A 131,882-nucleotide genomic window follows, 5' to 3' on the forward strand; every position below is an offset into this window, starting at 1 on the left:
ATATATATATATATATATATATACACACTCACTTATATGCATCTAAGTGGTACAGTGCCAGGACTGGAGTCAGGAAGGTTGGAAAAAGATCACCATAGTTTTTTTTGCTAAGAAAAACCTCAAATGGGGTCAGACATGACTAAAAAACAACTAAACAACAACAATATGCATATAAATAGTCTTCCTGATAGACTATAAGTTCCATAAGAAGTGGGACTGTTTAAGGTTTATCTTTGTCTCTCCAGTTTCTAGATCAGTATCCAGGATATAGTAGGTATAAATGCTTGTGGATGGGCTCATTATCTCTGTATTTAAATATTTTTGTTTTAATGACTGGCCTAAGAGGATATTGTTGCTTTTACAAATTACAATAAAAAAAAGAAAACCTAAGATCATGGAATCCACAAAGTCTAATCCTAAATCTTTGAGTAAAACTAGAATGGGTTGAAATAGGTGAAAATAATAGTGTTCCAGAGGTTAGAGTAAGAGTCAAATTACACTATTCTCAAATGTCAGTGACAATCAACTAGAGCATAAAATCTGAGCTTTAAACTTTTACTAAAGACATTCTTTTTTTTTTTCTTTGACTCTTATGCCTCTCCCTGCCTCAGTCTCTCCGTAGTTCTATGTTTCTTAGTTGGTATCTGAAGTTTCATAGGCTTGGTACAATTAAGCAAAACAAATCACCATGAATGATAGAAAATGCAACATTATATACTGGCAGTTCACCACCTCGCTATAAAGATGTGAGAAGTACATTAAATCATCACTCCTCTGATACGTTTTAATTTGCATTTATCTGAATATTAATATTTGTTGGAGGGAGTCAGTGTTGATGAACTGTATAGAAAGCTGCTCTTAGAGCAAAGAAGATCTGAATTCAAGTCCTATCTTTGACCCTTTCAGTCTGTGTGAACCCAGTCAAGTCACTTAGGACCTTAGCTTTTTAGGGAACTTTTTAGGATTTTGATTTATAAAGATCACCTCCTTTGGGAGAGGAAATTTCCTCTTGCAGGAGTTCCCTTTACCAGGAAAGTCACACCTCCCATTCCTTTCTAAAGGGCCTCTGATATCTCTTCTAGCTTTAAATCTCTGACTTCATGGCCTTGTCCATATGGTTGCTAATTGCTGGCATTCCTTCTTTTTAAAATCACTTGTTAATATCCCTTGACTATCTTTTGAGAAGAGATTCTTGGGTTCATATACTGATGTCAATCTCTTACATATTATGTTTTGCCCTAATTTAGTTTTGTCTTCTTGTTCTAGCTATATCGATTCTGTGTACAATTAAAAAAAAATTCCTCTAATCAACAATGCCTATTTTATTTTTTATGATCATCTCTTTCTCCTGTTTAGTTAACCATTCTATACCTAGCTATACCTCTTGGGTCTTTTTCAGTATGATGCAGTAGAATACAATGCATTTGAAATTGGAGGACTGATTTAAAATCCTAACTCTACTTTTTATGTGCTAACACTAGGTCTTTTTGAACACCTAACCTTTTTGAACTTGTTTCCATGCACAGAAAAAAATAGAATTTCATTAAAAAAAATCTGCCAAGTGCCTACAATGTACAAGGCACTGTGTTAGACACTAGAGGAAAAAAGACCAAAAATTAAAAAATTAAAAAGAGAGAGTTCCTGCTCTCATGGAACCTACTGCTGTGATGAAAAGCTGTTTTTTGTTTGTTTTCGTTACCTAAAGGATTAAGAAGGCCAAATGAGATCATGAGTGTGAAGCAGCTTGTAAGCTTTAATGTGATATAGGAATAGCAGCTAGAATTATTTTCAGAATTTTGAGACTGAGATCAGCTCAAGAGCTGTTTAATGGCCCTGTGCTGGGCAAAAGTGAAACTGACTCATTGATTGAACAGAGCTCACCCCAAGACCCCCCTATAAGGAAATGGTTTTAAGTGGTCTGACTGCTATTCTCAGGTTCTTCCCAGAAGACCCTGCTTCCCATAAAATAGAGGAGTATGAATGAGGAAAGTAATGAAATAGTATGTCAAGGGAAGTGGTGCTGGGGTAGAAGAATAGGAAATGAAGAGATGGGGGCTGAGGACAAAAGGAGGCAGGGCAAAGGGAGTGGGCGCAGGAATGTCTGTATAACAACTCTGCAGGCTGCTGAACCGCTTATCTGTGAGTTCCATCAGGTGCTGAGTGAGACCGGAGACCTGCCCCTACTTCTGTCTTAGAGACACAACAGGATGTGGTTTAACATTTGCTAGGTATTGACATCTGGGGTTCGTGTGAAAATCCCTCCCTCTACCCACCTACTGAGTGACGAGGGAACCACAATCACCATTTCCTGCTCCCTGTCCCCTTCTGAGAGTAGCTAACACCTTGGTAGTGGAAAGAGAACCACAAGGAGGAGAGGAGAGGGGCCCAGTGAGGGAAGTGGGTACCTCATGGCCATGTGCAGCATTCTCTCTTTCCTCCAACATGCACAGATGGCAAGGTCAATGCACAAAGTTAGAGTGGGTACTGGAGAGATGGAGATGAATTTAAAACAGCTGCAATAACTGTTCTGACCCATTTAGAATCTCCCCTCAAAAAAAAAAAAAAAAAAAAAAAAAACTTTTCCGCTCCACTCCACCATGGCCCACATCCAAAAGTAGAAGGAGGTGCCTTAGTTGGAGGGGAGGTGTTAGAAGAAAGGTTCTCCTCGTTCAAATTCTCCAGCCAGAGGCTACGGATAACCACTTGTTGGGTACATTATATTAAAGATCCCTTCCCCATATAGCTTGGAAAAGATAGTTATTGATGTTACTTCCAACTTCAAAATTATATGATACAGGAAACCTAAGGAATCAGGAGAACATCCTTCAATCCTTTGTCCGACTCTTGAGATTTGTAATTTTAAAAAGTCTCTTTTTTTTTCTAGTTCCTGAGCTATCTTTATATTTTTTTCTTTCCCAGGATATGTTCCAAAGGCAGCCATTCAGTCACACAACAACTTTCATGTGGCTCTAACAATAATAAACTAATGCTTATGTGTATATAGAATCTCCTGGTTATAAATAGCTTTGTGCCTGTTACCTAATTTAATACTCACAGCTCTATGAGGTAAGTAGTATGGCAATATTATCTTCATTTTATAGATGAAGAAATGAGGAACAGGGAGAATGGTAATTTGACAAAATTCACCAAGGTGGTAAATTTGAAGCCAAAGCCAAAACTTAAGCTTCAGTGACCTTAGCCCAGATACACACCTGTCAAGTGAAACATAGCAGCCTTTTTGGGGATATCTCAACTTATCCTTATCTTACCCAAGGGAATAGCAATAATACTAATAATTCTCATTAATTTAAAGCTTTGTGCTTTACAAAGGCCTACTTACTGGCTGTCTTTCAGGAGAGTCCATCATTTAAACCTGAAAGTAGAGTTGTAAGGATGGATGGAAAGAAGATGGGATGATAAAAGGCACTCAGTATCCAGAGTCAGAAACACTAGGTTTTAAGTCCTATCTTATATGCTCTAAAACTGTATCTCTGGTGATGACATGTTTTCTTTCCTTTTAGAATGTGACCTCCTTGAGGGCAGAGAGTTTGCCTTTTGTTGTGTTCCCAGCAGTAAGCACTTAATAAATGCTTATCTTGACCATCCTTCAAGACTGCACTAGTGTAGAGATATTTTGGAATAGGAAATCATATATTTATATATGTGTATGTATATATATATGTGTATGTATATATATATATATATATATATATATATATATGTATATGTTTGTTGTTATTCAGTCCTGTCCAATTCTTTGTGACTCCATTTGACTTTTTTTCATATGTGTATGTGAATGCACATACATGCATATGTACACATGCAAATAATACATATATATAAATATGTATAAATATATTTAAACACACATTCACATGCATATACAGTACACATACACCCAGACATATAACATATGTACATGCATTGCATTATTTGTATTTGACATATTTGTATATGCACTCCACATGTGCATGTAATGTACATGTGTATAGGACAGGAACTCATTAGAAGGTAAAGGAATCAATACTTGGTATTGATTTCTTAGCATCCTAAATGGGATTTTTAAAATTGCTTTCTTTAGAGCTTTAAACTGCAATAATTATTCAGAATCACAGAATTTTAGAGCTACACAGAAGCTTAGAAATATTCTTTTTGAAATCTTTGATTTTATAAATTAGGGAACTGGCCCCAGAGAGCTCAAAGGATCTGCTCAAGCTCACACAACTAATTAGTGTCAGTCTTGGCATTAGAACCAAGATCTTTTAAACCCAGTATTTTACTACATTACTACTTATGTGTACTTGTCTGAACCTTAGGATCCCAGAATTCTTAGGAGTAAAACATTTTTTTAGGGGGGGCAGTAAGAGGCATAAGGGAAATTTTGCTGGCTTTGGATGACCTTCAGACCTCTTCATACTCCAGCCTGATTTTGCCTGTTCCATATTATCTCTCAACATTTTCCAAAAGCAAATACCAAAATTCTATATTATCAGAATAATTCCAATTCCAATCCAATAATATCCAATAATTCCAATCAAGTTAGTATTAGCATCATTCACCTTCACTTAACTTCAATATGATTAATTCTATATTTTTCCTCTTGCTGAATCACTGATCTTGGCCTGGCATGTATGCTGTCTAACTCTTCCTCCTCTTCCGGACTCAGTTCAAGTTCCCTGGTAAACCTTTAAGAACTTCTCTCATGGGCTTTGATTTTTTCCTATGCTTGTTTTCTGTAGCATTCATAGCCATTCCATTCAATTTTGTACTGAATCATATCTTTTATGTTTATAGGATATGAGGATCATTGGAGTTTGAATGACCTTAGAAATGATCATTCCAACTCCTTTATTTTAGTGATGAGTAAATTGAGACTCATGAGATGATTTGCTACAAGTCAAAGAGCTATTAAACTGGGACTTGAATCTATGTCTTCAGACTCCAAATCCAGTATTCTTGTATCTCAGTGAAAATTGGTTCATTTATCTTCATCTTGACCATAACTAATCTTCCTGAGAAGACCACATGCTCAGTGTAGTTTTCAACATGTCTTCTATTCCTTTTACAACACCCACAAGGTCCTGAAACAATCTAGACACAAAAGAGTGCTTTATCAATATCTTTCTACAAAAATTATTTTATTTTCAGACCAATATGGAAATGTTTTAGATAAGTACTTACTATTTCATATATTGCTTACTATTTCAGGGAAGGGAAGGAGAAAGTATTGTGCCACAGTTCTCTTTAATGGTCTTGACTCAGTTTCCCTAAATTGTTCTGTCTCAGTTTCCCTAATTGTTCTGCCTCAGTTTCCCTACTTGGTCCTGCCTCAGTTTCCTTAATTGTTCTGCCTCAACCCCCTTAATTGTAATACCCCCTTACATCCAGTTCATGAAGACTGATATAACTCAGGGCTATTTGCTCTAAGGTTATAAATTGTCAATGTGTAAACTCAGAAAGGGGTACTTCAGACATTGTGTCTGGGGTCCGACACTTTCTTAACTCCTAGTTTGTTAGAACCTGTCAGAGATGAGTTGATGGTTCCTGCCTGGAGATTCCCACTCAACAGAGTTTGGACTCCACCCCCCTGCCTTTGTTTAACTACTGTGTATAAATATGTCATGGAGAACTCACACTGGCTGCTAGATGCTGGCTGGATGCTGAATTCTTGGAGCCTATAGTCTCATTCAGCCCTGGGATCAAACCATGGATCCATTTGATCCCAGTATCTCTCTCCCATTTAATAAATTATTTAAAAAACTCTCCAATCTCTATTTTGCCTCAGGTTTCTCCGGCATTACAAAAGGGATAGAATTTGAAACTCAAAACTTTAAATAAAAATATTCAAAAATTAGAAATACATTTATTTTATTTTCAGACTAACATGGAAATGTTTTATATAATTGCACATATATAGTCTAATATCTGATTACTTACTGTCAGGGAGGGAGGAAGGAAATGAAGAGAGAGAGAGAGACAGAATTTGGAACTCAAAACTTTAAATAAAAGTGTTTAAAAATTAGAAATAAGTTTATTTTATTTTCAGACTAATATGGAAATGTTTTACATAATTATTCATGTATAATCTATATCTGGTTACTTACTGTCTCAGGGAGGGAGGAAGGAAAGGAAGAGAGAAAGGCATAGAATTTGGAACTCAAAACTTTAAATAAAAAATGTTAAAAAATTAGAAAAACATTTATTTTGTTTTCAATTCCAAATTCTTTCCCTCCTGTCTCTATAAATATCTTATTAATAGAAGAATAAAAGGTGTGTTTTCATTGTTACTTTCCCCTCTCTATCTTTTAGTGCTTTCCTAAAAGTCTTAAATTATGTGGAAGAAAAGATTATTTAATATGTAATTGTACTTTGGGTAAATGACATGACTTTAAAAAAGATATATATTTTAAGTAGTTTTATGCCCTGTTTGGAGAGGAAGGTTATAGTGTGATAGTCAGCTAAGTTCTAACAAGAGAGATTGAGGGCCAGGAGGGATTGGATGGTGGCAGAATGTTCAGCTGCAAAGGTTAGCCAGAATTAAATATTCATTGTTCATATATGCTTTTCTTCCTACAGAGCCATCTCTTTCATTTCCTTTTTCTCCTAATGCAATTTAATATATATATATATATATATATATATATATATATATATATATATATGAAACCTTTGCTTCATAGACTGAAAATTCTTTTCTATCTGTATCCTATGCCATTTCCCTCTTGGCACTAGTTGTTTCTCTAGTCCCTTTCTTTTGTTTCTAATCCTTTTTCTTATTCCCTTCCTCTTCTATCCCCCTTTTAAACCATTTGGAAGGAGAACTAGATCTTTGTCCCAGGTTTCTGCTTGATCTTCATTGATCTATGTAAGGACATCATTCTTACTTCCTCACACCAGTTCAAGCCTCCCACAGGACTTCCTAAGAGACCATCTCTATTAGAATTAGGTGAACTTTTATTGATCTGGAATTTCAATTTCCCCTTTCTAGAAGCTTAAATCTGAGGATTAAGACACTACTTATCCATTTAGCTAGAAATCCCATTTTTGGTTTGAGATTAGATGCTCTCTTAAACAAAAAACAAACAAACAAAAAAAGGAAAATGGGTGCATATATGTTACTATAAAAGGAAAGATTATCTCCAAATTGGAGGAAAATTGGATAGAAAAGGAGCATGTAGAACATGTTTATTGGTGGGTTAATGTTTTCTCAGGGGTGATGATACACAATGACAACAAAATGATAATATACTCAGGTTCAACAGAGATAAAACAACATTTCTTTTTATGTGCTCACTGGCCTACTCTACTCCTTCTATGTTTCCTCCCCTTTCTTCCTTGACACTTTCTTCCTGGATTTTTTCATGTCAACCCTTTCTATCTACAAAAATTATTACTGAATTTCTTATCCTAACTATTTGTTCCTTGGAGAGTTAGGAACAGAGAAAAATGTGTCTTATTTTTTAGTCATGGGAAGAAGAAATGAAAATCACTATGAGGTCTTGGAGAGACCTTATAGTGGATCTGAAAGTGTTGTCAGCACCTAAAGGAAAGGAAGGGTTATTGCACAGTTATATGCCTTACTCCATTCAGTGTGAGGCTCCAAGCACAGAAAAAGAAGCCTGAGTCATTGACAAAGAGCTTCTGGGAGCTGAGCTGGAAAAGAGTATTCCGAGACCTTAAGCTTGAGAAACGATGGGGCATCTCATTCTCCACATGGTTTATGCTTATAGAGTAGGTCAGCAAATGCAGACCCCCACCTAGAGGCTGATGATACCAGTAGAGATTGGGTTCTGATATCCCTTCTGTGGAGCACTCCAGGAAAAGCTGGCTCCCTGCAACCTGTAGCTTGGTGGCCGGCCATTGATGGATTTTCTGAGCCCCAACACCAGCTTCTGTGGAAAATGTGAAAGACTGAGCATAAATGAGACAATTTAGCCAAAATTACTTTCCAACCATCTAGGGAAGGAGGGATCCTTAAGAATGTGGGAATCAGGAGAAAAGGGAAGTTGAGATATGGAAGTAGATTCTGCAAAGAATGAGAGAGTGAAGAGAATGATGGAGGGATTTAGTAGCAGAAGAGCTATACTTTCTTGGGGGAAGACAGAAAACCTGGACTTTAGGCAAACCCATGACCTAAACTCCTTCTAGAAAACTTACAAACATCTAGAAGGATTGGAATAGAAAAGGGAACGTTAAGAGTCTGTGAGGGAGGGGATGGATAAGGTGAGAGATTCTCAGTGCCAGGAAAGCGATGTTCACAATGAGAAAACAAAATGGGACTCTTACCCCAGACAGTGGCCAGAAGAAGGCACCAAAGGGAATACATCCTGCAGCTCAATCTTCAACTGAGCTTGTGAACTAGAAATCTCCTCCCTCCTGTACTGCAATGAGGGCAAGCTCCTTTCTAAGAATCTGGCCAAAAGAATTTTGTAAATTAGAAAGTTGCAATCTTTAAGGGGAGGGGGAAATGGTCTCCTTGTAAGAATGTCTGGTTTAATCATTCCTCCCTACATAGGATATCCTAAGTATATTATGCCTTCAATGTAACAAATGGTTTCTTGTTAATGGATAAACATTAATAAGACTTTAATTGTGAGACCATAGACTTTAGGATGTGAATCATGTTTAGGCCTTAAGGAGAAAAAGATGGAATTTGTTGATTGCAGGAGATTAAATGGAAAGTAAGAACTCTTCAGGAGCAGGGTTTGAATTGAATGGAAAGCTAAAAGTCACAGATTTTTTTGATGCCTTAGTGAGCAAAATTTCTGGATCAGAAAAAGTGACTTCCAAGAGAGGCAAGGTGGATCTTTCAACATTCTAGTTTAGGGATTTTTAAACTTTATGCACTCACAACCCCTTTTGTCTTGAGAAATTTTTACATGACCCTAAGTATATAGGCATATGAAATAGATATACAAATCAAACATTAACTGATAATAAATCATTATTTCATGACTCCACATTCAATTATGTAACCCCACATGGGGTCACAAACTACAGTTTAATAAGCTGGGGGCCTAGTTTTATCCTTCCACTATCCTTGCCTTAGGTATCTATACTTAGGGTATTGTGCCACAGTTCTCTTTAATTGTCCTGACTCAGTTTCCCTAATTGGTTATGCCTCAGTTTCCCTAAATTGTTCTGTCTCAGTTTCCTTAACTGTTTTGCCTCAATCCCTTTAGTTGCAAAAACTCCACTCTGATTCATTAAGACTGAGGACCACTTGCTCTAAGGTTATAAATTGTCAATGTGAGACTCAAGATAAGGGGGAGTTCAGACTTCCTGGCTCCTAACTCCTTCTGTCATCAAGAATTTAGGGTCCTACCCCCTCTCCTGTCATTGTTCTTCTTTATCCCAATTTATCAGAATGTCTGGTGTCTCCCACCACCCTGTCAGAACCAGATTGATAGTCTGTTCCCACCCTCAATGTTCTGACTCGTCCCCTGCCTTGGTCTACCCCTGTAGCTGAGCCATGTTTGTATATCTGTCATTGAGAACTCACATTCACCACTGAATACTTTGAGACGAGAGTCCTGTCCAGTCAATGAAATTCTCCAATTAATAAAATATAAAAAACTCTCTCATCTCTATCTTGCCTCAGTTTCTCCAGCATTACAAGGTCATTAGGCAGAATAAATTTACTTGGGATATAGGCAAAATTTTGCTGTATGAATGAGGAATTTAGACTTTACAGGCTCTTGAGACATCTACTTTGCCATGCTTTCATTAAACACATTAAGTCATTTGTTAATTTTTCTGTATCTGCATAAGGTCTTGAATAATTAATAAATAATATAGAGATGAAGATGAAAAGAGTTCTCCTAAATTGAATGGCACTTGCTAGCTCTTAATCTCATGGAATAATCCAGACCAAACTATAAACTCACAAGAGAAAGTGATAACCTGAAACTGGTTCTTTCAGAGATAGGCACAAACCTGCAATTTATCCCTGAGTGCCCTCTGGTGTTAGGTGATATACTTGATGAGACTGAGAATACATTAATAGAATTTATTAGATCTGATTGCTAAATAAGAATTAACGCCCCTTATTATGCATTCCATAATGGAAAATAGGAAATAAGAAAGAAATAAAGGAGAAAGACAGAGGCTGCTGCACAGAACCTATGCAACATAGTAGAAAGGGATTCAAATTCAACAGAAAAATTGTCTAGAGCTGATAGACCAGAAAGGAGGTTAATGTAAGAGTGAGGAGAGAGAGCTGAGGTGATATCCAGGAATCTCTAAATTATATTGAGTGAATCATAGAGTAAATGAGGACATTCATAGAGAGGATGAAAAGGACAATTGATGAATAGTCATACAGACCCTAACATGCTTGTACAAATACTCTCATTGACCATCAGACTAGACCTCTGAAAGCCACATATTTGGAATATTTCCAATAACTCATCCTGATAGCCACACATTCTCAGGCCATGTTTTTTGAGAATGATCTATATAATATAAATATAGAGAAAATATTTCATGTATCTCTTTTAAAGGCTGTTAGGTGACTCAGTGGACAGAACAATTGGCTTGAAGTCAGGAAGATTCATCTTCCTGAGTTTAAAGCTGGCCTCAGTCACTTACAACTTATGTAATCCTGGAGAAACCAGTTATTCTTCTTTGCCTCAGTTTCCTTATTTGCAAAATGAGCTAGAGAAGGAAATGGCAAACCACTGCAGTATCTTTGCCAAGAAAAGCTCAAATGAGGTCATGAAGAGTCTGAAATAATGACAAATCTTTTAAAATCTCATTTTAGATTGTTTCAATGTATTTAAAATCTTTTTTCTTGAAACTTGAAATGTAAAAACTCCCTTCCTAATTAAACTTAAGTAAGAAATAATTTATAAAAGTTGCAGCAAGACTGCTAAGAGAAGTCTTTAATAGGCAAAATTAAGCCACGTGTGTAGATTACAAGGATATGCCAGATGGAAACAAGCAGGAGAAAATTATCCTGAAGGGAAAGAAAAAAATAAGCAAAGCTGGAGACATGATTCAATGGAGAGAAATGAATCAGCGTGTCAGAACTGGAAGGGACTGGGGAGGCTATCTTCTCCAATCCAAATCTGAACAAAATGTTCTTTGATTCCCCTGTACTAAGATAAGTAGCAAGTGGTTTTCCAGGCTTTGTTGAAAGATCTTAAATAATAAGAAGAAATTGAGATAGTACATTCCCTGCCTTGGGATAGCTTTAAATGTTAAAAAAGATTGTTTTGCTTTGTTTTCTTTTTCTTTGCAACTTCTACCCGTCGTTTTTAAATCTGTCCTCTCAGGCTAATCGGAACTAATTTAATCTGACATCCACTAGACAATTTTTTAAAATAGTTGGAATCTGACCTTGAACTAACCTACTAACTATATGATTCTGGGCAAGTCACATAACTGTTTGCCTCAGTTCTTCCTCTGTAAAAATGAGCTGCAGAAGTAAATAGCAAATCACACTAGTATTTTTTATCTAAAAAAAAATCCAAAATTGGGTCATGAAGAGTTTGACATAATTAAAATAACAACAATAGTTCCAATTCTTAGTCCACTTGGGATTTCTGTCAAAGAAACAGAAACTTTATATGCGGCCTGTAGGTTATATGGGGCCTGTAGGTTATCTATCCAACTGCACATTTTCTGGGTAATAAACTTTTTTTATCCACTTGGTTCTTCCACACAAATAGAAACATCAGGAGGACCATAGAACCCTACCTTCTCCAAATTCAAACTCAAAACTATAAATTCATATATTCAAAGAATATTAAAGTTGAGTAGAGAGGGAGCTTTTCCAATGCCAGTATGATGGTGTTCTAAATAGACTACCTACCCTTCTGACTTGTAGTTACTTAAATCCAATTCTATTCTGAGGGAGTATCATCAGCACTTGCTAAGAGACTTCAGTCCATCAGATGAGAGTGCATTAACACATTGTGTTTCTGGCACATCCCTCTGATGTTCCTAAAGGGAATAGAATCTTTTTAGAACTCAACTGTTCTATTAATTGTACATCTACTGTTACTATAGCTAGATGTTAGGAACTATGTATCATGCTGTTAGAAGGAGACTAAGGAGCAAGCTCAACTGGTACCGTTTAAATAAATAGAAGATCCATCTTATTTCCCAGTTTAATAATCAGCCAGTACTTTTCCTAGTATATTCTGTATATGGGGCTCCATAGCTACTACAAGTACAGGTTGGTCTGAACAAATACCTACACATTGTATGAAATTACAGAGAAGACAAATGATTTTGGAAATTGAATTCTCTTTGCAGATCGTAAAGCGCTATGCAGATATAAGATACCATCAGATCTCTTCATCTTGATTTTGGAAGTGAATCCGGCTGAAGTTTCAGTTACTCTCAGTAATACTTTATTGCTTCAGCTCCCCTTCTCCCCATTGCTGTGTGATCTTTTTGAGGTAGGAGCTTAGACATCTTAGTTTATCCCAGTACTTAGCATAGAACTTGGCACAGAATACTTGGCATATATATGGGGCAGCTAGATGGCACCATCGTGCATAAAGTTCAGGGCCTTTGGTCAGCTGGACCTTAGTTCAAATCTACCCTAAGGCCCTTAGTAGTTGTGTGACCCTGGGAAAATCACTTAATCATGTTTGCCTCAGTTTCTTCCACTGTAAAAAGAGATAAAGAAGGAAAGGGCAAACGTCCCTAGTATCTTTACCCAAAAAACCTCACATGGGATCACAAAGAGTCTGACTGAATGCAACAACAACTTACTCCTTAATTCTTGCTAATACTTAAAGTTATTTTTCACTACTTAAATCCTTATTGATTAGCAGTAAGGAGTTAATTCTAGTAACAAGAAGTTATTACTACTTAACTCTTTACTATTTATTAGTAGTAATTAATTTTTGTGTCTTCCCTCTGTTGATTATTTCAAATTTGCCCTGATGCAAACAGGAATAGGTGATTTGTCTAGTATCACACAGCTAGTAAGAGTCTGATTGGAATTCAGGAACATGAATCTAAATTTAGCATGCAGTTCACTTTGCCACCTAAGTGCTTAAAGGACATTAACAATAAAAGATATGCCTTTAAACAACAAAATAAGTGCCAAGGAAAATTTCCCACATACTCATAGGGATACAGACTCCCACAAATTTCCACAGTGCTGGATGTGTGAATAACATACGTGTTCAGGAAACATGCATGAAAGAAAGAACGTCAGGGCAACCCATATTCTCAAGGGGCGTATTTCAAATGGAGATTCTTTCCATCTCCAGAATTGTTACTTTCTGCTTTTCCCATCAAATCAATTATGTTATCTGATAGTATGGGAATTTCATTGAATTGCTGGTTCAAGCGGTAGAAGCTGATCCTGTCTCTTCATGGACCATTTTCTCCTCTATTCTGTTAGTCCTCTTTAGCATTGTCTTTTCTTTCTTTCTTTTTCCTTCCTTCCTTGCTTTATTTTCCTTCCTTCCTTCCTTCCTTCCTTCCTTCCTTCCTTCCTTCCTTCCTTCCTTCCTTCCTTCCTTCCTTCCTTCCTTCCTTCCTTCCTTCCTTCCTTCCTTCCTTCCTCCCTCCCTTCTTCCTTCCTTCCTTTCTGTCTGTCTTTCTGTCTTTCACTCTTTTGTTTGATCCATAAACTAGCTAGTCTCTTCAGGTCCTCTGCTGCCCTCTAGGGGCCACTGATGATCTATGTTTGAATCACAGATGTTAGACAAAGAGAGGTATTTAATTGTTAGTTACATCCCACAGGTGGAGTAGTGGGGTGGGGTATTCCAGCTTTATTTATTCACTTGCCTATTGATTGATTGGTTAATGAAAAATACATACAGCCATACTCATCCACCAAAGATAGTCAGAAGAAGTTCTCTGATTTATAGTCTATATTTTGAATTTTTTGGTTCTGCATCAAGCACCTGTTTCTTGAACTCAGCCTGGTGTTTAAATGTGGGAAGAGAGCTCTGTTCATCCATCAGTACAACTCTCTGCTACTAATGGATTCCATGTAAATCACCTCAGAAATTTCACTTTCTAAGACTGGAGAGCAAGAGTAGAGCAATTGATTTTTGTTTTCTTTTGCATTTATGTCAACAATAAAATTGCTGGTCTTCTTATACATATAAGTCATCTCCTTATCTCCCCTATGCATCATTTCATGTCTTTTAATTCAACTGCAACTCTGATTCTGCAGAAATTTGGGGAGTTTGTGACATAACCAACCAACATCCCTAGATAATATTAGGGTTAAAAAGATGGGGTTTGTGCCAAGAGGTAATTTGGAGTCGTTGTTGTTTAATAAATTATAAAAAATTATTAGTTAAAAATTTTTTTTGCTTGTTTGCTTCTGTTTCTTACATAATATGGATGAAATAACCACCACATTTTCCAATGGCAAAGATTATATATATACTAAACAGTTTCAAACTCATAAGAATTTTTGCAACATTATGACAACTAGAAGATCAAATGTTAAGTTGTTCAGTTACTGTTGTTTAGTCATTCAGCCATCTCTGACTGTATGTGACCCATGGACTTTGTCCATAGGATTTGTTTTGTTTTGTTTTGTTTGGCAAAGACACTGTAGTGCTTTGTCATTTTCCAGTGTGTTCCCATTTTACAGATGAGGAATGGAGGCAAATAGGGGGTCAACTGACTTGCCCAGGATCACACAGATAGTTAATATCTAAAGTTAGATTTGAACTCAAAGTTTCCAGACTCCTGGCCCGGTTTTCTATCCACTTAGCTGCACCTGTGTGCACAGTCATAATTTCTTGTTGTTTATTTGTTTTTAAGTTGTGTCTGACTCATTGTGACTCCATTTGGGGATTTCTTGACAAAGACACTAGAGTGGTTTGCCATTTCCTTCTCTATTTAATGTTACAGATAAAGAAACTGAGACAGAGTTAAATGACTTGTCCAATAAGTGTCTGGGGTCAGATTTGAACTCAAAAAGTTGTCTATTCCCAGAACACTGTGCCTTGTGCCACCTAGCTATGGTTTGTAAACCTATATTATTTAAATTTAGTAAATATTTGTTGAACCTGTACTACTGACAAGGATTACTTACCTTTTTAATTTTCATTTTCTGCCATGAAAATTTACTACCTTAAATCTAGCAATATTTAACATGAACATAAACTTTTTTTAAAAAATGATCTTATTCATCTAATGATTTTCACCAAAGAATTCTTGAGACAAAATTCAGATGTAATCCTGATTTAGAATTGTTTTTGAATATATTAAATTAAATTCGGATTCACTTTTACGTAGTAAAATAACATTGTTCCTACTTACAATCTGAAAATATTTTTCTTTTCTGTGACAATTTATGTAAATTGAGTTTCTAAAAGTATTCCCAGTATAAATAAGCTTCACTGAAATGTCTGTTTTCATTGTTCTGGTTCATTTTCAGTATCATACAAGCATCAGCCCAGTATCCTCAGACAATACTGGTTCTACGATACAGAAAATGAAAACTATGAATTTTAATTATCTGATTATATTCAATAGTATGATTAATGCAAAAGCAGGAACAAGATAAACAAACTATGACTTCATTGTCATGTTCAAAAGAACTGAAACTTATCTTATTACTGTGTTCTTGAGAAGTCAAGGGTGTAGTTATGGACTATTACTTCTTAGGCAAAAAAAAAAACAAAACAAAACCATAAATCTATTGAACAAAGAATTCATTCTCTATCTGTAGTTAATAAATTGAGACCTTCTGTAGATTCATATAAAATGGTATGTATTTCCTTATTGTAAAGTATCATCTACATATATTACAATATTTCTAAACTCTAGCAAAATCTTCTGACATTAAATGGACATTTCTTCTTTATATTTCTGTTTACTCCTGAGTTTTTATTTCAGTGTTTCTACTCAGCACTGTTATTTTTTTAATCAAAAATGCTTTAAAATCTTTTATTAGATTACAAATCCATTTTTTTCACCTTGTTGGATTATATTCTGTTTCTTTGGGCAAGTCATTTTTTGTTGTAAATATATGTCTTTTGTATTTTGGAATGCTATATTTCATGTGTTCTGATCCTTTATAGTGGCACCTATTAGACCTTGCGCACCCCAATCGTGATTCCTCAATACTTGAACTTTTATGTGCAGTATTTTTTTTTTAACTTGGAAAATCCAGATTTTGGCTATAATGTTTCTGGGAATTTTCTTTGGGAGTTTCTTTTAAGAGATGATTGGTGGATTCCTCCCCCCCCCCATTTTTACTTTGCCTCCTTGTTCTAATATGGTTGAGCAGATTTCTTTCATGATTTTTTGAAGTGTGATATCCAATTTTATTTTAGTTATACAAATATATGAATTTAAAAATTGTTTTTCATTCATCTGTTTTCCAAGTCAGTTTTTTACATGAAATACTTTATATTTTCTTCTACTTTTTCAATCTTTGATTTTGTATTAATATTTCTTGCAGTCTCATGGAGTCACTTACTTATATTTGGCCCAATTTAATTTTCAAAGAATCTATTGTTTGAATGAGATTTTATAATCTTTCATATTAAGCTGTTAATTCTCTTCTCAAGTTTTTCTCCAATGCTCTAATTTCTTTTCCAGTTATTTCTCTACTGCTGTCATCCAGATTGTAATTATCAAAAAAAAAATCAACTTATTTTTACTTCTTTTAGAAATTCTAGTTAATTTTGGAGTCAATCTATGTTTTTCTTGAAGATTTTGCTTCTCAGTATTTTGGAGTAATTCTCCTGAGTTTCTTTTTGAGGCATTCTTTGTATCACAATATACTTTTAATTTGTTGTTGTTTTTTACTTTTCTAATTGTACATCTTGTATTAGGACTTTGTTTTAGGATTATGCTCTGTGTACTTCTTTCTGGAGGGAGTCTTGTGACATTGTATCATTCTAATTTGTTTTAATCTGGTGTTCAGCTACTACAATTTTAAGAGTTTATGCATTCCTCGAATATAGCAAGAGTCGTTTGAGCCAGAGATCCACAGCCTTCCAGGGAATCTTATGTAACCACTTCAGGATCTATTCTGGTTATTATCCCATTGACTTTCTACACTCCAAGCTCCAATTTTTGGCTAGACAATATAGCTGTAGACTTTCTCCTGAATATTGATCTAGTAGACAGTGGCTGCCCATATTCTATTAGCTAGCAGAAAGGTCACTAGGTTCAGAATGACTGTGCTACTGACTGTCTCCATACTGAGCCATCCAAGGTAAAGATAGATAAGTAGGTTGATAGATAAAAAGAAATATATAGATATACCCCCATATATATGTGTATCATATATATGTATGTCGGTGTTTTTGGGTATATATACAGACAAATTACAAATCCTATTTTGGGCAACAGGTAATTTTCATCCATTTAGCTTTTCCTCTCATGAAAAGAGCATTGATTTTTTGAATAAAAGGACTTAGATTTGAATCATGGCTTTGACATGAATTATCTGTGTGAGCTTGGGAAAGCTATCTCACACCCCTAGTTCCCAGTTTCCTCAATTATAATATTAGGGAAATGGAATAGATGGTCTGGTTCTAAATCTAAAATCTATTATTCCTCTGTGAATTGTTAGGCCAGTCTCTCTTTATTGGTGCCTCAGATCTCACTGACAAAGTATTGTGGGTTTCAGGGTGTGATTACAGTCATCTAAAATTAGGAACACCTGGAAGACCTCATCATGTAAAGATTTAGCTCTTCCATAGGTATTCTGTGTTTCATATTTTCCATATGACAATAGCAAACACCTTGGAAAGTACCTGCTTGCCTGTTTTATATCTGACTTTATACTTATAAAGCAATTATCTCTGTGCCAACATCGACCAAGAATGTTGTATGGCCTTAACAGATGTATGGGAAACTCCTTGTTGAGGAGAGTATTTAACTTTTTGTTTTACTATACTGAGGGAAATGCTTTTTGTTATTTTTGTTCTTTTATAATCAACAAACAATAATTACTGCTAAATTGTGTATTCTCAGAACTTTACAATCTGTTTTGTGACTATGAAGATGTGGTCTTTGGAAGAGATCATAAATCACAGCCAACCTGTTCTTTTGTCATATTTTAATTCAGAATTCTCTGAATATGTGTATAAATTATTGTCATTAATGTTTTTAAAGAAAAAAATAAATGTTAGTTGAATTGGAATAAATTGAAGAACTAATAACTAGAGGGATAAATAAGGACTCAAGCATTTTTGTTTGAGGAAGTTTTGGTGGGAAATAATTCAAACACTTTGAACAAGTGTTTAGTCTTTAGTCTGCTTTCCTCTGAGATGTCATGAAAGTCAATTTAAATGTGCCTTCAGTAGTGTTCTGCTTCTGCTACCTTTTTTTTCCTGTGTGGAATATTAGCTGACATTTATATAACATTTTAAAATTTGCAACTTTCTCTGGAGAAACTACTCAAGTATCCTGGCCAAAAACAACAACAACAACAACAACAACAATGGAATCACAAAGAATTGGACACCATTGAAACTTCCAAATGAAAATAATATACAGTATTTTAAAATTTGCAAGACCCTCTACACATATTATCTCCTTTAAACGTTATAAGAAACTTATGATGTAGATATTGATATCTTTATTTTACAGTTGTGATAGTTTGTGCATAGGAATATTCAATGGCTTGCCCAGAATATCAAGGTTAGCAAGTGTCAGAGGTGGGACACAAATTACCGAGGGTTCTTTCTACTTTTACCATGATGTCTCAGCACTGCTTCAAACCTACATGGATCTCATTTTTCTTCCCAATTTCATTCTCTTAAGTGCATGTCTACTTTTTGGTAAAATACATGGGATACTGAGTTATTGGTGTTCAAACACAGTATTTCCACTGTTATTGCTGACAGGAACAAATCATTAAAGAATACTAAGAAACCTACTCCATTTGGGGTCTTTTTGTGTGCTCCATTTAATCTATGAATACTTTAGTTCAGATATGGGTCTCATTGTTTTGGTTTTTTTAAATTATTTATTCATTCACTTATTTATTTATTTACAAAGCATATGCATGGGTAATTTTTTCCAACACTGAGGTCTCATTGTTAATAACAGATTAGTTGATAATAGACAAACACACAATAGTATATGTGTGCACATACATACACACCCAATGTGTGCTCAAAATGCTAATCAGCTTTGATGGCTGATAAAGTTCCAGATACTCATTCTGGTCTCTAAACAACAAAATAGCACTATTTGTAGTATTCAAGGAAACTAGCACTGCCCAGAACGACAGCCAGGTTGGTTTCTTGTGACTCCAGTAGTTAGGACTAACCAATAATCTTTTTCAACAATAAATATCTAAGGTAAGAAAATCCTAGAAATATTTTGAATATATTAATCATTAGAAAAAAAATTGGTAGTACTCCCTTGGAGTCAAGACTACATTTAGGTCATCGTGCTAAGTTTGATCTATATGTGCAACCCTCTTCTCTGGAATAAATAAATAAATGTATGTACACATGTGTGTATAAATTTATACAGATGTATGTGGATATATATATAATATATATGTATGTGTGTGTATATATATGTAATTTGGGCAGCTAGATGATACAGTGAATAGAGCAGAAACTCTGAAGTCAGGAGGATCTGAGTTCAAATTTGGCCTCAGACACTTAATACTTCCTAGTTATATGACCCAGAGCAATTCACTTAACCCCAATTACCTCACCCCCCTAAACAAAGTTAATTTAAAAAAAAGAAAATAAGTAAGGATATCTCAATTCATGGATAGAACATTATTAAGAGTTTCTAAAGATGAAAAGTAAATAGATTAAATTGACTTGAATTGAGAAATGTGGGTCAGTAGTTGACAAACTCTGAATTTCTCTCTTATCAATCTGCATCACTGAAGATTGCTTTTCTCCTCAATTACATTTTGCTGTCTTGTGATGAAATGCCATTCAGGATCAGCACTTTTATAATGTGCTGTATCTCTCTACCTGACAAAAAGCCCAATTGTTTGATGGTTATGGCTCTTTTGGCCCCTTATTTTGGCAGCTATTTTATATTTTTCCTAAGCTCTTTTGGCCCCTTATTTTGGCAGCTATTTTATATTGTTTTAATCTGGCACAAAATGGTATTACTCAAAATCAATATCAATAACTAGCCATTTCTCATTTTTCAGTCAATAATATTGACAAGGATAGGTTAGAGCTGCTCTAATTATGCACTGTATTTTATCTTTAACCTTATTTTTTCATCTAAAGTTTGGTTAGAGGGGATCTTCAGAGAATGCAACAGAATTTTCCTATTTTAGGATTGGGTATCTGGCATAACCAAGGAGATACAGGGACTAATGGGAATAAGAGAGGATGAAGACAACAGAGGGCATTAGAGAGGGCACCAGAGAGCCAAGCTATGCCAATCGCTTCTACGTGTGATAAATACAAAGTTAAGGCCAAAGCAACAAAGAAGCAATGTCTCAAATAAAGCAGATTGAAGTGCATTATGGAGGCAGAAAGGAAGGAAGGGCCAAAGAGGGGCAGTGCTAGCAAAGGAAGCCAGTCAAAGAGGGAAATCCAGAAGAATAGACCCAGTAATAACAGAGAAGGTCACAAATAACAAGTGATACTACAGCTAGACAGAAGCTATTAGATGGTATCATTATAGGAAAGAGCATGAGCTCTGATGGCTTCTCAGATCCTTTGTAGTTCTTCCCCACTAATCCAAAACTGGCTATCTCCTAGATAGTTCCTGATATCTAGTAGGGATTGTAAAGTCCTGATATCCCAGGAGCTTTTGCTATTTAGTAGTTTCAGTCACATCCTTCATTATTCCTTTTGGAGTTTTCTTGGCAAAGATACTGGAATGATTCACTATTTCCTTCTTCAGCTCATTTTACAGATGAGGAAACTGAAGCAAACAGGGTTAAGTGATTGGCCCAGTATCTTCCTGATTCCAGACCTGATACTCTACTCCCAGCAACACTTAGTTGCTCTTATCCCAATACCTAAGGATTATTATTGACATGTTTATAAATTTATTGCTACAACTGACATTAATAAAATTATTTTGCTTTTTATTACCAAGGATCAATATTGATATTAGAACTCCCTTAGGACCTAAGAAATTCCTGATCTGAGTCTGGAGAAAAGTCAGTATTGTCTTATGCTATAACTGCCCAAAGCATCTATGTGATCAGAGAGACAATTTTGGGGAAACTGAGCACAGACACCAAAGCAAAGACTTAGGCAACAAAAGGAATATCACTTTATTAATATGATGTGAACAATCCAGAACAAGAGATGGGGAGTAAGGAGGGATTTAGCTATAGGCAGCAATAGTTTCCTGGATCCAGTCCACAAACTTGCAGACCTTGGTGTAGACCCCAGGCCTGTCCTTCTGAGCACAGCCATATCCCCAGGAGACAATACCCTGGAGCTGTCCATTACAGGCCACGGGGCCACCTGAGTCACCCTGGAAAAGAAGAGCAAGAATGAATGAGGAGGGGGAGAAAGGGAAAGGCTGAAGTCTAGGCCTTATAATAAGCTTGGAATCATGGGAAGAACACTATAGCTGCCCTAGAACAACAGACTAGTTGTATACAAAGTCCTCTCACAATATTACCTTCCAATAGCAGTTCCCCTCTGGATCTTTAGGGCTACTTTCCTAACCTTTATTATCTTTTCATCACCTTCGTTTCAATTATGTAAGAGTCAAAGCTTCAGGCCCCAAATGACTGTTTTTAAAGCTGTTGGTCCACAGTTACTCCTTATTTGGGTTGCTCTTCAGCAGTTCTTAATTTTCTATCTGGACTTCTTTTGAAACCTATTGAAGTCTTTGGACCTTTTCAGAATAACAGCTGTTGTCTACATTCAAAAGTTCAGAGAGTATTTAATTTCAGGAAGAGATAAATAAAAATAAAAAGGATTTTTTTCTATTTAAGTTTATGAAGCTCTTAAAATCTCTCTATAGCCTTGATGGCTATAGAGCCTTGCTCTAGAGAGTAGAGTCCTCAGCAGGATTGTAGATCTCTCTCTATTCACAGAAACTTAGAGGGTTTCAAAGTCCTGCTCTCTTACAAATGCCTTTGGCTTCCACCTCAAAAGTAGGTGGAAGTTATAAAACTTTCCATTTGTTACCCCTTTTCACCCAGGAAATTTTTACACTACCGTGAGTATATACATATATAAAATAGGTATGAAAATCAGACATTTACTGATAATAAATCGTAATTTTGTAATCCCCATATTCAGTTATGTTTGGGGTCACTGTATGAGGTCACAATTCACGGTTTAAAAAGCTGGGACATAGACAAACAGGGCCTTACCTGGCAGGAATCCTTGCCACCCTCTAGGAAGCCGGCACAGACCATGCTGCTAGTGATCTCTCCGGGGTAAGAGGCCTCACATTCTTCATCAGACAGAAGAGGGGCATTCAAACACTGAAGCAGGTCAGGGTAGTTGACTGTAAAGTACATGGGAGCAGATGGAAAAGAAAGATTGGGCATCAGAGCAGATCACAAAAACAAGCCAAGTTCATAATCCTAAGAGCTAAATAGGGAGAAAATCTTAGTTTGGAAAAGAGACAGTAGCTTGGAGATCTTCCACTCATAAAACGTCTCTATTACTTTCTATTTCTTTAATGGCAGCTGACATATATTTCCCACTACTATAGTTATTCACGTGCTTGTTTCAGTCTAGCTCTTGGAAGGTAAGGGCTAATATAAGCCTAAGTGTCCCCCACAGCACTCAGCATTGTGTTTTGCACATAATAGCCACTTATGACATGTGTATGCTGAATATATGACCATAAATAAATGTAAATAAATCTTCCTTCCCTGGAGAAAGAACTGGGTGCTCATAGATTGACAAGTCATATAAAGTTTTAAGAAGGTTCAGTCATTTTACAAGTAATAAAACTGAGACACAACTCATTCATCAGCCTGCCTTAAGGATATACAAGTAGGAAGTACAGGATTTGGGTAGTCATAATAAGGAATTTAGAAGCCAGAATTATCCCCCAAAAAACGTACTCTGGGCAAGTAGTTGACATGAGTGAGGCAATTTATAAGTCAGGAAACAAGGCCTCATGTGGGGCTAGACACAAGGACATACAGCCTAATGTGGGGAGAGATCCTAGGACACTTAGGATTCGGTGGTACAAAGACAGAGACCCTGGGACATTGCAAAGAGAGGAGGGAACAGGCAGAGCTAAGCAGCATCTTACTTGGGCAATGGATACTCAGAAGGAGGAAATTAGTAGTTTTTTATTCTGTTTTCATTAATAAGGTGATAAATTCAGTTATTTTTTACCTGATGAAGGAATACTTGTATTATCACTGCTTTCTCAGTTCCAGGGCCCTGAGAGGGACAGGGCAGTAGTTCTTTGCATCATGGTTAAGAACTCAAAATGTAGTAGGAGTCCTCAAACTATGGCCCATGAGCCAGATGCAGCAGCTGAGGACGTTTATCCCTCTCACTCAGGGTGATGAAGTTTCTTTATTTAAAGGCCCACAAAACAAAGTTTTTGTTTTTAACTATAGTCCAGCCCTCCAACAGTCTGAGGGACAGTGAACTGGCCCCCTATTTAAAAAGTTTGAGGACCCCTGAGTAGGGTTTCAATGGCCCTGCTACTTAACACCTATATAATCATGGATAAATGACATTCTCTCAGGCTCTGTTTTCTCATCTATAAAATGAGGTAGTTAGACAAGAAAACTTCTATGTTCTCATTGGAAGCTCCCATGGAAAAGAGAATTTCTCTTTTCATTTCCTCTGGGGGCCAAAGATAAGCTGGTGGTTAGAGAAGAAAGAAATGCTTCCCAGAGTAAACTTTGAGGCTCAGCTGCAGAAATTGTTCCTAACCTCCCCTGCAATGGTGTTGATTCATTATGTATTTTGAGAACAGTCAGGAACAAGGGAGAAGCTGACCAAAAGTTAGGGTGCCCATGGTAGAGAAGGAATATGAGAAAGGACAATGCTACTCACCACCAGAGCTCAGAGTATTGCCCCAACCAGAGATAAGGCACTCGGTGCCTGCAGGGGCACAGGCAGTGGGCAGGGAGATGGTATTCACATGATCATTCAGGATGGCAGGAGTTTTCAACTTGATCAGCATGATATCGTTATCCAGGGTCCAATAGTTGTAGCCAGGGTGGTGGATGACCTTTTCTGAGTCAATAAACTGTTCATTTCCTTCATTGGCTTCAATGTTGTATTCTCCCAGTCTCACTTGGATGCGACTGAAAGGAAGTAGAATCTTCTTCAATATCAGGAATATCCCTTGGGATGTTTTTTCTTAGCCCACACAATTCTGGAGGTCATGAATCATTGACCAACTCTAGAAGCCTGGGGCAGAATGGGGACTGGCTTGGGGACAGAGTTGGGACTAGCTTGAAACAACTGGGACTTAGTATTGGTCAAGACAGGGTATAGAATGGTTCCTTCACTCCTACTCCAAGAGAAGCACCCACCACTGGACTGGCCCATTCCTTCATCCAATAGTTGAGCTGTCACTCCTGCCCTCCTCCCATCTCATAGCTATGAAAGTCTTTTCCCTGGGTGTGACTTGTCACTCTATCCTGTAGATTCTTATTGTTGTCATCTCTGGACTTTTTAATCACTCTGTCATCCCCAGTACAAAACTTGCTCACAGTCTTCTGTTCCCATCTCAATCCCTGACAATTCAAATTTCCATTGAAAGGAAGCTTTCTATTTCCTCAGATTCTTCTTTCTCCATTAGACCTTAATCACCCACAGGAGTAGTCACACAGTCATACTGTGGACATCTCCACACTCCAATCCCATCAAGGAAGTTTGCCAAAATTATCTCACTTTGAGGGTGGGGGAATAGTTTTGTAGACCTAGTGACAAAGACTTAAATCCTACTTCAGGGGAAATATAGGCTTGGGTCATATTTAGTGCAGAAACTCTTACGATTTCTATTATAACCATAAAGGTAAGTGGAGAAGAACATTATCACATAAATTTGGGAAGCCATGCTTTTTCTCCAACCCCAGGGGTTCTTGCTAATTCATTATGGGATCTTCCCGATAGAGGGGGAAGTGGAGAAATTAGAAAACTTGCATAGAGATCTTCCCATTTCCTTCCCTACCACTAATTCCTCTCCCATTTCTAAAATGTCCAAAAAAAAAAAAAAAAAAAAAAAGGAGGGTGTCATTGCTGTTCCCTCAGCTCTCACCCAGCTTTCCTCCTGATCTTTATAAGAGGTTTTATACCTGGAAGACCCTAGAGTTGAGTATGTTCTGTCACTTACGATTGGTAGCAGTGAGCGGCAGACACTACCCATTGTTCATTGATGAGAGAGCCACCGCAGAAGTGATAGCCAATATTCAGGGATACCTGATAAGGGACAGATGCCTCCTGGCATGTTTTGCCCCCAACAATCTTGTCATCATCATCGGAGAAAGCCGCTTCAGGGGGAAAAAGAAACAGACAACAAATTGAGCTCTGAACATGATTTTTATGTTTTATTTTCAAAAGTTCCTTTTAAAATTTTTTTTCTTTTTTTATCAAATTTATTTGTTTTTATTACACATTGCTTTTTGAACCTTATTAGGAGAGAAAAATCATCAAAAGGAGAAAACCATGGAAAAGATTTAAAAAAGGAAAAAAAGTGAATATAGCATGTGTTGATTTACATTCAGATTTTGCATTATTATATATAATAATATAACTATTATTAGTTTTTTTTTTGGATGCAGATGTCATTTTCTATTGCAAGTCAATTGGGATTGCTTTGGATCACTGAACCACTGAGAAGAACAAAGTCTTTCGTAGTGGATCATCACATATTCTTGCTGTTATTGTGTACAATGAATTCCTGGTTCTTAAAATTTTTTTAAATGTAAGTTTCTTTTGAATTTGAGATTCCATATCTCCCTGATACTAGGATGATTGCATTTATGGCCATTATTAACATTGTCATCAATTCACTAGTAAATTATTCCAGTATCTTGCCAAGAAAATCCCAAAAGGGGTCTTAGAGAGTGTAACACATGACTGAAAAATAACTCCAGTAATATCAAATTGTGATGATGAACACAGTAGAGAAACTACCAGCCTTCCATTGCTTGGCCAGGTCAGAGTAATCTTTTTAAAAAAATTATTTATCATTTAATAAGCACTTATTAAGCTTCTACTTCTATGCAAGTCTATGGAGATAAAAATCCAAAAATAAAATAGTCCCTAGCCTCAAGGAGCTTGCATTTTACTGAAGAGACAAAATATCAGTATATATAGGAAATACAAAATAAATGTATATTCTCCCTGTCTTCAATCTTCCCATCTACCCTGGACACTAATTCCTTTTTTTCATGCAAATTCCTTTCTCCAAAATCTAGGAAATCCCACTTTAATTTTTTTAATTGCTCTCAGTTTTCTCTAGTTCCAGGTCATTTGGAGCTTGAAGATTCCTAATACTATTCTGCTTTTAGTACTGGACCATCACCAGCACTTATTTTTTTTTTCTATTAGAAACCATGTCTTACCAGGACTTTTCACAAAAGACAATTTTATGGGAAGCTTTAATTCATATTCTGGTTTGGTTAGATTTCTGTAGCTAGTGGTCTAATTTGGAAAGGAATGGACTGGTGACAAAGGAATCTGTGAAAGCATGACATTCTTTTAAGTTTAATTTACATCTCTTTCTTTATTTAATTTACATCTAATTCTCCATCATTTTTTTAAGTATAGACAATTAATGAGCAGAAGAGGAAGGCCAAATTGGTAGTAGTTGCTAATTTTCAAAGTGTAAATAATCAAATTCAAAATTAATTATAGAACTGGGTTTTGGCTGAATCTAGCATATCTCTGAGTTTAGAGGAAATGTCTTGTGGATGTATATCAGGCATGGTTGAACATTACATGATGAGAAGAGAATGAAGACATATAGGAAATGAAGAGAAGGTCAATGAAAGCGGGGAAAGCTATACAAATAGACAAGGAAGAAATGGAAAACCAGAGTTGCTGGAAACAGAAGGGTATAATGAGAGAAAGAAATAAGAAGTGGCTCTGAAGGAAGTAATCATGAGGGGAACTCACCAGCTGCTCCTATGAAGGACAGGATAAGTAGGAACCTCATGTTGACAGAGGTGTGCTTGACATTGATGAAAGTTTTATACCTCCCAGCTTTATACCTCGGTTTGTGTGTAGTTAGGGAGGTCACTTTTCTTCTTAACACATACACCTGTTAATTTTCCCTTTCCTTGTGTTTTGTATCAGCTTTACTGTATTTACCTATTTTTTAGAGACAAATGACTTGAAGATAATAAAAATTTCTGTAGACAGAATATTTGATTTCCATGAAGATTTCTGAGATATGATAAAGCAGAATAGGCAAATTCTCTACAGAAGGAAGTCAAGAATATTTTTAATGATGTATTTTTCTTGCTTAGGATAATAATGTTTTTGATGATGATGATGTGGTGAAGGAAGAAGAACTAGTTACCTATAACTTTGAAAAACCTATTTAAAGATAGATTAGCCTAGCATTTTGGGGGGGAGCGCTAATCAAAAATGAAATCAATAAGGAAGTTTATCTGATTCAGGAACTCTTAAAGTATAAGAAATTATCATCTCCTGTTTTTGACCTTCCAGTTCAAATCCTAAATCATTAGATAGTGAGGACGCCAATGCTAAATGGGATTTAGAAAACAAAACCAGACCTTCTTGCAGGTTTCAACTTGCCGACTCTATCCTATTTACCTCAAGTGAGTGCCAAGCAGGAAATATCATGATCAAAATTTTGAAAAGGAGAATATTACCATTTTCATCATCACTATTATTTAGACGGGGAAAAGCAGAACAAAAGTAGTTAACAAGGAATGAAAATATGAGGGTAAAAAAGGTAAAGGGGTATCTATCTACCTAGATCAGAATAAACTACATTTCAGAGAATAAACTACATTTTTAATGAAGTGATTGATTTGATTACTGAGTAAACTGTAAATAATCTTTGGAAAACCATGGGAAAAACTTTCAGAAATATGGAGAGTTACATATAGCTCCACCTTCCCAATAATTTGCTCAATAATGAAGATAGAATGAAGAAAATGGTTAGGGTGATTAAGATAGCAATCACAAAAAGATGATACCTTCTCAGAAAAAAATAAAAATAATTATTAAATGTGAGCAAGCAAATAGAAATTTGCAATTTAAATATTATTAATTTAAAGATCCCAAAAGGAATATATCCAAAGAGGAAAAATGGTGAATAGTCACAATTATTCCATAAATAAAATTAGAGTCATCCTAACACATCAATGAGTCAACATACATCAAAATGGATGATAAATATTCTCAGAAAAGTTATTTAAGGAAACAAATATCTGGAATCTGTGAAGGAAAATCTGTTTAAATTTTTTTTAAGAGAAGGGAGAAATTTTTAAAATATGGAATTTAACAGTATTGATAGGACTACGGGAAATTTAAATTAAAAATATGAAATCAATAAGAAATAAATGTGTTTTAGCTGGAAGACAAAATATCAAAAATGGTAAAAACAAGTAGCAAACCAAGATCAAAGAACAATTTGATTGGAAGAAGAATTGAAATCTTTGCCAACAATGATGCTGGAACCAAAAAAAAAAAAAAAAAAAAAAAAAGAGGTTTAGAGAAGTGATTTAGAAGTTAGTGGAATCTCTATAGAATGAAAGAGATGAACTATATATTTCAGGAAGTTGCACAAGAATTGTTTTCTATAATTATTAAGTCCAAAGGACAGATTACAAATCAAGAGAATCTATTTGGCACTCTAAAAGATGAAAATCAGATTCAAGTCCCTGAGATGGCTATCTTCATTTGACGTTTTCATTTCTTTTTCTCCCAGTTTCTTCTTAACTCTCTACAGTCTGCCTTATTATTCAATTGAAACTACTCTCTGTAAAGTTATCAATGATCTCTCATAAAATCTGATGACTTTTTTCAATACTCATACCTTTTGGCCACTCAGTAAAATTTTAAACTCTTCTGATTGATACTCTTTCCTCACTAGGTTTTTGTATCCCTATTTTATCTTGATTCTTCTCTTACCTATCACTCTATCTCAGTCTCAGTTGATACAAATCCAAACAGGTCCCTTGGGGCTTTCTCCTGGATCCTTTTATTATTTTTGTACCATATTTTACTTGGTGATCTCATCCATTTGTCATTTATCACTGTGTTGATGATTCTAAGATCTATTCAACCCCAACTTCTCTGTTGATCTTTTGTCTTACATCTTCAACTGCTTATTGATCATGTTGAATTGGATATGCCATAAATGGTTAAAATTTCAATATACCCAAAGCTGAGATGATTATTCTCCCCTCCCTGTCTTGCCTCAAACCCTCTCTTCTCCTTAACATTACTATTAGTGTTAAGAGTATTACCAAGTCCTGTCAGTTTTATCTTTGTAACATTGCTTATATATGCTCCCTTCTCTCCTCTAAAGTGATATTACCTTGGGACATTTCCTATCTAGCCTAATGAAAAAGCCTTCTAGTTAATGTCTCTGTCCCCAAGACTTTCACCAATCCAGTCCATTCTCTAGTAAGCTGTTGAATCAATCTTCCTAAAACACAGGCTTCCCTGTCACTCCTCCCTCCCACTAAATAAACTCTAATGGCTTTCTATCACCTTCAGAATGAAAAATAGAATCTTCTCTTTGGCTTTCAAATACTTTTATAACCTGGCACGCCCCTATCTTTTCAGTATTCTCATATTTTACTCCTCTTTCCACTTACTCTGTTATCCTGTAATCCTGAACTCCTTGCTACTCTTCAGACAAGACACTCCATCTCCATATTCCTGCCTGATTCCATGCCTGGGCTTTTCAACTCATGTTTGCCTCTGGACTTCCCTGGCTTTTCTTAATTCTCAGCCAAAAATCCTACCTTCTACAAGAAGTCTTTCCCGATTATCCTTAAAACTACTTCTTTCCTTCTGTTAATTACCTCCAAATTAATCTGTTTGCATCTGGTTTGTACACAGTATTTAGTGTCTCTAGTCAAATGACTCAAAAGTTAGAGAATATGTGAAACAATGGGATAACTTAGACCCTGTAAGACTTTTGTTGGAGTCCCTAAAATGTTCTTTTTTCTGCTTATCTCTACATTGAACTATGAATCTTCATTAGTTTAAGTTGTAGACCCTGCCCACCACCTGCTACTATCCTGTAGATACTACTAGGATGCTGATAAATGAATTCAAATTCTCTGCCCTTTAAAAATTCACTAGGTTATCCTGCAGCCAAAGGAAGAAGGTAGGACCATGAGGTTTATTCTCAAGGATGTAGCTGAAATGCTCCATCCTGGTCCATTCATGACCCCTCTCTTCCTCTATTTTGGTAGATGCTCAAATCTCTCTGGAATTGACTTAATGTTTTCTTCAGGCCCCAGAGGGTGTGACCAACTCACTCAGGCAATTGGAAGATTATTTCAAATCTAGACAGGTTTCAAGGATTTATTGATGCTCAATGAACAACTGAGATATATTCTTAACTCACAAATGCCTAGGGACAACTTTAAAAAGTAGCAGCCATAACTTATAAGTGTTTTTATACTCTTATTGGAAGTAGGTTCTTAAAATATCCAGACCTGATATAGTTTATAGAACTGCTGAGTAGGCATTTTATACTAACCTCTCCCCCTCACCCCCCATGCCAGCTCTTCATTGTCTCCTTTCTTCTCCATGGAAAGACTCTAATACTCCTGATATGATCTTTAGAACAGAAGAGCAGCCAAAGACTGGTAACTCTACGAAGTCACTGAGCCATTGGTTCTTTCTGCTCGTCGGCTAATAAGCTCAGCTAATGATAAGGAATTGTTTCATCTCTGAGCTATGTGTGTCCCCCCAAATTATCAGAAGTTTTCTGAGGAGCTCCAGCATGTGTTCCATGGGATGGCTTCGACAGGCTGATTCTCGAATATGATCCAACATTCACTACATTTGAAATATCTACAGAATACAAAGGAAATGACAGTATCATATGCATCTGTCATTGGGGAGCTGGGAACTAGGAGCAAGTATAAACTTTATTTCATATATGCTTCACTGTTTTTCAGTTCCAGAAAAAGTATATATGGTCATTTTTAAATTGTTTTTCTCCATGCCCAATCAATTAATGTCAGAAAGCTCTAGGTCATAGTTATTGTGAGCAGATTCTGTGGCGTTTCTGAGCCATTCTGAATGAAGAAAAGAATGTGAAATACCATTTATCAGAGCACGTGCCTTGATTTTTCATTCAGACAATATATTTTGTCATTAGGATCATAATGTCTGCAGGTCTGTACGCTCAGTGGTTTGGACATTGCTATTGTGGTGATTGATTAGCTCATCTTGATACATCATATCTGATGATTATCCAGTGATGGGAAGGAGAGGAGACAGAGCCAAGATGGTGGAGAAAGAGCAGTGATTTGCCTGAGCTCTTCCCAAAACTTTTCTGAACATCTTTTTAAAATGTCATAAAAGTATGCTTTGAGCAGTAGAATCCACAAAAAGAATGGGGTAAAATAGTACTCCAGCCAAAGACAACTTAGAAGGTCAATACCAGGGTAAGAGTGGAGCACAGCTCAGAACAGGCCAGGGCAGCACAATCCTTGCCCCAGGAACAGGCCTTGGGAGCCACTGAATCAGCAGAAACAGCAGTAGCTTCCTGAGTCCTCAGCCCACAGACAGCAAGGAGAATAAACAACTGGTCAGAAAGAGATGACAAAGATTCCTTTGCTTGCACTAGGGCAGGACTTTGTTTCTTTGCCCATCCTCAGATCTGGATTACAATCCTTAGTGGCAGTCCCTGAACAAGGAAGAACACTAGTACACCAGAGCTTGTACAGGCAGTGGAGCAGGGACATGCCACAGTTCCAGGGCAAAAAAGAATGTTTGTGGTCACACACAGATTAGAACATAGGCCAGGAGAGTAGCAAACACCTTAGAGGAACTGAAAACTTATAGCTCCCTAAAATTCTCTCTTAAAACAAGTAAATAAAACCCCTGAAGCTTGGAGCAGTGCACCCTCCACTCTGGAAGCAGAACCCTACTTTAACAACGAGTTAAAAATCAAAAAATAGGATCAGAAAATGAACAAACAACAGGAAATTTTTTGACTATAGAAAATGACTATAGTGACAAAGAAGATCAAAACTTACATTCAGAAGATAATAACAAAGTCAAACCTCCTACATCTAAAGCCTCCAAGAAAAATATGAATTGGTCTCAGGGCATGGAAAAGCTCAAAAAGAATTTTGAAAATCAAATAAGAGAGAGGGAGGAAAATTGGGAAGAGAAATGAGATTGATATAAGAAAACTATGAAAAACATATTAATAGCTTGGTAAAGGAGATACACAAAAAAAGATACTTTAAAAAAGTACTTAAAAAACAAACTAGACCAAATGGTAAAAAAAAAAAAAGAAAGAAAGAAAGAAACAAAGAAAGAATGAATGAAAGAAAGAGGGAGAAAGGGAGGGAGGGAGGGAGGAGTAAAAAAGGTTCAAAAAGCCAATAAGAAGAAAAGTACTTTAAAAAACAGAATTGGCCAAATGGAAAGGGAGGCATAAAAATTCACTGAAGAAAAACCTCCTTTAAAATGTAGAATTGGCCAAATGGAATAAGAGTTATAAAAATTCATAAAAGAAAGCAATTTCTCAAAAATTAGAATTGAGCAAATGGAAGCTAATGACTAGATGAGAAGTCAATTAACAATAAAACAAATCCAAAAGAATGAAAAAAATAGAAGACACTGAAATTTTTCACTGGAAAAAACAACTTACCTGGAAAATAAATCTAGAAGAGATAATTTAAAAATTATGACTACCTGAAATCTCGATCAAAAAAAGATCCTAAAAATTATCTTTGAAGAAATTATCAAGAAAAATTGCCCTGATATTCTAGAACCAGAGGGTAAAATAGTAATTGAAAGAATATACTGATCATTTCCTGAAAAAGATCTCAAAGTGAAAACTCAGGAATATTATAGCTAAACCCCAGAGCTCCCAGGTTAAGGAGAAAATATTACAGGCAGCCAAAATGAAACAATTAAAGTATTATTGAGCCAGAGTCAGAATAACACAAGATTTAGCAGCTTCTACATTAAAGAATTGGAGGGCTTGGTATGTGTTATTATATAGGGCAAAGAGACTAGGATTACAACCAATAATCACTTATCTAGCAAAACAACATAATCCTTTAAGGAAAACAATAGGTATTTAATGAAATAGAGGACTTTCAAGCATTCTTGATGAAAAGACTGGAGCTGAATTGACTTTCCAATGCAAGACTCAAGAGAAACATAAAAACAAAGCAAACTCCTTGAGAACAGACTGTTCTAGTTTCCGTGTTCAGACTGTTTTTATCCCAAGTGTTAACTATACGGGTTGGCACATGGGATGTAATTAGAAGGAATTTATACTGTAATGACAAGTAGTTTGTATAACAGAATGTGATATTAAGATAAAAGACTGCCACATATGAAAGATAACTTCACAGACTTCATTTCTAAAAATTCAAAGAGATGTCAAAATACATAGTGATGGGTACAATCTCCGATTTGGAGACAGCAAGATGCAGTGAAAAAATACTGGATTTCTAGCCAGGTAAACTGGGTTCAAATCCCAATTATACTCTTAAACTATTTTTGGAAAGTGTCACTTGACCTTTTCAGGTTACTCATCAAAAAATGAGAATTTTGGACTATATAACCTCCAATATACAATCCAGTTTTATACCCATAATATATCCTTTAGACTATAATGATATGATGTCAAAGTAGGTAACTCCTAGAGGAATAAGTTTCTTCAGCTCAAGCCTGTTCTTCCATATAGCCCCTCTCCTAAAATCATTTAGCTTCTCTCAGTCTTAGTTTCCTTAATAGTGTGATAGAGATGATAATGGCACTCACCTCAAAGGATTATTGTGATGAGGTGATGTGGCAGATGTGAAGTACTCTGCAAAGTTTAAAGAGCAATATAAATTCAAGCTGTTTTTCTCTTAGACAAATTTAGAGAATTAGCTTCAGAGGATTTAGCTCCTAATCATGCTAATTGGATGTGGGATGGAATAGGATTTTTTTTCCTCTTCCATTTTAATTTGCTCCTATATGTGACTATCGTTACAAGATGATTTCAAATAGTGCCAATGGGCACGTCTATGGGTAAAATTAGACAAAAAGAAAAAAAACTAATGTGAGAGTATGTATCTTTGTATCTCTGTTCTCAATCTTATATCTCAATCTTAATCATGGCAATAATAATAGCTGGCATTTTTAGTGCTTGGGGTTTGTGGAATGCTTTGCATATGTTGTCTCATTTGATCCTTACAATGGCCCTGAAGGGTAGGTGACATTTTGATCCAGGTTTTACAGCTTGGGGAGACTGAGTGTGAGAGACTGAGGATAGATCTAAATTCAGGGCTTCTTTATTCTCAAGCCCTATATATAATCACTAGATCATATCACTGATTCTTATAAAAATAAAAAAGAATAGTGTCAATAAAATTCTGAAAGAATATGATTGGCAACCTGAAGAAAGACATCAGCAGAAATTCCTATAGATGTTTTTGTGTGTTTGTCTTATTTTTAATTAATTCCATATTTTCATCAAACATATTTTAATATTAAAGTCTAACTGATTATCTAAAGTTACTGAGATTACATCAGAAGTTAAAAATAGTTAAATAGATTTGTGTAAAAGAGCATCTTTGTGTAACTATTTGTTTTGTATAATCCCAACTTAATAATGGCATTTAGGAGCCAATTAAAATTATTGTAGTTGAAAGTCAATCCCCCTTTGGATGAACCATCTGTCCACAAATCATAGCATGATCCCCTTCTCTTCTCTCTACAATATCCTTTGTATGAGCTACATGGGGCTCCTATGAGGGAATAAAGGACATGTTCAGCTTCAGCATAAGGTTAAGGTGGAAGGAACTTCAAGGTCATGGTTTTCCATAGACAACAGCAGTTCTACTTCACATGGACAACAGCAGCTCTATTTCCCATGACCAAAAGTAACAGTTCTGTTGAAAAAAGATTAAGGATATTTTTCTTTATAGGTACATGACTTTGGCAATGATCCTATATGTGGAACTGCCTACATTTTCTTTATGATTGCAACTTAAAGTGATTTCCTCATTCCTGTTTCCTTCCTACTTAAATTTCATGGGAGGCATAGTATGGAGATCTATTTCAGGGATTAGGCAGAAAAACAGTTCTTCCTTACAAAGAATTTGCTTAATGTAATATATTGATATTAAAACAAAGAATACAGTGAAAGCATGTAGCAAGCTTACATTCTAGTTTAGTACATGCTACAGCTCAGGTAAGGACTTGCCAGAATGAATCAATTGTGTGAGTTTACAGTGAAATTTATCCTAGTTTAAACTTAGTGGCCCCAGAATATTGAGACTTTTAATTTTTTAATCAGGAGTTAACAAAGGAAGCTGGCATCCTTTTGGAATTCATTAATTTAGGGTAAGCTGAACTAACTATAGGCTCCTTCATATATGCTAATCATGAGTAAGCTAAAGAAAAATTCTCATAGAAACTGAGGAAATGTTTATATCTTTGATTTCTTAATGATTATATCTTTGGAATTCATGAGTGACTAATTGTCTCTCCCTGTATATCCCACTGAGGTACCTTTTAATTATATCATTGCTTTTTTATTTGTATATTTTATTTTGATACAAAATATATTTCCCAGCAAACAATGAAACAACTTCCTCTGACAAAGTATGTTGCCCTCAATTTATTGATGTTAACAGAAAGTAGGGAAACATCATGATGTTTCTGACATAGGTATTTACTCCCATAGACAACTTCAAAATCATACTAACACAAGAACTCCTGACAATATCCTAAACAAAAACAGGCAATATACTGAAGGCATCAATATATTATTGCTTGGTGCATTCCAGGAACCATTCCCAAGAGCCTAAAATGTTTTTCAGTTCATAAACCACTTCTCCAATGTCACTCATTATTCTCAGCTTTTGCTGCTGGCTGGTGGGACTATGCAAAAAGTCTATCGGAAATTGGTAATGTTATCCCAGGAAGGATAGATGTTTCTGACAGATCATTTCACCAGAGAAGGGTCAAATGGTACTTTTTCAGCTTACCTACAAAATAAGATTTTGAATATGAAAGAGAATGCCCTCTAGAGGGGGAAGTGAGAATTCAATCTAATGATTCAAAGATAGAGATAGAAAGATAAAAGAGATTCATATATACATAAATACATTCTGAATCTTATCTGTTTAGATAGTGGCTCAGTTGCAAGATCAGGAAATCTCATCTTCAAGAATCCAGATCCAGTCTTAGATACTTACTAGTTGGGCAAGTCACTTAACTTAGTTTGCCTCAGTTTCTTCATTAGGTAAAATGAACTGGAGAAGGAAATAACAAACCACTCCAGTATCTTTGCCAAGAAAATCCCAAATGGAGTCACAAAGAGTTAGATATGATTGAAACCGAAGAACAACAATAACAAGTAAATAGTATATTCCCTTAACAGAATAAGAGCTCTCTGGAAGTATAGACAATTTGTTGCGCCAACACCTAGAATACATCACAGTCCCTTAATAAACACTTAAGTCCAGTCAAATTGAATGGAATTAAATTCAATCAAATCTAGTAATTTCAGCAAGCCCCAGGACTGAAGATGTTTGGTGATGTAAGTTTCCAAATTTTTTGTGGTACCAGCAATTTAATCCAATCTATTAAAAATATTTTCTATAAATCTGTGTCTATTTCCTGCTGTTTTGGTGATACTGATCATAACCATCTTTTATTTTGTTCACATACATTTTCTACCTATCACCAAGGCTAGTCATTCTTTTGCTTCCTCTTTCTAAGAGTCACACAATTGCTGGCTTTTTGGTGGATATCTATTTATTGTCTTTAAACAAACAGGGCAGGACAAGTCTCTCCCACTTCAGTAGACACACCGAAAGTTTAGACCAGCTATTAAAACATCAAGATAAGAAGGATTGACTTGGACTCAAAAACACCTGAACTTAAACCCTGGCTTAGACAATTACTAGGTCTGTAATCTTAGTACAGTCACATAACTACTCTGTGTTTCAGTTTTGTCTTCTGAAAAATGAAATGAATCAGCTCAATAACCCCTAGGATTCCTTCCTTTTCTAATTCTCTGACCCATGACCTCTCAGTATAACAGAAGCTAATTAGATTAGAGAGAAGCATGGTGATTATCAGTAAGAACAGGCACATTTCAGAGAAGCAGAGCTAATCTCAATCCTCACCCTTCAAGTTGAAATTTGATCTTTCCTCTCTTTCTCCTGCCACTCCCTCCTGTTAGAGCGGAAAGCAATATATCCACCAGCTTATCATAAACATTTCACCTTCCTACATGACGGAAGTAGAATTTATTCCTAGTACTTTCTAGGAAAACCGGTTAAACCATTAAGTGTTGTGAGTTGACCAGACTCCTTAGCTGGTTGATCCCTAGAACTCTGGACTTCAGCATCATCATTCATTATCAAAGACACATTGGGATGGTCTATAGGCAACTCTACCTCCTTCTGGCTTGTCTAAACTTGAGTTATTTACCTAATCTCCTGAGAGCTGATAGAATACATAAAGAAGAGGGGGAAAACTCCCAAAGTTGAACCAGAGTAGACACAAAAACTGATACGTGAATGAGTCTTCTTATTCTGTGACCATCCATTTCACTTCCCCTTGTCTCTCCCTACTCTGCTTTCAAAATGTACTTTGATTCTATAAATTCTATAAACTGACTCTTCAAGTCAAACTCTTTAAATACCATACTCAGTGTGAGCATTTCACTAAAGTGGATGCTGGGGAAACCTCAGATAGAAAGTGCAGAATCAGAGGACTATATGTAATGAGATATAGTATACAGTGGAGAAAACACTAATCTTACTCATTTTAAGCTAAGAAATAGATAAAAGAGAAGGCATGGACATTGACTTCAATCATTTCTTAAGAATGCTTAATTAATATAATGATCAGCTGTGATGAACTTGGCTTTTTTTCAACAATGAGGTGATGCAAGGAAGTTCCAATAGATTTGTGATGGAAAATACAGTCCATATCTAGAGAGAACTATGGAGACTGAATGTGGTTCAAAGCATAGTATTTTCTCCTTTTTGTTGTTTTTTTCTTCCTTGTGTTTTTTTTTTCCTTTTGATCTGATTTTTCTTGTGCAGCACGATATATATGGAAATGTGTTTAAAAATGCACATGGTTAGACCATGTTGGATTGCTTGCTGTCTTAGGGAAGGTGGTGGTAGGGGAAGTTGGATAGGGTGGTGGTAGGGGAAGAGGAAGAAAAATTTGAAACACAAAGTTTTTCAAAGGTGAATGTTGAAAACTCTTTGCATATATTTGGAAAAATAAAATAATAATAATTTTTTTAAAAGAATGCTTAATCAATGTGAAACAAATGCCCTAGTGAGCATATTAAAAGAGCCTATGACCTATCATCAAACACAACCCTTTGCTAAATAAAGAGACATGGCAGCTGAGGACAATTCAGTTTAGAATATAAACTCCATTATAAAATCTCTAAGAGCATCAGAGGAAGATTATGAGTAGTATCACTTTATTAATCTATGTGAAATAACAGAGAGAAAAATAAATTTATAAAGAGCTTGTTAAATAATTCAATCAAATATAATAATCCTAAGAATTACAGAGAAGGGCAGAAAAAAATTCTTAAGAGAAAAATATCTATAAAGATTTTTATGACAAATTCTTTTCACCATCACAACGAGTGGAATCACATTTGGACCCAAACATCACCGTCTCAATAGTCCTACATGAAAGAGTAGAAATGGTGGTGAAGAGAACAAGAATTAGAAGAGAAGCTAAACTAAATCAAATACATAAAGCGATGGTCCATGCTAATGGTTACATAGTTTTGAGGACTCTGAGAGATCATTTTTAAGGTATGAGAAATAATTGAAGATATTGGCGGCTTGGGAGGAAAATTTTAGACCTTTTTCTCCTCCCAAAAAATGGCAACTAAAGGATTTCAATAATCAGAAGTCCATATATTCTTTGAAAATTTGTATTTTTTAATGATGAATGTTGGAGGGAATGCAGGAAAACTGGGACACTGATGCATTATTGGTGGAGTTGTGAATGAATCCAACCATTCTGGAGAGCAATCTGGAATTATGCCCAAAAAGTTATCAAACTGTGCATACCCTTTGACCCAGCAGTGCTACTACTGGGATTATACCCCAAGGAGATACTAAAGAAGGGAAAGGGACCTGTATGTGCCAAAATGTTTGTGGCAGCCTTGTTTGTAGTGGCTAGAAACTGGAAAATGAATGGATGTCCATCAATTGGAGAATGAGTGGGTAAATTGTGGTATACGAATGTTATAGAATATTATTGTTCTGTAAGAAATGACCAGCAGGATGAATACAGTGAGGCTTGGAGAGACTTACATGAACTGATGCTAAGTGAAATGAGCAGAACCAAGAGATCATTATATACTTCAACAACAATACTGTATGAAGATGTATTCTGATGGACGTGGATTTCCTTGACAAAGAGACCTAATTCAGTTCCAATTGATCAATGATGGACAGAAGCAGCTACACCCTGAGAAACAACAATGGGAAATGAATGTAAACTGTTTGCATTTTTGTTTTTCTTCCCGGGTTATTTTTACCTTCTGAATCCAATTCTCCCTGTGCAACAAGAGAATTGTTTGGTTTTGCACACATATATTGTATCTAGGATATACTGAGACATATTTAACATATATAGGACTGCTTGCCATCTAGGGGAGGGGATGGAGGGAGGGAGGAGAAAAATCGGAACAGAAGTGAGTGCAAGGGATAATGTTGTAAAAAATTACCCTGGCATGGGTTCTTTCAATAAAAATTTATAATAATTAAAAAAAAAAGAAAATCTGTATTTTTGACTAGACTCTTGTGTTACTTCTTCTGAGATAGTGAATCCCCCTGGATACTGTGAATTATTATTTTTACTTGTCCTTCATTCATGAAGGTTATCCCTTGACTTGTGTAACTGAATATCAAGGCAGGAAACAATCCTTGACAGCAGACTGTACACTGTTAAAAGATTGAATGTTGGATTCATGGTTAGGACATTGTGGATATAGTCAGACTAGTACCTTTGTTCACAAAAGTATGATAAAAAAATTCATCAAAGATCTTTTGAAATACAGGAATAATATATATATATATATATATATATATATATATATATATATTAGTATTCCTTTAACTTACCAGTCAATCAATCTGCCAAAGGAATAGGTGAATTAGATCTGGCATAATTTCCATATTGATTACTTCTACTAATAATCACTCTTTTTACCAACTACCTGGTGAGTAATTCTGAAGCCTCACTAGTCTATGTGTTTTAAATAATGTTTTCTTTCTTTTTTCTAAAATTACAACAAAGCCTCCTTCATCCAGTCCTATAAAACAACTCCTATTCTCTGCAATTTTTCATTGATCAATTATAGCATTTCAACAATCCCAACCACAATTTCTAGAAGTTTTCAATATGAAAACACATTGTAGCATGTACTTCATTCAGTACTTTCCCTGTCTTAAATTATGGCAAACTTAGAATTTTTGTTGACCAATTTTGATATTACTTTCTTAATCTAAATGATAGTGATACTGAAGACAAAATTTTTTATGGTCTCATTTTATACAGTTTGGGATTTTAAGCAATAGAAACACAGTAATACATATAACCAAACCTAGGTAATCACTTCTATGAATAGTATATAAGCCAATATAGTACATAAGGTTTAGGACATCAGAATCTATGAAGTTTTACATACAGGAGAGAAACTTTTATAAACTAACATAAACAGATCCTTTGCAATAAAATTGGTTATTTAATTTGGCAATCATAGGTAGGTGAGCTAAGGACAACTATAAAGGGTTTTGTTTTGTTTTGGTGTCAGTATCTAAAGGGTCAGAGTCACCCATAATCCTAGCATCATTTAAAATTCCCATCTTCACCTGGGAGAAAGGGTTTGGTCTAGCTAGACATGTTAGTTTCCCATCCAAAAATCTCATTCTTTCTATGGTACTTAAATATCCAGATTTGGTAGTTTCCCCCCCCCCCCCCGCCCAATCTATTCTTAGTTTTTTGGCTCTTTTAGGGGGTAAGAGAGTAGTTTTTCTTTTAATAACTTTTCTCTACTTTGATAGGCTCCAAATATTCCCCTTCTCCTACCCAGAAAGTCTAGTCCTGCATCTTCCTAGAACATCTACCTAACCCACCCACCAGCCACCACCACCCCAGAAATACAATATCTGAAATCTCACATAATGAAAATGTCCAGCTTCCTAGTTGGCGCCTACCAGTCTATGACATTGGCAATAGGAAACCAATCAGAAGTGACCGAGCAAGACCTTGCCCATCCTTATAAAACCTTCTTGGCATTCTATGAATTGTGTTGTGTGGGAATGCCCAGGTGTGCCTTCATGGAACTGGAAGAAGTGGCAAGAGCCTGGCATAACCTGAATACTGGGTCCATATGGAGCCGTTCATATAACGATCCGTTCCTTTCCTTTTTCTGCTATGGTTTCAATCTTATTTCAAACAAGGTATGGATTCACTTTTTGGCCAAATCAAGGATGTACTCTGGGCCTCCGGAGATGTAGTTATATCTTTATCTTTTGGATGACGGGGATCCCAATCTATCTTTTCCCTCTATTCCTTTTCCCTACTGCTCTCTCTCTAATTTTCCCTGAGTGTTTCAAATTCAAATTTTATCTGTGCATATTAGAGACGAGTCAAATACAAGTCTTTTGTTTTTAACATAATTTAGCTGATTTGTTTATGTGAAAATTTCTGAATCCCCAAAAGTGAGTTCTAAGGACCAAGATATCAAAACTTAGGCAGATGAGCTGATACACTGGAGCCAGACAGTTTTCTAAATCCTGCTTCATGTTCATGTGCTTGTTTTCTGAAGATTTAGAATTTAGCCTGGAAGAAAGGAGCAGCTTCTCACATCTATGGACAGGATAACTTCTTAAGGGTATAAGATCCCAAGGCAGGATCTCATTTGCTTATAATAGCCCTGCTCCTTCATTTGATTCTTAGTCAGAGAATTGTAAAAGGCTGAATATATCTCCAAGATATCAGTACATTGAATGGAATGTTTTGAACCTCCTTCAACTATTGCTTTCTGCTCTTTTTTTATCATCATCACTCTAATCCTAATTGTGTAAAGTAGAAGTCAACAGAGAAATTCCTAATTGGCCTTTATGGGAACCTGAGCTGTTCTGGGAGGCTAGTCATTCCATCCTGGGAGTCCTTAGTGGGACTAGGTATTCTTTATGTCTACAAATCTTTCTGGATTATCTGCTGGTCATTAATCTCTAAAGTCACTATGTTTTGAATGCTATTGTAAGACTGTGGGAAAAAGAAAGCTGGTAGCTGACTGTACTGCTGGAAAAAAATGACCTTCCCTCCTCCACACACCAGCTTTCATCTAGAGAGGTATAAAACAGGGGCTTTCAACCACATTTAGCTATACCTCTGTAACCATGAAGTCCCTAATGATTCTGGTCTTCGTGGGTTTAGCTGGTAAGATCCACTCATCCTTTCATGTCTCTGTCATTCTCCACTGCTTCTGAGTTTCTTCCCCTCTCTCAAGCTGGCCTTCTGTGTTCTTTCCACTGGCTTTCCAGGTCTTCCCTGTATGTCTGTCTAGTTTCTCTCCTCACTTAACAACTCTTCCTTGGTTCCTTGTATAGGGTTTTAACCTTCCTATTTTTCATTTGTCTATCTTTTCTCATATGCATTCCTATGGGTTCTTTACTTGCCTGAACATCTAGCCAAAGAGATGGAAATCAGTGCAGGTAGAAAGGGAAGTTTTTTGCAGGAGGAGGGGGAAGAGAAATAAGGGAGGAGTAGGATGCCAAGGAAGATTTAGGAAAAGAATGAGATGAACAAAAAAAAATTAAAATTCATTGAAAGAGGGAATGAGTGAATAAAAAAGTACAGAAGAAGAGGGAAGGGGAAGAGATCTTGCTCAGTTTGTTCTGTTTGAGGTGAGATCATGGTATTTTTTCCACAATCTGACCTCCAAAGAAATGTGAGGGGAAAAAAAAGAATAGAGCTTAATAAGTTTTTGCTGTTTGTTATTTAACTTATTTATTATTCCATTTATCTGTTTATTTATCTGTTTACCCATTTATTCATTCAGTTAGTTAATTTGTTTTGAGGCTATGTCAACATTACCTGACACGAAAAGGCTGAAAAATCATGAGAGCAGAATAGGGATGCTCAAGATGGTGGGAGACACTGATTTACAGATGAAACTTTCAAGATTTTGAAAACCTGGCCAAATGATGGGGTATTTATGTCTGTTCTTTCAAGTGAGCCCAGAAATAAGCCTGAAGTTAATGTCAGATTTTCTGTTCTGTAACTTCTGAAAAGATTTGAGAGTCAGAGAAACAAAGACAATTTCTATTGACCAAAGAATTGGTACCTGCCTATTTGTCTCTATTCTACTCATTATTATCATTATCACTGTTCTCTTTAGTAAACCCAAAGGAATGCAATCACAGAAATGACTCAATAGGATTCAGCTCCACACTTCTTCTGCCTATTCCCTGTCATGGTATTAAATGGTTGATGAGGTTGATGATGATAAGGAAGAGTAAAGCAATTTTGTTGTTAATGATAGTTATACTTCAAGTAATTATGGAGTCATATTTAGAAATAACCTGTGGTTGATAAATTAATGGAACAATTCCTAGTGGTCAAGTCTTTAACATTGCTAATTTAATTTTTTTTCCTATTTCCTCCTAAGTTGCTTTTTCCTCTGATGATGGAGACGATGATAAGATTGTTGGAGGTTACACTTGTGAGAAGAACTCTCTTCCCTACCAGGTGTCCCTAAATGTGGGCTACCATATCTGTGGTGGCTCCCTCATTAATAAAGAATGGGTACTGTCTGCTGCTCACTGTTACCACTAGTAAGTGACAAGATCTGACCAGCCCCTAACCAATTGTTTCTCAAGAAAAACTTTGACTTTTCATGACGCTATTTGTTGTTTTCCATGTCTGGTACATGCAGATTACTTTCTCAAAGAAAATGTTTGTGATATATATGCTATCATAGGCTGGATCAGTAGAACAATATACAGAAAAGAGATGTTATATTCCAATTGTACATTTCCTTATAGAGGTTGCTTGGTTTGATGTTAAAGAGCTTAAGGAGAAAGGTCTGCAAAATGGAAAAAAAAATAAATTCTGAGGAAATTAACCTCTTTGTCTGCAGAGCCATCTAGAATAAACTTAAGGAGGATGGGAGGAAAGGTAGTGAGAAAAGTAAGGTAGGCCATTAAACTAAGTTTAATGGTATTTGGTTTTCTAAAGGTTAGCAACCATCATCAGTATTGGGTAAAAGACACATTTCTTACTTTCTATATTCCTCTCCTCTACCACTCTTTAAAACTAAGGCAGGGAGCCTTAACATCGCACATACACACATTCCCACCTTCCCCATATATCTGTGACTTTCTATCTTGAAATATTCTACAGTAGATTCATGATCAATGAATCTAAAACTAGATAGAATATATCCCCAGGCTGGGTAACGAATATAGTTCCCCTGTCACAATGACACTTCTACTATTGAGCAAGATTTTCCTTTCCAGCCAGCGTTTTCAAGTGAGACTGGGAGAGAACAACCTCCAAGTTATTGAAGGAAGTGAACAGCTTATCCTTGCAGCAAAGGTCATCCTGCATCCAGGCTTCAACAGGGAGACCAACGACAATGACATCATGCTGATTAAGCTGAAAACACCTGCCATTCTCAACAGAAAAGTTGCCCCCATCTCCTTGCCTCGCTCCTGTGCCTCCACAGGCACAAGGTGTCTCATCTCTGGTTGGGGCGACACCAAGAGCCACTATGGTGAGTTACATCTTCAGCTAGATGATATCAACAAACCAAGAATTCAAATGCTGCCTCAGAAAGTTACTAGATACTTTGCCATGACCAAACTACCCTAACTTATTCAGCCTAATTCTCCTCAAATGGGGATAATGATATCTACTTCCCATGTTTGCTGTGAGGGAAATCTTGAAATGCTGAGTAGACATTAGTCATCATTCTTATCCTGCCTCATGTTCTTTCTCTTCTACTAGCATCCTTCTTATTCTCTTTAGTAACACATCCATTAGTCTTCACTAAATCTCAGGATTGCCCCTAGAAGGTTGAAAAAAATATTCACATTGTGACCTCAAAGTCCTTTTTTTGAAGGGCTTCTTCCTTTTCTTTCTACAATTGCCACCAAACTACTCAAAGCCTTCAAATGGTAGCAAAAGATGCTTCTGGTTTTCTGGACCAGCTACTGAAAGATTTTACTTCCTTTGACTCAACCAGGAAATAATCGTTAGCTTAATAAATAAAAAAGGACAGAGCAAAATGAAACAAAATAATGTACAGAGTTGAGAAATTACAAAAGGATGGAGGCATTCCCCAATTTGACATTATTTCGCCATGTTTCTGGAATCCTGTTCTTAGCCCTGACCCAATTCTACATCTGTATCCAAGACTATTCACTAAGGGCTCATCACTTGGGATTCTTGAAGTTTTTTTTTCAATATTTTAACACTATTTCAGCATTACTCATTTCCTTTATAATACTAAATCTTTTATCATATGAATTTAACAAAAATATCCTGAGAAAGGGTCCATAGGCTTCAGCAGAATGCCGGAGGGGTCCAGGATACAATAAAGAACTCCTACTTTCTATGAAGTTATACTCCTTTACCTTTAACTAATGTCTCAGCGAATCTAAGCCTTTTCCAGATAACTATAAAGGACTAGATCATTTTCAAAGGCCAATGGGAACACTCATGGGCCAAAGTTTCAGAAAATCTCTACTTAAAGCCTAACTCTTATACTTCTTAGCTGTTGCCTTTAGGAATCTTCTGTGAAGCTCTTTGAGCTTCTGGTTCTTAATTTTAAAAATGAAAGATTTTGCCTAAATGAAATCTAAGATCCTTTCCTACTTTCAAAGTCTGTTGTTCAGATTTCTGGTACTCCCTTCGGTGTAATTGACTTTACAATTTTGACTTTTCTCTCCCTCATTTTGCCTCTTACCAAATTAAACTGGTTAAACTAGCCCTCTATCCACTGGTATGGCCTAAACACCAGAAATACTGGTGTTCAATTACCATTCATACCCTCTTCACCTCTTCTCTAAATGCAAATACCACCACCAGTCAGAGGTCTCTTTCTATGAGTCTACCTTAAAATTGTTTTACAAAGCTATTAAAACTTTAAGAGCATTATTAGAATACTATAGTATTTCTCTTCAAAGGCCATCTCATCAAAATATTTGATTTAGCCTCTTTTAGATAGTCAAACAAACATCCTTTGACTATCTGTTTTATGCAAGAGAGAATGAAGAAAAAATAGAGCCAAGTCTTAATCCTCAACAAGCTTTTAGCTGAGGTGAGAGGATAAGACAAGTATAGAAGTAACTATATTCTAAGCAGGAAGAGAAGTCCCATAAGAAAGGTCAAATTGCTTGAGTCCAGAGAAGGAAAAAAATGCAAACTCTCTTCTCTTTCCTGGATTCAACTCTCTCAGTATCTATATTTTCTGATCTCAGAATTAAACATGCTAGCCAATCTTCCTAGCCTTCTTTATTGACCATCTTTTTTTCTTCACCCTTCCCCATTCTCTTCTCAGTTGATTATCCCAAGTTGCTACGGTGTTTGCACGTTCCCCTTCTGTCTGATGCTGAGTGCCAGGCCTCCTACCCTAGTCGAATCACAGAAAACATGGTCTGTGCTGGTTTCCTAGGAGGAGGCAAAGATTCCTGCCAGGTATATCCCTGTTCGTTTGCATATTGGAGTCATAAGTCATGTAAAGAACCTGTCTGTGAATATGGGGAGAAGAAGAAAATAATAACCATAAAAAGTCTCTGGGAGTAGAAAGATTAGGGAATTTTCCTCTGCTCAGATCTTTGCTCCCTAGAGCAGTCCCAAATTGGGGGAGAATCACCTAATCTCTATGTTGGAAGAGATCTCAAAAGCTATTTAGTGCAATATCCCCACCAAAGTCATCACCAAACCTTTCTTTCATTCCTAAAGTTATACTTTGGTGAAGGAAAGCTCGTCATCTGCAGAAATATCCCAACATACTTTGGCTCTGGCTCAAGGTCCTTGATTCCTATTTGGTGGAAATAGGGAAGGAAAAGCAGTATAGTGATGGGGAGAATTAGTGGGAAGGGAGGTAAAAAAAAATATCTGTGGGAATCTGAAGGGTACATTAATTATAGAATTAGACCAGAACTGAGGTTCTTAACCCAATGTCTACAATAGATGTAAGTAGATGATAGATAGATAGACAGATAGATAGATAGATAGATAGTAGATAGATATTTCAGTGTAATTGGTATCCTTTATAATGCTATGAATTTCATTTTACACATTTAAAAAACATTAATCTGAAAATAGATCAATAGGCTTTAGCAGATTGCCAAAGGATGTTCATAAAACAAACAAACAAAAAGTTTAAAATGCTGGAAAATCTTTAAAGTCTCTAACTCTAAAAGTCTATTATCTCAACCTTTAAAGTACAAACTGCAATCTCTTCTCTTTTTTCCCTATGTTCCTTATTTATCCATGTTCTCTTTCCCCAGGGAGACTCAGGGGGCCCTCTGGTCTGTAATGGAGAACTTCAGGGTATTATCTCCTGGGGCTTTGGCTGTGCTATAAAGAATTACCCTGGAGTATATACTAAGGTATGCAATTATGTGGATTGGATTGAGGAGATGATTGTTGCCAACAGCTGAAGTCTCCAGAATCCTCCTCTTTCCACCTCCAACTGGGCTCTGACTTAACACTGTGAAGTCAATAAAATAACAACCCTTTCATTGCCTATGTCTTTTCTTGAAGTTTCTTTACTCTCCATAAGCTTCTTCAAGTCAGATAGGTGGCAACACAATCTTGTCAGAGGGCAAGAAACTCCCTTAGAGAAACCAAGTTATTTATTACAATATCTTCAAACCCAGAGCACAGTGTAAAGACCAGATCACCTAATATATAATCATCCATGTCAAAGACACAAGGGGGACCTGCTTCTGGTCTCCTTTGGCCTATCTTGTGGCAAAAAAAAAAAAAAAAAAAAAAAAAAAAAAAAAAAAAAAAAAAAAAAAAAGTTTCCCATTAGTTGCATAGTCAAAATTTTCTGAACCCCTAAAACTATCTAACGGAACACAATATCTACCTGTTTTTCTTAACACTTGACTATAAGAAAAATGGACTTTTTTTTACTCCATTTTAGATGATATCATCTTGTTCCAAACCCTTATTACATGTTAATTTCTTAAATTCCGAAAGATCTCCAAGGAGATTTTATTTCCTTGACAATCCTATTGATATTTCAAACACAACAAATCCAAAATATATCCACCCTTCTTCCAATGTCTCTACTTCTGTCAAGAGCACCACCATCCTTCCTGTCTCCCAGCTTCTTAAACTTAATATCATTTTTAACATTTCCATTCTTAGTCATCCCAAGTATAAAATCAGTTGTCAAGTTTTGTTCACCCTATCTCCATAAAATTTCTCATTTCTTCCCTTTTGTATTCCCCTCATAGTGTCACCTCTCTAGTTCAGATTCTTATTAACACTTACTTGGACTACTGAAATAGATTACAAATTGTTTCCCACCTACCTTAAGTGGTCCCTCATTCTTATCTATTATTCAAATTATCAACCACCTTGACTCAGTGAGTTTCCTAAAGCACAAATAGGACTGTGACTCTCTCCCATCAATGAACTCCAATTGCTTCTTATCATCTTTAGGTCAAATATAAACTCTTTTGTTTGACATTTAAAGTTCTTTACAATCTAGTTTCAAATTGTTTTTCCAGACTTATTACCCATCACTCCCTTTCAGGTAGTCCACAATCCAGCCATACTAGTTTTCCTACTATACCTCATACATGAAACTAAATCTCCCATCTCTGCTCTTTTGCATTGACTGTAATATACACCATCCTCTAAGTCTTGGAATTACAAAGGGTTTTTTTTTCCCCCAAAACCCATATTAAACACCATTTTCTATATGAAACTTTTCTTTCCCTTCCAGTTGCTAACATCCTCCCTGAGATATGTGTGTACATACACATGTGTACATAACATGCACTATCTCACTATCTATACCTACTTACATATACGCACATGTGTGTATATCCTATTAAGGGTGAAAAAATGAATATATATAATGAACATACATTATTAAAGTATATGTGACAGCTCAGGGACCCTCAATTTTAAGAATTAAAAGGGGAAACCTTTAAAAACACCTGTTAGTTCTAATATCTTCATAGTGATTACTTCTGACTTGTTCCATGGGACTGTTTTATGTTAAAACAAGAATAATAGCTAACATTTATATTGCACATACTGTTCCAGGCATTATACTAAGCATTTACAATACTTGTCTCATTTTGAATGATCCTTACAACAACCCTGGGAGATACATGTTATTATTATCCCTATTTTACAGATGAGAAAACTGAGATAAATAGAGGTTAAGTGATTCTCTCAGTATCATCACAATAGTAAGTGTCTAAGTAGGGTTCTACCTTAGGTCATCCTAATTCCAGGCTTGGCATTTGATTCAGCTATTGAACTATCTCATGCCTCTTTGACCTGCTTTTATCTGTCAAGTCTTGAATCCTGCCTCCTTACTCTTTCAACTAACTTTCTCTTCAGTACTGGATCTACTGGGTTGGTAAACCCACATTGTAAAAACACCAATAAAAAGAACAAAATTTTGTCCCACCTACCATTCCCTTCCCCACTCAGAAAGATCAAAATGAGAGATTTTCAGAACAATAATCTCCAAGCAAGACTTATTTAAATAATCAATGACTGATAAATGAGAAATGGAGTTAAATGCACAAAAGTAAAGATGGTGACCTGAATTATTACCATTTTTTGGATGGTTAAGCAATATAATGCAGTTATCATGATGAAGAGACCAAAAGAGACCAGAAATCATATCAACCAGCATTTAATATCCATGGCTAGCTATGAGACAGGGATGCCATTACTGTTTGAGAGAAATAAATTACTTGCAAAACATGACATGGATTAAAGATGGTAATAGAAGATTACAAAAAGTAGCACCTTTCCAAAAAAATGGTGGAGAGGAAAATGAGTTTGCAGAAAATGTGTCATGAGGTTCTACTAAGCCAACTCATCCTAGATACATTAATTGATTGGCGTGAAAGAACAACGAATACAAATGGAATCAATGTTTGCAGGTCTTCTGAATGATCTAGTCTCATAATTGATAACAGTAGAATCACCAGAGTATCTGAAGAGTCAAAATTGCAAATTACCCAAAAGAATCAACAAGGGAATAAGCAGGATTTAGCTTATTGTCACTGTTGACTCACTTATAAAGTGTCACAAAAGAGATTTTAAAAATGTAAGATCAGAAAAAGAGATTAACTAGTTATGTAGCAAGACCTAGAAAAAGTAAATAGATGTCCTGAATGTGAACTCCATAAACTAAGTGATCAAAGGAAGGTTAACAATGATGGAGCCTTTAAGGAAGATTTATTGGGGAAAAAAACCATGAAGAATCATGTAGAGCTGTAAATGGGTTGCAGCCTACAACAATGGAGCAAATATCCACACAGACAGTAACATAAATCAGTTGAAATACTGAATTACCCCTCAGGAATAATAGATAAAAGATTTTTCAGTCAAACTTCAATCTCTCCTCACCTTTTTTTTTTTTTTTTTTTTGAGAACATTATTCATTCATTAGTTCATTCATTCATTTAGCGAGACAATTAGTGTTAAGTGACTTGCCTATGGTCACACAGCTAAGAAATTCACGTCCTCCTGACTCCAAGATTAATGCTCAATAGATTGTAGCTCCTAGCTCTCCCCCTTCACATTTTTTTAACAAAGATAATTTTTTATTAAATGTCATAGAATCTGAGTAGGACACAGATTCCTTTTTAATTTAGACACCTTGAAGATGGATTTCTATCTAATTGTATCCTCTTTATTTTTGTATTTGCATCCCTAGTACCTAACACAGTGCTTAGCACATAGTAAGTGCTTAAAAATGCTTTTTCATGCATTCATTCCTTTGTTCTCTTTCTTCTCCTATTTCTCTTTTTTCCCTTCTGGGGACTTAAAAGTCATTCTACTCTGGCAGTCCCAGGCAGGGAAATGTCACAATCTTCCTTGCTGTGAGTTTTCTAACATTTAAATAACACTGTATTCCAACTGTTTCCATGAATTCAATACATTCACAAAGATGCTCCTCTCCTGTGATGATATCATATGTCTGTTTTGTAAGTTTTCTCTTTACACTAGTTGTGATGGAGTACTCTAGGGTATGTCTTAGCCCCAACCTCATGAATATAGTCTAAAATAAAGCACTAATTGCTCAACTCTCTATTAAGGTAGGGTAATTGCCTGCACCTTTAAGCCAAATGATCTTTCGCCTTTCCTCATTAAAAACATGGGTTCAGAAACTTAGCTAGCAAATATGTTCTAGAAAACAGAGATAATTCTGCCATGCCTTCTCAATAGAGTTTCATTTTTCTTTGTGTCTCTAACTCAAGGACCATCAGCAGCCTAAATGGGTCTGAGTCCAGTAACAAACACTGGCCATGCAATGATTGGAGTGACACTTTTTTTTCACATACAGAGACCATTGAAAACATACATATATACACACAATGAGGTATCATTCATTTGCAATATTTTAAGAGCTCTAATATTTCTATTTATCAAATGATGATGTGATTTTATGGCAGGGCATATTATCAGAACTGTTTACAGTCTTAGAAATCAGGGTAACAGATAGGATGTCCCAATTCTTCCTTCTTCTAGTACAGACTCTCTCAAAGTTCTCCCAGCTCAAGACTCAAAATATCCAATTGGGAATGAATAAACAAGTTGTAGCAAATGAATATAATGGAATATTATTGTTCTATAAGAAATGTGAATTTCAAAAAAAACCTTGAAAGACTTACATGAACTGATGCTGAGTGATGGGAACAGAACCAGGAGAACAGTGTAGACAGTAAAAGCAACATTTTGTGATGATCAGTTAGGATAGTTACAATATATTTAGCTCAATACAGTTATCTAAGACAATTCCAAAAGACTTTCGATGGAAAATGCCATTCACATGCAGAGAAAGAATTAGGGAGTCTGAATGCAAATTGAAGCATGTTATTTTTACTTTTTAAAATTTGTTTTTCTTTTTTGTTTTGATCTTTCTTTCAAAATATGACTGATATGGAAATATATTTAACATGATTGCACATGTATCAGATTGATTGCTATCCTAGGGAAAGGGAAAGGAAGGGAGAGAGAAAAAAATTTAGAACTTAAAATCTTACAAAAAGGAATGTTGAAGGACAGTTGGGTGAGCAGTAAACAGAGCACCAGTCCTGAAATCAGGAGGACCTGAGTTCAAATTTGATCTCAGACATGTAATACTTCCTAGCTGTATGATCCTGCCCAAGTCACTTAACCCCAATGGTCTCAGGGGAAAAAAAAGAGGAATGTTGAAAACTATCTTTAAATGAAATTGGAAAAACAAATACTATTAAGTACAAAAAATAATCCTGAAAAAAATTCAAAATTTTATTTATTAAATACTTATTTATTATATATATATATATATATATAAATATTTATTAAATACTATTTATCAAATACTTATCCTGGGTTGGGTCCATAGTGCCTAGACAGAACAAGTACTCATGCCTCTAATTCAATAGGTAAAGAAAAATTCTGGACATCTGGAGATCAATCAGTGTGTATTCTAGTCCAGACCAAGTTTATCACCCTGGATACTCCAGTAAGTATGGCCTCTGCCTAGTCCTCAACTCCTACATCATGTACCATTGTCTTCTCTGCTCTGGTCTATTCATGAAGAGGTTGTCTTTTTCTTAGCCACTTGTACTCTTTTTTTTTTTTTTTTTTTTTTGGCTGAGGCCATTGGGGTCACACAGCTAGGAAGCGTTAAGTGTTTGAGGCCAGATATGAACTCAGGTCCTCCTGACTTTAGGGCTGGTGCTCTATCCACTGTACCACCTGGCTGCCCTGCCACTTGTACTCTTAATCCTATACCCTCCAGTCTCCACGAAGTCTCCTTTCAGATCATGCCTCGAATTCTCTCATCTTCAGTTCTTCTTATTCAATGTCTCTTCCCCTGCTGCCAACAAATGCATTTAAGTCTTTTTGAATCTTAAAAACAAACAAAACAAAACAAAACAAAAACACTCACAAGTTACCACCTTTGTTATGAGCTCATAGTTTCTGAAAGGGGTCTTATAAGCACTCGTTAGTAACTAGGGAGTCAAAAATCACCACATTTACTATAAGCTCATAGTGACTGAAAGGGGTCTTAAAGTGTAGATATAAAGGAGTCTTTATATCTACATATAAAGAATTCCCTCTCAGAGAAATGAAATGATTCACTTAAAGTCATACAGATAGTGACAGTAGCAGAATTTGAACCTTTCTCATTTAACAGTTTTTCCACTGTCTGATAGGACCTTTCTTATTTCATGAATCAAAAATGAGATCACAGAGTCTCACAAAAGATACCCTTTTTTTTTTTTTTACAAAGACTTGTTAAAAAAACATGTGTCTTGATATCAGGTTTCCTGAGAAAATCTAGAAAATATGGTTACTTCAATGATGTCTCAAGCACTCCAAATCCAGGTTTAATCACAATGATTGGTAAGGAAACAATTCAGAAGAAACTACTGCCCTCCTGTGGACGTAGAAAATAGCTGAGAACAGAAATTAACCTTTTTTCATACTTGGACTCAAAAAGCCCTCTGTAACAACCCCGTAAGTGGCGATCCAAAACCTGAAAATGACATAATAACTATCATTATCACCACCACCACCACCACCACCACCACCGTCACTTCTTCTTCTTCTTCTTCTTCTTCTTCTTCTTCTTCTTCTTCTTCTTCTTCTTCTTCTTCTTCTTCTTCATCATCATCATCATCATCATCATCATCAATATAACATTTTAACAGCCTCTCTAAGGTAGAGAGGAAAAGGCAGAAGGAATGTATAAAAAAAAGCCTGAATGGTTAAAATGCCTAGGGAGTTAACCACAAATACATCCCAATTGACACATCCTTTACTCCCAGAATACATAGAAACTTTTATAAGGGCAATATTGTGAAATACATGTTATGTCAGCACTCACACTTGAAAACATAACTTGGATCTATTTTTTCTCTCTTTAAAAATAAACCTGTTCTGCTCCACAAAAAAGAGCAGGACTAGAGGCAGGCTTACAGTCCCAAGGTAACAGCAATAGTCCTTTCTCCTACTTAAATGGTCCAACAACATGCCATTTAAGCACATTGCTAGAGACTGAACTCCATTAATCTGGATGCAAGCTGTCAGCTTCCCCTTGCTTTCCTGGGGTTCCTATATTGTAACTTCTAATATACTTCCTTTTAAGGTCCCTTCTCACCTTTTCTCTTCCATGAGAATGGGGTGTAGCCTTGCTTCCCAACATGTATCTGGGGCAATTGGCTCACAGCAGCAAGCACATGGACAGTTTCCCACAACCCATTAACATGTATCCTGGTTACCAAATTATTTACAAACTATCTCAAGGGAAACTGCATGGTGCAATGTAAAGAACACTGAATTTTGAGTCGTCTGGTTTCAGATGCTATCTTTGCACTTTGCTATTCTTCAGTGTGACCTTGGGTTAGGCACTCAGCTAGGATCTCAGTTTCCTCATTTCTTAAATAAGAATAATCATATTTCATCTGAATGAGATGATTTCAAAAGTCTCTTCTAGCTTGAAATTGCTGACCCTGGGATGATCTTTTCACTGTTAGTTGGCTGCAATACCAGATATTAGCTGTTCTCTGGAACTAAAAACCAAAGCTGCTCACCTCCAATCTCCTACATCCAGAGCTCTTCCTATAGAACCTCCTCCTTGTTCTTGCTTTGAAGATCTAGGCACTGGTGTCTTAGTGCTTTCAGGATATGGTTAGAAAGAGAGCTAATTGCTGACCTCTAACATTTTCTTATTGTTGATCATGTCTTTAGAAATTCCCTATCAGGGCAGATATTTAAATTTAAGTAGTTTACCTTTTAGGAACTTCTCACTTTTAGTGGCACCCCTTCATAATCTGGCCCCTTCCTACCTTTCCAGATTTCTTACACATTACTTCACTCTACATAGTCTATGATCCAGTATCACTTACTTACTTGCTGGTCTTCCCTCAAGATAGTCTTTAAAAAAATAGTATCGTATTTTTTTTTCTAATTCCATGTAAAGACAATTTTTAACATTGATTTTTCTAAAATTCTGAGTTCCAAATTTTTCTCCTTCCTTCCCTTTCTCTTCTTTAAAATGATAAGCAATTAGCTTATATATATCAATCTCTCTCTCTCTCTATATATATGCATATATATGCAACCATGTAAAATATTTGCATATTAATTATTATGTGAAAGCCAAAAGGGGGGAAAACATGAAAAAAATAAATTGAAAACAGTATCCTTTGATTTGCATTCGGATTACATTCTTTCTCTGGATATGGATAGCATTTTCCATCATGTGTCCTTTGGAATTAAGAAAATTTCTGGACTGGGCATTTTCACTTATTGTCCTCCATGCCTAGAAAGCTCTCCCTGGCTTCCCAAATTCCTTCAAAGTCTTGGCTAAAAACTCACCTTATACAAGAAACCTTTCCCAGTTATCCCTAAAGTTATTGTCTTTCTTATTAGATTATCTCCAATTTAACCTGAAAATGTTGTTCCATTAGATTATCAGCAGGGGCATGTTTTTTGTTTGTTTGTTTGGTTTGTTTTGTTTTTATCCTCAACTGGGCTCTCACCATGCAAAACAATTTTATTTATGATCAGTTGCTTTTCTTAAAGGTCCTCATATAGCTATTTGCAAACTTTCTCCTTTCTAAATCCTCCTCTCCAACTAAAATCAGAATTCTTTCAACCAATGACCTTGCCTTCTACTTCTCTGAGAAAATTGTAGTCCAAATGCCCTGAGTTTTCTCATTTTCCTTTATTTATACATCAGAATCTCTCTACTTCCTCCTTCATCCCTTCCTTCTTTTCTTTCTTCTCAGAGGACACAGTGGAATTTCAGCCTTCGTTGCTGATTCATTGACATCCTCGATCTCTCAAAGTGTAACCGAACCTCAGAAATGATACTGTCCTAGTCCCTTTCTCTCCATACACTCTCTCTATGAATAACATTATCTATTCTTCTGGTAAATATAACCTATAAATATCCATTTAGAAGTAGGAGTTGCACTCAGATAAATTCTAAAGTCCCCTCTGAATATTCTTCCCTTGCAATAATTGAATATATTTCCTTTAGTTAATAGCCACTTCTTCTATAAGTATTTTCATTTTGCTCAAATAGCAAACCTAAAGTATCAAAAATTGTCCAAGTCAGATATTGCCTGAAACACTATCCAGTCAAGCTCCACTCAAATGCCATCTATTCCATGGAATTATGATAACTTGATGAAGCAATGTTTCTAATGCTATCTACTTTCCTGATCCTCCGATTTAAAAATGGTATCTCAGAACTCTTATAGCACTTTTCTTCTTATACATTTATATAATTTTTAAAATTTTGTACTTTAGAACTTTACATGTACTATGCATGATATTTACTAGATTGAGAAGTCTTTGATAGGCAAAGATACATCTTATTTTGTTTATATGATGCTTCAAATATGACAAATATTTAATAAATATTTCCTAATGTGGTATTTTACAGATTTCTTAGACTTCTTGATATTTCTTAAAAACAATTTATTGGAATCATTCAATGACTCTAGTATATTGAAGGATCCCAGATTCATGAAATAAAGCATCTTTTATGGCATTATTCAGTCCTAAGAAATAATTACCAACACAGCCCAACCATCAACCATCATTAAAAACAGCAAAAATGACACCAACATTAGGAATCTAACTAAATTTTTATAATGAGATATTTAAAAATTGGGCAAAATTCAATACTAAATTTAATAAGGAGAAGTGTTTTATACTTGTGTTAAAAAAAATCAGTTTCACAATCCAAAGTAGGGGAAATGTGACTGCTGTTGAGTTGGTTTTTAGTTATGTTTAACCCTTTGTAACCTCATTTAAGGTTTTCTTGATACAGATATTGAGATAGTTTGCCATGTCCTTTTTCAGCTCATTTTACACAAGGAAACTGATTTTAAATGATTTTTGCCTGGGGTTACACAGCTAGAAAGCATTTGAGACCAGATTTGAATTCAGGAAGAGGAGTTTTTCTGACTCCAGACGCAATACTCTGCTCATTACATCAACATGACTAGTCAACAGTTAATGTGGGGGAAAAATAATGCTCTATGGTGCTCAGTGAATTGGAGGCAATAGAGTAACAGGGAAGCCAAGTTAGCTAAAAGTAAGATTCAGGATAGGATAGGACAGAAAATAGTCTTGCTGTCCTCTGCTGTGATTAAACCATATCTACAGTAGTGTATTTAGTTCTGAGCACTACATTTTAGGAAGGATTTTAATAACTGGGAAGAATCCAGACTAGGTAAAAAGCTTTGAGTCTATAACATCTGAGGGTGAATGTAATGAATTAAGGATGCTTAGTGTGAGGAAGACTTAGGAAAATTTTCATATACTCAAAGACTCATCCTGAGGAAGATGATTAAATAGTATAGCTTGACTCCAGAGATAAGAACTGGAAACAATGGGTAAAAGTTGCAAAGAGCTAAGTTTAGTCTTGATGAAAGGGAAAACCTTATTTAAAAGTAGAGCAAGACAAAGGACAATCTCCTGTCTTAAGATGTCACTCTTAAGAAGTCACAGATTCCCCACACTGGGGATCTTTGAGCCAAAACTTAATGACCATTTGTCTTCTTCATAGTAGAAGAGACTTTTTTTAGTTGAGTCAGCCTCTCATGTTGCTTTCAACTCTGCAATTCTCTTATTCCTCTTTACTAAAACACAAAATTATTCACTATCATGTTGGCAAGGAGACTAAACAACATAATTGGATAATATATTCGTTACTATCAAAGTGTATTTATCATAAATAGACATATGGCAGATAATGTAAGGCTTTAAACATAACAGGTTATTGTAAATAGAGCAGATTGCCAATGCTAACATGTCATTATGCTCATAAAAGACTTTATTTGCCTGGAAGGAACATGTCTTCTAAATCTGCTTGGGGGAGGGAAGGGACTCAATTTGAAAATGTTTCCCCTGGTTAATTAAGGCTTTGTAGGAGGAACCTCAGACAAACACAAAGTAAACAATTAGAGATTCCAGAACTTTTTCCATCATGTTAAAAACAAGACAAAGTTTTCCTCTTCCATTCCTTTCCATTTCATCAGTTGATCCATAATTGTTGCTTAATTTGGAAAAAAATGATTCCAAAGTAACAAACATAAAAATCAATTTACCTGCATAAAAATCATACATCATTAATCTACTTGCATGTAATGCTATAATTTATTTGCCCAACTCATCAAAAGATGCTTACAGACATTTTGGCTACTTACCAGAAAATATTAAGCATCAAAATGAGTTATTCCAAATCTAAACCCTCCAGCCTATAACTGATACTTCTCTGAACTTCTAGTTTTATCTACTACTGGCACTATGCCATGTACAACATACTCTAGCTTACCTGGAATATGCAATATCTCATGTTTTATGAATTTTTTTGATTTGCTGAAGTCATTTCTTCACCTGGTTTATTCTCACCCTATTTCTGTTGATATTCGACTCATCTTCCAAGATCCAGCTCAAATGTTACATTTGTCATGAAATTATCCCTGATTTCTCAGTCAGAAATTATATTTCCTTCAATAAACTCTGTCTAATGGGGATGATTAAACAATACCCCTCCTCATATTCATTCCCATTTATTGGCTCATAGGCTGCTTCTTATGGGTCATGCAGCTGATACAGCTGAAATGTTCCATTGAGATGATACAGCAATCTTTAGTCCTGTGATGGCAGCAGGGGGAACAGAATGCATCAAAAAGAATTGGCTACAGAGCCAGGAATAGCCACCTATTGAATAGAATTTAAAAGAAATGCCACTTTCTAGAAGTAGAACTCAGAATATAAGGAATGAAGTAAAGAATAAGAAGGCTAGAAAAGTGGCCAAGGGTCAGGTTGTGATGAACTTTTAATGTCAAAAGGAAGTTTATATTTCATCTTCTGATAATGGGAGACACTTCTGATTAAGCAGAAAGGTAACATAATCAGACCTATATTTTAGGGAAGGTACTCTGACAGCCATGGTTCTTGCTATAGTTCATTGAAGGGATGATGAGGGGCTAAACTATTGTTGTTATTACTGTTGATCCTTCATGCACATAACATCTTGAGTATGTTATCTTTAATTGGGCATGAATTAGATTTATGTAAGGCAAGATTGTATAAAGTCGTCAGTCTCACTGTCTCCTCTGGAGTCATCAAATTTCAATGATAAAAGAAAGGTTAAAAAGACTGGTGATGGTCCAGGATGTAGGGATCACTGTGTACTTAGAGAGGAAGCTAGAAATTACAGGATTTGATAACTGATTTTCTATGGAGAAAGCAAGAATGAGAAGTCAAGTATAACACCAAAGACACGAACGAGATCATGGGACCCTTGGCAGCAGTAGGAAAATGAAATGAAATGAAAATTAATCATTAGATATCATCTACTTCTCTTACATCTCATTTTGGAAATGGAATTTCCTTTGGAGCTGTCACAACACTTTGCTTACACCTTCATTAGGTATTCACCGAGTCCTACTTTGTATTATAGAAATGTGCATATGTTGTGTCATTTTTCCTTTTCAGTTCTTTAGTGATCAAGGACCAATAATGTTTGTGTCACATCATGTGAGCAATGAGTTCTTGAAGCAAAAAAGATTTCATTCCAAGCACAATAGTTCTTTCTTAGAACCTTAGATACCTTTCTTAAATTAATTACAAAAGACAAGGTCTAAATGTCACATATATGGTAAAGAATCTAATGGGCATTGTAAAGGGTAGACTGTGATATATAGTGAGAAAGGGTAGAAATAGTTTTACCTATATGTTGCTAATGTATATTCTGCTAATAGAGCTGGGAAGTATCTGTATTGCATATTTGGGTTTTGCTGCTTTATTCTCTACTTGAATTCCATGAATATGAAAAAATTCAATGAAGTTGTTTTTATAATATCAGTTCACACTTAAAACTGCCTGACAGTTATAAAATTAGCATTTTTAAACTGGTGTTTACTTTTGTTGGTTTTTTTCAGCTGCAGAGAAAAAGAGTTTTCAATCCTATGTACAAGACACATAGAAGACTTTCCAGAGGTCATTGAAAACATTGATCAGGACAGTTTCAATTTAGCTCTGTGGAGAAAAGGCATGCCTCATAAGAAGAGTAATAATGAAAATTTTGATGATAAAAAGTATAATATTTATATAATATTTTAAAACTTGAAAAATATTTTATACATGTAATGGGGATGGACAAGTGCTCGAATCATTTCCTGATATTCTGACTTGTTATGATTTGAGGGACATGTTGAAGCTTAGGGTTAGTTGTTTCAAAATGGCAACACTATGTGATGATGAAAAAAATCTTCTACTAGGCTGTAGAGTGAGAAGAACTTTTGATTCAGGGATTGTTAAGCCCAAACTGAGGAGACATAAAAAAGGCATAACATGACCTTTTGTTTCTCCCTCCGTTTGTGGCTATGAGCAAGGCAAAAAAAAAAACTGCTTTAGGCTGCCTCCCCAGGTCAATGAAGGGAGGCTACCTCTCCTGTAAAATAGGGTCAACAATAGTATCTGCCTCTCAGAATTGTCGTGAAGATCAAATGAAATAACATTTGTAAAGTGTGCTTAGGATTGAGTGACACATAGTGGGCCCTTAATAAATGCTTATTCTCTTATTCTACTCCTTATAACAGTGAACATTGATATAGCACATTATGGTTTACAAAGCTCTTCATTCCACTAATTCTGTGACCTAGGTAGTCTCTACTTTTTTGTCTTACCATGCCCATTTTTTAAATAGTTGAAGAAGTTGAAGAAGAAGTTGATCCTCGATTACACAACAAATGAATATCATCAATGGAAATTAAATTCAAAGATCAGATTATTTGTAAATAGGTATCAGTAAATATTTGCTGAATTGAGAAACTCAAGGGAGAAGCTACAGGACCTGAAAATGAATTTCAGATCACCAAGATAGCCAAATAGAAGCCAGATTAATAATCTTTATCTCCATTTCTTACTCACTAAAGATAAATTATCAAAGCTTGAAGGTCTCTAATGTACGTTCTAGTGAATCACAGAATCATAGAAATTCAAAGGTGGAAAGAAAGATCCTTAGAGATCTACCTCAATCACTTTGTTTTGAATTTCATTGTTTTATTTATTGTGGACTCTTTAAAATGAATTAAGGAAACAAATAGTTTGTTGCAAAGATGTCATCTGAGAACGGGTTTTGAATTTCTGGACCAGTTTAAAATAATGGAATCAGGGACATGTTGACAAGAAATGGAGTACACCTAATAAGTTCTATTAAAATAAGCTACATTTTAAGTGGTCAAAGGTTATAAACAATTCTTGAATGAAGAATTTCAAATTATTAACAAATATATGAAAAACTGCTCTAAAATGTTAATAAAAATATAAATTAAAATAATTCTTGAGTTCACCCAATATCTTCCAAATTGGCAAAGATGGCCAAATATTGAAATTGTCATTGCTGAAATTGTCCCAGGAAGACAGACACTCTGATGCCTTGATGGTGAAGATATAAATTTGTCCAGTTATTGTGGAAAACACTTTGACCATGTCCTTTAAAAGTGACTATAAGGCAGCTAGGTGGCACAGTGGATAAAGCACCAGCCCTGAAATTAGGAAACCTGAGTTCAAATCTGACCTCAGACATTTAACACTTCCTAGCAGTGTGAGCCTGCGTAGGTCACTTAACCCCAATTCCCTCAGCAAAAAAAAAAGTTACTAAAATTTTCATTTCCTTTTAATATTTCCCACTTTTAAGTAGATATTCCAAGTAGAACACAGAAAAAAAGATATCATATATGCAAAAAAATCTATGAACCAAACAAAAACCTCAAAGTAGCACAAAAAATAATTAACAAAGAAAACAAAGAATTGAAAAAAATAGATGCACACTGAATGAAGTATGACTGACCACCATGGTACATGAATATAATGTAACACTACTACACAATAAGAAATGAAGCACATGAAGAATTCAGGGAAGTGTGAGGAGATTTATATGAAGTGATGCAGAACAGAGTAAGCAGAATGAGAAAATTAATACATCCAACAATTACAACAATGTAAATGGAAAGAAGAAAAATGTGAGTAAATATCAAGACTAAGCTTGGTCCCAGAAAAGAACTGAAAAAAAAATATACTTTCCTTCTCTCTTTCAAAAGTGAACTGAGTATGCAATACTGTTTACCCTATCAGACATGATCTTTGTATTGACTGTTTTTTTTGTTATAGCTTTTTATTTACAAGATATATGCATGGGTAATTTTTCAACATTGACTCTTGCAAAATCTTCCATTCCAACTTTTCTCCTCCTTCCCTCTACCCCCTCCCCTAGATGGCAGGTAGTCCATATATTGATTGTTTTTATTGGCATGCTTTTTCTCCCTTCTCTTCTAAAAATATTGTTATTAAGGTTGATTTGGTGACTAAGGGAGAAACAAGGAATCTGTTTAGAAATTGTTTTAAAAATATATGAATTTTTTAAAAAGGGTTTGCCTGAATTCCTTAAAATCTAATAAGTGTTCAAAACTGAAAAGAACAGAGAAAAAGAACTGTCTATTTTCTGAAGTCTAAAGCTTCTAGCTTCTACATTATATGGTATATAGTATAGAATATACTATAAGAAAAATATCAGTAAAGAAGTCCAAAAATTAAAGAAGAAATAGAAGAAATAACTTTATTCTTTTGCCTCTGAAATACGAATGAATCTTGTATAGGTATTGAGCAATGTGAACCAGAATTTGTAATTTGACATTATTGGGATCACTGATATTTTATGGATTGAGATGTAGGATTGAAATGGTAAAAGAGGAATAAAAGTGGGATAATAGAGAAGAGCATGTTGTAGGATAAAATTTTATGGGAAAATACAACAACTATAAGGTGTTCAATGATAACAGTCAGTGAAAATCAAAACAAGCAGAAATAGAAGAATTATTCTATGTAAGAGAGATCAACTAGATGATGGAAAATAGATACTATTCTCTTCTCTCCCCTCCATTAAAATGTAAGTTCCTTGAGAGCAGGGACTCTCTTACATTTCTGTGTGTGTTCCTAGGCCTTGTAAAAGTGTTTTGACATAGTAAGCAGTTAGTAAATACTTCATTCATTTATGCATAAGGAATCTTAGAAACAGACTCCAAGGTTTTCAGTGTATTAATTCTGGATATCTTAAATTTTTCAGAGATAAAAATCACAGCATTGTGACCTAGTGGATAAAGAACTGATACTTGCAGTCAGAAGGAAATGGCAAACCACTCCAGTATCTCTACTAAGAAAATCCCCAACTGGGGTCAAGAATAGTTGGATACAACAGAGAAATGACTGATCAACACTTTTAGTCAGGAAGACTTAAGTTCCAATACTGACTTTAACACGTACTCTGGAGATTCTGGGTAAATCTATTAACCTTTCAGTGCTTTATGGAACTCTTTGAGACTGTGTGTATGTGTGTGTGTGTGTGTGTGTGTTAGAGGCAGAGTTGAGGGCCCAGGGTCACATTACCAATATTTGAAGCCAAATTTGAATTTGGATTCTCCTGACTTGTGGGTCAGTGCTCTATTCACTGTGCCACTAGCTGCCCTTCTAAGATTATGTGTTGCAGAGAAAGTGCCTATCTGCACTAGTTGAGGAAATGTCTTCATTTGAGTACTCCTTCTACCAATTAAATCACAGATTTAGGTGAAATAGGAGATCCTTTGCCTCAATTGTTGCCTAGTCTTAATCACTAAATAAGTGTAACCCCAGTCAAACTGAAATCTGTTGAAGATCTTAGCTTAAAAAGGCCATGGTCTCCCAGTTCATCCAGACCCATCTCCAGGCATCCTGTGCTATATCTTGCCATTGGACCCAGATGAACACAGAGGAGAACGTGAGGCAGGAGACCTGGCACAGCCTCCCTCACTGAAATCCAATTCACTTGCATGTCATGGTATTCCCTTCCTGATGTCATGGCCTTCTTTGTGAAGGACAAACAAACAGCAGATCACAGATCCATAAGAGTTCACATCTTCACAGAATTGTAAAGATTACAAGTGCTTACATACATTTTCCTGATCCTTATAACTACTAGAAATCTTTTCTCTATATGTGTGTATGCCTGTCTCTGTTTCTGTGTGTATGTGTGTCTCCTTTCCTCTCTGTCTCTGTTTCTCTCTCTCTCTCTCTCTCTCTCTCTCTCTCTCTCTCTCTCTCTCTCTCTCTCTCTTCTTATCTTCTCTTTCTCTGTCATCAAAGTAGAGAAATTAATAATCCCTTTACCTGCTTTTATGTTAATTTTATCCTTCAAAAGGTTGATAGAACAGTGAAGGACATTATCATTCTAGATCTAATACTCATCAATTAGAAATTCATATAGGAGAGATCATCTTAGAATTTGTGACAGAAAAGTAGAAGAAATACAAGCAGAGTGTCACATGGATTACAGATTTTAAGAGAGCAGAGTTCGAACTGATCAAGGAAAGGATAGGTCAGTTCCTATAGACTAAAATTTTATAAGGGAAGTCTCCAAGAAAAGATAGAAAACATTCAAGAATGAATTGTTGAAGGCACAAAAGGAAAGCAAAATGGATCAAGGTGAATTGTTTAAGGAAATCTATAGGAATGCAAAGGGAATTGATTGAGCAATTTATGTGTGCCTGTATATTTTTTAAGACATGCAAAGAAAATAGAAGGAAGACAAAAAATGGTAGATGAATATAAAAGCGAAAGTGAGGTATGCTTTTGGAAAACTATTGTCAAAAGCACTAAGTTTAAAATGTGCTGAGATTGTCAATGAATAATAAAGACAACATAAGTGTTTTTGTAAACCATGTTGAGTAAAGGAGGAAGTACAAAAAAGCAACACAATTACTGTTCTAAGTATGTGATTCAGTATTGACAGATGAAGGAAAAGAAAGCAGAATAATCAAAATTTTATTTCATTCTTTTTTTCTCACCAAGCATAATGCTTTTGGACTCAAAGGGACAAAAGAAAAATTGTGGTAGAGTTGAAATCCAAGATAAATGGAGAGACAGAAAGAGAGCACCTAACTTGCTTTAATGAGTTCAAATCATTAGGCTCAGGTGAACTCTGTCACATGGTACTAAAACAACTAGTAAATGTTACTGCCCAGACACTAAAAGTTTTCTTTGAAAGATCATGGAGCAAGAGTGGCGATGAGCAAATGGTGTCGCAATTTTCAAAAAAGCAAAGAGAGAATCTGCCAACTCTAGGTAATATTGAGCTTGGGTTCAATTCCTGAAAAAATTCTAGAACACATTAATAAATAGATGGCTAGTAAACATCTCTAGAAAAGAAAGTGGTGATCATGAAGAGCTACACATACTCTCTAGAAATTATGGGCATCTATTAACCTTTCAGTTCTTTGTACTTTATGGAACTCTTTGAGTTTCTCTCTCTCTCTGTGTCTGTCTCTGTCTCTATGTGTGTATGTGTGTGTGTGTGTGTGTGTGTGTGTGTGTGTTGGAGGCAGAGTTGAGGAACTTGTACAGGGCCACACAACCTGTGTGTGAGACCAAATTTGAATTCAGATTAAAAATTTGAAATTTGAAGAACAGATCAGGCCAAAATAACTCTACTTTCTTTCTTTCTTTTTTTTTTTTTTGATATTAGTTATTAGACTGGTAGGTCAGAAGAATCTTATAAATATGTTTTGCTTAAGTTTTAGGTAAACATTTGATGAAAATTTTCATGCATTTCTCATGAAGGGATATGACTAGATGATAAATAGGCTGGTTCAGAATTAGTTAAATAGCTAGATCCAATAATTAATTTTAAAGTGGCATCATGTGGAATGGGAAGGAATATCCTCAAGGATCTATTTAGTCCTGTTCTATTTGACATTGTAATCAATGATTTGGATTAAGATAAAAATGGCATACTTATTAAGTTTTAATATGAGGTAAGACCAGAAAAAAAAGTTAAAGTGTTATATTACAGTGAGGCTTCACGATGGTCTTGGTAACCAAGAATGTTGGGATCAATCTAATTAGGTGGATTATGATCACAGATTTAGAGCTGGAAGAGACCTCCTCTTTTATCTGGAATCTCAGCCAGAATTCTGGGTTAGCATGGATAAGATCTGACCTTGGAGGCTACTTCCATTCTGAGTCATTATTTCTTTCTCTCATCTTGGCCTACTAAGAGTTCTCCAAGAAATCTCATAATACAACTAACAGTAACAAGATTCCCCCAATTCTGTAGAAATATTCAAGTTAACACAGAAAGTGGGCACTGAACAATTTATTTTATCTCACAGAATATACAGAAAATGTTAAAAAGTCATGCAAAAAAGCATAAAAGACCCCAAACCGCCTATCAGTTAGCAATGTAATCTCTCCATTTCAATGAATTTCATTCATTTTTTTATTATAGCTTTTTATTTATAAGATATATGCATAGGTAATTTTTCAGTATTGATAATTGCAAAATCTTTTGTTCCAATTTTTCCCCTCCTTCCCTTTCCCTCCTCCCCCAGATGGCAGGTTGCCAATACATGTAAAATATGTTAAATTAAAAGTTAAATACAATATATGTATACATATCCATACAGTTATCTTGCTGTAGAAAAAGAATCAGACTTTGAATAGTGTACAATTAGTCTGTGAAGGAAATCAAAAATACAAGCGGACAAAAATAGAGTAATTGGAAATTCTATGTAGTAGTTCATAGTCATCTCTCAGAGTTCTTTTGCTGGATGTAGCTGTTTTAATTTATTACTGCTCTATTGGAATTGATTTGGTTCATCACATTGTTGAAGAGGGCCACGTCCATCAGAATTGATCATCATATAGTATTGTTGTTGAAGTATATAATGATCTCCTGGTTCTGCTCATTTCACTTAGCATCAGTTCATATAAGTCTCTCCAAGTCTCTCTGTATTCATCCTGCTGGTCATTTCTTACAGAACAATAGTATTCCATAACATTCATATACCACAATTTGTTCAGCCATTCTCCAATTGATGGGCATCTACTCTGTTTCCATTTTCTGGCCACTACAAACAGGGCTGCCACAAACATTCTTGCACATACAGGTCCCTTTCCCTTCTTTAAAATCTCTTTGGGATATAAGACCCAGTAAGCCTGGGTCAAAGGGTATGCACAGTTTGATACCTTTTTGAGCATAGTTCCAAATTGCTCTCCAGAATGGCTGAATGTATTCACAATCCCACCAACAATGCATCAGTGTCCCACGTTCCCCACATCCCTTTCAACATTCCACGTTATCTTTCCCTGTCATTCTAGCCAATCTGACAGTTGTGTAGTGGTATCTCAGAGTTGTCTTAATTTGTATTTCTCTGATTACTAATGATTTGGAGCACCTTTTTAGATGGCTAAAAATAGTTTTGCTTTTTTCATCTCAGAATTGTCTGTTCATATCCTTTGACCATTTATCAATTGGAGAATGGCTTGATTTCTTATAAATTAGAATCAATTCTCTATATATTTTGAAAATGAGGCCTTTATCAGAACCTTTGATTGTAAAAATGTTTTCCCAGTTTATTACTTCCCTTCTAATTTTGTCTGCATTAGTTTTTTTTTGTACAAAAACTTTTCAATTTGATATAATCAAAATTCTCTATTTTGTGATCAATAGTGATCTCTAGTTCTTCTTTGGTCATAAATTCCTTCCTCTTCCACAGGTCTGAGAGGTAAACTATCCTATGTTCTTCTAATTTATTTATAATCTCATTCTTTATTCCTAGGTCATGAACCCATTTTGTCCTTATCTTGGTGTACGGTATTAAGTATGGATCAATGCCTAGTTTCTGCCATACTAATTTCCAATTTTCCCAACAGTTTTTGTCAAACAGTGAGTTCTTATCCCAAAAGCAGGGGTCTTTGGGTTTGTCAAACACTAGATTTTTGAAGTTATTGACCATTTTGTCCTTTGCATCTAACCTATTCCACTGATCAACTAGTCTATTTCTTAGCCAATACCAAATGGTTTTGGTAACTGCTGCTTTATAATAATTATAGATCTGGTGCGGCTAGGCCAGCTTCATTTGATTTTTTTCATTAGTTCCCTTGAAATTCTTGGTCTTTTGTTTTTCCATATGAACTTTGTTGTTATTTTTTCTAGGTCATTAGAATCTCATTCATTTTTAACAGGTTTTAAAACCCTTAAGACTTGGAACTACACCCTTGGTTTGAAGTTCCCTAGAAGGAAAATGTAGTAGAAGATCTATCTTATCCAAATGACTTCCTAAGATAGTGAAGCAAAAAATCCAAGTATCCGGTTTCAGCCCTTCTTTTCCCCATCCCATGGCTTTAGTTCTTTAATATTTGGCCCTTTATTGTTGAGGTACAATACCTTTCCTCTCTCCAAGAGGCATAGTACTAAAAAATTCTCCTTCTCTCAATAAAGAATCACCAGACATTCAAACTTACAGTTGCTCCTGAAGCTAGTGTTGCCCTGGAAACCTTTTTCTTTCAATAGATGACCAAACTTTTAGATTCCTTGAACTCGGGATGATCTGTGAAACAATCCCAAAGCTAGTATTGCAAAAGACTATCTCCCTAAGACTTCTCTTGATTTCCAGAACTAGTAAACTGGGGTTCAGGAAGAAAAACAGAACAAAATATTGTTTGGGAACCTCCTGGTTTAGGCACATAGACAAACATATATCTATCTTCACCATGTGCTTCTCCAGAAAGTTTCAATCTTCCATCACTGTCCTAGCTGCTACTATCTCTTGAATGGAAAAAGTCTACTGTGGGGTCTCTATTCTGGAACTTGTGTTCATAAAATAGAAAAGAAAAACAAAGGTGGCTAAGAACCCAGGAATCCTTCTCTAAGGCTTCATAGATGGGAAACATCAACTTATTATTACTGTCAAAAGGGAATCATCAACAGGGTTTGTATGGGCTGGAACAACATCAACTGCTACACATTCAGGATCTCTCTAGATGAAAAGTAATAAAAAGAAAGTCTGAAAGAACTCCATCATCTTCCTTTCATAGATCATCACAAAGGTGGCTGCTCCCAAAGGAATATGTCTTCCCAAGAGTACAAACCAATCAGTAGGCGGCCCCAGCTAATAATTAGTCATCTTGGGGGCATCCCCAATCTATGAAACTTAATCATATATCTTAAGTCTTCTCAAAAAAGGTGTTGATGGGCATGTCCATGCCTGCCATAAGGAGAAGCTTTCAAAAGTTCAAAACAAAGGTTTGCCACCCTATAAGCGCAACAAGTTGATCTGGGAACTCCCTTGATAACTCCCCTACACACAGATGAGGAAACTGAGGGCTTCAAAGGTGGAGTTGCCCAAGGTCAAGCAGAGCTTGGCACTCAGAGTTGCGGTTCAAATTCAGATCCTTTGATGGCATATAACATTATAAACCTAAGTTTAAAACAAATCAGCTTCACCCACACACATATAAAAGAGGTGAGGGAATAGGGCTAGAAAGCAGTTCATCAGACAAAGACTTGGGAATTTTCATGTGAAAGTTCAATATGAAACATGGGTGTGATAAGGCAACAAAAGAGCTAATTAATGCTGGCTGAGATCCATTTAAGAGAAGCATCAAAAGCAGGACTAAAGGAAATAATGGCTCTGCTATTCTCTGCTCTAGGCAGACAACATCTCAAATATCTTCAGTCCTGAGTACCATAGTTTAGAGAAAACACTAATAATCTAGAGTTTCCAAAAGGCCATTCTGCTAATTTTTCAGGATCAATAGAAGGAACTGGGAGATACCAGACATGATAGCTAACTCTAAAGAGCTATTACACAAAAGAGCGATTAGGCCAATCCTGCTAGATCCCTAGTGTAAAATAAAGCTTCTTAACAATTAGAGCATTCTAAAATGGAATGGGCCATCTTCAGTGGTAGTGGATTCTTCTTGAAAAGGATGGGGATTATCTTTCCAGAGTGCTTAGATTACATGACCTTCTGAGGGCATCTGAACTTTGTGGATCACTGACTTTGGAGTCAGAAAAACCTGGGTTTAAATCCCGTCTCAGATACATACTGGTTGTATGACCCTGGACAAGTCACTTGATCTTTTCCACCCTCATTTCTTTGAGGAATGTTGATATTTTTATGAGTTTTGAATAGCCAGTAATGGCGGGGATTGCAGGATTACAGATTTATAGATAGAAGAAATAAATCTTGAAATCATGAATTCCAACCCCTTAATTTATAGATGAGGAAACATCAAGTAACCTAGGTTAAACAAGTGATAAGTGATAAGGGTTTGAATTTAGATTCTCTACAAATCCAGCACTCATTCCATTGAGCCACATTGCTTCTCAATTATTGCACAATAATGGTCATCTCCTCATTGGTTAGTAATCGAGAAGAATGTACCATATAACCAGCAATGTTTTGTGAGCAAAAAAGAGTTCAAAAAAAGTTCATTCAAGAGATGATGATGGGAGCAGCTAGGTGATACAGCGGATAGCGCACCAGACCTGAATTCAAATGTGGCTTCAGACACTTAATACTTCCTAGCTGTGTGACCCTGGGCAAATCACTTAACCCCAATTGCCTCAGGAAAAAAAAAAAATATATATATATATATATATATATATGAAGATGACACATGTTGAGCTTGTCACATAGTAAGGTTAAAGAATAACAGATTAATGCTCTACATATTGCATTGATACCCCTGTAAAGACCTAGAGGACCATTGCTTCCTCTGGAACTTGTGTTCATAAAATAGAAAAGAAAAACAAAGGTGGCTACTTTTGAAAAAAGTATGAAAAAAAATATGGAAGAACATGAATGTGGTTCACAGTAGATGACAGAAGCCTTGTGATCTCCACTCTGCAAAGTGGCTCCTACATCAAGTCCATTGAAGAACGGAAATTTAATTGTTGGATTAATGAATGAATGAATGAATGAAAAGAAGTAGATGAGAATAAGAGATGAAAAATTTGAAAATTCCACGATTTTTTTAAAGGGAGAAACTAGAGAAACCCAATGAGGTGATGGATTGTTCCTTGGAGCATCCAGCAGGTGGAAGCAAGATGTCAGGGGAAGGTCCATTATGGGCAGGAGAATGAAGTTGATATAATAATAAAAAAGAGAAAATCTACAATCTCTGGCCTTCAGAGAAGGACAGCTTCCCACGCACTATTCTTCATAACCTCTTCTTGATACTAGCTAGAGGTACTTTCCACCACCCTTATCTTTGCTGTGGGATGAAAAGTTCCAAGAACTTGTTTAAGCCTCATCAGAGTCTGGGACTCACTCAGTCCTTAGAACAGAAAGCCCTTCCCAGGTTTTCTTGCCTCATTTCAAGGATGGAGGGCGACAAAAGTATGTGCTCCCCTCCAAAGCCAGGGGAAAAGAGAAAATGGGCAGAGTCGGCTTGGATCAACTCCTTCAGCCAGCTCCCAGCCTCGTCCTTGGACCCTCTCCTTGCCCTCCCTCCGCCTCAACATTCTTTCAAAGCTGTCCTCAACTTTTTCAGTTCTATTTGGCCCCAACTCATACCCAAGTCTTCTTCACCTCTATTTTCCAGTCCCCCACTCTGCATGTTCATTCAGGATCTAGGTTAACTGAACATAAAGAGAACTCCTAAATGGTGAGAGAGGGAAGAAGGTTGGGGTTTGTAAACATCCTTTGTGAGACCTGACTTAACCTGGACACGCACTTGTCACTTTTGCCCTAGTATGTCCGTCCACAAACCAGGGTGACAGTCAGGATAAAAGAAAAGAGAGGGTCCATATTAGGATCCCCGCCTCTATGCCTCCAGGCCCTTCCAACAGACTGCTCCACCCATGCGTTCCCGCAAGTCTGGAACGGGAGCCGGCAGGATTGTCGAGGCAGAAGCTGCCAACGTCCCTCCCACCTTCCCGCTTGGCATAATCCCCGAAGCCACTCCACGCCCCCTGCGTGCCACCCTTCTTGGAGTTCACGGCGCGGTGGAGGTTTTGAGGCGGGAGGGTGCAGAGCAGTGTTCTCCCCATCCCAGACTACGTCTCCAGGTAGTGAGGAAGGGTCTGCACATAGCTCAGTCCCCCAGGCGGCGGCGGCGGCAGCGGAGAGGCAGCTGAGACTGGGAAGACCTGCTGCTACAGCCCTAAAGAGAGTAGAAAGCAGAGGAAGGGGTGGAGAAGAAGCTGGTGAGAGGGCGGGCACGGTGGGAGGGGTCGAAGAAGGGGCGGGGGCCGGACGACGCTCTGGAGGAGCGGGCGGCGGCTGCGGCGGCCGGACCTGGACTGGGGGGCTCGGACCGAGCTCAGCGGAAGGTGAGAAGAAGCTGTCCCGTCCCGATCTTTGCGCTCCCCTCCTATCCTGGACCCAAGCCTTGGAAAGCAGACTGCGCCGCCCCTCCCTCCCTCTGTGCCCGAGTAGGAGCTCCGAACTCCTCGCGGCAGGCACGCCAGCGGTGGCAGAGCTGATTGCGGTGGCTCGCGGTGGCTGAGGACTTGGAGGAAAGGGAGCTCTCCGGCTCCAGAGCCCAGGGGGAGGGCTTGGGCCACGCCGAGGGAAGCCCCGCGCCCTGCCCTCCCGGGAGAGCTGCAGGTATCGGGAGGCTTGGCAACTCCGGCCGTCTCCCCCTGGGCGGAAAGGTGAGCCCTCGAAATGGGGAAGGAGGCGTGGAGGGGACCTTTAGGGTGAGGGAGTGCAGGGGTCGAAAAAGGCTTAGCTTAATGACGAGCTAACTGCTCAGAAGGACATTGCATGATTGTGGGCTGTCCAGCATGGCCTCTGCAAGGTCCGAGGAAGTCCCGGGGACGGCAGGGAAAGGTCCGAAGTGAGAGCTGCTTTGAGTTTTGTCATAGGGGAATTTTGGACTCCTCTATGTGCCTCTTCTGGGGCTAGCTAAAGGGGCCAGGACCTGTCAAATATGCCCCCTCCCCTTCCGACTTGGCCGAGAGTGCTGAGCTTTCTTCCTGCCTCTGCGCCCAAAAGCATCCCTGTCTTTAATTTGTGGGAACTCAGAAAGGGTGAGACTGATAAGTTGTAACCAGATCTCCTTCCATCCTCCCATTCCTCTGATCCAGGACATCTACTGAAAGTGGAACTAAATGTGGAGGGGTGTGCGTGTGTGTAGGTATGTGTGTGTCGGGGTGACGGAGTGATAGCTATATCCTATTTTGCCCCTACCTCTTGCAGTGTGTCTGCCCCGCCCTCAATCCAAGTCCTAGAGGCTGAGTGGGGGAGACTCGACACTTAGTTTTTGCATCCCCGACACAATCTGAAAACTTAAGCTTCAGTCTTCTGCCATGTCCACACCCCAGCTCCACTCCCCTCTCTTCCTGGCTTGGCTCATCTCACCCCACCTTGGCAGCTCAACACCCTGGCACCTTGTGCCCGCCTTCCCCTGGGGGAGGTGGCAGGAGCCCAGCAGTGCAGTTCGTGTTGTAATGGCCGCAGCATTAGGCTGAGAAAGTCAGGGCTAAATCTGTTCCCACCCAATTGGTTCCACCCTTCAGAGGAAATTTGACTCAGTAGGAACTGAAGAAGTGGAGGGCTGCTTCTGAGACTGGGGGAATACTGAGATGTGGGAGGACAGATTGAGATGGGGTGAGTATTGACGCTTTTTGAGAGGATCACTTATATGCATGGTATCCTGTTGTGGGGTAGCCTTCCTCAGGACCTAAAGGAAATTTTGGCAGTGGGACTCCAATTCAGTGCTCAGGGAGAAACATGGCAAGTACCTATTATGTGTGAGGATTAAAGGGAGATGCTGAAGGAGAAGAAAGCTAGACAAAAAATAAAGCCCTTCTCCTGCCTAGAGCCTGATGTCATCAAGATACTGAGTAGGTAAACTGAGGAACAGTGAAGTACACTAGAGCAGAAATGGGAGGAGGCAACAAAGCTGAAGGCTCTCCCTACTCATTCAATTCTCTCTCAGCTTGTTCTCCCTACTCAGGCTCCTCTGAGAACACAAGTTGACACAGATTGAAGAGAGGAAAAGGGTGTGGGGGATTGGCCCCTTGTGAAGACTGCTAATTCTGAAACATAAATTCAGATAATATAGTCAGAAATACATCCTAACATGAGGGTGTGGGGACCCCCTGTCATCTATCAATAGAACTACAGATTTTCACTCACTCACACACACACACACACACACACACACACACACACACTCTGCCATTGCTCTCTATTGCATACACTCAATCTCATGCACAATCACTTACAAGACATGTTTTTATACAACTTTGAATTTTCTCACAGTCATACACTATCCTAGACATTCATAGACTAGCTTACACCAGCTTTCGTTGACACACATTTACTGCCCCCAAACACTTACCCAAAACACTTTCCTATGCTGTCACACCCACATCCACACCCACTTAGTCAGTTTATGGTGATCTCAGCTGGAAGGGACTATATAGACACCTCACACCTCAAAAGTTGCCCCTATTTACTCCCTTATTTTGGGAGTAGGAGGTGCATATGTCTACAGATGCTGCCTGCTCTGACGATGTTGTGTTAGAGACAGTCACTGCAGGAGAGGCTCAGAGCCTCAGTAAACATCATAGAACTGGGGTGTGCCCACCCAGTCTCTGCTCCTCACCCCCCAACACACAAAGAAAAATAAATCCATATTTCTTCATCCCCTATCTGATTGCTCAGTTAGATTATGTGTCTTACATGCAGGTCATATTGATTCTTCCTCATGGGTCAAAATGAACTAAAATGAGCTGTTGAGGAGGAGGAGCATGGAGTGATGAAGGAATTATAGGGAGGTTATCCAAGGTGGAGATTAAAAGCTACAAGTTTACAGGGCTGCACTGATCAGGGATTATATAAGAATTTCCTGAGATTTTGACAGCTGCAAAGCAAGACCCAAGAATGGCTTTATGCTGCTGACCCTCCCACTCTGATGCCAGTGATAACAGGTGGGAAGCCCTGCCCAGTTGCAGACCTAGTCACAGATTTACTGTCCCCGTATTGTACCATTTGTTCCTTTTCCCTACTCTGTCCCTGCCCTGGCATACATTCTGGATCCCCATATTACAATCTAAGGATGACAATCTATGGCTTGGGAGGTAGGTCTCATGGGTTTCCTTAACATCTTTGTCATTGGTTAGATGTCCTGGATCATACTCTGACCTCTCTCTTCTTCTATTTTTCTCTTTGTGGTTTCCTGTATCCTCTCCACTTAGGAAGATAGTATGAAAGAAAACAGTGTTATCAAGGTAACAATCTAGACTTCTTGGAAGAGAGCATTAGCAAATCCCAGAATGAAGGCTATTTATTGTGTTGTTTATTATTTTTATGATTACTATTTTCTTAGTCATGCTCTTGGTGCCTCCAGCTTCTCCATCACAGTCCTCATCCTAGTTATGCAAAATGTCCAGAAATCTCAAAGCATGGGGAAAAGAAATATTTTAGTTGAAAATTTTGGGAAAAAAACAAATTAGATATAATGCCTTTTAACACATCTTATACAAATCTAACATAACTAATTTTAGGAACTTTAAAAACCGTATTAAATTTAATTGGGTTATTCATAAAATTATCAGGTTTGCTGTGTTAAACATCGTTAATGTGAGCAGTAATTACACATTTAATATTGGAATCTACTTTTACATATTTTAATATATGTTATAAGTAAGGCTACAGGCTTCTGAACTTTAAGAAATGTATCATCTTCTACCCTTTTTTTAAAACCAGTTCATGAGAGTTAATAAAAACCTGAAAACACAAAAGACCACAGTAAAGCCCTACAAAGATTTTTTAAACAATTAATTTAGCATATTCTGCAAGTTTAGATAAAGATAAAAGTAACATTTTTCTTAATAAAAAAAATGTGAGCTCATTAGACTTACTTTTACCACAAAAAAAAAAAAAAAATCGCTGTCTACTCAGTCTCATTTTCTACACCATCACTATCAGTCTTTTGTATTTCTTCCAACTCTCCATTTTTGTGTTTTTTTTCCTGGCTTTCTGAAAACTGAACGTTGGCCTGGATTGAGACAAGCCCCTCTACTTCACAAATCAGTTCATTTCTTGAATTGGTATAAATTCTTCCAAACATAAGGCAGTTTCTTTTACAAATCACAGAGAACTCTCAAACACGAAAGAAGTACAAGGAATCAGGAGCTTTTGTCCTGTAAGGGACTTGGCACCATCTTGTAGAAGTGATTTTGCTTGGCAGAATCCCAACTTGCATTCTTTGACCAAGTACCTAAGGACATTGTCTATTTTGCTCCAATGGAAAATATCTTTCCAATATCGAGTCATAGGTAGATTGCTTGTTTGCAGCCTAGTTAAAGGCGGTAATAGCTTTGTGATCATGTAAATTTCTGTCTTTGAATCTTGGATCAGGAGTTGTAGTTGTGCTGATTAGCTGGTACCAAAAATTTTCTCCTTTTTAAGGAAGACTTTTAACTTTTTCTGTACCAATAAGTAGGACTCCATGTCAGGTATCAAAATCCGCTGATGTTTGATAAAGAATTGGCAAGGAATGTCAGACAACAAAGCACTGTGATTCAGATAGAGTGCTAGCCTTAGAACCTCACTGAGTCAAATGTTCTTTCATTTCTGAGTATTTAAAACTCTTACTCTTTCTAGTAGAGATCCTCTACATTTTAATAAAGTATATTATTATACTCCAAGAACAAAAAGTTAGTGTAATAGTAGGAAGGAATAATAAAATTGGAACCAGAAGACATGGATTCAAATCCTGAATCACCTGCTTAATCCCTATGTGACTGTGGGCAAGTAACTTCAGTCAAATTTTCAACTTCCCTGATTTGTAAAATAAAGGGGATTGGTCTAGACCAGGAGTTCATTTTTTATGTGAGTATCATGGACCCCTTTTGATTGCCTGGTGAAGGCAATTCAGCCCTTTTTAGAATAATAGTTTTAAAGGTATAAAATAAAATATATAGGATCTCAACAGAAACCAGTTATATTGAAATGTACATTCATCAAAATATTTTTCAGAAAACAACTTCATAGATCCCAGGCTAAGAACTTTTGGGTAAGATCATTTGTATGGCACCTTTCAGTTCTTAATCTATAATCTTCTGACATTTCTGGTTTTTCCCATCATACTTTACTAAAGAGTTGTGTCATGAATGCCAAGATTCAGACTGGGGTCATGGATCACACTGGCCTGCATTCAACTTTCTGCTCTCCGGGATCCTCTAGGAATCTTTGTTTTCATGCCCCAGGGCACTATGGCTTTGTGATCCTAAGCAGGCACCTCTGAATCTGAGATCCTGAGCCTAGCAGAATTATCTATTTCCTTAGAACTCTGAATTCGTAGAGGAGGAAGGAAGGAAGGAAACAATCATTTATTAAACACCTACTGTGTTCCAGACACTGTGCTAAATGTTTTAACAATTATAATCTCATTTGATCTTCATGACAATCCTGGGAGGTAGGTACTCTCATTATTGCTGTTTTACAGTTGAGGAAACTGAAGCAAAGATTAAAGGAACTGCCTAGGTCACATATCTAGTCACATTTGAACTCAGGTCATCCAGACTTCAGGCTCAACACTCTATCCAGTGCCACCTAGCTAAACCTAACTAACTGATTGTTAATTATCCATCCCTTTCCTTCTTCCATTGCCACTGTCTCTAGGTACCCTTTCTTTATATTACCTTTGCCTCTTTCACTTTTCCTGTTTCCCAAATAAACTATCTAGATAAAAGAATTAGAAACATAAAAAAAAACTAGGACTAAATAACCCTAAGCTTTATAAGCTACCCCATACTAAAATTTCTCCATGTTATATACCATTTATTTGGGTGGGATGAGGGGGAGATATAGCTACATAATGATGAATAAGGAAATTATTGAACCTAAAAAGAACCCTTTGGGAGATATAAATCAGGATTCAAATGGGAATGTAAACCAGAGACCACAGTGGACCCAATACACTGTGAACTCCTCAAGGGAATAGACTTACTTTTGCCTTTCTTTGTTTCCTCAGTGCTAGCACAGTGCATGGCATATAGTAGGCACTTAATAAATGCTTATTCGCTAACTGATCAGGAGCTAAAGTCTCTCAACAGCAAATTTAAGAAGTAAAGTAGAAGTACAAAAGCAAAGACCAGAATGGAAGCATTGAGTTGAGGCTATCTGCATGGAAAACAGAAAGCATGATAACAGGAGTGCTGGCAAGATGACTCTATGATATAATCTTTCTTTTCAAAGCTCTACCTTTTTATTTCAGCAATACGTGTGGTCTACCCTACCTCCTTGGGCTGATGTGCCAGCTCATGACCACATTTGTATACTTGCCAAGCCTTCTGGCTGTCCTGCCATGGTTCTGTGGGAATAGAGACCGAGACCAACCTTCCCCCTAATATAGAAGTTCTTCATCTAGGGGTTGATAAACTTTAAATATGTGTATATATTTACATATACATATAAAACTGTATTTCAACAGAATTGATTCCTTTTCTAATCTTGTTTTTCTTTTTTATATTTAAAAACATTATTCTTAAATATGTTGCATAAACTTCAGACTATAAAGTGGTCTACGACATAAAGCTTAAGAACTGTTAAAAGTTGAGTTTGCAGTGTTTTATCAGTATGGGTGCTCCCACTAAAATATCATCCTGGATAGTTCCAGACAGATTCCTACTATCTATTATCTATATGTTTCTCCATTTCAAGTTAGCATTTCTCCATCTTGGTAAAGAATTGGTACTAGTATGAGCCCAGAAAAAGGATCTTAAACCAGTTTCAATGTATTGGGGAAAATACCAGGAACAGATGAAGATGTCATTGTGGTAAGCTATCATTCCTTGATTTAATAGGTTTGGAGGTGTCTAATTTATATCAAACCAAAAGACAAAGCCTGATATTTATATAGAGCCATTCAAGTTTTAGAAGGCCATCTTCCATTCATCTGCTTTTTATATTTAAACCAAATTGCATACATCTTGAAGAATATAACTATCTCTGCCAATTCATGTACAAAGCTCAGTATTAAGGCCAAGTGATATTAATCTCATATTGTGATAGCATTGAACATTCTCTAGTCATTTGTTACTCTTTCATTTGTTTCTTCACAAATGATACTGGATCTTCGAAAGGGAAGGAATAGGATACAGTGAACTATTTATTTCTTCTCTGCTTGAAACTTCCACAAAGCTGCTGCCTCTGGTCTAGCAGATCCAGTGATCTGTGAACAGATCCAGCCAGTCAGGATTTGGAGCTTGAGGTTAATTACATAAACACATAGTCTATATGACAGGCATTGCTCTGCCTCAGTTGTACTAAACTCAACAATATGATTCTTGTGTGAGGGAAAGAAATCTGACTCAAAGTCTGTCTAGAGCAACAATCTCTAGACCTGATTCCTGTTGCTGGAAGGACCAAATCCTGAGCAATAGTTAGATTATGCAGCGTCAACCACTATTAAGAAAAGAACATTGGAAGATGTATACATTGTTTCCCTAAGATCCCACCAACTTTTTGTGTTTGAGTATCAGAGAATACATGTTTTATCTAGTGGAGAAGGCAAGAAGAATTGTGGTGCTAATTCCAGCAGTCACTAGCTACTTCTGGGGCCATAGTTAAATCACCTCACCGCTAAAGGCCACAATTTCTTTTTTCTATATAATACAGTATGATGGAAGGAGAACTATATCTAGGGTCAGAGGACATTGGGTTTAAATCCTTCCTCTTATAACTACTACTTGTGTGATCACATTTAATAAATATTTAGTGAATGAGTGAATTATCCTAGGCAAGTGAGTAAACCTCTCTGGGTCTTAATTTTTATTCCTGTTAAACCAAAAAGTCATTCTAAGGCCTCTTTCAACTGTAGATATATGGTCTCATGATATCAGTAACATTTATGAACTTTTCTTGAATTCATCAGAACTCAGACCCACAGTAGTTAAGGGCCTCACAATTAGATATTGAGTATCAGGAATAGAGGCACCATGGTGGAGACTAGGAAGTCTGATTTTCCTGAGTATGTGTAGAGAAGGGATAGTACTACAATGCCTTTATCTGTGGTGATTGGCCCTGGATGAGGAGCATGGACCAGATCCCAGGACCTAAATTTCACTGGTTGCTACAAATCTTTGCCATTTATCAAACTCCTGATAAGCAGTCCTAGAGAATGCTGGGGATCTGCCTCAACTTCAGTTACAGCCAAACATAGGGCTTGATGCAGCAGCAGCATCTTCCCCTGGACTAATTCAACATGCCATAGGATTTTGAGTTGGAAATGACTTCAGTTCTCACCAATTCCTCACTTTATAGATAGGGAAAATAAGAGAGAAGTACCCAGAGTTACACAGGTAATAAAAAAGAGATGGAGTGTGAAGGTATTACTAACACCTCCAGAAATTGATTTGTTAGGACTGGAATTGTTGTTCAGTTGTTTTCAATTATATTTGACATCATGACACCATTTGGGGTTTTTTGGCAAAGATATAGGAGTGCTTTGCCATCTCCTTCAGCTCATTTTACAGATAAGGAAACGGAGGCAAGTTTAAGGATTGTGACTTGCCTGGCATAACACAGCTAGTAAGTGTCTGAGGCCATATTTGAACTCAAGAAAATGAATCTCCATTGCTATCTCCATTGCTGTCATTCTAGTGGTCTATTCTTTTTTTTAAACAGACATATGTGAACTCAAAATTATGTTTCTGATAATTACATTTTGATACAATTTATTTCCTTTGTAATCTTACATATTTTATTTTATTCATTTAAAAATATTCTGAGAAGAATCCATAGACTTAACCAGACTTTCAAGTGGGTCTATGACACAAAACAGGTTAAGAGCCTTTGTTTTATATCAAGTTCTGATAATGTCCAGAAGGAGCTGGTATATTCCAATCTTGTCATTTTTCTCTGATAGAATGAGAAAATACACTGGTTGGCAATATGGGATCTAAGGATAATGTCAGATATCTCCTTAAACTTCAGAAAAAACCTTATTCCCCCCCCCCATCATCACTACATTTTTTTTCAATAAGGGACTGTTTTCCATGAGATTAAAAAAAAAAGGATCAGTAGGAAACCTGTGCTGATTAGTAGCATGTAGCAGAAAGAACTTACAATAAAAGTCATATTGGTTGAGTTCCAAATAATCATCAGGTGAAGGTCAAAAAACAACTTACCGAGGATCAGGAACTCTGGGAGACCCTGTTCCCACGTAGGAAAAGAATCTAGGGTATTCACAGACCTGCCAGAAAACCAAACAACTGACCCCATTTGCTGCTGGAGTCAGCTGCTTGCTTCCTAAAAGGGGACAGATGCCCTCTGGCTTGTGGCCACTTCCTCAGTAGTCTGCTACCAGGTTTGGTCAACCATTTGCTAGGGATCTTAAAGGGCAGTAATGGGTTATCCATTGTATACTCAACCAGAATTGGGGGAAGGAGTCTGAAACAAGCACTAAATGTTAAATACTATTGAGTTTCCTACATTGGTGTTGACAAACATCATTGATTAGATTGATCATTGGGTGTGACTGATGACCACTTCAAAAAGGGACAGGATCCAAACTGGAATCCAAGCAAGATCATGAACTAGAGACCAAAATGAGTCACTAACCAGAATTTCCAGAGAACCCCCAAGTCTAAGAGATTTTGGAAGCAGAAAGCCTAGCATCACAAAGGAGATTTAAACCAGTGAAATCTGAATGGAAATTAAGAGGCTCATGCCTAGACATGTCAGTCAAATGATTGTCGGGTGCAGTCTTTCTCCTTTTCAAATATTTTCCATTTGTCAGGGTAACATCTGCATTCAGCTCCTCAGTCATGTTCTTCTGTATCTGTCCTTAACTCCATCTGCATGTATTCCAGATTGCATTGGTAATTCTCTTAGAAAGGACTCCCCATTCTGGCAGCCATGACCTCTGCCCACCTCAAACCTCTCTGGAGGAACAGTCCATCCCTTGGAACATATCCCATTAAAATTTAGAATTGTTCTCTTGGATTCTCTGATTCCATATCATTGATTCATTCACCTAATCTCAGATTCAATTTCATCCATTTAGGAAACTTCTTTGTGATTTGTGATCCTCCACACATAGGGCTATGTAGTCCCTTAGCTAAATAGATATCTAACCTTACCTTTTCCCTTTTCTGCTATAAGGGATTTCCCCTCCCCATCAAAAAAAGGATTGGGCCTAGAAAGAAGTAGGACCATAGAACTTAGAAATGAAAGGAACCTCCAGAATTATATAGTCAAGAATTCCTATCTTGGAGTTCACTGACCTATAAGGGGTCTGTGGATAAATCTCCAGGATCCAAAATGAATGGAAAAAAATCTTTATTATTAGTAACCTCAAAGTAAAATCTTGCATTTCCTTCAGTTACGAATATAGGCAATAAAACATGTTGGAATCAGCTGCTTGCTGAGAAAGAGTTCTATCCATAGCCTTCAACACACTGCCTAAAGGGTCTACAGTACAAAAAAAGGTGAAGACTACCTTCCCCATTCTACTTCCACCCCCTGCTATTGATCTTTCCACTAGACCACACTAGAGCAGATCATTCCAATGGTTGTGAATCCTAAATAGAACAGACTCTATCACCTCGAATTCAGAATAATTCAGCCCCGACACACATCACCACCAACACTCACAAAGGGCACCCCTCCCTTTTCAGGCTTCTGTGTCCCTATTTTATTCTGTGCATTCTTTTTGTCTTGTTTCTTCTTGAAGACAGCAGCTGCGACAGGAGCAGCTTTGATTTGCTTTGTAACTAAATTCATTTGCACTTCTGTAGCTCTTCTGGAGACTGTCCAACTTCATGACGTCAGTATGAAGCAAGTTTAGGCCATGGGATGTACATCCTCTTGCAGTAACATTGGTATTTATCCATTTCGATCTCCCATGATGCTTTCACATTTATTTGCATAGTCAGTCAGCAAAGAAAATATGCTACCACTCCCAGTCTTCTGCCCAGCATTGCTTATTTTACATCTGATGTATTCAGCAATGTTATCTGTTTTCTCTTTCTGCATAGAGGTGTGATGATAACGTTTATAATTCTTTTTCCTACCCCTGTGCCCATTCTTCAGTAAATACACAAAGACATGGTGCTTCATTGATTCTTTTCTTCACAAATGTCATTATCTCTTCACATTCGGACTCAGAAAGGACTCCTGGGCAAATGGAATGGTGGTCTTAGTCAATTGCTGAACTGTATTTTACATGACCCACATTAACTATTCTCAAATAATAAGTTAATCTTGGGAAAGATTAATTCATTTCTCTTTGGTTTTCAGATGCCACTTCTCTATGAAAAAAAGTTGATGAATTGATTGTAATTTTCTTTTAAAGGATATTAATAGAAAAGCCCTTTGTGATGCTGCCAAGACTTGGAAAGAATGACTTGCGGTTTCTTCATTGTAGTCCTCTTCTTTTAAACTAACCAAAAAGATTATTTAATGGTCCAATGCAAGGCTTGTTAATGATCTTAGTAGCTTTTGGAAATGCATCTTTAATCTGACAATATTTGCAAATCACTTTCTTCCTCTCTCTTTAGAATAACTTGTAGAGTAGAAACTCATCTTCCATGTGAACTTGGCTTCATCATTTGCTTGGAGGTGGGGAAAACAATGTAATTTAGTAATTGCTAAACTGTAACATGTAGAGAGGCATTTGTGGTACTTCTTCATGGCGAACTATACACAATTTGAGATTCTTCTTGTTGGTTACTCATTTTTCAATTGTGTCCGACATTCCATGACTCCATTTGGGGTTTTCTTGGCAAAGATACTGGATATGGTCTGCCATTTCCCTCTCTAGCTTTTTTGACAGGTGAGGAAACTAAGGCAAACAGAATTAAGTGACTTGTGAGGATTACTCAGCTAGTAAGTGTCTGAGGCAGGATCTGAACTCAGAACGATGAGAATTTCTGACTTCAGACCCAAAACTTTGTGCACTATGGTGCCATCTAGCTGCCATCCTTATGGAACTGAATTCATCTCATAGCTAAGGTTAAGTGATTTTGCCATATAAATCTGAAAAGTACAGACTCTTGATTATGACTGACATAAGTTGTGAAAATATGAAAATGTATTTAAGATATAAAGTCTTACCATTTCAATTAAGATGCTTTTTTTGAGCTTTCTTACAGGCCTCAAGATCATAGGGTCAAGGGAAGTCATCCACCGTCTCACTTTTTTTAAATAATCCCAAACCTTTTTTTTTTTTTTTTTCTCATTTCTCCCTGAACTGAGCTTTTCAAATAATCAGGATGGTAGACGCCAGATTTCTAAATTCTACAGGAATAAATGGATGCTTCTTTCAGCATGCATTCATTCTACTCTCAATCTCTGTAAGACCTGATCAGAAAGACAATTCCATACCTACCAATTTTCTTTTTTACTCCTGATTTTTTAACATTTGTATTTAAAGTTTTAAATTCCAAATTCTAGCTTTCTCTTCCTTACTTCCCCCCCTCCATCTGAGACTGTAAACAGTCAGATATAGGTTATGCATGTGCAGTTATATAAAGCATTTCCATATTAATCATTTTGTACAAGAAAGCTTAAATAAAAGAAAAAAATGAAAGTGAAAAATATCATTTTTCAGTTTATATTCAAACAATATCTGTTCTTTCTCTTGAGACATAGTTTGCATCATCATTAGTCCTTTGGAATTGCCTTGGATCATTATTGTATTGCTGAGAATAGCTAAGTCATTCATAGTTCTTCACTATACAATATCGTTATTACTATGTGTGACATTCTCCTGGTTCTGTTCATTTCACTATGCATCAGTTCATATGTCTTTCCAGGTTATTCTGAAATCATCCTTCTTGTCATTTCTTACAGTTCAATATGGATTGTAATCCATTACACTCATATACCACAGCTGCTTTAGCCATTCCTCAATTGATGAATACCCTTTTGCTTTCCCAATTTTTAGCTGCCACAAAAAGAGCTGCTATAAATATTTTTACAAGGAGGTCCTTTTCTCTTTTTTTGAGGGATGTCTTTGGTATACAGACCTAGTAGTTACCTACCAATATTCTGAGCAAAAATCCCCAAGAGGAAGCAAAGAAAGTAATAAATTCTTCTTTCTTGAATGGTGAAGATTTCCAGAAGCAAAAAATACTACTACTCTTCCAATGGAAGGTCAAATTGTAATTGTCTTCAGGGTAAGCATCTTTAAAAGCATGATGCTGCAGGTTGCTTTACATGCTTATCTTAGAAGCAGCTATATGGTGCAGTGGAGCACATTAAACACAGGAAGACTTGAGTTCAAATTCTCCTTCACATACTTACTTGCTTTGTGATCTAGATCTCAGTTTCCTCATCTTTAATATGGAGATAATAATAGCACCTCCTTTGCAGAATTGTTATGAAAATTAAATGAGATAATAATGGGTAAAGCATTTTGCAAACTGAAAACAATATAGAAGTGCTTGTTATTCTGTTGCATAGAGTTGAGAAATAATTAAGAAGAGGAAGAAATAAATAGCAATACAGGAGTATCTTTTCCTAAAATTTTCATTTATTACTTTTAAATAATCCAACATTTTTCACTGAAAAAGATAACCTACAAAAAACCCGTTTTCCCAGAAATCTTCACTTTTTTTCCTCTACTCTTACCCCTTTGGGGATTTCACATCTCTATTCCTTTCCCATTCTATTGTAAGCTTTGGCACGACATGGTCTCCTCTCCCTCCCCCCCTCCTTACTTCTGTTCAAGTGTTCCCCTCTTCCATCATGCCCCAGAGCCTTTCATTCCTCCCTCCCTCCTGCTTCAGTGCTTCTCTGAAACATTTTAGACTGCCAGGTCTGACAGCAAAGAAAGAAGGCCCTTTGTGTCCCTGGTAAGGAATGACTGGGGGCAGTTCCATACCCAGCTGCCCTAACTTGCTAAGGAGCTTCTAGGTTTCAAAAGGTGGTTGGGGGGTGGGGGAAGAATAGAGTGAAAGTCAACAAAGAAGCAGAATCAAAAACAAATCTTCCAGATGAGCATAGCATCAGCTGAGATCCCACCCCTATGCCCTTGGAAAGTAGGAATGGGGTCAGAAGTTTATTCCATGTCACTGAGTAGAAAGAAATAAAGGCACAAAAATAGGGCATACTAAGCCTTGGGTCCAAACCAAAAGACAGATCGAGGAAAAAGGAGGCAAATCCAAGTTTTCTTCCAGTTTGACTGAGTTTACATTGGCAATAGAAAGTGAGCTCACTCTCTACTAAGACCCTACTTGGAACCTATGTGGAACTATCTTGAGCCTTGATAGGTACAATAGTTCATTAAGTCTGTGATCTACAGCAGGGAATTATAGCTTTTTCTACCCGCCCCCCCCCCATGTTTTGTGTCTCCTCTTAGGGAGTGATTTTGGATAAGAGACCATCCAACTCTGAGGGTACAACAGAACCAGCCGGAAGCCGAGATGTTGGCTAGGACAATGGTGAAAACACTGAAGATACCCCATGTCAATTAAAGGGGCCACTCAGCCTGGGGACAAAGTGGGGGATATGGTGTGGATCTGGATTCTCTTCTTTATACCTCCAACTGTAGCCCTTGAAGGTAAGAGGATGGGCAAAGGATGATAGAGGGATAATCCTCCCCAAAGATAATAGAAAGAAGAGTTGGTACATATAGAGAGAGTTAGAAAGAGGGATAAGGGATATTTTAAAGGAAAATGAAGGTATTAAAGAAATAAGAAAATTTGATATATATGATGAATAGGGAAGATGATCTATGGTTAGAACTTCTCAAGAAGCAAAGCTGGATAGAATTATGATAGGGATGCCACGTTGGGGTAGAAGTGAGAACTAGGAACTATGAGATTGCTTATCCTTGGCAGAAGTGCTACTGGATACTACTGGAGAGACATCCGAGATTGGTTGGCTCACCTACCCACCAGGAGGGGTAAGTGCTTCCCACCCCTTTACCCAGAATTAGCTCTATATCTATCTGAAATTCAACCTCATTACTCTTACCCACCTGGTTCCATTTCCCCCGTTTCCAGGACATCTCTAGCTTATTCAAGGATCTTTCCCCTGAAGATCTCATGGGTCTAAAGAGGTGTAGGGGTTTAGAACTATGCCTTCTGGGAAGAGGTTAAGGAGGATAAGGACAGAAAAAAGTGTATCCTTCTGCATGCTACTTTGCATTATATGAATAAAATGAAAGAATGAATTAGCTGTGTCCCTTCCTATCCTGCTTCCAATGCTGCTAAATTTGAGTATTAAAAAGATTCTGGTCTGAGTATACCCCGAGTTATTTTCCTACTTTACCAGAAACTCTGGAAGGCTAAAGAAACCTCTTCTTCCCTTTCCTACCCTCCTTGCAGTGGGATGAGGTCAGTGTCCTGGATAATCAGCAGCGCCTGACCCGGACATTTGAGGCATGTCATGTAGCAGAGGGCCTAGGCCTTGGACAGGACAACTGGCTACAAACCCATTTTGTGGATCGTCAAGGGGCCCATCGGGCACATATCCGGCTCCACTTCTCTGTGAGGGCATGTACCAGCCTGGGAGTGGGTGGAGGCACCTGCCGTGAGACCTTTACCCTCTACTACCGCCAGGCTGAAGAACCTGATGACCCCAGCCATGCATCAGCCTGGCATCTGGGGCCCTGGATCAAGGTGGACACAATTGCTGCAGATGAGAGCTTTCCTGCTTCCGCTTCTTCCTCCTCTTGGGCCGGGGGGACGGGGCTTCAGCTCAATGTCAAGGAGAGGAGCTTTGGGCCACTGACTCAGCGCGGCTTCTATGTGGCCTTCCAGGACACAGGGGCCTGCCTTGCCCTCGTGGTGGTAAAGATATTTTCCTATTCCTGCCCTGCTGTGCTTCAGGCCTTTGCTTCCTTTCCTGAGACACAAGCCAGTGGGGCAGGAGGGGCTTCCCTGGTGGAGGCAGTGGGCACCTGTGTGGCCCAGGCCGAGCCTGAGGATGATGGAGTAGGCAGCAACCCTCCTAGGCTTCACTGTAATGGTGAAGGCGAGTGGATGGTGGCTGTAGGAAGCTGCCACTGTCGCCCTGGGTATCAGCCTGCAAATGATGACAGAGCCTGCCAAGGTGAGACATAATCCCCTTCTCCAGGATTCGCCAAATACCTAGGATTGACTGACCTACCTGAGATCTTCTGGTTTACCATTATCTCCCAATCAATTCCTTACACTCCCAGTTCTGGTCACCCAGAGACCAGATAAGTTCCTTTGAATCTCCCATTTTGATCGACTAACCCTGCATTCCATTCCAAAATTACCTTCACCCACTACCTGACATTCTGCCCTTTAAGACTTCCCACAGCCTCTTTCCAGAACTTCAAGGCTGTGAAGAGACAAAGTTGGGTACATTCAGGTACATTCGCCTTTTGAAGAAATGTGAGAATATGGAAGATAGGGATCCCATTGACCAAATGTTTGTGGTAGAAGGAATGGCTATGACTGGGGGAAAATAATACATTTAAAATCAGAGGGGCTTGCAATCTAAGATTTTGTTGACATTTAGCTATTGGAGACTCCATTTCCTCATTTGTAAAATGGAATTAATGATACTTATTTTACCTAGCTCATGAGACTGATGAGAAGTTAATGAGATAGTGTATGCAAGATACTTTTGCATGGCTTAAAGAGCCATGGGAGGCTGGAAGAAGGAGCTAAGTACTATAGTTTGGAGGGGGCAGGCTGACAGAAGGGAAAAAGATATAGAGAGAAGGAGTTAGATATCAAGAGCAACAGAAACTCACAGGGATGGGTAATAGAATGTCTGGGTTCTCTCTGTGGCTCTGCCCTTTGACTGTGGGCTTCAGGAAAGGAGAAACATTATACCAGTTTGAATGCATGGGAACATAGTTGAGTGGGAAGGGAAGTTGGGCCACACAGAGGAGACTTTCCCTGCTAAAAAGGAAGAAGGGTGAAAGGATGGGGGTCAGGGAAGGGGAGAGATGATGGATGTGGAGAAAGTGGTTATCATACCTTCACTGTCTTATCTGCCTCTCACAGCCTGCCCCATAGGTTCCTTTAAGGCTGTGGCTGGAGGAGCCTCCTGTACATCCTGCCCCTCCCGAAGCCACAGTGACATTCCTGGTGCACCGACATGTCCCTGCCTCAGTGGCTTCTATCGGTCTAGCACTGACCCTCCTGAAGCTCCCTGCACTGGTGAGTTTTTTAACACCAAGGGAAAGGGTAGGGAAGTAAGTGGAAGTAGGAATTGGTGATAGTAAGGAAAGGGAGGGGAGAGGATGAAGAGAGTGTGAAAGAAAGAGAAAAGAATGAAAGAGAGACAGAAAGACAAACAGAGACATAGAGAGAGAGAAGAAGAAGAAGAGGAAGAGGAAGAGGAGGAGGAAGGGAGGAGGATGGGGGAGGAAGGGAAGGAGGAGTGAAGAAAGGGAATGAGGGAGAAGTAAAGGAGGGAAGGGGGAAGGAAATACGGAAGGAGGAGGAAGGAAGGAGAGAAAGAAGGGAGGAAGGAAGGAAGGAAGGAAGGAAGGAAGGAAGGAAGGAAGGAAAGAAGGAAGGAAAGAAGAAGGAAGGAGAGAAGGAGGGAAGGAGAAAGAATTGTCATTCATTGTCCACTCATTACTACCTTACTATCCATCCCTCTTCTCTCTTACCTCATGATTAGACTTCTTCACCCTCTTCCCTTTTGATACTTTTACACAAACCTACATCCACTCCTTTCTCATTGATCACATTTAATCTCATTCTTTTCCTGCATGCTGTCCAGACCACTTAGATCCCTTCAAATCTGTGTCCCTCCCAGCCCTAGCCTCCAAATGGTATTTGTGTATTCCCCAGGGCCTCCATCAGCTCCCCGAGACCTTTGGTTTGAAGTACAAGGCTCATCTCTGATGCTTTACTGGCGACTGCCCCAAGACCTGGGTGGTCGAGGGGATGTGGGTTTCAACATCCTGTGCAGACAGTGTGGGGGCCAACAGGGTCCTGAGAGTGGGGCTTGTCACCACTGTGGAGATGAGGTCTACTTTGACCCTCGCCAGCAGGGCCTAACAGAAAGCCGAGTGCTGGTAGGAGGGCTACAGGCCCATGTGCCCTACATCCTGGAGGTGCAGTCTTTCAATGGAGTATCCAAGCTCAGCTTTGACCCTCCAAAGACCACATCCATCAATGTCAGCATCATCCATGAAGGTGAGACCCTCCTCTGATTCTCTGAGCCTCCCTTCTCCTAACTTTTACTATTCTCAATAACCTTCCCTTTCTAGTCCCTTTCCTACCTACTTTTCCACCTGTCATCTTCCCTTCACCCCAATTTTCCCCAAACTGGGAGTGATTTTTTCCCCCTTGTTATCCCTGTTTGTGAGATCTCCAGACCTTTTCTTAGATTCTGGAAGATTCTAGTTGTTAGTGTTGTCTACCTTTAGGGAGTGGCTGTTTTCATGCCTTTATGCCTCTTGTGGACTTGACTTTGTATAAGTTATCTTGGTTCTAAGTCATGGGACTTCCTCCTTCCTTTACCCTCCAGATTTAGTACTATCTTCAGAAAGAAATTGGAAAATTACAGGTACTGGTTATAAGGTGGGTAAAGCAGGGATTTGGAGCCAGAAGTACCTAAATTCAGGTCTCGGCTTTGCTACTTTACTAGCTCTGTGCCCAGGGCAAAACCTTTCTGACTTTTATTTTTCCTCACCTATAAAAACTGGGTATAATAAAGCCTGGACTACCTATTTCATGGAAACATCGTTAATAGTATTTTGTAAAGCTTAAAGTGTAGTATAAATGTAGTTTATCCTTGTTAATAAAGCAAAGTGATCTATACAAAAGAAAACAATGGAAATACATATAGGAGCAAAATGTTTTTATTCTCCTGGTCAGAACTAGCAATTCGTGGGCTGGGGATAAGGGAGATTATGTGGAGGGAAGAGGAGAAAAGAGAGGGGAGTCACTAATAGTCTAGAGACTCCTTGACCCATATCACCCACTAAGTAGCATTCTTGCTTCCCCAATCATCTGCTAGTCTATGTAACCCCAAGTCTCCTGAAGGAATCCACTCTCCCTAGTCCCCCCAGCCATCCCCTGAGTGATACACCCTCCCCCTAGTCCCCCCGGCAGTTCCTCTGCTGCACCAGGTGAGCCGGGCATCTGACAGCATCACTGTGTCCTGGCCACAGCCTGACCAACGGCATGGGCGTATCCTGGACTATCAGCTCCGGTACTATGACCAGGTGGGTCGGAAGGGGAGGCACAGATAGAAATAGCAGAGAGAGAATAGTAACAAGAGATGGGAAAGGAAAAGAGGGAAAGGGAGAGAGTTAGGCTATTCAATGGGAAATAGAGGTTGGGAGCACAGTTAGACCTTTGTGGGATGGGATGTACTTGGGCTATCACCAGGTTTATTGTATCTAAATTGAGTTTGGTGCTCAGAGTGAGATCAATCATAAAGTCAAGCTGAGCACAGGGTTAGAGTGATTATTATTTCCAGGCAGAAGATGAGGCCCATTTCTCCACACTGACCAGTGAGACCAACACAGCCACCGTATCACAGTTGAGCCCTGGTCATGTCTACGGTTTCCAGGTTCGGGCACGAAGTGCAGCAGGTCATGGCCCCTATGGGGGCAAAGTCTATTTCCAGACTCTCCGCCAAGGTGAGGGGAATCTGAAATATGGGGAAGGGGGGACTAGGGAAGGGAAGGCTTTAGAGAATTTTGGACCTCTCCCCCTCAATGAGAAGATGATAAGCCTCTGGCTAGTGAGAGTCTTTTGGAAAAACACAATTTGGACAACCCTTGGATCCTCATGTTTATGTCTCTATGGATGAAGGGATAGATATGTCATCCTTCCTTGAAAGAGTGCAACTCCCCCAGTTTGTGTGTTTTCCATAGTTGTTGGGTGTGACTTTGAGCAACTTTGGGTGTGGGTCCATGTGTTTGGGTGTGTCGTAGATTCTACTGGGTCATCCTTGGGTGTATTTCTCTCAGGTGAGTTGTCCCATCTGATCCCGGAGAGGCTCCCATTGGTGGTTGGTTCTGCCCTGGGTGCTTTGGCCTTCCTCGTGCTGGCAGCCATCACCATCTTTGCCTTCATCTTCCAGAGGTGATGATTCTCCCTTGTCCCTTCACCTGATCTCCCCACCCTTTGACTTCAGCACAACCCCTGACCCAAGGCAGCCTAAGGATACTCCTCTTCCCCACCCCAAGGGTATAGTGTTATAGCTCTTCTTTTTCCTTACCTCTGCCCATATCAAGATTTAAGAGAAATACGTGGGAGCGTGGGAGGAAATATGAGAATCGCCATTCACAGAACAGCCCCTTGTATAGCTGATAGTTGGTAAAGAAGCCAAGGAGGGAAAGGAAATTGGAGGTAAGGAAATATTACAAGTTTCTTAGTCTATGCCCACAGGAAGCGTCAACGGACAGGATACACGGAACCTCTACAGCAATACACCAGCCCCAGTGGTATGAAATGGAGCCGGGAAAGGGCCTGGTGGGATTTGGGGAAGGAGGCAAGATGAAAAATAGAGGCTCTGGGAAATGATGGGGAAGAGGCACCTAGTGGTGGGAAAGCTCATGATAGAGTCTTATCTATATGATCCTGGACACCTTAACTTCTCTCAGTCTGTCTCATTATCTGTAATAAAGGAGTTAGACTAGATGGCTTCTAAAATCTATTCCAACTCTAAATCTTTAATCAGTTTCTCAACATGTGTTTATTAAGAACATACTATGTGCTAGGCACTGTACTAGGCATTGAGGTTACAAATGCAAATGTATTATGGATCTCTCCAACAATGAGAGCTCCCTGGAATGTTATACTTTTAGGATGGATGGATCTTAACCTTTTTAACTCCAAATCACAGGACTTGGAGTGAGGTACTACATTGATCCATCAACATATGAAGACCCTAGCCAGGCCATCAGAGAATTCACCAGGGAGGTAGATCCAGCATATGTCAAGATTGAGGAAGTCATTGGACCAGGTATCAAAAGAACTGAATGGAATAGCAGAATTGATCTGACTTTCTTAAGGTTCTCCCTTCCCTCAGTCCACATGTAACCAAGGTGTTCTGGTAGTATGATTAAACACTCCTAATTATTGCCTTTCTAGAGATGTTTCTTATCTTTTTGCCCTGTGCCAATTTGGCACAACCTAACCTTGTGCATTTACCACTCAGGCTCCTTTGGTGAAGTATGCAGAGGCTGGTTGCACCCCCGAGGACGGCGGGAGCAAGCCGTAGCCATTCACACTTTATGGGCCAGTGGAGTAGAACGCCAGCGAGGTGCCTTCCTGGTCCGGGCTGCAGTGCTGGGCCAGTTCCATCATCCTAATGTCCTTCGACTTGAGGGTGTAGTTACCAAGAGTCAACCCCTCATGGTGCTGACCGAACTTATGGAGAATGGCCCATTGGACAGCTTCCTCAGGGTCAGTAAAACCCAATGAGAAGGAAGAAAAGTCTTGGGGACTAGGATGGGGAGGTCCCTCATTGTCTTGGGAGAAGTACCTACAGCTCTTCAGCTACTTCTTTCCTTATCTCCTTGGTTTCTGATCTACCCATCTATCTCCCAAAGGCAGCTTTCTAATCCTAACCCTGATCCACGGCAGGTCTCTGGGTCAGTAGCTTTTTATCTCTTCCCTCTGCCCTTTAGCTGACTTCTGCTCTCTAATCTTCAGCAACAAGAGGGCCAATTCAGTAACCTGCAGCTCGTGGCTATGCAGCGGGGTGTGGCGGCGGCCATGCAGTACCTGTCCAGTTGTGGCTTTGTACACAGGGTTTTAACTGCCCACAGTGTACTGGTCAATGGCCACCTGGTGTGCAAAGTGGCCCACCTTAGGCATGGCCACAGCTATCTGAGTCACAGCAGCCAGGTAAGAGATCATGTGCACAGGAAACCATCATTCTACAGGGGGGTCAGTAGACTATGAACAGAAACAAGGAAAAGTTTCTTTCCTTGTTGTTGTACTGGGAGCTCATGGAATTCACAAGGGTTTACATATGACTCCCAAGGGCAGAGGGATGTGGGAGCTGCCATTGAGGAAAGATGCTGGGAGATTTGGGAAGAGATATTAAGAAATCCTGGCAAAGGCAGGACTGAATAAATGCCTAAAAAACTATGGCACTAATTGGGGAACTCCGGAATTTCAAAGTCTCCCATCCACTTCCTTCCAGGGTTTACAACCTCCACTTCGCTGGGCAGCTCCTGAGGTCCTAGCTCACGGAAAATTCACAGCAGCCAGTGATGTCTGGAGTTTTGGGATCCTAATGTGGGAAGTGATGAGTTATGGGGAACGCCCATACTGGGACATGACTGACCAAGAGGTGAGAACATCTACCCTGCTTCTGCATGGGGGTTTAATCTCTGAATGTCAAAACTCCCTCCCATTCCTTCTAATTTAGTAGCCACCCCATCCCACATCTCTGCCACTCTTTAATCCATAAATTCCACATACTCATTTCTATGTAAGTCCAATGCCATTTTCCTGTCCCTTAATTCACTATCATTCGGTATTCCCACCAAATTGCTATATGTGATTGACTGAAGAGGAGATTCTTAGCCTAGAGAAGGGAATTGTGAGATAGCATAGCTGTCTTTAAGGATTTGAAGAGCTGGCCAGTGGGAAAAGACCTGCTCTCTTGGCTCCCAAATAGAAGAATTAGAAGCAAGGGGAAATTACGGAGACAAATTTAAGGTTGATAGAAGGGATAATTTGCTAACAATTAGAGCTATCCAAAAATGAAATGGGTTGACTTGGGAAGTAGTGGGTTCCTCCCATTCTGCAGGTGTTCAGGTAGAGGCTGGATATTAATGAGCCGGTGAAGAGAATTCCTATTCATCTTGTACTACATGCATTCTGAAGAACTGCCCCACAGAGTCTGAAAGTCTTTGATTCTCTGACTTTCTGTAATTTTTCTCTAGGTGCTGAATGCTATAGAGCAGGAATTCCGGCTTCCTCCACCCCCAGGCTGCCCCAGTGGACTGCACCTGCTGATGCTGGATACCTGGCAACAGGATTCTGCCCAGCGACCTCACTTTGACCAGCTGGTGGCCGCCTTGGACAAGATGATCCGCAAGCCCGAGATGCTACAGGCTGGCGGAGTCCATAGGGGAAGGTCTGGGGAAACTACAGAGGGCTAGGGAGAAACTAAGTAGAAGACATGGGTTATCAATGGGAGAGGCAAAAACTCTGGGTGACACATGGTATGGAAGTTGCTTATGAACTTTGAACATGAAGCCCTTGAACAGCCTAATCCCTTCTCCCACTAGACCATCACAGATCCTATTGAGTCCTGTGACCTTGGACTTCTCCTCACTGGAAACCCCCCAGGCCTGGTTGGCCGCCATCGGCATGGAGTGCTATCAGGACAGCTTCTCCAAAGTTGGGATCTGTAGCTTCAATGAGGTGGCTCAGCTTGGTCTTGAGTAAGCAAAGTTGGGCAGGGAATATAGACACTGAGAAGGGATTGGGGGAAGAAATAGTTAACTGTCAGGACCACATACTTCTCATTCAAAAGACTATTTAGCTTATTTCCTCCCTCAAAATTCCCACTTTCCCAGGGGAAATCAGCAGAAATAGGTCTTGTAATTAACGGGAACCATGTAGAGAGGATATATCCCACATCACCCCAATTCCTCCTTTCCCCAGGGATATGCCTGCTTTGGGCATCACTCTGGCTGGACACCAGAAGAAACTCCTTCATAACATCCATCTACTCCAGCAGCATCTGAGCCAGCCAGGCGCAGTGGAAGTATGATCCCTGGACAGGAAACAGCTGTGGTCGCACAGCCCCAAATGGACAACAAATGGCATGAGCCTTGGTTACAGATGGAAGGAACTTCTCCTCCTCACTTCCCACCCAAGACTTATTCTTTGAACTCTTCCCTCCACAATGGTTCTTCCATTGCCATATTAAAGGGGAAAAATGGGATTTTGCCAACAAGGAGGTATGATGAGGTCTCATGTAAATAGGAAACAAGGAGATCATAGGAGGAAGGTTAAAGGTGCTAGAAGTATTTTTGGAGAAAGGCCAACAAGAAAGGCTTTTTAGAGATTAGGGTGCCGACTTTATTGGAAGGAATAATGCCTTGGCAGGGTAGGTGTCTGTGTACCAGCCATAACACCCAAGTCTTTTTTGTTTTCCTTGTTCACTCAATTGCATGACCTTCATTTCTATGAAACTCCTATTCTCATCTCCTACATATACCCAGCTCAGCAAGGGAAAGCCCATCCCTGACAAAGGATGAGGGGTACCTGAGAAGGGCAAGGAGAGGATGCTCAATAGAGCATCCTTAAAGTGCTTTGTTCTGGCAGTGTATTCAGCTGCTCCGTTTTGAGAGGGAAAGTTTGCCACAGTGACAGGACGTGTGAGGGACTGGGGTTAGTAAAAGGAAGGAATAAACACATCCTGTTTAATTCATCAGATGCCCAGTGGGGCCTGGATAAGTTGGAATCTGGCTCTGTCTGAGCCTGAACACCCTAATGAATGTTCTTTCTGGCTCAATTCCAATCTTCCCTCAAAGGGATGAAGAACATGGCCTCCTTTCATTCCCAGTGAGCAAAAGGGAGTAGATTCTTGGGTTCCTGTGGAAGAAGTTCAGACTTGATATACCCTACCCTCCTCTTCTTCCAGGCCCCTATTGATCTCCCCCCTTAGGTTTATCCCCAAGGTCCCCCGTCGAAGCCTTTCCCAGTTGGCACTACTTCGAGTGGTACTTCGGGAAATGGAGGGGGTAGCTGTTGCTAGTCGATGATGACCACAAGGTGGGGTCAAGTCCAGTTTGTTCAGTGAATCTTTGTCTAAATCATCAGTCCCCAAAGGATTGAAGGCATGGGCATATCGCTGTATTCTTTGCCGATTTGGGTCTTGTCGGTCCTCCACTCTATGAGAAGATGGGAGAGACATGAATGGTTTGAATCATATACTTATTGACCAGTAGCCTTCTCTTAAGTCTGTGAGAGTTAAACACATAGTTTATGACAATGAAAAAAAAAAAGCGGATTCTAGGATTCAGATTCCTCAAAAGAAGGTGATAAGATCAGATAAGAATCAAGACTTGGGTGGAGGAGAGCTGCTTTTAGCAGCATCCACACCTTTTTGTGAGAAATGGGGAAATGGCTTACTAAATAGATACTTATTTTTTTTTAAAGGAAATTCTGTTATCTTAGACCTTAATCCTCTATAAAAACTCAAGGATCTGAGTGGGGAGAAGAGACACACAAAAGTATTCCCATTCTTATAGGCACATGTTCACGCACTCCAACTCACCGAAGAAACCAGCGATCCCCTAATCCATACTCTCGACCACAGATTCCAGATCGAGGCCAGAGGCATCTGGGCAGCTTTCGCTCCAACATCACTGTGGTAGCAACAACCTGAGGTTGGGGGAGGGAGTGGAGGACAATATTACTGTCAAAAATGTGGAGAGAAATGCCAGTAAGAGAAAAGAATGGAAGCATGAAATGGAAGAAAAGAATATAGAGAACAACAGGTGAAAATAAGCCATCTTTTAAGTGCAGTAAGAAGAAATCGGGCATCATTCACGTCCATTTAAGTACTCAGCATCAACTGATTCCATTTCATCCCAATCTGGGATCCAGATATGAATTCTTGTATCATCCAGATATTATTTCTAACACCCGATCAACATGGTGCTATTGCAAAGCAGAACACTTTACATAAATTTATACATCCCCACAACTAATCTTTGAAATGAGTTAAGGCAAGTATTTGGTTTACAACCCTTATTTTTTTCAAGGAGGATGTGGGGTTGAAAGTTAGTAAAGTGCCTTCCCAAGGTCATAGAGACAGAACCCAGGTCTTTTGATTAGGAATGTTCTGCTCTTGCCAATAAGTGCAGAGAAGAGAATGCTGATCCTGGGAAACACAATACAGGAGGTTCAAAATCTAGCTCTCCTGTTTACTAACTGTATAGCTTTGGGTAAAGTATATAGATCTGTTTTCTCATCTCTAAAGACAAAAGAGTCTCTAAGGCCCTAAATCAGTTGTAAATCTATGATCCTGGGATTGGATAATTTCCAAGGTCCTTTCCAGTTCTATGTTCCCAATCTTCTGTTAGAGGAAAACCCTCTAAAATGGGAAGGATATGAAGGAGATAGAGGAGCCTTTCCTAAATAGTCACATCACTTAAAATGTGACTATGAGAGTCACCTACTTTCTTTGTCCCTTTCCTAAGGGATAGAGATGATGTGAATCCAATGTCCTACTGTTAGGATAAAGTTGGGACATCTTGCAGGTTTGGAGGAGGAAATAAGGCATCTAGAAACTGATCAAGAAGTGTCCTAGGTCTAGAGAGTAAACAGATAGGAGGGGACAGACATACATCTACCAAGGAGCTCACCTGAGCTCTCCACAGCTCATCTCTCTCATGAGCCACTCGCCAGTGGGTGTCACCCATCATAGCAATGAGCAGGTTGAGCATGAGCAGCGTGGCAATGATAGCAAAGGCAGCATATGTGATGCTGTACATGAAGGGCAGGTCTACGTCATAGTTGGCAGGACCATCGATAATTGTGAGGAACAATTCAAAGGTGCTGAACAGTGCCATAGGGTAGTCAAAGAAATGGCCCAATTCATCTGGGTCTTCTGTCTGGAAGATGACATAGAACGCTGCTCCGCCCGGGAGGAGGAGACAACTAAATTCAAACAACCATCAGCCAACTTCCTAGGTGCCCCTTGCCCATCATATCAACAAACTTTAGATTTCTAATGCCTTATCTCCGATAATATTCACTATCTATAAGATGACTCATCTTGAAGACCCTCCCCGATATCCCTATCCTTTCTTTCCTTGTGACCCTCTTTCTTACTCCAATCCTTCTAACCTCCTGGTACCTAATTGATCTCACCTTATGTTACACTACTTTCCTAACTCTCATGATCTTGGGATAAACCCCTGCTGTTCTCACTGTAAATGTTCTTGTATTCTATTAATTCCTATTTCAACTATCTTTCCCATTACCCAATTTTTACTCAAAATTACCCTGATTCTACTACCGCATTTTCTTTGACCCCTGGAATCTCTCCCTCTCTCCATTTTCCAGTCCCTCTCCTAGGTAGGGATATTACCTGAAGCAAATCCCAGGATGACCACAGCCATTAGCCAGCAGAAACGCAAGAGATCACCAAAAATCATCTGCAGGGGTCAGAGAGGGGAAGGGAAGGATGAGGAAATTTCTTCTTTCCCTAATTGTCCCTAAGTAGCTACCCCTTTCCTCCAATATGGGTCAGCCCCCCAATTTATCTATCACCTGCATGAACCTCTCATTTTTAACACATATGATAAAAACCAACCTCCCCAAATTGTTCAGTCCCCATCTCTGAGATGGCCAAATGTTACTGGGGATCAGGGAGATGCAGTCCATACTAGACTTGGAGGGAGGAACACTGACCTTCTGGATCATGATGGTGAAGGGGCCCAGCATCTGGAATCCTCGGGCAAAGTACATCACATTGCACCAGCCAAGCACCAGGGCAAAAGACATGGGCACCACTTCCCCGGATGTGTTGGTGAGCCGCATCACCATGGTTACTAGCACCATGCAGGCATAAGTGATGCTTGAGTAAGAGGAGGAAGGAAAACACGGAGCACATGTGAAGGGCTGGCTGACAGGCTGTGCCAGACCTCAGCTACAATTTGTATGTGACTTCTACCATTCACACATACTCATACACACGTAATCACATATATAATATGCATGCTTCAAATTTGGGCAGTTATATTGCATCGATAGAAATACAGAGGTTCTCTAGGTATGGGATTCTTAATTGAAGCTCAAAGTCCATTGCTGGGAGGGTGGGATGAATAGAGAAGGAGAAGTTGAGATTTGGGCGCTGGAGATACTCCAGCCGGGCTAGAAGGTAGGTGAGGGATGACTTACATGATGGCATGAAACGGCCCTCCAAGAATAGTTTGTCCAAAGTACCGAGCAACCCCAACCCTGAAAATGTCTGGGATCTGAGTGTGTGAATCAATAAGAGAAGAAACAAAAAACAAATGATTTAGGACTCTTAATAGACCAGCCTCAAATATTCTCCCCATCCATTCACTGGATCTGAGCTATCTCCTGCCCATATCTCACCTCAAGAAGTAGGATGGCCACAGCCCCAATGACAGAAACCAGCTCCCCCACCATTCGGATATTGTCTTCACGGGTCATATAAGACTCCTGATGGGAAAAATGAGAGTTCAAGGTATAGAACATGGGATGCAGAAGTATGTGTATATTGCACATATGTATAAACATAGAATACCAGAATTAGAAAGTCTTTGGACATATGATCCAATTAATGTCTGCATAAGAATCCTTTCTACAATAATCCCCCAAAAATGATAATCCAATTTAACTGAAGACCTTTAGGAGTGGGGATTTATCCACTCATCCTACTTTGGAATCTCCCTAATCGCTAGGAAGCTCTCTCTGACCGTGTCCCATTGTTCCTAAGTCCATCCTCTGGGTCCAAGCAGAATAAATCTATGTGGATACATACTTGGGATATCTCTCAGACTTTGAAGAGTTTCTTAGTTCCTATATTATGGGATTCACTTTCCCAGGCAATGTTTGGCTCAACTTCTTTTTAATCTTATTTATTAAATGGCACTCCACGGAGTGTGTATATATGTGAATTATTAGAAATTGTATATGCAATTGTTACACAAGTTTTAAATTTGCTAAATAAGTTTGTCTGTGCATGTGAAAATATAAGCACATATATTTCCACAAATGCCTTATCTGGGAAAAGATGGCAAGTGATGCATCAGACTGATACTCTGCTCTTCTTCGGAAGTAATCACCTGCAGTAGCTTCTGCTGGAGAAGAGTAATATCACGCATGCTAGTACGATTGCTGCTCCGAGGCTTTAGGGGACGGTAGGCACAGCACATGGTGAAGCAAATCATGTAGAGAACATAGACAGCACCCAGAACACAAAAATATGGCCTGCCAAACCTTCTCCACTTGAGGCTCACCAGCTCTTTCACAGGGGTCAGGTCTAGGATCTGCCGTGCCTAAAAAAAAGGAAAATGGAGAATAGGATTATGCACTGGTACATGTGTACATACACATCTTCCTTCTCTGTGCTCCCTTCCCCTCCTGTCCTTTAGACTGTCTCTCTCTACCTCTCTCTTCTTGGTTGTGACAATTAGTTCAAGCAATGACTGTTCATCTCCCCAGGAGTCAATCTCTGTGAGATCATAGAGAGTGGAAGTCAATGGTCCATAGGTCCACTGGACATGCTTTCTCTTCTGCAGCAGATGTTGGAATATCTAAAGGTCAGGAGATGAGAGACATTTGATCAGAGAACCCCTGAAGAACAACCTGTCCATCTCTGACATCCCTAGATTGGCCAGAACTTCCCCAACTTCAAAATGGACAGAGAAAGAATAAGGTAGAGAATGGGAAACAAAAAGGGATGACTTTTTATAGTCATTCATATATATATATATATATATATATATATATATATATATATATGGAAGAAATTTAAATTTAGGCTGACAGATAAAATCTGTATTACATAAATATTTTTTCTGATAAGTGGTAAAGAGTTGTTCTTGTCTGTGTGGGCAAAGGTTTGGGGCCCTGATTTTGAGGGCAAGCATCTCTTACCACAGTATTCCCCTCAACACCAGCCAGCTTGAAGGGAGTGAGGCCTTGGTGGTTAGGGATGAGTTCTAGGGATTTCATGTGACCACTCCGTTCATCATAAGCTATCAATGCATTATACATCTGGCAGGCAAACGTTTTGTTGGGCTGGAATACCAGGATGTGAAGCACTGTATTTCCTGGAGAGAGAATATGACATGAGGGCAGCTTGAAGACCACTAACCACTTTTTAATCCATTCCTCTTTGTCCTAACTGCATTCAGTTGTGTCCTAGCTCTAAATCCCCCACCTCTATGCTTGTGGCAGCTCATACCTAATGAGTCCTGGGCCCGGATATCAGCTCCGAACTCAATAAGTAGCTGAACGATCTCTTCATTGCCCACACAGGCAGCAAAGGACAAAGGGTGCTCTCCTGGAGAGAAGAAGGGAGTCATCACAATAAAGACATGAGAAAGAAGTGGTCAGAAGCATCTAATTGCTTTGTTTCCCTTATTAAGCCTTGAAAAGTAAAGACCCCATCTCCTCTCTCCCATCAGATAAAGAGTTCCCAGAAAGAGAAACCATTTCCTCCCTTTGTGTCATGAGGTTCAGGGCTCTTTGTACAAATTATGCAGAAATTAGGGCACTGATTGACAGTGGGAAGTTAGAATTGGTGGAAAGGAGTAAGGGAAATGGAAATACATAAGGGAGAGATGGGTATATGGACAAGAAGACTACAGGGCTCTCCTAAGGAATCTGTGGGGTCTGCAAAGGCTGACCCAAGACTTCATGTCCCCCAAGCAAATGAAATTAACTTCCCTTATAGTTTTTTCCCCTTCCTGATCTTTGTACCTTTCTCCTTCATCCTTGTTTGCATGCCCTCCATTACCCTCCCTGCCCACCCCCATCCCTGTTTGCCTTCTTTACTACCCTGGCTCTTGCTCTCACCAAAGTAAAGGAGGTTCCGGGGACTCCGGCGAAAAGCCATCCCAGTGGCTCGGGCAGAAACACTGGCACCACGGGTGAGCAGAATTCGCACCAAGTTCACATTCTGGTTCACTATCGCTATGTGGAGTGCTGTCTGTCCTGGATCCCCCCAAAAAAGACCACCTCAGATATGGGAACTGCCCTCCATGTTGCCCTCCAAGATAAGGAACACCCCCTTCCCAAAAAGCATCTTTTCAAAAGCATCCCCTCTTCCCAAACCTTTGACCTGGGCCACTGAATCTCAGCAAGCAAGACTTAGGGAACCAGAAGCGGCAATGGAAAGCCAGGGAGCCCCATGAGATCTTAATGTATTAGGAAAAGAAAATTAACTAATACCATTCCCCCACCCTCTAAGATATTCTAGGATCTCTAAGCAGAATCACCTAGTCCCCTCCCTAGCTCCTTTTCTTTCCTTCTCCCCCCACCCTCTCCCCAGCCCATTGACTCTTCAGATGAACACACCTAGGAAAGATAGCACCTTCATTGCTGGGGAAGGGCAGTGGAAGGAAGGTATTTCAAGGTTGAAATCATCAGGTTTTGAGGGTTAGGGAGGCAAAACAGTGATCAGGAAGAAGTCTGATATTCATAGCTCTGACCCTTGGGCTGTCTCATGCCTAGGAAAGCATATCTTCTCCTTTCTCCTCCCTTCTTTCCATTTAAACTACTCCCTCTCACCTTCATATAGTTCAGAAGTCATGGGTTCAGTCACCAGATCAGGTGCAACTTCTATCAGCAACTTGGCAGCCTCCAAATTGTCATAGAGGGCAGCAACATGAAGTGCCGTCTCCCCAAGGGCCCCTGAGATGGGAGAAGGGAATCAGTGCCATAAGCACCTCTCTGGGTCTTTCTAGATTGGAATCACTGAATCAGCATGTCCAAGGTAAGGGCCATTACAGGGTAGTCAGGGTAGAAGAGTTGTCCTGTTTGGGGGAAAAGGGGGCAGAGTAGAAGCAGGTGGGGTCAGAAGCCTCAGTGGAGGACACCAAGTACCTCACCTCTCTGGTGTACATCACAGACGTCATACTTGAGAAGCTTGGTCAGTGCTCGAATATCATTTTCCTTGGCAGCTAAAAGCAGTGGAGACTCCCAGATCCTGTAGGAGAGACCATTTAGGAAGATGGGAGCAAGACTTCAGATAGAGGGAAAGGGAAGGGGAGATATGTATTCTTAACCCTCTTCCCCACACATCTATGTGCATCCTAGCTGTCTAGTCATCTCCAGGGTCATTTGGAGAGGGAAGAAGGCACATTTCAATGAGTCCTTTTCCCCTATTTCATTGACCCCAATAAGTAAATATATTCGGTTCTTCTTACCCACTCATCTGGGTGAAAGGTAATCACTAAACCGTATGTTTTCAATAGTCTAAAGCTACAATGGCAAAGGGATTGCTCCAAATCCATGTTCACTTACAAATCAGGTTTCTCCTCTACCTCATTAGATAGCCATAGACCATATCTCAAGACTAACATTTTTTTTCTTCTATCTCTTTAGAGGTAACTAGATAGCATGATATTCAGAGCATTGGGCCTGTGATCAGAAAGACTTGAGTTCAAATTCAAGCTCAGCTAATTTCCCCAGCTGTGAAATACAGATAATAATAGCATCTTCCTCCTAGGGTTGTTCTAAGATTAAAATTAGATATTAGTAAAGCATTTTGCAAACATTAAAGTACTATATAAAAGCTAGTAGTGATGATGGTGATGATGATAATGATGATGATTTAGCCATGATTTGGGAATGATTGGGGTTTATAATAAGGGGCAGCTAGGTGGCTAGAATGCCAGACCTGAAGTCAAGAAGACTCATCTTCTTGAATTCATATCTGGCCTTATTTGCTGTGTGACCCTAAACAAGTCACTTCACCCTATTTGTCTCAGTTTCCTCATTTGTAAAATGAGCTGGAAAAGAAAATGGAAAAAAAATGGAATGCCAAGAAAATCCCAGAATTCCAAGGCAGAATTGACTGAAAACCCAAACAACTACAATTCCAAAGGGTAGACGGTATCTTATGTGTGTTTATAGGCTCTAGTTAGCCATCTATTTAAGTTGGCTAAAACCCTAAGGACATGACTTCCTAACTCCATCCTACTGCACTTTTTTTGTTTGTCTTCCACTGCTCCTTCAAGTGCTCTTCTTGGAGACCAGAGTACAATGTAGTAGAAGTGGGAAGGAAAAAAGAAGTAATCAGCTAGAGGATAGGAAGAAAAGAGAATTATAAGGTCATAAATTTGGAACTGAAAGAGATGTCAAAGGTCAAGTAATCCAGATATGTCAAACATGCTGCTCACAAAAACTCCCAGTACTGCCAGAATCAGATGAAAATGTCACTGGGAAATATTTAACAAAATGAATAAAAATTCAATAGGATATAGATAATGTAAGCATGTGGGTTTTAAGTCAATTTGTACCCAGGAATCCTTATGTATTTTAGGTAACCAGGTTGTATCTACTTGAGTCTGCTGCCACTAATACATTTTACAGATGTAAAAACTGAGTCCTGGCAAGATTAATTTATCTTACATCACAACAGATAGAAACATGGCAGAGTTGGGGATGGAGCCCAGCTCCTCCAATCCCATATTCAGTGTTCTTTCCATGTCTTTCCTATTCTAAGTAGCACTTATTTCCATACCCAGCCTTGATCTTATGGTCTTCTATTTTAATCTTTCACTAATTACCACCTTAGGATACCTCATAAATCTTTATCTCCAGGTAATGTCTACCACATAATTTCTGTTTCTGCTCTGGGGCTACAGAAAGCCATTAAGAGAAAGGCATGAACTCAATCTAGTTTCAACCCTTATAAATTCATGCTGTATCAGCTCATCCACCCCATTGTTCTTTGGGAAGTACTTGATTCTAACCTTATCTACCCCCATACAATCAGTCCTAACCTTTATTTACCTTGGCCTTTCCCAATTGTCCTTGCTATCCTCCAAATTTACAGCATATAAGCTTATAAAAGCTAGGTAGTTCACAAGCTACCCTGAAGAAACCCTGGGCAAGTGAATTAATTCTGTTGGTTTCAATTTCCTCATTTGTAAAATAATTGTAAAAATTGTAAAATAAGAGTACCTATTTCATTCAGAGAGTTGTTATGAGCCTAAAATGAGATAATATTTGTAAAGCATTAGTACACATTAAGTTTTTTTTCAGAATGCTTGTTCCTTTATATATCTCCAAGTCTCTCAGCAGCATTCCTCAAATTTCAGCACCATCATTTGCTCTTTCTATCTTTCCTCTGATCAGAGAAGGAAGAAAAGCATACCAAACACAATAGCCTGCATAAGTTGATATCCTCAGAAACATGGCTTTCTCCCTCTTTTCCCTTCCTGCTACTAAATCATCAGCAAAATACACTTGGAAAAGCCATCTTCAGTGCAATAAATACTACTTCACTGCAGCAATGAAGTTGTATATGGGCAATAATATGACCAACATGACCTAAGCAGTAAAATACCCTAAAGGGCAGGACATGATGGTGAAGGAAGGGGCAAGGTCAGGTCACCACTTTAGTCACCATATTCTTTCTGTCTCTAAAGGTGTCAGCCCTGAATCCTGAATCCAAAAGCCTTGAGAGAGACAGGGTGTCTTGGAGCCACTGAAGATGCTTCCAGTCCAGCCTCTGTGGCCAGTCATTAGGGAAGGAATCTTCTGTTTTTATTAGCAACAGATCCTTATACAGCAGCTATCAGAAAGCATATGGGCATGGAAATCATGTAAGTGACAGAATCATCAAGCTCTGCTTCTAGCCCTGCCCTTGTGGCCTTCCAATAGGACATTCCAGTGCAAAAAGAGGCCAGCCTTCTCCATCATCCCTTAACTAGTTCCCACCACATACCTAAGCAGGCTGGCCAGCCTGATTGTGGCAACTGGGAGGGAACAGCATTGCCAGGCATATTAGACCACCACAATGACAACCAATTTGGCCACCATCTCTCCTCATATCCTAATAAAGACAGCTTGGAATCTCGAGTCCAAGAACCTTGAGAATAGCAGTGTTTTCATCAGCCCAGTGCCTTCAGCCATCATTCTGGGAGAATGAATAAATTTTCCAAAAGAAAATTCTTGACAAGGCAACCACTGTGCTAATACAGCCTGGCAATCACTGCTTCAAGGGCTATAGACACTGCTACTGAACACTCAGGAAAAAACCCTTTTGTCACCAAAGTCCTTGAACCTGTCAGACAGTTCAACATCAGAAACTAGTAGGATTTTATCACTGTAAATGGCATTAGACATTAACATTTACTTTACTTTGTTGCTGGACCCTGAAAACCAAAAGACTATTCCATCTGATTTACAGCTGAAACCTTCCATATATATTGTCTTCCCCATAAAAATGTGAGTATCATGAAAGCAAAGACTGTCTTAATTTACTATGTGTAGCCCCTGTGATCATCACAATGCTTTCTATATACTAATCTCTCTTTTTTAATATACTAAATCAAAAGCTATTTATTAAGTACCTGTTATGTGCCAGGACTTGAGCTTGGTGAAGGGGATACATATACAAAAATCAAACAATTCCTGCCCATAAAAGCTTATATACTATAAGAGGAGACAACATGAGTACACATAAGTATATACAGAATACAAGGTAACTTTTGGGAAGAGATGGCGTTAACAGTTGGGAGGATCAAGAAAGACTTCATATAAAATATAGTGTGCTTGAGCTGATTCTTTTTAAAATAGTATTTTATTTTTTCAATTACATATAAAGATAGTTTTCAACATCCATCTCTTTTTTTTGAGCCATTTGGGGTCAAGGAACTCAGATCCTTTTGACTTTAGGGTTGGTGCTCTTGTCCATTGCACCTTTTAATTGTCCCATTCATCTCTGTAAGATTTTGAGTTCCAAATTTTTCTCCCTCCTTCCTATGCTTCCTCCTTTTCCAAGACAGCGAGTGATCTGATATGTTATACATGTACCACATATTAAGCACTTAATAATTGTTTTATTCATTAATTATTAATTTAATAACTGTATTCAGGTCATCAATTATAGATATATAAAGTAGATTCATAAACAGGTTTGCATCCACTAGAGGGTACTTTTTACTGTGCTCCCCAAATCTGCATGCTTCTGTCTATCCTCTCTTAGTTATCCATAGGTTGAACCTATTTTGTGTTCAAGTCTCACTTTTCCATTCCCAGAAAAGATTGTGGACTCTGTGAAGTTCTAATCTGTGTCTCTTCGTTCAGTTGAAACTTTCTTCTCCTAGGTAATACTTAAATCTGTCCTTGAAACCTGATTTTTCTTTTCTCCTGATTATTTTCCTTCTAGTTTCTTTTAACCTATTTTTCTATCTCCTAAGCAATTTGGCTTTTTCTGTAGGAGTCAAAAATATATTGATAGATTATTCACAGACAATTATTCATATGAATAAAGACATGGATCCTTATGGTTTAGTGGCATACAAAATAGTATATAGCTACTGCAAGATGAAAAGCCCTGGCTATGATCTTGGGCTAGTCAATTAACCTCCATGTGCCTCATTTTCCCCAACTGTAAAAGGAAAATATTGAACTAGTTGATCTTTGAGATTCCTTCCAGCTCTAGATCTATGACCTATATCCTAAATCAGAGTGTCATTGTGGTATGGGAAAAGGGGAATAACTTTGACTTGTTGAAACTGAAGTTAGTGGAACAAAAGTCTAAGAATAAATGCCTCCAAATTGATCTGCAATTTTAAGGACAGAATTTAAGACTAGAAAGGGGGGCTCATTGTCTAGAGACTGGCCTTCAGATGAATATTTTTCCTTTTTATTACATGGCAACTCATGAAGATAATATACTATAAGAGAGGTAGGGTTCTGAGAAAACAGTGAGTAATAATTTTTACAATAATGTAATTTTTACAGTAACTGTGATCAATATGGAAAAATGTTTAACATGGTAATACATGCACAAACTATATCAAATTACCATTTTAGGAGGAGGGAGAAAAATTTGGAACTCAAAATATTGTAAAAATGAATACTAAAAATTGTCAACATGCAATTGGGAAAAAATAAAATGCTATTATTAAAAAAAAATATTAGAGTAACATCATTAACAATTTACACCAGCTACCTACAGATTCCACTGAAGGCTAGGGGAAAGAACAAAAAAGAGAGGGAAGAGAAGAAACAGCTACAAGATTTACCTTTCCCTCATGGTATCTTATCTAAAATCAGGTCTTAAAAAATAAAATAAAATCAGGTCTTAAATGTATCACATTTTCTTCCATGCTTTTCCCAGTATCCTCTCTGGGGATGAACGTCAGCAGACTCCCATCTTCAATGACACAAATTACTCTCATCTGATTATAGCTGCCACTCAAACTCTTCCCTGAGTTTACTCAGTCAAATCCCACCCCCCAAAAAAAAATTTCTGTTTGTCTTGTAGACACACACACACACATACACACACACACACACACACACACACTTCTCTCCTTTATTTCTCCTTCCTACTTCCTTCCAAGGGAGCAGAGTGTGAAGAGAGCCAAGAAAGGTGAGAGAAATAATTTATCCTAATCTCCTTCTTTTACAGTTGAAGAAGCTCATTTGAGAGGAGGCAACTGCCCCATTAGTAGCAGATTTTGGACTAAAAATCCAGGTATCCTATCTTCTATCCCAATGTTGTTCTATTATATCCTGCTAGTCAGACACTACAAAAGTTAGTACTTGATATCCAAAGTCTCTAGTCACTTTTCTCATCTCTCCCCCGTCCTCTCCAATTCCCCTGTCCTAAGGTTTCCCAGTTTTCCCCATTTCTCAAGCATTTTCCCAGATTACTTGTGGGGAAGAAAGGGAAGAGCTGGGAAAAAACACTTAGCTAAAGGGGACCTGGAGCTGGGAGTGAGAGGATCACTGAACTTTTAGTTTAGGAAGGGGATTAATATGGACTGAGCAACCTCACACTTCATCCTTGACATGTAGTCTACCCTCTGTTAAAACATATTTGGTGATAGGGAAGTCACTACATCTCAAGGTGGTCCATTACATTACTCGACAGCTCTAAGTTGTTAAAATTGCCTTATCTAGATATGAAATTTGTCTCCCTTTCATGCATTTTCCTCTGAAGTTCTGCAGAATAAGTTCAGTCCCTTTTCTAAATGACACTCTTTAAAATATTTGAAGATTGTGATCATGTGTTTCCCCTATTGTTAAATTGCCTTCTTTCTTTTCTCCAAGTTAAACATTCCTCAATTCCTCAATTTCTTGGATTATGTAGGAATAATGTAACTGGTGATTGCCTTCATGACGCTTGACAGAGAGGATTATTTCATCATTTGTATATGTGTCCCTAGAACCTAGCATAATGGGTGTTGAAACAGCACTTGTAGACTAGTTAATCATTCCATGTGTTTTCAAGTACCATCACATTCCTTGTCACCTTTCCCTTAATAATTTGTTTCATACTGTTCTGTTCTGCACACATATATTGTATCTAGGATATACTATAACTTATTTAACATGTATAAGACTGCCTGCCATTTAGGGGAAGGGGTGGAAGGAAGGAAGGGAAAAATGGGAACAGAAGTGAGTGCAAGGGATAATGTAAAAAATTACCCATGCATATGTACTGTCAATAAAAAGTTATAATAAAAAAATAATTTGTTTCATATACCTTTTAAAGTACAGTACTACAAACTGAATATAATATTCCAGATGGAGTTTGACTTTGGCAGAATACAATGAAGTGCCCTTATTCTGGGCACTATAGTTAATCATTCCATGCGTTTTTGAGTACCATCACTTTCCTTGTCACCTTTCCCTTAATAATTTGTTCCATATAGCTTTTAAAGTATAGCACTGCAAACTGAACATAATATTCTAGATGTAGTTTGACCTGGGAAGAATACAATGAAGTGCCCTTGTTCTGGGCACTATAGTTCTATTAACAGAGCCTACAATAGCAATCACTCTTTTTGGCAGTCACATAACATGGTTGACTCACATAGAGCTGGTTAAAAGTTGTTAGTGCTCTTGTGTAAGACCATAGTGTCAGTGGGGAGTGGGATAAAAAGGAGTAAAAGAAAACAGAATTGTAAATGTGGTGTTTAGGAGCTTTAAAAGGTTGGAACTAAAGGAGGTAGAGCTGGAAGGGATAAAGGGGGATGTGGTAGGAACAACAATCTCCTTGAAGATGGCCTAACTCTCTGAAGTTATGAATGAAATGAGTTCATTGAATGAAAGGCAAGAAAAACACAGGGATAGGTATAATAATAGCACTAGAGGCTTCTAAATTTTATTCCCCACTTCACTCTTGCTCCTCCCTGAATGGTTGCATCTTGCTTCAGAAAAACAATAGATTCTCAGGAAAGAGTATCTCTCTACCCCATTCATGGCCAAACTTCTGTTTGTCTTGTAGAATAGAATGGCATGGGTAGTATCAAATGAGAAAATGCATCATGCTTATTTTTTAAGAACACAGGGGTACATTAAAAATTGTATTAGATGTTTTATTTAAATTTTATTCTCCACTTAACATTGCTCCAGCTCTCTTTGAATGACTGAATATTACCTATCTTTCTCTATCACTGCCTGACCCCTCTTTTGGTTTCCTTGAAAGACAGAGGGCAGGGGATAATATCAAGTAAGATAAAATGTGTAAAGTGATTATAGCTCTTAAAGATCTTTACAATTGTTAGCTGTTATTGTTTTTGTTATCATTATTGTTGTTCTTATTAACAGTGAAGCTAGGTGAAATTTCTCTCCTGGAAGGCAGAACCATCAAGACTTCAAACCAACTAATAGTTCTATCCATTTAGCCTCTGACTGATAAATCTGAAAAGCACAAAAAAGAAGCTAATTTAGGATGGCAGCTTCAGTGATACAATAAACAGCCCTCAAATTCTGAAAACTATCATGTTCCAAAAAGTTTCATGGATGAAAGAAATATAAAGGCAGAAAAAATGGAAGTGGCCCTTGGAATGAGCTCATCTTAAACAAGATGCAGTGTAGAACAAGAGAAGGAGTATTGACTTCATAATCAGAAGCCCTGGATTCCAGTTCCAAGTTTGACACTTACTGCTGTGTGACCATAGGCAAGTCACTTAACCTGTTGTTCCTCAGTTTCCTCATCCATAAAATTAGGGTGTTGACTAGATGATATCTGGTAGCCTTTCCAGATAGATATCTAAGATTCTGTGTATAAAGCCCCCACCCAGCTGTCTCTGGAGAATTATAACATTGGAGCCTCACTGGACTTTATCCACCTTTCCCAAAGCCCAGTTAAACTTAAGTCAACAAACTCCAAATATTTATTAAATACCTATGTCCAAGATCACTATGTCTCAGTGCTGGGGATAAAGCCTAACCAAATTTAGTATTCCTCAGGGAACTTCTTAGAAAATAATATGGGGTGAAGCTTACTATTATCTCCATAATAATAATAATAAATAAATCACTTTTATATAATGCCTTCAATGCCTTCCTTTAAATGACCTTGCATGATCTTTGATGAAAATGTTAATAACATAAATTTTCAGACAAGGAAACAGAGCCTAAGACAGATTGAGTAGCTTGCCTGAGTCATATATACAACAAGTAACTCAAGGCAGAACACCAACTCAGGTATTGCAGCTTTTCGTAGCAGCACATATTCCACTCCACTATGACAGGTAAGACAGAATAAATTCTTCAACCCATTTCTGGCCTAAACACCTTTGTCTTTACTCTTTCCTCTTTCCAAGAAATGGGAGTTTCATCTCCCATATAATTGAGTATTCTCATTAAATCACAAGTCTTCTACTCAAATCCATAGTCCTGTTCCCTAGCCCCACATAGCAGGGTGTATCCTGGTACATGAACATCTGTGCCCCTTTCCCTTTGTTCCACTTTGCCCTTTTCAATCCCAATTCTTAGAAAAGTATTATACTGAATACCATTGCACCTAATAGTATATTATGTTTATTCTGTTGCTAGGGGACAGGGCAGACTATAGACCCCATAGAGTGGGCCTAGGTAAACAGAACTTGTACTGTTTGTATGTGTGTGTATGTGGGGGAAGGGTATATGAATCTTTTAGCTCAAGGTATAAGCAGAGAACAATTACACTACAAGAAGGAAGAACAGGGGAGCCTCCATACAAGAACTGAGGTTATTATTAATAAATATTATGCATTATATTACATAAATAATAAAATTAAATTTCTAATAACATTATTAATATATTACTATATGTGTGTGTATATATATATATATATATAATTTAGAAGTTTAATTGTTCAATGATCAACTATGATTGACTCAGTTCTTCCCAGCAATACAAGATCCAAGATAATTCCAAAGACTCATGACAGAAAATACCATCCACATCCAAAGAAAGAACTATGAATATGAAGTCTGAATGCCAACTGAAGCACAGTATTTTCGCTTTTTTTTTTTGTTTTCTGTGGTTTTCCCCTTTTGTTATGTTTCTTCTTTCACAATATGCCTAATGTGGAAATAAATTTAGCACGATTGCAAATTTATAACCTATATCAGACTGTTTGCCGTCTCAGGGAGAAAGGGAGAAAAATGTGAAATTCAAAATCTTATAAAAAATTATATTAAAAACTACCTTTACATGTAAGTGAAAAAAATACATTTACTAAAAAACTAAGCTAAGTAATTTCATATTCTTTATCTCATTTAATACTTGTGATAGCTCCCCAAGGTTGATAGGAGCTGTGTTATCACTTCATTTTAAAAATAAGGAAACTGAGGCCTTGATAGATAAGCCTAAACTCAGATGATGAGTTCATTAGATCATGTAATTGAAACTGGAAAGGAACTTTTTAGACAGTCTCATCCAGCTACATCATTTTACAAATAAGAAAACTGAGGCTCAGAGAGGCTTGCCCATGATCCCTAATGGCAGACTTCAGGTTATTTCTAGCAGTCCACACTATTCTTATAGTTTTTAATTTCAGCTGACTTGAAACTTTTTTTTGGTTATTGTTGTTTTCTTGAGGTGGGGGCAGAGAGAGGTGATGGGGGCAGAGTACCATCAACTACAGTTCCGTACAGACTGTCCCCAGAGATTAAGAAGGAAAAAATAAGAGCTGTAGGTAAACAGCTTTTCCAGGACACTAGTATCTGGGACTGCATTCTAAACCTCAGCTCATCCTCCCAAGACATTGAGACACTATACATAAATCAAATGCTGCTTCCTCTGGGTTGGGAGAGAACACAATATACTGGAAATCACAGAGCACCACCTATGGGTTCAAATACATGCAAGCCAAAACATGGATGAGTCCTGGCTCTCCTCCATCCCCATTACTAGGCCACCAACAGAGAGGAGTTAAAGTAATGGATTGAAGTGAAATCAATCCATTAGGAAAAGGAAGTACCTAATCCAAGAGAAGGTAGGACTTTCCACTGTGGGGGTGTGGGGTGGGGTATCTTTAAATAATCTCTAATTGTAGCTCTAAATCTCTGCTCTTGTGGATCATCGGATGAGACAGTAAGTCTCAGAGAGGTGAAGAAATTCATTTGAGGTGACCCAGCTAGCTAAATTTGAATATATACAAACATATTATTAAATATAGATGCCATTCCCTGGCTCTGCTCAGTAGAGGTTTCACATCTATTGTCTTTATTTCAGTTTGTTTCAGTATGTTCTTAAAAGAGGACCCAGGAGGAGAGTAGAACTAAGAAAAATGGCAGAAGTCAAAATGAATTCCATTAGAACAGAGCTAGCTGATAAGGCCAGAGAACCAGTCTTGAGAAGACAGGAGGCATACAGCACAAAGAACATTGATTCAGAGGTTCAGAGTTCATATACCACCTTTGGTGACTGATTATTCTCTGTAAAGCCTTGCATAAATCCTAACTTCCTCAGTTTCTTCATCTGTAATATGAGGTGATTGAATTAAATGACCTTGGAGATCCCTTCTGGCTGAATCTATCATCTTACGAACATAAGACATAATGATAAGAAAGGGACTATTTGGGAGATTAGGAAAAAGAGGAACTCAAATGGAATAAAATGAAAGCTGTCCTACTTTGCTAAATTTTCCCATTTTGGAGACTGTGTCTGAGACTCTAGCTCCTAATTTCCAGCACTAGAAATTGGGATACTGTTTCATGAAACAACTGAGATAATATATGTGAAGGATACAATAGTGTAGGGTATAGAAATATATTGTGGTTATCTTTACTAGAATATAAAGTAAAAAAAAAAAAGGGATGCTTCCTTTATTTCTATAAATGGGAAAGCCCATCCTTCAAGGCAATATCAGTGTCCCTTGATAGTTCCTCACACAAAGGAGGGAAGGTTTTGGGTGCTGAGGTGGGGAACTAACAATAGAAAATAGAAGATAGAAAAGAAGAGGTAGAGATACATGTTCAGGTTGAGGAAAAAGACTGTCCCAGATGGGGCAAAGCTGTGATTTCAAAAGTTCCATTTACTAAGACCCTCCCCAAGCTCAAAAAAGCTCATTGAACTGAAAATGTGATTTTAGAGAGAATAGAGGCAGAGAAAATTCCAGTGATTATAACTTTCCTCCCAAAGTCTCCTGGCCAACCAGAATGGAGCTAGAGAGGGAAATCAAGGTATCAGGCTCTATATGCCTCTAGCCCTGGTCCTACACCCTCCTTTCATACCCACGCAGGGACTCAGGAAACTAAGACTCCCCACTCTAAGCCCCTGGGCCTTTCCGCTCCCATTCTGAGGGATATGGGTGGGGGTCACACTAGCTCATGGATTAGACCATGGAACTAGTGATCACCTGTTCCCCAACAACAACACCCCTGTGTCAACTCAAGATCTCACCACCAAAACATGTTCTCCCCCACCCACCCTCCCAGGCCCAGGAAGAGAGATCTGGGTGGAGTGAGGTGACAGAAGAGAAACTATCACTTAAAAAAAAAAAAAAAAAAAAAAAAAAAGGAAAGTAAGCCCACCTTATCCTAATATCTGGAAATCAGCTAGGGAAAAGGTAATTCTGCTTCATAACCAAAAAAAGTTTGGAAATAAAGAAGCATCCAAATGGGGGGGAGGAGTGTCAAGTATTTCTACTATGAATAGAAACATTATATGTCTTCTAAGGGGCCTGGGGAAGTCCCTATGAAGTAGGGAACTTGACAAACTCCTACTCCTACGGCCTGGTTGGGAGGGAGGTCAGGGTGTAGGAAAAAATGATGTACGTCATTTGAAAAGGCACTCCTTTAGGGGTCCAATAACTTCCCCTCCCCCACCACACACATACACACAACAAACACTCGGAGAACCACTCCTCTCCTTTCCTTCCAGAGCAGGGAGTCCCAGATGTCCCCAGAGGAGGGTAGGGGGTGGAAACAATGGTGGGAAAGCCTCAGGGATCAGCATCAGGATCAAAGCTAACTCAAGGCAGACTCCTGACTGCCAGAAATTCTATCTGGGAGTATAAAGAATATAAAGAGAGCTGAGAATAATAATAGTTTACAATTAGGAAGTGATTTCATATTAATTTTTTTCATTTGTTCTCAACAATCCCTGGAGTTAAAGTACTGAGAATATTTTTTCCCATTTTATAAATAAGGAAATAGAGACTTGGGGACATAAAGTGAATCAGCTTTGGTCACACAACCAGTAAATAGAAAGAACTTGGACCTAGATCTTCTGAACACAAATCAGTTTAATTTCCAGTTCAACAAACTTTTTTTTAAAGCACCTCCTCTATGCAAGGATACATACACCCCAAACAGCCAGGTTTCTGCTCTCCAGAAGCTCACCAGGATGATAGCTCTGAGAATTCGCTGAACATTTATTTTGTGCCTACTGTGTGTCATTCATGGCTTTAAGCAATCGAGATACAAAAGGAAGCGAAAGATAGTCCCAGGCTTCAAGGAGTTTACAATCTAACAAGGAAGGCAACATTTAAACAAATACATACAAGCCGAGAAAGATACAGTATAAACAGGAAATAATGAAAAGAAGAAAAACATCTTAATTAAGAGAGGTTAAAGAAGGCATCTCGTAGAATATGGCATTTTAGCTGGGATTTAAAGGAAGCCTGGGAAGTCGGTAGTTGGAGCGAAGGAGGATGGTTCCAAGAATGGGGGATAGCCCGTTACTGTGGCCCTCAAGGACATCTGGGTACCTTGGCCATCTAATATGACCTGAGGCTGTGGCAGCGGTATCCATCCTAACACCCCCTCCCTGTGACATGAGGATCTCGTCCCCCAGAGCAAAATGTAGCTTCTCAGGTGTCAGGGGAGCTGTCTCCAAGATGCAGTCCAAGCCTAGCCAATCCGCGGGCCGATTTTACTCAACTTAGATCTCCAAGCGCAGAAACAAACTTTTAGGTAAACTTTTGCGCCTCCTTCCAATCCCCTCAAAAATAAATGCTCCTCGAAATGAATCGAATTGAATGTTCAGTAATAAGTGCATAGAAAAAATATCAGTTTTGGAAGTTCCTTTCACAAAAAGAGATCTAGAGGGTGGCGGAGAGATGCCGGGTGAGCCAAAGGTAGCACGGTGGTGGCGGGGGACCCACGGGGTCCGAGCGACACCTACCTCTTCTGCTGCAGCAGGTTCAGCTCATCCAGGCGCCGGTCCCACGATTCCCGTCCCTGGAGATACTGGCAGATCTTGCCCCACAGGCTGGGGAGCAGCCCTAGCTCCTTGGGCAAGGGCACCCCCATGGGGTGCAGGGCTGGCTCCCCGGGGGCCTGGGCCTGGGACCCGGACCGGGGCCAGATCGGGGCAGGAATCAATCTCGGAGCCACATCGCAGCGATCGAGGGCGAGCCCGCCCCCGCCCTCTCCCTGCAGAGGTCCCGTCTCTGATCCGAGGTTCCGCCTCCCCCCGATCCACGACACCCCTCCCCCGCTCCGCCTCAGGATTTCACCCCCCTCCACCCCACCAGGAGCTCTCATCAACAGCTGGGGCCGGGCTACGAGAGGGCTTTGGGATTGTTACACTTGGCAGGAGCTGGAGCTCGGGGCTCCGGTTCGGCTTTGTCAGAAGCTCCGAGCCAGCGGGAAGCAGGGCGGACACACCCTCCCTCCTCCCAAATTACCTGAGATTTAAAGAGACAGGCTGCTGGAGGCCCGCCCGCCCGCCCGCTGCTGGTCCCCGGTGCTTGCGCAAGTTCTCTCTTCACCTGGGTCTTTCTCCCTGCCTCCAAGCCCGCCCCATACAAGACTGAGATTCTGTGAAGCTAGGGGAGTTCTTCCTAAGACTCTAGGCCACCTGAATATCTGGCCCAGGCAAAGCAGAATCTCCGCGCAGTGAAGGGGACAGGTGGGGTTAGGGGTGATGTCACATGGAAGTCTCCATGGTGTGGGGACCCAATGATCCGGAGGCTCCCATGGGGCCATCATTTCTTCTGAATCTCCTTTTTTAATCTGTGGCTACCTCTCTCTACACCTGCGGATCTTGATCTCTAGCTCACATTTTTTTTCCTTCAATGACTGTTGCTTGCACACACACACACACACACACACCCTCCCCCCAGATGCTTTTCTGCGACTGGAGGAAAAGAGGCTTCTTACCTTCTAATCAATGGGACACCTAAGGCACTCTTAAGATCAAAGATTTAAAGGGGGTAGGGGACGTTAGAGATCAACTAGTCCGCCCTTTTTCTCCACTTCATTTTACAGATGAGGAAGCTCGAGTGGAGAGAAGGGGAAAAAATTGTTTGTCTAAAGTCACGCAGGTGGCAAATAGCATGGGCAAGGTTCAAACACGTGTTTTCTAACACCAAATCCATCATTTTCTCTCTCCCAGACCTCAAGGAATCCTTTCTTGAGCCCAAAGGGGTGCAGGATTATCTGATCCAATCCCTTCATTTTATAGATGAGAAAACTGAGGCTCAGAGAGGGTAAGAAATGTGTTCAACCTCTCCTAGATAATAAGTATCAGAGGGGTGAATTAAAACAAGGTACTCTGATTCCAGTCAGTATTTATGTCACTGTGCTACATGGCTTCTCAAGACTTTTCTGTCTATTGAAATGTTTCTTTAATATACATACATGTGATATAGCGAAAAGAACACCCAGACTGGAGTCAGAGGATTTAGGGCCAAATTCTGCCTCCGATTTTTATTATCTATGTGTCACTTAGGACACTATGTGTCCAGGCTAAGACAACTGAGGAGGTCAGTAATATCAGGGTAGACGGATGTGGAAAGTACCCAGGTAACTGGGACAGCAGTAGCAGCAGCTGTGGGAGACTCAATTCATCTATAAATATGACATCTTTAGACTAGATGTCTTGGAAGGTCCTTTTCAGTTTTAAATCTGTGATTCTTTGAGAGCTAGGAGATGGATTTGGAATGATAGAAGCTGTGTTTGAATCTTGATTCTGCTATTTATTATCTCTGAGATATTAATCAGACAACTAAGCTGGTTTCCTCATTTTGTAAGGTGAAAGAGTAGGTAGGATTTTTGTTGTTGCTCAGTTGTTGCTTTTTTTTCTTTTTCTTTTGCTGAGACTATTGGGGTTAAGTGACTTGCCCAGGGTCACCCAGCTAGGAAGTGTTAAGTGTCTGAGGCCAGATTTGAACTCAGGACTTTCTGGTGTCAGGGCTTGTGCTCTATCCTTTGTACCAACTGGCTGCCCCTATTTAGTTGTTTTTTTCAATCATGTATGACTCTTCATGACCATTTTTAGGATTTTCTTGGCAAAAATTCCAAAATAGTTTGTCATTCCCTTCTCCAGCTCATTTTTACAGAAGAGGAAACTGAAATAAATAAAGTTAAGTGACTTGCTTAGGGTAACAGAGCTAGTAAGTGACTGAGTTGGGTTAGAACTCCTAATAAACATAAAATAATGAGTACATAGGGGCACATTAGTATGGGAAGGGTGTGAACCAACATTTTCGGTATATGGGCCCGATAGCTTATTTAGCTGACCTTACTAGGATATGCTGTAATGGGAGCACAAAGGATTTTGAGCTCTTTGGTATGGGTTCGAGCCCATATCATACATAGAGCTTTACAGCTCTAAATCAGTGATCTTATAGATCACCTGATTTTTTTTTTTTTTTTTTTACAAGTGAGGACACTGAGTTCCAGAGACATAAAGGTACTTGCTCAAGTTCACACAGTTATCAAGCATTGAGCATGTATGTATATATACAAATATGTTATTAGGAAGAACTATTCTCTGTCTCTTTTGTCATACTCCATCTTTGTCTTCATTTGTTCCATATGTACTTAATGAATAAAAGGCATTTGTTAAATTGTTGAACTGGATTGAAATGTCCTTCCTGGTCACTTTGGCTATCAGAGATAGAGTGGGGGAGCAGATTGTTTTGGTTAAGCAGAAGAGGGTAAAAGTGATTTCATAGCAGGGGCCTTAGTTGCCATGTTTGTTGTAGATCAGAGGGGACAGTCTTCAGCACTAATGGGACCAACCCAGGACTAAAAGCTACTTATGTTCCTGCCAATGGGCTCAAGGCCAGAGCCAGACAGCCTGAACAAACAATGTACCTGATTAGGAGAGGAGGGGCCATCTGTCCCAGCCCTACCCCTTAGGGTCAGGGGGTTCAGGAAGAGAGGGTGGAGCTTAAGCCCAGACCTTGAACTCAAGACCTTTGTGCCCATTATTCTGGTGCTTGGCCTACCATTTGACCCACATCATACTTCTTGTGTTCCTGCAGTTCCAAGTAGAAAGTCCCAAATAAAAACTCAGACAAGGGTGGGAGTAAAAGGCAATAAGATGTTTGAGTTAGAGATAAAAACACAGTCACTGTCCTCGCTTCTTGTTCTAAGTTTATTCCCTCTCTAGACATTGCTGCCCTCTGTTTGAGGACAAAGAACAAATTTCTTTTTTGCTCCTCTTCATCATTTACCACTATTGGTGACAATTGTCCCCCAGAAAGTCAATTGGGGGTCTTTCATTGTCCCTTTTAGTGCAGCTACCCCTTGAGAAGAATCTGTATGGTGTAGAGCCTGGGTAAAGTTTGACTATGTAGCAATTGGGGTCTATTGTAATAAAACTGGCAGGGCTGCCAGGACAGAGGGCTCCATAGCCTCAGGGAATGTCCAGTTAGTGTTTGTTCAAACCAGTTCTTCCTGCCCCGGGGCTTGCCCATCTGACCTGAGGCCTAAAGTTGAGGGGGGGCCCCCCAGGGGGAAGAACAGAAGAAGCACCCCTACCTCTGAAGATTGTACTCCAGCAGGGAGCTAAAAGCAGAAAAAAAATGGTAGGTTTAAGTTCCTATCTAATTATATCTTCATGGATGTTTTTAAATAATCTATTATCTTGATGAAAGTGTAAATAGTACCAAAATCTAACCTTGATTTGAGTGCATATGAGATGTCTGGCATAAGTAACTCTTTGTGAACATCCCCCTGCCTCTGTGCTCAGTTTCTAGGTTTCTCTTTCTCTCCGCCTTTCTGTCTTCTCTTCCATGTCTCTATCTCTGTTTTCCTCCGATTCAGTCTCTGTAACTGTTTACCGTTTTTGTCTCTGGGTTTTTGGCTCTTCTGATCTTATCTCTTTCTGGTTCAGTCTTTGTGTCAGCACCCTGCATCCCCATCTTTCTTCTCTCATTCCTCCCTCCCCCCCCCACTGCCACCCTGCTGCTCCCCATATCTAATATTACCACTGATTCTGTATTAGAAGTCATCAAGTAACCCCAAGGTTAATTGACATGGTCAGTCATGAGCAGCCTAAGATTTGGCCATCCAGGTGCCTCTGAGGATGGAACAGGCGCCAAGGAGAGTGAGAACAGACTAAGCTAGTGCGAACTCAGCTTGGAGTTTGCTCCGGTCAGTGGGTTCAGTAGCCCCAGTATGAACTCATAAAGCCGGTAAGGAGTAGGAGTGACAGTCAGCAGGTGTACATATGTACACAGTCACAAACACAGTCACATACATATATAGCTTTCAGCCATCAGGAATTCTTCCTATTTGCTTCCAGATAGTGTCACTCATGTTTTTCTACCTTAGACATCTGATTTTTTCCCCATACCTCATTTCCAGTTGAATGCAAAACCATTTTCATGCCCTGCCTTCTACATTCTAATTTCCAATTCCTTCTCCTACTTCCATCTCTTGCTTCCCTTCACTTTTTTTTTTTTTTTTTCTGAGGCAATTGGGGTTAAGTGACTTGCCTAGGGTCACACAGCTAAACCCTGAAACTTTGGCCCCGGCATGGTGGGGAAGAAAGAAATACATCCAGTTTGAGATAAATGCAACTTTCCTTGGAGAAACAAAACACAATTGGATTGAAAGCCACTAAAAAGAAGGATGGAATTAGGCAAGGGAAGGTAATATTAAGTGCCTGCATTGTTAACTTTGAAGAAAGAGGTATGAATTCATTTAGGAGTCATTGAATATTTTTTTAAATTACTATTTTATAATTATATGACCAACAAAAATGTCCCAACCCCTGAAGACTCACTCACATGCCACTTGAAGCCCAAATCCATTGTTCTCTAGTCCCTGATATTTGAACTGAATTCAACCCATCCTTAATATCCTACCTCAATTACACAGCATATCTCCAATCCTCTGCATGATTCTTAATGCCCAGTTTCCCAGGGTGGCAGGTGGCAGGTGACAGAAGAGGGTCCAATCCAAGGTTTGTGCCTGATAAGGCATTAAGTTGAGTGACTCCACCATTTCCAAGAAACTGGACCCTGATCCAATCTTGTCATTTCCTTGGTCCCTGCTAATTTCTAGCTTGACTTCAGATCACACTGTCCACTTGAGTTTGAGTCTCAGACTTGATTTAAGATATTAAAGGTTCATTATATCAAAGTCTGAAAGTTCTAGAAGCTTATTGTCCTAGAGCTTCTAGGCTACTGTCACCTTCACCCCAGCCTGTTTTTCCCCATCTCAAAGTCTGTGGAAGTGATCATTGTTTTATGTTCTACACACACACACACACACACACACACACACACACACACTGTATTATATCCCAGGTATACTTCCTATCTTTCCCTAAACACTTCAACATTTTAAGGATGCTTCCACACGCCATGTTCTTTTTAAAAAATGTACCTTATTATACTTAGAGAACCCCAGAGATTCTGCTAAAAAGTTATTAGAAATAATCCACAACTTTAGCAAAGTTGCTGGTTATAAAATAAACCCACATAAGTCATCAGCATTCTTATATATCACTAAAAAATCCCAGTCAGAGTTACAAAGAGAAATTATTTAAAGAATATATAAAAAATATTTAGGAATCATCTCAAGGAAAATCAGAAACTTTATGAGCAAAATTACAGACCACTTTTTCCCACAAATTAAGTCTGATCTAACTAATTGAAAATTAATGCTCTTGGATAGGGCGAGAAATATAATAAAGATGAAATATTATAAACATTATTTATTTAGCCTATACCAATAGATCTAAAAATATTTTAATGACCTAGAAAAATAAAAAAAAGTTCATATGGAAAAAAAAAGGTAAAATTTTAAGGGAATTAATGAAAAAAAATCAAATGATGGTGGTTTAGTGACAGATCTAAAATTATATTATAAGCAGGTTACCAAAACTATTTGGTATTTTAAAGGAATAGATTAGGGATAGTGGAAAGATTAGGTTCAAGGGATAAAAAGTCAACAAATATAGCAACCTAGTCTTTGATAAACCCAAAGATCCCAGCTTTTTGGGATAAGAATTATGTTTGATAAAAATTGTGGGTTGGAAACTAATATGGGAAACTAGGATTGATCCATACTTAAGGCCAACCAAGATAAGGCAAATGGGTTATGACCAGGATAAAGAATGAAAATTAATAAATTAGAGGAATAAGGATAGTTTACCTCCCCAGACCTGTGGAAGGGTTCGGTCCCTTCCCCTGTGGAAGGGGAAGGTCTTTAGACAAAGAGAACTAGATCATTATATCACAAAATAGAAAAATTCTGATTATACCAAACTGAAAGTTTTTGTACAAACAAAACTAATGCAGAAAGATTAGAAGGAAAAAAATTGGAAAATATTTTTCACAAAGGTTCGATAAAGGCCCATTTCCAAAAATATAGAGAATTAATCAATTTATAAAAATGCCATTTCCAATTGAAAATTCAAAGGATAGAAAGACAATTTCAGATGAAAAATTAAACTATTTCTAGTCATATGAAAAGAGTCCAAGTCATTTTGATCAGAGAAATGCAAATTAAGACAACTCTAAGATAACCACACACCTGCAGATTGGCTAAGATGACAGGAAAAATAATGATGATTGTTGGGGGATGTGGGAAACTGGGACATTATTATTGTTGGTGGAGTTGGAAGAATCCAACCATTTTGAGAGAGTTTGGATCTATGCTCAAAAGTTATCAAACTGTGTACCTTTGATCCAGAGGTCACTGGGATTATATCCCAAAGAGATTATAAAGAAGGAAAGGGACCTTATGTGAGAATGTTTGTGGCACCCTTTTTTAGTGGTTAGAAACGAAACTGAATGGAGTCCAAGTTGGAGAAGGCTGAATAAATTGTATATGAAAATTAGGAATATTACTGTTCTGTAAGAAATGAAAAAGGATGATTTCGAAAGGCCTGGAGACTTAAGAACTGATGCTGAGGAAATGAGCAGGACCAGGAGATCATTATATACTTCTACAAAATACTAGATGATGACTATTTGATGGATGGCATCCTCAGCAAAGATCAACAAATATTTCTAATGGAGCAGAATGAACTGAATTATATACCAGAAAAGAATTGGGGAGATGACTAAAACCATTACATTGAATTCTAATCCTATAGTTATGCAACCTGATTTTATTTCCTTCAGTTAATTGTACAATAATTAGAGTCTGATTCTTTTGTACAGCAAAATAATGTTTTGGTCATGTATTTATTGTGTATCTAAGTTTATTTTAATATATTTTAACATCTACTGGTCATCCTGACATTTAGGGAGGGGTGGGGGTAAGAGGTGAAAAATTGGAACAAGAGGTTTGGCAATTGTTAATGCTGTAAAGTTACCTATGTATATATCCTGTAAATAAAAGGCTATTAAATAAAAAACATTTAAAAAAAATGTACCTTATTTTCAATACTGTGCATTTTTTGCATTGGTCATTACATTGTTTTATACTAAGAAAAGTTTCCTTTTTTGAGACAAAATAAATCAGTGTTATTAAAGTAATGGAACTGGTGGCATGAAATAAAAATGGATGGAGAAATAGTTGTTCCGTGGAAAAATGAAATTAATTTAGATTTCTTTCCCTGCCCCACAAATGATTTTATTTCAGTCTTTAACAATCAAAAAATGTTCCATTTGGGGGTGGGGGTGGGAAATGAAATAAAAGGGGCTATTGTTTGGTTTTGTATGTGGTCAAACAGATGCGTAAAGTCACATGTGAATATTTGTTGGAATTCTCCTGTGTTTATAACTTCCAACTTCTACTAATTTTTTGAGTTTAAATTCTTAATAAAAATAGCCAAGATAATAATATTCTTTTAAAAACCTATATCATAAAGGTTTATAAATGTTTGGATTATCTCAAGATTGATTTCTTTAAAAATATTAAAACAATAAAATATTTATTTTGCCTAACAAAAAAAAAAGTAGGCAGGATAAAGATGGGAGCTAGTAGTTGGAAATTTTTCTAACTTTTCAAAAAGTTCCTGATGATCCAGAGAAAACCATGAGGTTTGATGAAATGCCTTCTGATGATTATTTCCTATTGATGCTACATATTGCTTTTTTGTACACCATTGTATAAATATTATCTCCCCCATTAGATTGTGAACTCCTTGAAGGCAGGGACTATCCTCAGTCTCTGAATCCCCAATGCTTGTTTGCTTTATAGCAAATGCTTAATAAATGTTTATTGACTGACTAAATGTAGGATGGGAGTGATATCATCCTTTCCCAAGGTAATGTCTTTGGAACAAAAATACTTTAAAGAGGACAGCATCTAAGATTGAAGTTCTACTCCAGGGTTGCTTGATAATAGGAATCAGGAGAAGACAGTGTTGAAAATACATATCCAGGGAACAAGGAAGGAGAATATGTGCCCCTTTGGCTTGACCCCACCTAGTCCTAAAACGTATCTGACTATTGAGGGGGAAAGGGGAACTGCTGACTAAGTTACTAAAAACTTGTTGGGAGAGGAAATGAAATTGAATATTACCTCTATCCTGACCTCCAACCATAGAGATGTGAACAGATGGGGCATCCCCACCCTATATCCAAATACTATGATTCTGGAAGGCATGTCTGAAATGGTCTTGAAGCTATAAGAATGGGGGTAGAGAGAAGATAGTATAAAATTCATAAAATCCTAAAATATAAATAGGCCAGAGGACTGGTTTTTACAGTTCATCTAATCATTCCATTCATTTTAATCACATAAGAAAACTGGGAAGGGAATTAATTGACCTCTCCAAAGTCATAGCATTTGACAAAACTCTCCATAGAACCCTTCCTGGTGGCATCAATTTAGTGTTTTCTCCATTGTATCCTGATAAATAGCAGTCTCCTTAATTCCCATGAGTCTCTAACTTCATCTTTGCAGCTCCCTAATCTTCATCTTGAGTCAGAGGCCCAGAGTGAAGGCACCAAGGCTGAAAGATGGGGTTTTGGGGTCTGGATTGGTCCATGAACAGGAATTCTAAGGCACTGAAAGATTACATATAACTACTTGACTAAATAGTAGCCTCAGGAGCCAGAACAGAGATAGAGCCTGTTCAAAGAAAACAATTCCCTCTTAAACTGAGCAGTAAAGTAAATCATTCTCCTTTCTGGGTATCAGTTTCCCCAAAGGTAAAATGAATAGGTTAAACTGGGTTGTTTCTAAGTTCCAACATAACCCAAATCCAAGCCATATTCAGATTTCATATCCCCTATAATAGGACATCAGAATCAGGAAAAACCTGATACCCCCCTGCAAAAATGCCCCCTTCTCTATTTCTTTTATTGCAACTCCTGGGTACTGTGGATCTCTCTTGCCCTTCTTGGAGCTGGTGGTTTTATCCCCAAGGCTCTTAATTTGGTATAGTAGACGGCAGAGCCTTTTCCCAAACTGGAAACAACCAGGCTGAGGCCAAGGGGGCTGGGACAAGTTCAGCAGCAGATACCTGAGCAGGGTGGGGTGGCAGGTTGTGGGGAGGGGGTGGGGAAGAGGTGGGAAAATAACATGGTTTTGCTGGAAGGAACCACGGCTGAATTGTGTTTCCCAGACACTGTTGGGCAACTGGGGGCATGAGGCCTCTGGGCAACCACTCCAGGAATAGGAACTAGGAAATAAGGAGACCTCAGCTCCTTTTACTGCCAGCCCCCTATTCCCCATCTTTCTTCCTGACCCCAAATACACAGGCAAATGAATATAAATGTCATTTAGGTTATGTATATGAGTACCTGTAAAACAAACAGATTCTTTGATTCTGTGGGGAGAGAGAGAAGAGTAAAGAAAGATTGGAGAAGGGAGGTAGGAAGATGGACATTTGGTAAGGTGTGTATCAGGTTTGTCCTGGTACTTAATTCCTATCAAAGGGGATATAAAATCATCATAATGTTTGAATTTGGATCTCCAGGTAGGTCCCAACTTTTTTTAATTCTAACTAAATTTTCCCTAATAAATTTTCTCCTATCTTCCTCCTCCCATTCCTTTGCTTTTCTGGATTTTTAATGTGTCTGGGAAAGTTACCTCGTAGTCTTTGGAGAAGGCTCAGAGGCCAAGAAATTGTTTTTCCTTGAGATGGGGCAGAAGGGAGTCTAAGGAATTGATTCCATCTATATACACAGGTCCCTCTCCACTCCCCACCCCATAGACTGAGCTGTGTTATACTTGACACTGTGAAATCAATCCTAACATTTGTAATTGGTTGTCCATCCTATTCACTGCCTTTGGCTATATTTATAAAACTTTCTGAGATATCAGTGGTCCATGCCTGGTGAATGTTCTGTCACTCTGGATTTTAATATGGTATATGTGTCCTTCATTGTCCAAATGGTAACTTAGGTATTGGGGCATCAATAGGTCTATATGCCTGGGTCATGCTCCAGTATCTAGACACATATGCTTGAAAAATCCAGTAGTACAATAGAAAAAACATTGACTGGAATGATCAGTTTTTAAGGGACCTCAGGGATCATTTAGTCCACCTTGTTTTAGAGGAAATGGAAACCCAGAAAAGTGAAATACACCAGAGTTACCAGGAAGTAAGTAGTAGGTTTATGAGTTTTGTACCTACTCAGAACTTATTAGTTCCATTATCTTGAGCACAAGTCACTCTCTGAGACTGTTTTTCTACCAATAATATTGGTGAGACAATAATACCTGTGTATCTTTTTTTATAGTTGTTAGAGGATTAATGAGATAATATTGGAAAACACTTTGAAAGTGTACTATATGATATTATGCAGATGGAAGATGCTGTTTGTCTAAATGTATTGCTGTGAATCATGTAATCCTGGAATTTGTAATACACTCCAGAAATTAGACTGGGATGGCCCATCTTGGAGTTTCTCTTCTTCCTTCTCTCTGTGCCTATTTATGACCTTATTCTCCCCACCTTCTGCTATGGACTACTTGCAAACCTCAGTCCCATGGGAACAGAAAAGGATCCAAACCTCAGCCTGGCAGATATTGCACAGAAGAAAGTTCATTATTATTAGTATCCCTGCTACCCCTAACCACAATCCCCACCCCTGCCACCAAAACATACCTCACTCCCAACTTTGTTTTCTTAAAACCCAGAGAATATGGCATAGACCTGTGTTCCTTGTCCAGAGAGATCACAATCTCCTCTTCAGTTTAATTACCAAATGCCTATGTAGTATGGCCTTCTTCAATTGTCAGAATTTTGTCCCCCTCATCCCTCAGCTCTGAAAGATGTTCCTACATTTAATGAAGGAGGAAGATTTACCTTAAGAAAAGTTCCACCTATGTGACTATCTTTCACCTCTCATTTAAGCTGTTTCCAAGATCTGATGATTTCTCTTTTGTAATATTTCTCAAATATATCTATCCCTTTCTCTTCTATGATATGGCAACCACTCTAATGCAGTCTGTCATCACCTCCTGCTTTGATTATTGGAATAGTCTATTGTCTCAGATTTCTCCCCAATCCAATTTACTCTCATATCATCAACTAAGGTAATTTTCCAAAAGCACAGATCCAATCACATCCCCCTCCAAAAAGTCCAGTGGTTCCTTGTTGCCTCTAGGAGTAAAAACAAAATGCTCTTCTTGACATTCAAAGTCCTTGATAACCTAGCCTTCTCCTATTTTTCCAATCTTCTTACAACTTACTTCCCAACATGTACTCTTCAATTCAATGATACTGGCCTCTTGGCTGTCCATCCCGTGGTTCAGAGTATTTTCTCCAATTGTCCATGTCTGAAATGCTTTTCCTCCTTTGTTCTAACTGCTGATCTCTCTGGCTTCTTTTCTTCCAGCCAAAATTCCACATTCTGAAGAAAGTCATTTCCCTACTTTCCTTAGTTTCAGAGTTTTCCATTTCTTCATTATTTCCTATTTATCCTGATTAAAGCTTGTTTTGTATATATTTATTTACATATAGTCTCCAATTAAATTATAAACTCCTTAAAGGCAATAATGATGTTTGGACTCTATCCTGAGAACTTAACTTAGTACAGGGAATGTAATGGATACTTTTAAAAATGTTTATTATTTTCTTGATTCTGCTTTCATTCCTTTTGAGAATCTGATGTATATGAGTGACTGGGTAAGTATAATCCCTGCATTGGAGGGATATTCATGGTCTTGTTGGTCTTTCACCCGCAATTAAGGTATTCCACTTTATATCTAGATTTTTTTCCCCTTTTTGGGGAGGGGGGGTTGCTATCTCAGGAGTGCTACTATTTTTATTTTAGCATTTATAAAGTGTTTCATTACACCTATGATATCCTTAAGCTACATTAGTGATGTCTCTTGGGCAAAGAGAAACATTTTAGTAACTTTTCTCATAAAGATCTTCATTAATTTCCAGAATGATTGGAGTGGTGAAGGACTAATTAAAAGACTGTTATAGTAGCCTAAGTGTAAGGAGATAAAGGTTTGAACTAAGGTAGTTACTATGTAAGTAGAAAGAAGAGGATGGATGTAAGAGATATGAAAATAAAATTGGCAAAACTTAATAATTGATAACATATGAGTGAAAAGAATGGAGAAGGAAAAGTCATGAATGACTCTAAGATTGCAAAAGATTGCATTAATGGTTCCTTCGACAGAACTTCAGAAGTTTGGACGAAGGGCAGGAACAGGATACAGATAGATCTATTTTGGATGTATTGAGTTTGAGGCAACTATGGCACATCCAGAAGAAATCTAGCAGATAGTTGATGATTTAGAAATGGTGTTCAGAAAAGAAATTAGTGTTGAATATCAAAATTTGGCAGTCACCTGTATAGAGATGATATTCGAATGTATGGGAATAGATAGATGAGATTCCTAAAAGAGACAATGAGTGAAAAGAATTTCAGAGAAGCCATGGGAGAAAAATGGAGAGTATACTCAATTGTGTCAAAAACTAGAGAAATGTGGAGCATGAGAACTGAGAAAAAGTTATCTGATTCAGCAGCTAAGAGATCATTGGTAAACTTGAGAGCAATTTTAGTCAAGTATTGGAGTAGCTAATAACCTTCAAGGGAAGTGATTGTGTGGTTAGGAATGGGAAGAAACAAGTATTGGTAAGTCTAGGAGTTTGGCAGCATAAGGGGAAAGTGATAGGACAATAGCTTGAGGCGACTACCAAGAGAAGGGCAGGATTGTTAAAGATAATCCAAATATGTTAGTAGATAAAAGAGGACCAGCAAGCAGCCAGAGATTAAAGATGAATGATAGAGTATGGGGTGGGTGGGAGTGGGCAAGAAAGAGCAAAAAGAGAGTAGTTGGTTTATGAAGCAGAAATTCTATCTTTTCTTCAGAAAACACAGTAAAAGAGGAAGTAGATGAAGACAAAAAGGACTTTTGAAGTGGGTCTGAGGGAAAACAAGGAAGTCTAGAAAAGATATTTTCATTGGTAGACTTACATTGAAAGTGAGAGCATTAGCTGGAAGAAGTCGGTAAGAGACTATTTGGAGTCTTGAGAAAAGAAGAGAGAGTTTGGAACACTCCCCAAGATGAGTGAAGCAGACAATCAAAGAAGAATTGATAAAGGAGAATGATCTTCCATCAGGCTAAGCATACCCTTCTCCCACACAACTCTTTATCTTTTATTTTCTTGGCAGCTAAGACTGCTTTCAATTGATTGATTGATAATTAACCTATCAACAATCAACAAAGGCAACTGGGTGATATAGAGCGCTGAGCCTGGAGTCTGGAGGTAGTTGTAGTTGTTCTTCAATCCTGTCTGACTCTCTGTGACTCTTTTTGGAGTTTGTTTGTTTGTTTTTATAAAGATTCTAGAATGATTTGCCATTTCCTTCTTCAGTTCAGTTTACAGGTGAGGAAACTGAAGCAAATAAGACTGTGACTTATCCTAGGTCTGGGCAGCTAGTGTCTAGACAAAGGCTGAGTTTGAACTCAGGTCATCCTGACTCCAGGCCAGGCATTCTATCCATTGCACAATTAGCTGCCTGGAGTCACAGAACTTGGGTTTATATACAGCTTCAGATATTTACTAGCTATATGACCATGGGCAAGTCATTTGTTTGCCTTAGTTTCCTCATTTGTAAAATTGGGGAGATAATACTAGCACTTACTTCCCAAGATTATTGGCAGGAGAAAATGGTAAAATACTTGTAAAGCACTCAGCACAATGTCTGCAATGTTAGCTGTTTATTAATGAATGTTTATTAAGTACTTATTTTTATTGTGTGAATATTCTGGGGATAGAAATATAGTTAAGTACTTTCTCTGGTCTCAATGTCCCCAGATTCTAGGTGATTCCCTGAGCAATTTCGCTTTGGAATGTTATGGCTTCAGTCCCCATCCTTGGGTGTGTTTCCTCCACTGTTAACTATCAATAACTAGTGTCCCAGTTCTGGACACCCAGGCTTTGAGCAATTAGTTCTCCCGACTTTTAAAAATTCATAAGGTCATAGTCTACAATTTCCTTCACCTAGGAAAAAAAATAACAAATATTGGGCAAAAAACCAAGACATATTCATGGGTACACATGTCAGGCTCAGACAGAGGGAATGGGCCTAAAGCTTCTCCTCATACAATATCGTCTCCTCTCACTGGAACCTTGACAGCTGGAAAGATGTCAGCAAAAGTAATTGTTCTTGGTTAAAATGAGTCAATATAGTAAAAATAACAATACTATATAATAATTTACTTACTGCCATATTATTCCAACTGCCCAAGTATTACTTTAGAAGCCAATGAAAAATAATAACAAAGTTCATCGGGAGCAACAAAAATTCAAGAATGCTAAGGTAATTTTTTTAAAAAATGGGAAGGAAACAGGCCTAACATACCAGATAAGCTAAACTTCA

General features: G+C 38.3%; 4 protein-coding genes across 7 annotated transcripts; 2 read left to right on the forward strand and 2 right to left on the reverse strand.

Annotated features, from left to right (window-relative positions):
• Positions 1 to 21,145: 21,145 nt before the first annotated feature.
• Positions 21,146 to 27,070, reverse strand: LOC100928222 (anionic trypsin-like). Its single transcript, XM_031939237.1, has 5 exons — positions 26,964 to 27,070; positions 25,177 to 25,333; positions 23,889 to 24,142; positions 22,229 to 22,365; positions 21,146 to 21,375 (listed from the first exon to the last, which is right to left on the reverse strand). Exons 1-5 carry the CDS (start codon positions 27,001 to 27,003, stop codon positions 21,223 to 21,225), a joined length of 741 nt encoding a protein of 246 aa, XP_031795097.1. The 5' UTR covers positions 27,004 to 27,070; the 3' UTR covers positions 21,146 to 21,222.
• Positions 27,071 to 42,237: 15,167 nt separating this feature from the next.
• Positions 42,238 to 47,794, forward strand: LOC100916403 (trypsin-like). Its single transcript, XM_003772726.2, has 5 exons — positions 42,238 to 42,476; positions 43,708 to 43,873; positions 44,558 to 44,814; positions 46,603 to 46,739; positions 47,558 to 47,794. Exons 1-5 carry the CDS (start codon positions 42,437 to 42,439, stop codon positions 47,708 to 47,710), a joined length of 753 nt encoding a protein of 250 aa, XP_003772774.1. The 5' UTR covers positions 42,238 to 42,436; the 3' UTR covers positions 47,711 to 47,794.
• A 24,326-nt stretch (positions 47,795 to 72,120) lies between these two features.
• On the forward strand, positions 72,121 to 95,941 carry EPHB6 (EPH receptor B6). 4 transcript variants are annotated; one of them, XM_031939240.1, is made up of 17 exons: positions 72,122 to 72,756; positions 86,427 to 86,627; positions 86,908 to 86,972; positions 87,397 to 88,123; positions 89,053 to 89,208; positions 89,851 to 90,198; positions 91,108 to 91,232; positions 91,490 to 91,652; positions 91,986 to 92,100; positions 92,407 to 92,462; positions 92,864 to 92,983; positions 93,179 to 93,426; positions 93,676 to 93,870; positions 94,172 to 94,321; positions 94,920 to 95,113; positions 95,268 to 95,423; positions 95,647 to 95,755. In XM_031939240.1, the coding sequence occupies exons 2-17, from the start codon at positions 86,531 to 86,533 to the stop codon at positions 95,753 to 95,755; spliced, it is 3,024 nt and encodes a 1,007-aa protein (XP_031795100.1). In that variant the 5' UTR covers positions 72,122 to 72,756; positions 86,427 to 86,530. The 4 variants fall into 4 exon arrangements, with proteins under 4 accessions (XP_031795102.1, XP_031795100.1, XP_031795101.1 ...); XM_031939241.1 differs by lacking the exon at positions 72,122 to 72,756 and adding an exon at positions 72,784 to 73,714; XM_031939239.1 differs by lacking the exon at positions 72,122 to 72,756 and having other exon boundaries at positions 86,531 to 86,627; positions 95,647 to 95,941.
• Positions 95,942 to 96,028: 87 nt separating this feature from the next.
• On the reverse strand, positions 96,029 to 117,365 carry TRPV6 (transient receptor potential cation channel subfamily V member 6). The gene is made up of 15 exons (XM_031939243.1): positions 117,071 to 117,365; positions 103,587 to 103,684; positions 103,267 to 103,389; positions 102,553 to 102,690; positions 101,939 to 102,037; positions 101,629 to 101,804; positions 101,139 to 101,285; positions 100,815 to 101,027; positions 100,102 to 100,188; positions 99,901 to 99,977; positions 99,412 to 99,577; positions 99,089 to 99,155; positions 98,361 to 98,629; positions 97,268 to 97,374; positions 96,029 to 96,881 (listed from the first exon to the last, which is right to left on the reverse strand). The coding sequence occupies exons 1-15, from the start codon at positions 117,196 to 117,198 to the stop codon at positions 96,596 to 96,598; spliced, it is 2,181 nt and encodes a 726-aa protein (XP_031795103.1). The 5' UTR covers positions 117,199 to 117,365; the 3' UTR covers positions 96,029 to 96,595.
• Positions 117,366 to 131,882: the final 14,517 nt, after the last annotated feature.

The sequence above is a fragment of the Sarcophilus harrisii genome, chromosome 5, assembly GCF_902635505.1.
Source record: "Sarcophilus harrisii chromosome 5, mSarHar1.11, whole genome shotgun sequence".
Taxonomy (NCBI): domain Eukaryota; kingdom Metazoa; phylum Chordata; class Mammalia; order Dasyuromorphia; family Dasyuridae; genus Sarcophilus; species Sarcophilus harrisii.

Coding starts and splice junctions, on each gene's coding strand:
- TRPV6 (XM_031939243.1), bottom strand. CDS start 117,198: ATGGGGGTGCCCTTGCCCAAGGAGCTAGGGCTGCTCCCCAGCCTGTGG. Junction 103,685..117,070: donor AACCTGCTGCAGCAGAAGAG/GTAGGTGTCGCT, acceptor TCTCTCCTACAG/GATCTGGGAGTCTCCACTGC. Junction 97,375..98,360: donor ATGAGCTGTGGAGAGCTCAG/GTGAGCTCCTTG, acceptor CCCCAACCTCAG/GTTGTTGCTACCACAGTGAT.
- LOC100916403 (XM_003772726.2), top strand. CDS start 42,437: ATGAAGTCCCTAATGATTCTGGTCTTCGTGGGTTTAGCTG. Junction 42,477..43,707: donor GGTCTTCGTGGGTTTAGCTG/GTAAGATCCACT, acceptor TTTCCTCCTAAG/TTGCTTTTTCCTCTGATGAT. Junction 44,815..46,602: donor CGACACCAAGAGCCACTATG/GTGAGTTACATC, acceptor TTCTCTTCTCAG/TTGATTATCCCAAGTTGCTA.
- EPHB6 (XM_031939240.1), top strand. CDS start 86,531: ATGTCAATTAAAGGGGCCACTCAGCCTGGGGACAAAGTGGGGGATATG. Junction 91,233..91,489: donor AGCTCCGGTACTATGACCAG/GTGGGTCGGAAG, acceptor TATTATTTCCAG/GCAGAAGATGAGGCCCATTT. Junction 92,984..93,178: donor TGAGGAAGTCATTGGACCAG/GTATCAAAAGAA, acceptor TTTACCACTCAG/GCTCCTTTGGTGAAGTATGC.
- LOC100928222 (XM_031939237.1), bottom strand. CDS start 27,003: ATGAGGTTCCTACTTATCCTGTCCTTCATAGGAGCAGCTG. Junction 25,334..26,963: donor GTCCTTCATAGGAGCAGCTG/GTGAGTTCCCCT, acceptor TTCCCCCTGAAG/CGGCTTTCTCCGATGATGAT. Junction 21,376..22,228: donor GTGGCAAGGATTCCTGCCAG/GTAAGGCCCTGT, acceptor CTTCTTTTCCAG/GGTGACTCAGGTGGCCCCGT.